This window comes from Gouania willdenowi, chromosome 12, assembly GCF_900634775.1.
Source record: "Gouania willdenowi chromosome 12, fGouWil2.1, whole genome shotgun sequence".
NCBI classification, from domain to species: Eukaryota; Metazoa; Chordata; class Actinopteri; order Blenniiformes; family Gobiesocidae; genus Gouania; species Gouania willdenowi.
Window position 1 is genome coordinate 26,456,683 of NC_041055.1, and position 141,445 is coordinate 26,598,127.

The window sequence follows — 141,445 nt, forward strand, 5'->3', positions numbered from 1 at the left end:
ACTGATAGTGAGAAGTTAGAAAGACTAAAAAAAGAAAAGAGGAAAGTGAGATCAAGAATTAAGTAAAAACAAAGCCAAATTATTTCTGACTCAGGAGTTATGAAAAGAAGATTAACATATATATTATATTTGTTGGAATTAGATTACTCATACCTCAGGAATGAGCTGTGCTACTGCAGTGGATTCCCTAGTGTGGGAAAAAAGACTAGTTAATCCAGGATGTGTTGACATTTCTTTGGCTTGAAGCATTTCCATTTCCACCTATAATGGGAAACATCTTAAAAAGCGGAAAATTAAAGTTGATCCACTCTAGCGCGCCACCTTAACTCATGTATGCATCCTGGAATCCTTTTTTAAGTGAATATGAGTGTGTTAGCGCCGTAGTCTGTTTCTAGCCACATATGCTGCACATTTAGCTTCACCGGGATAAGCGTATATATCATGTCTGCCATATATCCTGCACAGTTTGCCTGCTGGCATTGTAAAAAATCTCATCAGTTAAGTGATGCTGTGGTCTCTCGATCTAAGGACTGATTTGAGGCAACAAAACAAACAGCCATGCAAGCACACTAAAACACACAAGCCCCGGTTTGTGCACAGGCCACGCAGACACTAGAGCAGACAAAGAATAGCACAGTGGTGAATGATTGCAGGCGGAAGGCCATAGTGTCTGCTGATGTGCGTGTGTGTGTGTGTCGCTTCGTGCCAGACACACTTTAGAGCATCTGAGCACCAGCACAGAGGGAGAAGGGAGAGGTAGTGGTGCCCACTCAGCTGAAAGGCCCCTGGCCACCATGCCAGCACGATCTCTTCAGCACTTGGGGACCCCTGTCGCTCGCTGCGGCTCCGTTTCCCTCTCAGCCTCTCGCCTCTCCCCCCAACCCGCGTTTATTTCTGTCAGCTTCCATATTCTTGTCTTCACAGTGTGTTTGCCCATACTCACGAGACATTTCTAGTCCGTGCAGACGAGGCGGCTGCCGTCAACTGCTGGGGACCCCTGGTAAGATGGTAAACAGGCACACCAGCTTCTGCAGGCAGGCTCCCTTAGTCGTACACAGGGCCTGGGGACACGTCACAGTCTGACCTTCCTCTTATCCTTATTCTCTACAGGGAAGATCAGTGGGTCTATTTGCAGCCGCACTGCCTCCATATTCCCACATCACTACAATGAGGGTCCTTCAGTGAAGGCCTCGGCCCTTTTGTTTCCGGGGATATTATCTAAAAAGATTTTTCCCTGTAGAAAGCAACAAAAGGTCAGTGGAGCATTCATTGATCATAGCCATGGCAAACAATAAAATGAGGGAGTAGCATCTGTGTGAGAAGCGTTGCATTGTGGAACAACATACAGTACTTGGCCCCCTTTCAATTCACTTACAAACAATATGCAACAGAAGGGAAATTGTCTTCTTTTTTTTTCTATCATTGGCAATCGTTCTGAGAAAAGAATCAGGGGTGGATTCACAAAAGGTTAAGGGGTATTAAAACGTGTGCTAACAACAATCCCCCCGCTAATAAGGAGTATAGCCCAAGGAATCAGATGTGCACCGCTGCTGCGCTTCCAAATGCGCCCTCATTCCATTTAGCACGTTTCGCTCTGATAAATATGCATAGTAGGCGGATCCCCCAGGGGGAGCAAAATATGGGAGGAGTGAAAGCAAATAAATTAATGCAGGGGACAAAATGCGATTCATGAAATCTGGAACTGTTTGCGGTGATAGTTTTAGTACCAGAAAATACCACGACTGAGAAGAAGGTGCAAACACACAGGCAGACATCTTTGCTGCCGTAAATGTGGACTGAAAACACAACGGCGATGGAAAAAAAGGCTCCAGTATGTGTATGTGAGAGAGAGAGAGAGAGAGAGAGAGAGGTTCACTGTGCGCAGAGATGGATATTTGGATATGAACGTGGATCGATATCGCTTCGGACTCAATGCTCCACTGATCTCTTTTCAGTCCATGTTTTAACCGTCAAAGTCTCGTGTTGTATTGATGTCAGGTCAGAATCAGCAGATCAGATGCGTAATTTGCGCATCGTCACTGATGGTGACATATGAGAGTGTGTGTGACACAGTGCTGCTGAGACCTGCACTGGATGATGGTCAGTGGTTCATCTTCAAAGAATGCAGACTGATTGGCAGACTGTGCAGCTGCATTAACTCAGATCAATGAGAGATCAATAGGACGGTTTCTGTCCTAATCTGCCTATTTAGCATGCACTGATCAGAGTAAAATTACAGGTCCAAACGAGCACCCACATTAAATGAAGGGGAAAAACTATCATTAGGTTTTAAAGTTGTTTAAAAAAAAAAAAAAAAAAACTTTTTATTTATTTATTTAGTTTTCTACATTATTAAATGTTTGTGCAGCAGACAGAGAAGTCCATCTGCCTCAAATTTAACTTCCTCAAATGTTGGTGCTTGTGCACACTGACGTCTCCACATTAAACGAGCAAGACGCTCATTTAAATAGGGGCGGTTTGCACCAGTTCTGCTCGTGCACTAATGATTGCTGCAATCTTAGTGAATTCTGCGCAGCAGGTGAGGAAACTGCGTCACTAAAGGATTTAGGGAAACAATTGAATTTTTACCTTTTATTTTATATCTTTGTGAATCCAGCCCTCAGTAGATCAAGGCTGCACAGAAATTTGGGAGATTCAGCTTGGGTTTGTCATGACTTCTGTTAATTAGGAAAGCTAGAAGTCATCGGGGTAATACAACAGAAGTTGTGTTTCCATTACAGATTTTTCGCAAAATAAAAGTGATATTTCTAAATGTCAATGAAGTATAATTGCACTTTGAACGTGTTTCTATTGAAGGTTGTTTTGGGCAGGAGCCTCGTAACTCCTGTGAAATCTCATCCCGCGAGACTTTGTTGCAGGAAGGTTGACGCTCCAAACCTTCTTATAAAACTCTACATTCCTTTGTTGTTGCTGTCTAATGTGGCAGGAATCATTTTTAAGTATAATGCTAAGAAATGTCTCAGTCTCTTCTTCTTTCCACATGTACCGTGCCATGTTTTCCTCAGAGAGAAGTGGTCATGTGACCAGGTAGGTCACTCTCTGTGATGTGTATTTGTGGAAAAAGTGTTTCCAAGACGCTTTTTCAATACATTTTTCAATATCGAAACGTCTGAAACTCCTCCTAATGAAAGCGTTAAAACTTTTTCGCAAAATTTGAGTGTTTTTTTTTCAAAATTCATGTGTTTCCATTAACAGTTTTTATTGGGCTATTTAGATTTTGCTCATTTCCAAGGGTAACACAGCTAAAGGCGAGGGGTGGAGCATAAAACAACAGAGGATGGTCTACAATGAAATTGCAGAGCAGGAAATAATAAAACAAATAGGAAAATGTGTTTATGACGAGCACACTAAGTATCGTCAGGTCTCCAATTTCGCCTTTTCCAATCTATTCTTGTCCCACTGACATCATCTTTTCCTGATGCTCGTTATTCCGAGGAAGACGACAGAAGCTTTAATGAGATGAACAACAGAGGGCTGGCCTTGTGGATTGATGGCTGCCATTCATGTAGGTTCCCTCCTTCCCAGTACACAGGTTAGGAGAAAGAGAGCATCTTAACTGCTTTGATTTATAGCGCTGACCCTCAGTGTCTGCAAACGGAAAAGACCATGGCAGAAGTGGTGTAGAGACTTGTTCTATATAAAACTATTAATAGCAATAACAATTTCAAACAGTATTTCAAATCCACCTTTTCTTAGGATTTGTATGTTTTAATTATTGTGCATAAATAATTAAAACAAGTAAATAAAGACAATTTGTTAGTTCACATAATTTGTCTTTATTGCAGTTCAGACAGTCAAGTCCATCACACCCAAAAGCCAATTTCTACTTCTATAATTTTACGTCAAACCCTTGTGATAAATGTTATACAGTTGGAAACAAATTCATTTGAACTCCTGTTTGATATGATATTGGCAATGAAAAAGCTTGAATTAAAGCCATTTGATAAAGCAGCCTCTGGTGCAGATGTCCCACTGGTGTTCCTCCATCTTCTGTCTCCGTCATCCCTGCAATAGATCAGAATCCTATTCAGTGTGTTTTACTGTTCCTTCCACCCAACATCAGCTCGCCTATAGGCTATAGCAACCCCAGGACAAGTCGGTACAGAAAATTAGACAATGGCTGTGTTTGAAATAGCACACTCCGTGCCATGCACTACAAACTCAATAAGTATATACTGTCTACTACATAGCATAAGTACGGTTAGGATGATGTTTGATGATGAACGTTCCCACTGAAAAACACTTCCAAGAAAACAAAATCCTGAGTCTAAATATCTCTGTGGATTTGTTATACCTTTGAAAGTTCTGAAAACATTTTGAGTCAGAAAGTGACCAAGTGGAATATCAACATGTGCTCATTTCATCCATAAAACTCACGGATACACATTTCATGCTGACATTTCGGAGATTTCTGGAGATCCGTCATTGTGCTACTGACAAAACTGCTGGTTAACTTCCAAACAAGAGCCCTATTTACAAAAGCGTTAAAAAAACAATGGAAAACTAAGAGATGCTTTTGTTTTGAAAAGGGGATGTTTGATTTTTAGCTTGAAGCCAGTCCTAGGACGACTTTACACTACACTCACAATGCATCATATGATGGTTGAGTATGAGTAGTGTACCCACCATGCCTACTTCAAAAAAGTCTTGATATAATATAGTATTTCTCGCATAGTCAATCTTTCCATCCTATCTACTGTGAATACACTACATACTCATTTTGATGTCAGACTTAGTATGAGTAGTACGTTGGCTTATTATCAAGCAAAGAAAGCATAATAGATACCATTATTATTATTTTTCCAATAACATTATCACACTTTTATTCATTCTTTGATAGCTTCATTAGCTACTGCAAAGCTAAAGCTGATTTTTAGGCGTTTACATTTATTTTATTTTATTTATTTATTTATTTATTTATTGGAGGATATGCCCCTTGAGATGGAACATCTCGTTTTCGAGGGGGTCCTCAACTTACATAAAATGACAGATACATGGACTGGCTCGGTCTATATTTGGATAATTTATCACAAGATGTCAGGCCTCGAATGGAGTCGACACACAGGCTTCAGTAAATGGTAACTATCACATTCCAAATCTGCAGAAGTAAGAATCTGGATTATTCTATGCACAGAGCTATAGATTCATCAATATTTTGCCGAATTTGACCAAGATAAGAAGACATAGCTGAAAGAACAACAACACTGCTCCCACAAATAAAACAAGCGCTGAAAGAACCATCATACACTTTCTTACTTTATTTGCATTTTCATTTGTCTTCTTGTAAATTAGCACTTATTTTTAGTGCATCTGGGACCTGTGAATGATTAAATATCACAGCATGGAGATACTGTGTCCATGCTAAATGAATAATAACTTACACTCTTGAGAACATGCAACACCCTCCCCAAAAAAATAAGGGTGAATTCACATTCTCCCACTGGCAGAGATGCTGCTGAGGAGCTCAGCACCAGTTCAATAACTCCAGAAAAGTTCCATTAAGTTTCCTCAAAATAATCTTTTTTAAGTGTCTGTGAAGATGTGGCATGAATGAAAGCAAGGACTACAATTATCTTTGTTCATCTCTGTACAGGGAGTCTACTTCTAAACTCTAAAGTAACCACTAATGGGCTTCTCCACCAGGAGGAAAGGACTCAGGTGACAGAACGTGTCCCTCTTTAAGGCCCAAATGTGGACCTCCATCGCTTCCCCACAGCCAACGTTTTCTGTCAGGTCATAAAAGATAATTGCGTTGCCTGGGCTTTTTAAGGGCTAGCCAACGAGTGCTCCAGGGTGGCCAGCAGGACTTAATGTACGTTTACCAAGACACGGAGACAGCGAGACTGTTAGCTAGCCATCCGGCAGACACAAGATAAGACATCAATCCACTCCACCTCTCCAATTTAGGGAGGAAGGAAAGGGGAGGGGCTTCTGAGGGATGAATGTTGCTTACATCTTCAACCATGCAGTAATTCTGAACTGACGGGACCATGCTCATTCACTGAAGCTGTGCATGTAAATGTGTGTGCGTGTTTCTCCTGTGTGTGGGCCAGGGCAGACTCACATGCAGCAATCTACAGGGAGTCGTTGCCCTGTAGCCCCGGCCCTGCTATAACTTCATTAGGTGTAGGTAATGGCACCGTGGCCCAGGAGCTCATAATGTGAAGCCAGAGGCCCATCGACGACCCGCCCGCCCACACAGACACTGCACTGGTATGCTTCTGTCTAAGCTTTGCTTTTTGCAGCAGGGAGGATTATCGCTTAGTGAGCAACAAATGCAAACCTAATATGATATGTACTTGAAAGTCACTTTAAAAACAATATTGAAAAATAAATAATCAGATCTAATCTTGCTCATTAAAGTTTAATCATGTGAAAAAGCAACTATTTATTTCTAAAATCTCATCAATTCAATCTTTGACACTTGTGATTATATAAAAGTAGTGCAGACGCACGGCGAATTTCGCTGACAGGCACATTGTGCTCACTGTGATATTGAAGTCAATGGGAAAATGAGGAAAATTGCGCTGCTTCCTGGAAACTATCAGATTAACCCACAAATAAAACATCATAATGTGAAGATTTTGCACCCCAAAGTGAAAAAAAAAATCAATTCCGACTGGAAAGGATTAAATTGCATTGTGTCATTGTCTAAGCCTTTTGTTTGGACATTTGGTACACGAGCTTGGCAGTGATCCAGTTTAACACAAAGCTACAAAAGAGGGAAAAGGGGATGTGGATGCTTCAAACTTATAAGAATTTTAGTTTAAAATCCAACACTATTTACTATTTGTTAAATAGAAAGAAGAAAAAAAAAAAAACAGAGTTCCATTAACCTTCAATTAACTCAAACTGCAGTTGGGTTTAAGATGTTGGCCAGGGTTATACAGAACGATTCAACACACCCTAATGAAAGTGAACATTCGATGCAATGACAGGCCTCATACTCCATCAGCTACTTGTCTTTTCTAATTTCTCCTCTAATCTAAAAAGGTAAATCCATTTGAATAATCAGCCTGGTCATAGACACAGCCGTGCACACATACAGACACATACAGTGATCGAGCTGCACATCCTATTTTCCAATGGAGCCCCCCCCCCCCCTGTTTATTTATTTGCTATATGTCTGAACTTGCCTGTCTTGATGTTGTTGTGTTGTAAGTGAGTCAGAAAGGGGCCCTTAATTAAATCACTGAGCTCTCCTGTTGGATTGAGACTATCCCACAGATCTATGGTAATACACAGCCTAGGGTGGAGGACAATTCCATTAGCGAAGGGCTGCGGCGGCGGCTGGGGCTGATAGTGCCGCAGATAGGACCCCTTCCTTTCTGCGTTGCCTCTTGGCAGACTGGCCGTTGGCCTGTTTAGCCTGGAGTTTTACAGAACCTAATCAGTGCTGTTTGCACAAGTCGAAATACATCTGCCTCTTGGTAGAAGCACAATGAGGTATTGTCAAAGGGACTAAAATACCTGGCTCCTCTCTCTGATTTGTATCAAACCAGATACAGTCCGTCTGTGAAGGTACTAAATTATCCAGTACGCAAGCATATCTGGATGTTCTCGCAGAGGCCGTCGGACTTGAAGTTTAAGCTTGCAATGAAAAGGCTTTTTCACTTCTCAGCATTAGGTGGGACATCATGAAAGACAGAGCCTTTCCTCGTGGCTTATTAAATTTATGATTTATAGATTTTTATTTCCTTTATAGTTTATATGAACATAAAAAGATTTGATTCGATTGGCTTGCTCACATGGCTTTTCTCTGTAGTTGCACTGCTTCAAGTAGAATATATTCATATTCGAGCTTTTACTCAGTCATATTGTGGCCATTTTTCGCTTGCAGAGTGAAACAAATGTGCTTTGAGATCTTCAGAATCAGTATTGTCAGCATCTACTGTTAAAAAACAATGAAAGGTTGCTTTAACAAATCAAATTGTAGGTGGGACAGATGCCAGAGCTCTCTAGAAGGCCAACAAACACATCAGAGTTTCCAAGTTCTGTTTTTTTTTTCTGTTAACCATCGCTGACAAAAGAAGAATGTCAGTTGGTTTCAGAATGCCTCACAAAGCATTTCAAGGACAGGCTTTTGAAGAAAAAAAAAAATATGTCCAAAAACAGGAGTTTTTGGTGTGTATGCATTTAATTATCAACTTTAAATGTAATATTGTTTATTTTGATTAATTCTGATGCTTTTTAAATTTAAAATAACCATTTTTTTTTAGTTCTGTTTAGTGGATAGACTTTAAAGTTCTGCTGCTGGTGTATAAATGTGTGAATGGGTTAGGACCAGAATACATCAGTGGGATGTTAGTCAGGTATGAACCCAGCAGGTTTCTCAGATCTATGGACACAGGTCAGATAGTGGAGCCCAGAGTTCACAGCAAACATGGTGACACTGCTTTTAGTTGTTATGCTGCAAAGAAGTGGAACAAACTGGAAAAGTCAGCATCACATGGGAACATTTTTACATTAAAGTTAAAGGCGCTATTTTCTCTATAATGCATATGAATAAGAGGGAGACCTTTAATCATATTGTTGTTGATTTGATGTTTTTACAGCTGATTTTAAATGTTTTTTATGGCTGATTTTGATGTTTTTATTGGTTTCTGAGCTGTTGGATGTTTACTGTTGCACTTTTTGATCATTTAAAGCACATTAGATTGCCTTGTGTATGAAATGCACTATACAGATACATTTGCCCTGCCTTCTGTAATGCAACAAGTAATCACACTAAAGGCCAAGGTGTGAAATTGATGGTCAGCCATGCCATTTCACTTGTGTTTGAAAAGTAATCTTAAAAATGTTATGAGGTTTTCCAAATCAGTTTAACAGAACACATCTGATATTGTGAATGGCATTTGCACTCACAGAATAGATTTAATAAAACTCTCTGCTCATCTTTCAAGTGCATTGTTTGCAGTGTTGAAATCAACACTAAACTTGATTAACTTTAGGGTTTTTATTGAGGATGTGTCTTCATCTCCTTATCAGTTAGCATCATTGTAATTTTAAGAATAACAACTAAATCTACAGAAAAACACCATTAGAAGCTGCCAAGAACAAATGAGCATTCCCCTCCCCCCCCCCCCCCCCCCCCCCCCACCCCCCCACATTTGCTAACCTCAACAAACTGAGGTCAAATGAGTGTGTAAGAATAAACCAGGCTTTGCTAAAGCCTGTGATGAAAGCCCACCACTCTTGTTTTTATTGTCCACTCTCCACCAGGCAGAGTGTTGTGGGAACTCCAGAGAGTTGTGGCTGCTGTTTGATCACACTATGGGAGTCTGACCTGTCACTAAGTGGTGGCAAACATAGGCCACACACGGAGCAGCGACCGACTATGTATGTATATATGTGTGTGTGTGTGTGTGTGTATGTGTTTTCCCACACACAGCGCCACATACCTCACCAGAAGAGGCAGGTCGCAACGTGTCAGAGTGTTGAGGATTCATAATGGCCATTTAGCCTTCAACAGCTAATATCAGCACTGCTGATTTACAAGAAGGAATTGGATTGTTCGGTCTCTGGACTACAGGGTTGATTCAACTCCTCAATATCCAGTAACAAGAAGACGGTACCTTTAGTATGACAACTTTCAGAAAAACTAAAATATATCACTTGGGCTTCTACTTATACGAGCAGATATGCTAACTATACATTGGTCCATGTTGGGTACGTTCTGGTAACTCTGGTAAACAGCTGTTTGTGGCCACGCAAAGTGAAAACAGACCTAAGACAGGACAATGACAGAAGCGATGTGACAACTGATGGCGACACCCGCCTTCACCCTCGTATACCTAAACTGCAAAAGACAGTGCCCTCAGTAACAAGATGGAAGCCACGTACCAGGCTAGACTAATAGCCCCGATGTGCTCTATTGGAGTCAGCTCTGATACAGGTTTCACTCTTTGATCACTCGTAGATGATAAGGAGTGTTCTAATTCTCTAAAAGCTAAGGAAAGGAGGCTTGATGCTTCCTTTATAACCTCTTTTAGCCTCGGAAATACTGATGCATCCTTTACCAAAGGAGAGCAGATAATGCTGACCCACAATTCCTTGCGGCAACAGCATTTAAATGGACCCGCTCATCCAAGCATTCATGAAAACTCACAAAGACTGAAAAGGAAAGCAGATCATGTAAGTTACCGAAGCAATTATACGCCTTGAACAACGATAAATAATCTAAAACCCATATCTTGTGATATGCAAGCCATATTATCAGATTATAACTGACTGAAAAGAGCATTGAAGAAAAAGGTATTCAGCTAGGAACGCTTTGTGCGGTTGTACATGTGTATGCCTACAACGTTATGTAGGCCTATATCTTGCATAAATGTAACAATTTCATAAAATCATACTTATTTCTTAACCATGTTAATTTCTGAGTGGAAGGTGAGTGTGAGCAATCATTCTCAATGTGACGTTCTTTTAGTTTCACTTTGTTCCTCGTAGCCTGGAAGCCTCTTTTCTTTGATTTACTATCAAACCTTGTGATATTTGAGATTATATCAGTGGTTAGAGGCACAGGGGAAAATGTTATAAAATCCGCTTTTTGTAGTCGGAAATTTGTAGTTTTTTCACCACGGCAGATGTCACTAACCTTTGACGAAGTCGGATTATTACTTCAGCTAGTGGAAGTGTGTCTGATTGTCAAAAAAAACATGATGGCCTTTCCCTAACTCTTTTAGGATGTCTCCTAACGTTTTTCCTTAAACCCGGGACGTCATCTACAGGGTTAAGGAAAAGTGGATAGGAACGGAGATAGGAGGGAGTATTCGGACACAGCCCTTGTAATATTCAATGTTTATTACAAGTGATTCTTTTGGAAGCACTCACAAGACGTTTGAGTTCATGGGGGCTGAGCAGGGCGGGACAAACGCGCAGAGTAACTAATCAAACAATGAGCGGGCGTGATGACCATAGCGCGATAAGCATAAATCTTTTTCCTGAAATGGACCCGGCAGAGGAAAATGGCGTGTAGTACGGTACAGACTTATGGTTTTAAAGCCTCTTCTTGTTGTGGTTTCAACAACATATCCAGGTTTGTTTGTTTTGACACTGCTTGGTGCAGGAAATATGACATTCTTTCTGTACGACTCTGATTGGCTCCGTTTCTTTCGTACCAAGGAAGTGAGCAGAAACGGCGGCATTACCACACCCATTTTATTACATAAAGTAAGGAAGTGAGTGTGGCTTATCGTCATGCTATTCTGGCACAAACCTTGGGTTCAAGTATTCAAAAACTATGATCTCAAATTTAATTCAATTCAATTCAACTTTATTTATGTAGCGCAAATGACAACAATAGTCATCTCAAAGTGCAATCAAAATATAAAATTCTTAAGAAAAAAGAAAAAAAGCAACAAATCCACATGAATGAGGTAAATGGATGAGATAATTGCCTAGATTTGACCCTAAATTGAACTTCAAGAGAAAGTAGAGGAGACATGGTACCCTGGTGCTAATGGAGACAAAGTTTGGTGTTTGTGGGCCATATTTGCTTTGGTGGAATTGTGTAAACATCGTGCACATGAAGGTTTGTCTAGACACATACGTACAAAAAGTTCAGTTTTGCTCTGTGGGGCTTGGATACTTTGCACTCAGGCGTATGTGCACCTCCTGCCCCTGTGACCAACTGGAGACCAGAGAGACATTGACGTGACCCAGATAATAGGACCAAAGTCTTGCCTCCACAATTTGATCAATTTGCAGTTTCCTCACAATCGCTGGGCACCGCGCTGTCCCCTGCAGCTACTGCGTTGCCCTTCCACGCCCAGCCATGCAGACACATCACTGCTAGCCACAGCAGGATGCTCTGCCTTTCGCCCCTTTTCTCCCTAAATCACTGCTAAGCCTGGCTGATGCCAGCTGCTGGGACACAAACGTGCTCTTGCTCCTGTCATCTTTAAGCAACCACAGACAGGAGGGGGAATGGCTGACAGTTTGTCTTGTACCATATGCCACGTGGCAGCAAAGCCTAACTGATACAGCCAGAGTTTGGGTTGCAGCCAAAGGCTCTTTTTCAGTCTTTTGATTTTCTTCCCACTTGCTTGTGCCTGCATCTCGAGCGAAAAAAGGAACACTGTTATAGGCTAGATTTAGAGGAAAGGCACTGCCAGGTCAGGAAGCTATATTTAAGTAATATTTCAGAGAGCCGGCTACCCACAATGGGCCTGTGGAAGCCGGGCTACAAAAAAAACCTCTCCCCTGTCCATGTGTGGCGTGCTGAGAAGAATCCAAAAAACACATTTTTCTTTCCACAAGAGGAAAAAAAACATGTTAGGAAGTTAGTATTCCCTCCTTCTCCTTCCCTCAAGAGATGTTCGTCATCACTACAGCCACTCAATCATGTTTCCACCTGTGGGGTCTTTCCACACATTACACCACGACTGGAATTTGAGCCAACTTGTCAATAATTTGAAAATTTACTTGTGGGATGGGTTTAGTGAAAACAAATTTGTTATTGGTTGATGGTTTCAACCCTTGAGGTAGCACCGCTTTGATCATTTTCCGTCAGGTTTGAAAGACGGGTCAAAGATCCTCAGGCTACCTGCAAAGTTAGGTATTTGTTTACAGCCATGAGTGGCTGAAGGAAAGAAAGCGTCAGTGAGGAATCAGGGTGTTGTAATTAGTCAAAAAACGATAATATTACAACACTAATCATTGTGGTTTGTTTTTGTGGATAAAGAATATATATATTTAGGGAAAAAGGTGTGATTGACATGTTTACAAGAACAAATTGCATATAATGTAATAGTAAAACTCTTCTGGTTCATAATTATATGTATAAAACATATTGTAGGAGTACCCACTTTGCATATTCTTCTTTCAATAGGCCTTTATCAAAGACAGTGAGGTTTATTTAAAAATATTCAGCCCTTTTACAGATGCAAGAACAATTTTTATCCAAGATTTTTACTTTGGAGTGTGCATGTTTTCCTACTTTCTTTCTGTCTAATCAATCAAGTTACATCATAAATCATGGCGTATGCCTCATAGATAATGAATTAAATATAATTCATTCCAGAAAGAAGGGAAAAATATTGAAATTATTGCTTAAAAAGTTTGTTTCCAACACTTTGTTTGTTGACTTTTTTGCGCATTGCATTGTGGGATGTGGAGTCACAAAGACGGGTACGTAGAAGTGTTTTTACATCATTCTGATATCACAGGGAACACCGGGAACAAAGTAGAACAAAAATAATGTCAAGCAAATCATCTCTGGTGGAAAAAAAAAAAACAAGATTCTATGCATCCGTTTACAGGACTCCACATCCCACAATGCAATGCACAAAAATGTCAACAAACAAACTATTTAGGCTGGAGATGAAAACAAACTTTGGAGGGGCAATTTGAACCTTCTTTTTGGAGTAAATGATGTTCGAATAGAATAGAATAGACCTTTATTGATCCTCAGAGGGGAAATTCACATGTTGCAGAAACACCATAGAAGAGCAGACAGTAAGAACAAAAATAAAAACCATCATAGGATAATAGTGCAGAATATCAGGTTGTAGGATATTCATAAATTAGAAAAACAAAAAAAAACAAAAACAAAAGAACAACAAACAGACAAAACAACAACAAGAGCAGAAAAAAATGCAACAAATGTGCAAACTATCAGGCAAACACTATGATTTTATCTAATAAAAAATAATCAGGAGTAGTAGCTTTTAGAATACTGTTTGTAAGAAATAAGAATGTAAGGGCCTCATAGACATAATATTATAATATTGTATTATCATTGACGTTCTTCCAGCTCTGGTACTTTGTCCAGCTGTCGGTCATCGCATATGTAATGTCTCATATTTTGCACCATCTCAACCAGGAACTGGGACAAAATAGACACTGTTTTCGCTCCGGTGGTTATTTCCCGCCTTTTGTGAATGCATAAAAGGAAGAAAACCAGGGGTTGATGAAAGAAATGACAGGTGAGTGACGGATGCCTCGAGGTACGAGAGGTGGGAGGCGTGGAAGGCGTGGGAGCGGACAGAAGCACGTTAGCCAGTGGAGGAAGATTGTGGTGCCACAGGTGAAGAGGTGCCAAAGCAGGAAGAACCAACGCACCTTGATGGCACCGATGGGCAGAGGTGACACAGGTGAAAAAACCCCCCGAGACCCCTCACACAGCTGCTGCTTGTCCCTGTCAGACAGATGTACTGGAAACACCCTCAAGGTGGAGGTAACGCAATCATGTGTGTTGTTTATTTATGCAAACACTTTCATCTGCAGTTTCAAGACTCCACAAGGACTAGACAAAATCACCTCCTTTGGAGTTTAAACTCTAGGTTCTCAAAGTAGGGTACGGGTACCCCAAGAGGTACGGCAAATTGTCATATGGGGTACGTGGAAATCTTTTTTATTTATTTTTAATTTATATTATTATTTTTTATTTCCTGCTTTTTTTCAATGTGACAACATTGGAAACTTGAATATAAATGTAAATTTAGACAAACATTACAGACTTATGGACATCCTCTCGACCTCACCTTTCTCATTAAAGTTGTATCAAGTTATATGAATGAATATTATGAATATGTTGTATTACTGCTATATGTTCAATCAATAAATGTTTGGTAGAATTCTTTGTCCAAAATAAAAATGCCAGTAGGCAAAGATGTTTGAGTGCTAACAGATTATTATTATTATTATTATTATTATTATTATTATTATTATTATTATTATTATTATTATTATTATTATTATTATTAAATGATATATTATTCTTCAACAGGTAAAATTCAGACACAAATTTCACTGTTGGGCTACATTGTGGATGACATTACATTATTGTGTGTGGGAGTATGGGGTACATGGCTTCAGGTTAAAGGTCTGAAGGGGTACGGGACCGTGAAAAGTTAGGGAACCACTGTTTTAGACCATTTATTTTCCCCAACAATATAATAATTCATCACGAGCTGCACTCTTCAAGTGCTCAGACACTTTAGGTGAATGATGGTGGCTCAATCTGACCTTTTAGCGCATGTATTAGTATCATAATCATATTTATTGGCAATTGACCAGCGTCTGTCCCCTCCGTTCTGCTTTTAATCCCTCTTTATTTTCACCCTCGCTTCCATTACTACATGACAGGCGTGTGATGTTACCACCAACCATGTCATCCTGCCTTTTGAAATCTCTCATTTCTTCTTCTACGACACAGAACATAATTAAATCATATGTTCGTTTAACTCCGGATAACCTTATCAATCGGCTACAGACTTCTAGCCCTTGTTCTTCTGATTTCACTAATGTGGAGCCTGCACATACATCTGTCACTTTCCATAATGTGACCATTATGTTGTATGGACACAGTGGCTCCACAAAATCTAGTGTGACCTGTAATAGGATACACACACACACACACACACACACACACATGCGCACACACAAGCTTGAATAATTTTTTTTGCAGTGATTCAAAAATAGAAGAAAAATCTATGAAAATAGATTAAAATAGTTCATTATTATTAGAGATTTCAGTAATATTAAATATAAACAATTCAAGATACCTTATTTGTTACACTCACAATTATACACAGTACAGTTCGTAGGGAAATGTATTTTTGTACAAACATCCTTGCAATAAAAATAAAAATGAACAAGATAATACATATAATTATATATTAAAACAATATGTTTATAAAGAAATAGCTTTATAAATAAATTGAATAAACAAAATGGACTGCTGTTGCACAAAAGGTGTATGTTTTTAGTGCAAACAGTTAAGGTAAGAAAGTCTTCCTCATTGTACCTGAAAAATGAAAAATTAAAGTATTTGTCAAATTTTGCTCCATTTTATTGATTGTTTTAAACCATTTCCATCTTATTTTTTGTTCTTGGTGAAAAAATTTAAATATGAACGTAGACCTGATAAAAAACAAAACTAAAAGTATTACTGTAATGCGTCTTCTGTACCTACTTATCTTGTAAAAACTGAGGGGATGATTAATCTATCTAAGACGATTCATGGAAATAATGCCAGACTCTTGCCAGTTTGTTTTTATTAACTCTGTGCAAAAGGCCAAATAGTCTGGTGCGGTATGTCATTTTGGTCATTTTTGTTACCAAAAGTGATTTTATTGTTTTTTTTTTGGGGGTTCAAATAAAGCAGAAATATTAGCGTTACATTTTTCCCACCCTTCAACCCCATTTTATGTCACACTTGTCTTGTATACATTAATCGTATGCACAGTATAGAAATGATTTTCAGTCATGTGGAAATGATATACAGTATTAGCTATTAATTTATTAATATATAAATGAAAATCCTTAGAAGTAAACCTGACAAACACTATAGGTCATTGGGTGGAGTCAAAAACAAAATTCTAGACACATCTCTATCCACCCCAGCACTCGTTAATTGAAAACAATGGAAAATGTCATATTTTCTGGCGGCCATATTGGATTTTCAAGATAACAGCCATTCTATAATCATTTTAATATATACCATGATTTTACTTATATTCAAAAATATTGTTTTAAACACTTAGAAGGGTCATTATGTGGCATATTCAATCTTTTGAAAAAGGGTTATGAAGGGCGGGAAAATTTGAACCCCAATATTTCAGGCTTATTTGATGACTAAATAAGCCAAAAAAACAATAAAACAAATACTGGCAAGAACTTTTAATCTAAGCCATATTTCAGACATACCACATCAGACTAAATAGGGCTTTAAGGCAAAATGCAAAAGAAAAATCAAGTACATTTCAAATGATCAATAGATCGAATATTATAATTGGGAAATAAAATTGGTCCACGAGCATTAAGTACATGTTCAATAATATAATAACTGGCTTTGCATCAACAGAGAGAGACATATGAACGTCTAAAAGAACAATAACGCTTTTCTCTAAGCAGATGAAATATGAATTAATCACAAGTGTGATATTTTATTCAGGGGGCCCTCAGAAGCGAGCGGGTCACCCATCTGTCTCTCATCTGGCTCGTCGGCCGTGTCATGTGGGACTGAAGTGAAAGAGCTTCTGTGAATGCCTGCCACCCTGCTCTCTGCTGCTCAGTGTCACTGCCACTCACCCAACGTTCTGATGTGTTTGTTCCTCTCCGTCTCCATTAACGTCACTCCTGGTCGACACGAATGCAAATGGAGACGTGCAGGCCTTCGAAACGGGGAAGAAGGGGAAAATGCTTCATTTATGTTTTAGATGTACACGGACACTCGAAAGGTAAAACAAGAGTGATATCCTAATTTACCTTTTGACTTCAGGTATTCCTTGCATTAACAGGAATGTTCCCCCGAGCTGCTTCTTGTAAGTGTCGTTGTCCTATCCCTGACCAAAAAGAAGTATTCATAAAGTGCATTATACTATATAGTATACTTATAGTTTAAGTACATTTTGCTCAGTACAGTTTTAGGTGCCAAGGACACTTAACCATTATACTAGTAGTATACTTCAAAATGTACTATTTCTTACTTCATACTTCTTGGGACTAAATTGGCCAAATTTTAGTTTACCACAAGCTTTATTTCTTACTGGGAGTAAACTTAAAGGTGTACTAATACCAGGGTTCCTTCAGCTTCAGTCAAATTAAATTCAAGACTTTTTAAGACTTTTAATTGCCATTTGAAATCAAATTTAAAACCAACTTCACGGTAAACAAAATTGAGGGAAAAACGCTACATCAATTACATAGGGTTAGGAACATTTTTTCCAGTATCTAGTGCAGACGTGCAGCTGGCAACCCCCAAAGTAAACACACAAAAATACACAAAATGACAGTAAAATACTCACAAAAAACAAAAAACAGAATAAAATAATCAAAATCACTCCAAAAGCACAAGATGACGACAAAATAGCCAAAAATCTTTGTAGGACAGGCAACTTTTATTAAAATTACTTTTTCCCATGTTGTTTATACTTTTTTTTAAACAAATATAAAATCATATTTATTATGTGTTAAAATCTAAGACTTTTGAAACATTGATCTAAGACATTTTAATCACAATTAAGGCCATATTTTTAGATGAATTAATTTAATGCCTTTTAAGACTTTTTAAGGATCTGCAGGAACCCTGAATACCATACTAGAATTAGTATGGTAGTATGCGTTCACTAAAATCTGCACATTCACAAGCTAAATATACTTAAAGGTAATTTAAATACTTGTACTAAGTATATCAAAAGTTTGAAAGCATGTATGAAGTAAATACAGTATACTTGTACTTCAATGTATACATTTCAGTGTACTGCAAGTAGACTAAAGTGATGAGCTTTTAAGCGTATCTCTGATGCCCTGATGCATTTGATGATTTGCAATATTTAGCTTTTTCTTTGTATTTTCCATTAATGTACCCCATTTGTTTTGTGTTTTTGTTCTTTGCCTTAGAATAAGTTAAGAGTTGAGTTTATCATCCTCATTGAGAGTTTGTATTTTTGAAAATATTCAATATATATATGGTCACACCCTGTAAAAGAGTTTTTGTAGACGTAAACAGGAGTTCCATTAATCAGTGATTGATTGCTCAACCTTGCTGACCGGAAGTGTGTCTCCGTGTAGTGAAATTTAATTGCGTGCAGTAATATGATGCAGAAATATATAGAATTTTTGTAATGTACTAATGTTACTAATTCAGTTTCAAAACAATGAATTTAATTTCAAGTTGTTACTTTCAAATTCAATCCCAACTAAACAATGTGGATTTCCTGAAGAAAATGCAAGTGAGGATGCAGGTTCTGGCCCGCATTGCACTGCATTAGCTTAGCATTAACATTGGCATTAGTATATGTTAGCATTATCATATGTTAGCATTAGCATATTTTAGCATTAGCATTGGCTAGCTTTGGGATTAGCATTAACTTGCAACAGCATTAGCCTAATGATAGCCTTAACCTAGCATTAGCACTAACCTAGCAATAGCAATGACCTAGCAATAGCAATAACATAGCATTAGCCTAACGTTAACCTTAACCTAGCATTAGCACTAACCTGGCAATAGCAATTTACAATAGAAATGAATGGGATAGAAAAAATGTAGTACGTCAAGACTTTTATAAGATACAAATTATAAAAGCTATAGCATACATTTTGGGAACTTTCTGAATTTTTTAATAGCTTTTTTGTCAAAATTGGAAAAAAACGATGTAGGAGGAGTTAACGCAGATGAAAGAAAAACAGAAAACAATTGTGAAGATGCCTCCTGCATCCTCACTAATTATTCAAATTCAGTTCGTAGTGGCACAAATCTCAGCCCATATTATCCTAGCGAGCTAGCACTAGCTTAGAACCCACTGTCAATGAATGGAGATGTTTGGAGCAGACGGCCTGACGAGGTGCATGAGAGGTCAGCATTCTAAAGGGGCGACCAATTGGATCATGACCCATGAAGGACAGATATGGGCAAGGGATTTAGACTCAAAGGTCGCGCTGGGGTCAAGGAGTGTCTTGCATTCCAGACTTCTAATCCTTTCCCTGCAGTCTGGACCGCTGGCCGTCATTGCCCCGACACATGCGTGCCCACACACACATAAACACGCATGGTTTTCACATACTTTGCCCTGAGTATCTGTGTTAGGTTCACGTATGAGCGCAGGATGTGATGATGGATTGGATAAAGTGACTTAAAATAAATGTGACGCCACTGCACCCCCCACCCCCCTGAGTCCTCCTCCTGTTCTGAGCTCTATGCAGGGGAGGGCTTTGGCTTTGCCCCCCTCCACTCAATTCCCTGACCTTCCACTTAACCAACCATCGCCTACCGGGCAGCGGCGTTCACCCCATGCTGGGACGCCAAAGTGTAGAGATGTAAGTAATTTGTCAGGGTGACCCCAGCCCCCAACCCCAGTGTATGAGCAGACAAGCATGTGTGAGCACCAAGGGGATTTTCTCTGGGAATCTCTCAAGCTATGTCGCCAGTTTGGGTGATCCCAGACGAGTCTTGTGTCAGTGGTAAGCAGCGATCACTCTTGTAGCTATATGCATTGGAAGTCTCACCATCCTCCTGGTCATGGCAACGTGAGCTATCCATCAGCCCGATGTGACATAAATGCCACCCAACACCGGGGAGCACTTGTGCTGCCCAATCTCCCTAAACACTTACACATTACAAGAACGGAGACGAGTTTATAAAGGAGGCCATGGGCCACGGATGCTTTTATAAACTCAACCCATTGACGATTACTCACCATGTCGCTGTTTCTGCTTCTGCATGCATCACAGCAGAAAGGCACACCAACATCACCATCCTCGTGTTTGTGTGTGAGTGGCCCTCCTGCTGGGCTTTCAATTGTACCCCTTGCCCCCCTCCCCCCCTTCCCTTACTTCCTACTCCACTACACTATACCAAACAGAGCCAAATAAAACACAGACTAACATAATGTAGCAGCATGTCAGTAGTGAGCCCTGGAGCAATGCTGAAACATGAACCACTCTGTACCAGCCATTAGGACAAGAGTTAAAGCAGCTACGATTTCTTCTGAGCCATGCAGCCCTTATGTTGACCAGTCCAGACTGTGTGTGTATGTGCGTATGCTTGTGTGTGCCAGCAGCAAGTTGAGTGATGTATCCTGTGTGGCTGTGGTGTGCTCAGTGGGCCAGAGAGAAGTCCCAGCAGGGGACTAGCTCTCCCCTGGCCTCCAGGCCACTGCACTTCATCAATCTCTTTACTGGGAAAGGCCCGCCACTGGGTTTCAAGCCTCACACAAACACAATGACGCTCACACAGAGTAAACCCAACCAAAAAAATAAGCAGTATTCAGTTTAGTTTTATGAAAGTCTTTTCCTCCTTTATAAAATTCTTACATGAATGATATTTATTAAGTAGTATTTTAATCAGCTACCATCAAGGAAGATAGCTCTGAGTAGCTACCAGTAGCCTATTGAGCATCTAGCTAACAATGGGGGACCATTTCGATAACATCAAATAAAGAGGACATTTTCTAGGACTCTACAAAGCAAAATAAGCTTTGTAAATGATATAAATTGAGTCACTTTGGCCGTCATTTATCAACCTTGCGTGAAAACGGATGCAAATCTGAGTGCGCATTGTGTCGTACGTCAGGACCAATGTGAGAGTTATGAAAAAATCATATTTGACCAATCTTAGCAAACAAATGATCGGGTGTTGATCAAAGCAGCAGCTGAATTTTATAGTTTTTAAAATGTTACATTGTCAAATATTCCAGGCTCAGATAATACTTTTCTCACTTACTTTCGTCACATCTTATTCCCCTGCAAAGGAAATTAAGGCATTTTTCTTTATTATTTATCTATTTATTTTGATTCAGGCACATTAAGCATTGAGTATATACAATTATATAAAATAAAAAATAGGGATTGTCTCAAAAGGAGGACAAATGAGCGTCAAACATTAGGCCGAAAGACAGACAGGTACTTAAAAATCAAACTGTCAGCACAATGTTGGTCATAGGCCCGCGGCATGCTAGCATCAGGATGAATTTACATCATTTAATTATCAATTCATTATTAATATCAACTATCTTTAGTTATTTATTTGAGTTTTTTCACTTGTTGAATCCCCAAAGTACAGTAAGAAAGCTGTCAAACCCAGTATATTAAACAGTCAAATAACCAGGGCTGCCCATGCAGGTGTAACATCATTATTTTTATTATAAACTGATCATTACTTGTTGAAAAAAAAAGGCATTATTTTAATTGTAGTTATAAAGTCTTTCTACATTATACTTAAAAATATAGATCTTAGCTTAAAAATCTTATGAGGGTTTTCATAGCTAGTGGGAGGTGTCCTTAGTATGAGAATGAGAATCAAAGAGAGCTCAAGTAATACTGTATCCAGACCTAGCTTCTCACAATAGGAATACTTTTGTTTACGTCCTATATGTGTTGCATTGTGGTTTATATTTTATCGCTTATCATCAATGGTAATGCTGCTACAGAAAGAGTCCTGAAAGAGAGTGAAAATGTACTTTTGTAATTCTAGTTAAAATGAGTCATGAGCACAAACACACACAGGCACATGTGACTGTACATAGTGTATATGATTCCTAGCCTCAGATGTGGCCCCGGTGTGCATTCGCAGAAGGTGAGAAATAGCAAATCCCCTCCTGTGTTGATGATGACTCTCAAACTTGGGAAACACGTGGGGAATTTCTCATGGCTCAGCAGGAAGCAGGACTCCCCTCTCGCTCTTTCTCTGAACTCCCTGTATTCTAAAAAGAGAAATTCACATGTCTAGGTATGCACATTAAATCTGATTTGTTATTAAAATGGCGTATGATGTGGCTATTTTCAATAAAGTAAAAAAATAAAAAAATAAAAAAAATGGCCCCATTCTAATCTATCATTCTGAGCTAGTTTGCTTTTAGGAGGTTGAATCATTGCCTGGTGAAGCTCAGAGGAAGGAAAGCCATGAAAGGAAAGAGAGAAAGAACGAGCGAGCAAAGCGGAACAAGATCCAGGACGGGTGAGGAGAGTTGGTTTACAGTGCAATCAGCATTAAGGAAATTGGTTTGCACAAGCGCTCCGAGTGGAGATGTGTGATTGATGCTAAGTTAGGCTAGCAGGAAGGAAGTGGAGAAATTAGCAGCAAGCCGGGGCACCAAGAGCTGTCAACTACTTCCTGGTCAATGTCGGGTGTGAGGTACACCTCCACTGCCAGCTCTCATGCAACTACAGGCAAATTTATAGACTGGAAGGAATGTATTTTAATAATAGAATGTCATATATATATATGTGTAAATGCATAGATGGACATTTGTAGTATTGTGGATGGAGCTACATAAAGGTGTAAAACAAGCATACTTATGTTATGTTGTTTTTTTGTTCTACATCACTAAATACGATGAAAATGTGTGTGTTTATCTACAAGTTTGAAGGTATTGGTGTTTGTAACTGAAACGCAATGTTCCAAAAAGACAGTGTTTCTCAAATGGGGGTGTGTGAAATTATTATTTTTTTAATTTTTTTGTTAAAACAGTGATAAATCTATAACCTTAATTAATACATACATTTTTTTTTTTTTTTTTTTTTTTTTGTCAGGATAAACTGTTTTTATGCTGTTAAAATAAATAGTCATTCATTCATCACTCTAATCGCATAGAGATTTAAACCTTCCTACTGGGTAGGAGCTTTCGGAGCTGGCATTTGATCCTCACACAGATACATATGACTGCCAACTGCCAGTCTTCCTCAGAGGTGATATGCGCTGATGTGTCCCTCGAGTTTTCTCATAAGGAAAGCATCAAAGCATTTTCTGATGGCTTTCATGAAAATGCTTTGATGCTTTCCTTATTTTGTTACTTTACAACTGCTGCTACATCTTCTTTATCCATGTGGCATCTGCAATAACTTTTATACTTCTTTATTACAGCAAGAACTACTCACTGTATATTGTTTCACAATAATAAGTATCTACCATCTTACTTTTGACTTATTTCTAGCATTTAGTCCTCTATAGTATTTCATGATTTGGACAATATCAGATTTAAGAAAAAACAATGTGACCCCGTTGTTGATCTCAACTTCCTTGCCTCTGTACACAAGCCTTCATCGGCACGTCGCAACCACACGGCGCCGTCTCCAGGGCACAGTGTCAAAACTTGGCTGCATACATGCCAACAGTGTAGCCATGTCAAGGCCCTGACAAAAGCGGTCGTAGCGTACACGCGGCGTAATTAAGCAAGGCAACAGAGGACAGGCAGAAGAGGAGAAGACACAAAGATGCCCTTGATACTTGGGTGTCGTGCTGACAGCATTTCCTCTGACAGCTTTCGTCTCATAGGCCGCCGCAGAAGCCTTTCCGTCTCCTGACATGTGCTTTACTCATCTTTGCCTCAACTCTCCACTTCCCTGACATGACAGGGAAGACAACATGGTAGGAGGGAGAGAGGGATGTTACAATGGCCAGTTGTGGCTGGTATCAAAGGTTAGAACTGATGATGTAGGTAGACATTTGGCTTGTTGAGAAGTACAAAAGTAACAAATAAGCAGAAGTGTAAAGAGTAGTGGTAGTCGTACTGCTAGTTGATTGAAACTGTAAGTCATCCATGAAATACTCAAGTACAAGTAAAAAGTAGCTGAATTAAAAAGTATTCAAAGTAAAAGTTACATTTATTTTTGGTAATTTTATTTGGTCTCAATTTGAAACAAACTAAATACCAAAAATAATTGTAAATATCTGTATCATGTTTGTATATAATTTGCATATTTGTATTATTATTTTATTATTAGTATTATCAATCTTACTTTAATTTTTACTACTGTAATGTGTGAATGTCTGGTTTTTGTTTTTAACAGTTGTTTACTTAATTATACACTTATTTAAAGTTTATTCTTTCTTTCGTCTTTGTTAAATGTTTTATTCTTTTATTTGTGATTTTAGTTTTCATAAAGTGGATGTAACAAAAAAAAATTCCCCTGGGATTAATAAAGGAATTCTGATTATAATCAAGAGGTGTAGATAGTACTGATATATCCTACACAAGTAGAAGTACTGTTACTTGATTGAAATTGTACTCAAATACAAGTAAGTCATACATAAAATACTCAAGTACAAGTAAAAAGTAGATCAATTAAATAGTATTCAAAGTAAAAGTTATGGTTATTTTTGGTAATAAATCTTGCCACGGTTCCCTTGCATACAGTAAATATCTCATGAATGTAAAAAAGAAGAGACCAATCTTGCACAATTGGAACTTAATTTATTTTTCACAAAGACATCTGTATAAAATGAAAGGTTTTTCAAAATATATAATTATTTTTTAAATAAAATAACACCACTGAAATCAATTAAAAATAGAAAAAATTCTCTAAATATAGCTACATTTATAAACTCTAAAACAGAGAAAATAACCAGCATACGGTGCATTACGTTTAATCTGATTGGTCGGCTATGATTAGTTAAATTACTCAAAGTACCTTTAAAAGCAGTAACGTGAGTACTTATTATCTATTACTTGCACCTCTGCAAATAAGAGTGCTAAGAAATGGGTATGAACAAAAAGAACCAGTGTTTTCTTGATAAAAAGTAGAAATAGTTGCTTTTTAACATTTTTCAGCACCATTCTTCCAAATCAAATGAAAATACACAAAGTTAGAACAAATTGAATTACTCTCGATTTCATTGCGAGTGAATGTGTTGGTCATCAGACTCAGGGAATGAACCACTGGGCTCCACCCACAACAGGACGTGAGACAGTAACAGATCAGAGTGATTACATGGAGTGAACACTTTAACATAAACACGGAAATATGGGAATTAAGGGAAGTCAGAACAGGAGTGATATTCTCTAATTAGTACTTTCCTGTTGAAAGAGATAGCTGGGAACTCTCGGCCTGAGTAATAAAACCAACAACAACAATTGTACATAAGAATACAACAACAAGTAATAAAGACGGGTGTTGAGGTTAAACTGGAGTCAGGAGTATTGGTTTAAATTAAGACCATTTAATGACAGACACCAAAACCGACAAAGTAGTAAATAAAGATGACCAAATGTATAAAATAAAAACTAAATGACAAATTAATCAACGGGCAATGCAAAATATTCCAATAACAATGTTCCAGCAAACACTCCATGTCCAAATCGTCCTTTAAATAGCGAGGGAAGGCAATTAAGAAGTTAGGCGCACCTATGTGGAGACAGGAGGTGATCTATATAACTCTTTCAGCCAATACAAACGGACAAAACAGGAAACAGGAACCTGAAACACACGGCAACAACAACTGAACACATGCCCACTGATAAAATAAAAGATAAACTACAAAACCTAAACCAACAAGAGCAAAACCAACTGAGATTAATAGAAAAAACCCAAGCCACCAACTTTGGCAGAATTACCTTTGATGTGGAGCTTTGAACAATTGCATTATTTAGTAACTCAATACAACAGTAATTTTGTTTCCCCAAACAACGGATAATCCAGTAAATATTTCTTGTTAATCCACAGAACCAGCGGTTGAAAAGTCTTACCAACAGTTTCTATTATTATATGCATTCATTCAAACCTGAAAATGACTTCTGACATTTATTCATCAAAGTAAAAAATAAATGCATAAATATAATAGATACATTAGGGATTTTGGAAGAGTCGTGAGTAGGAAGCAAAGCGAGGAAAGCTTAGCAAAAGAGAAATGGCCGTTTTATCGAAATCCATCTTCTACCAAGCACTTTGTTCCTCTCAGACAGGATTGAGTTAATGTCCCTTACCTCCCTCTCACCCTCTCATCTCTCTGCTGCCCCTCCCTTTTTTCGCTGTGACTCGCTTGCGTGATTTATCTGATGGAAGGAATTTTGCGCAGAGCTCTGGCTCTCGTGGTATCCCGATACTGTAACCTTTTCCCCTCACCAGATGTTGTTCTCTCAAAACATGATAATGTTCACCCCCAAATCCCCGTACAAACATATCATGTGGTCACTACATGTTTACGTGGCCCGTGGCCGACAGAAGTGACAGCGATGGTGACATGAGCGTTGGGGGGTGGAAAACGCCAGACGAGGCTGGAAAGGAAGAGAGAGAGCGAGAGAGAGGGAACAGACAGAGGAAGATGGAGATGTCAGACATATGCTCACGCCAGCTGACGACACCGGGATGACCTGGAGCAGTAAGGGGAGATAGGGGGCACGGAGCTGCTGATAACTCCCACAAATGTTGTAATGGGTGATACCTTGAGTTCAGCAGATTGCTGGGATCTAAGCACCAGTGCTGATTTATTGTATCTAACCTTTTTTTGTTTTTTTTTCGCTCAATTTTTCTTTTGCATACCTTCTGCATTTCAGTGCTGAGCATTCCAGTCCAAGTAGAAAATAGCTCTCAGACAGAGAGTCATGTAAAGAACGTGTATATTCTAGTCTGCTGTCTATTATCACAAATTAAAATCTTTACGATCTTTAACAGAAACAAGCACTGAGAATTATTAGTGGAAGTGGATACAGAGAACATACAAAAGCCAACATTTATACAGCAAAAGTTAATAAAAATTCATAATTTGGTAGAATAGAACATCTTAAAAACCATGTGCGAAGCTCATTTTAAAATCTTACCCACAAATCTGTAAAAAATAAAATACAATAAAAGAATTTATTCCATTAAATTATGGAACTGCCTAAAGGATGAAATAAAACAGAGCACCAACATAAAGCAATTTAAAAAGCTTTTTTAACTCATATTTTTGTTTTGGTTTGGTTTTTTTCTGTTTCAGTCTAACAAAATATTCAAACATAAATCACAATTTAAATACATATATATATATATATATATATATATAAAACAAGACTGAAAAGACTGAAACAGGCAGAATCAAAATGCTTATATGCCCAACATGAATAAAATTCAAGTAAGTTACATACAAAACATACAAGGCAAATGCAAGCATTTAACAATTACATTTGAGTAGCCTTCTTTCAAATAATGCAAAATATATAAATACATATACAGTATACACTTGTACCTTCTTTTATATACAACATTTCATTAGTAAATATAATAAAGATGAGCAATAATTTTACCTGGGACAGCAATAATATATAATATGTATATAATGTATTAAATTAATACTTAAACATGTTTAAATATCGAAACTTTCCATATAAAAAGTATTAACTTCATTATTTAACACTTAGTGTATTAAATGCCCTGTTTTTCTTACATTTTAGAAGTGATTTACAGCTATTTAGCTTTAGGCTAACATTACTTTCATTACACGGTGATGCTCACACATACTATTGATAGAAAAATATTATTTTTCACACTTGTGCATTTAGGTTTTCCAATCGGTGTCTGGAAAGGACCTGTGTTAGCATATGAGAGTAAATATTTCAACTTTTTTTTAAATAATTTCCTTTTGTGTTTCCACCTTTTCAGCAAGTAAGATGTGTTTTAATTGATCATTTCTCCATCTCTTCCAGGCAATGTTATGTATCTTTTCTATATCTATCCTTACATGCTCATTATGCTTAATTTAGCTTAAATATCAATGAGCGTTTGAAAAGGAAGAGCAGCCAGTGAAGATGCCCTAACTGTGACCCCTTCCATGACACAGTGAGCCCCAAATGGCAGACATGACAGAGGATCAAGTGCTTCAAAGTAAGCCAGGCAGAGATAAAAACCCAACAGGCCTCTTAGATGATGAACGAGGTTTGTAGCAGGCAAAAGCCATCGTGTAGCTACGCTGACACCTGGGCTTTGGAGAACAGGCTCAACACATGTGACATCATGTAACTCAGGAAACAACGAAGAAAAAAAAAACATCCCTGCATCATTAGCAACAAATCCATATGATCCAGATATTGACAATATTTTGATTCTCAGTCTGATTCGCTGATTAGATTTTGTTTTTACATCTTTCTATTTTGACTTTTTGAGCCATATTTAATCTTTCATGTGTTTTTAAATTAATTCAAAACCACTATTAGTGAAATGTATCGGGGAAACCAGGGTGTTAAGATGAAGGTTAGCCATGTTAGCATGTTTTTATCATCAATCTCTTTCTCTTTCTACATTTATCTCAGTTATTTTTAGGATGCGTTGATCCATCGGTTACTGTTAAAGGTGTAAAGAAAATAGTGATTCGGCGATATATCGCAATATTTTACCGTGAAATTATTTTATTGATCCAACAAATCTCCAAAATGTTTTTTTTTTGTAAATGAACATATGCACGTAAACACCCGGTCACTAGTCACTAATACTGGGCACTTTTATAGATGAATGTTATTACTTTTTTTAGGTTAAAAGTTAAACCTTTTTGAAAAATGTAATTTGTCTGTTTGATAAACATACCACTTGTTTTTGATATTGGTACTTGAAGTTAGTTACCATTTACGTGTTCCCGCAAGTTTAAAAAATAAAAAATGAATTGTATTTTATACCATTTTGTGCTGAACTCTCACATATTGGCTTATCATTCAATGTAAAAAAAAAATAAAAAATAAACCACCAGTAACTGGTGTTACTTACAGATAAAATGGCGTCCTCAGTCAGCTGAAACTTCTGCTATGCGGGTGTCATGCGATGGCGGACACACTACGAATGGCGATGACAGAGAGATGCGGCGCAGCATCACTGAAGATACAACGAATGGGAGACACATCGTTTCACACACACTCAGATATCTGTTAAAAGTGAGATAAAAATCACACAAATAGAGAAGGGGTTCATTTTTGTCCATCATTTTTGTTAGATGCAGAGAAAATTAAGGGCTAACTGATTTCAAACAGTATTTTGGTCTATTAGGATGAATTAAATTTGAGCAGGATTTTTGCTTTCATAATTAATTATTGGACATATAATTTGCTGTAGCTCAGCAAATTATTAGCTCAATTTCTTGTTTTTTAAAGTATATTAGGCTTATTTATTGTATCTGATTTATATAAAATGTTTAATTTGCTAGACTACACCAACAACTAAGACATTTCTTTGATTAACCAATGGTTGAACAAAGAAAAATTGTCTGTTTATTACACTTATGGCATACGATAGTGTCTAGAATAAATCTACGAAGAAAAAGAGCTCCATGAGATTAAATTAAAGCTACAGAGCAACTGCATACATTTTTAAGGCATATATTAAGGTTTCATTTGTTCAGACAACTTCAGAAAATTTTCTTTGATATCCTGTCATGTTTGCACTGTCAGCTTTTTTCAGAGGTGTCTGCTGATCGCTTTGATGTTTCCTTGACTTTCGTGCAATAATTCCAGCAAGTTATTGCTGGAATGATGATTACTTGGAATTATTCCTGGAATTAGTATGCGGAATTCAAGGAAACATCAAAGCGATCAGCATACACATCTTTAGAAGATTGGCAGTTGACAGTCAAAACATATCAGGAGATCAAAGTACATTTCCTGAAGAACAGTTATCTGAATAAATGAAACCATAACATATTATTTAAAAAGAAGAATTACATTTTTTATTTATTTTTTTTAACTTGCTGGATTTATTACGCGAAAATCAAGGAAACATCAAAGCAATCGGCAGATGCCTGTGAAGAAGACTGGCAGATGGCAGTCATAACATGTCAGGAGATCAAAGTACATTTCCTGAAGAACAGTTATCTGAATAAATGAAACCAAAACATATTATTTAAAAAGAAGAATGAAAGAACTTGCTGGAATTAATACGCTGAAGTCAAGGAAACATCAAAGCGATCGGCAGATGCCTGAGAAGAAGACTGTCAGTTGACAGTCAAAACATGTCAGGAGATCTAAGTAAATTTCCTAAAAAAAAGTTGTGTGAATGAATGAAACCTTAACATATTATTCAAATAGATGGCAAAAATAACTTGCTGGAATTATTACGCAAAAGTCAAGGAAACATCAAAGCGATCAGCAGACGCCTCTGAAGAAGACTAGCAGTTGACAGCCGCAACATATCAGTAGATCAAAGTAAAATTCCTGAAGAACAGTTGTCTGAATAAATGAAATCTTAACTTAATATTTGATTACTAGACAAAAAAAATTGCTGGAATTATTTTAAGGCAATATGGCGGCTTGTTTTAGTGACTCACAGTGAAAGTGAACCTGCTTCTCTTCCATAACGATAAAGAAGTAAATAAACACTGAAAAAACATCCAACTTAAACAACCAGCATTGCTTTGGCAGTAACTGAAACAGCGCATCCCGGTATTAAAATGCGCTTAAATTCAGTTGAATAACTGTAACAAAACAACGAAAAAGAAAAAAAGTATATACATTAAAACACCACCTTTTTAAATCATAACCAGGAACTCTATGAGGTCAGTGTAACCTTGGAAAAAAAATGTATCATGAGGTGTTAACAGTGAGGAGTAGAAGACAAAGAACAGGAGACATCCTGACGGTGAAGCCCGGACAGCTTGTGTCAAACCTGTCAACGTTAAATTTAAATGCACACTTGATTGCTTTTAGAGTGGGTGCTGCTGATTTTACCCACTGATGTTAAGGCTTCTTTAATGGGTGGTAAAAGCCGAGCGGGAAAAAGAAAAACTTCTTTCAGGCAAAGATGAGCAAGTGTAATCACAAAGAAACAAGTGACTTTTTTTATTTATTATTATAAAGAGCATCTTGTGTTCCCAACCCCCCGCGCATTATGCTGCTGTGCTGATGTCACATTGATTATGCTGATCGTAAACTGCCTTTGTTTGTCCTACGCCTCCTCCCGTCAGTCATCCATCTGCAGGAATGAGCAGAAGTCACACTAAAAGCCATCTTTTTCATGTTTTCTGCATTTTCAGGCCATGCCAACAGATACCACGGTCCCACTGGAGGCTGAGGCGACTCCATTTTCCCTTTGCACTCCACTGTATTAATTGCTTTTTAATGTTCCCCCTTCTCTCCTGAAAGTTGTTGCATACCGACAAATCAACAACAATAAGATTCTTCCTTGCCGTTGCAGGCCACAGCCAAGACTAAAAGGGTATACAGCCACTGAATAATCCATGCAGCGATGCATTGGAATTAAAGCGTTCAAGCTGGTAACTGAGGATTTGTAACTGGAGGCCATTTGGTTTTCTTTCTGCTTCGTCCCAAGTGACCTCTGCTCCCAGCTGTGTGCATGTCACAGGATGAGACTTTGGTGCGAGCGCGGATGGGAACATGTAACACCGATCCAACTAATCCCGCTAACCCAATGAAGCATTGTGACGTTCCCATCCATTTGAAACCACAGCTTCTGGCATACATTAATTATCCACATTGTTATAAAAGAGGCTTTATAATGCCTTCTTGAGGAAAAGTAATGATATATGTGTCATATGCTACTGTACATCTCAATTTAAAGAATAAACTTAAATATTAAAGTGCCTACTATTTTGTAGTTAAAAGCTTATTACTGGAGAACTTTGATTTGGTTTTATTTTGAATTAAACTAAATACCAAAGATAAGTATCGTCAGAGGTGCAAAGAGTACTGAAATATGGTACTCAAGTAGAAGTACAGTATGTTTACTTGATTGAAATTGTACTCAAGTCAAATTAAAAAGTAGCTCAATTGAATAGTACTCATAGTAAAAGATACAAGTCACTAGTTAAACCGTTGTCATGTACTGAGTGCGCATCGTACTGAGATTGTATATGCGCATATATATATATATATATGTGCATGTGCGTGCGCACAACCGAAAAATTAATTTTTGCTAAAAAGAAAAAGAAAAAAAATGAATTTTTGTTTTCAAAGTGATCTCAATATGTAATCTCAGTACGGAGGTAAAGTCAGTACGTGACACCGGAAAACAATTGGAACTTCATTTACTTTGCACAAAGGCATCTGTATAAAATAAAAGGTTTGTCAAAATGAACAATTGTTTTCAAAATAAAATAACTCCAAATAATTCAATTCAAAATAAAAAAGAATTTCAGGCTTTAAGTATAGCTACATTTATGAACTAAAAAAATTGAGGAAATAACCGGCATTCAATGCTGTTTTGGCACGGTGCATTACGTTTAATCATTAAATAAAATAACACCAATTAATTTCATTCAAAAAAAAAAAGTGTAAAAAAAATAATCACAAAAAATAATAATTTACTTAGCAACAGTTGTGTGTACAATGTATTTAATTATTTCTTTCAAAACGTACTTAAGTACAAGTAAAAGTACCCATAAAAGCAACTCAATTACAGTAACGTGAGTACTTGTAATCCATTACTTTCACCTCTAATTATCGTCAAAATAAGACTGGATTTTATATCATTTTAGATTTGAACTATTTCTGCAGAATGAATAAAGCACCGCCTTCACAATTTGGAAAACTACTGAGAAAAAAAAAAAAAAAAAAAAAAATCCAGGGACAAATGACACAATAAATGAATTTGTTGCAGGATTAAGGCGTCTTTTGAAATGTGTACTTCCACAGCCCGCAGCAGAAACGAGAGCTCTGGCTGCTTAAGCCGCTAACCTACAACCTGCCACTGCCTGTAACATGATTCTCCTTCAAAACACACAGGGGAAGCCAACACAAGTAATCACAAGTACTTGGAGTTTTTTCTTATTAAAAGACACATCCTATAACGCAGCCTATCACAGTGGACACTGTTTCTAATTGTATTGCTTCCTCTGCTTGGTTTGTTCAGGATGTGCTCACTTAAATTAGACGTCCTCTCATGTTAAAGTAGGATATTTGATGTTTAGTCTGATTTTAAAAGTATGTTTTAAAACCATTGGCTTAAGTTCCCCCTTTCTCTTACTTTTGAATCCAAGTACCTCCTTTGTCTGACGACTACATTTTACTCAGAATTCTGTGAAAAAAAAACTACAGAACATAATGATGGAAATAACTTGCGATAACACACATTTCAAAGACTCTCATTTTGTAAATAAGTGATTGAAACAGTATTTAGTGACTCCTGAGTAGATTTATTTCTATAGTTTTTATCATTTCTCGTCATCTCCCGCCTGGTGTGGAACCAACACTGACCATTTATTTCATGTTCTAATCAATCATTTCTATCATCATTTTTGTTTGTTTGTTCTTTTTATTATTCAGCATATTTTTCTCTTATTTTGTCGGTTTTTGTTGTCATTTTTGTGCGTTGTTGGCATTATTTCAATAGTTCCATCAGTGTGTGTGTTTTTGGTGTTGTTTCTCATGTCGTTTTGTATGTTTCTCTGTTATTTTTGTGTGTATGTTTTTCTCTCATTTAGTGTGTCTTTGTTGTTATTTTGTGTGTTACTGGTAATAGTAAGTATTTTTCTACTTAGTGTGTGTGTGTTTTCGGTGTCTTTCTGTGTATTTTGTTGTTGTTTGTTATTATTATTCAGTATATTTTTTGTCTTGTTTTGTGTGTTTTTGTTGTCATTTTGTGAGTTTAATTATCATTTTTAACTAAAAATAAACATTATGAAACGCCATATTTTAATGCTTTCATTTGTTAATTTTCCTCTCTCTCTAAAGTAACTCCTGTTGTGCCATCGGGTACCCGTGGGGGTACACGTACCCCCGTTTGGGAAACACTGTTTTAAACGAATAGAGAAGTCTAAACCTAAATAAATACAAACAATATTATTGAGCGAGAAATTATGAGATGGGTAATTGTTTACAGCAGGGTTTCTCAAATGGGGGTACGTGTACCCAAAGGGGTACTTAAGAGTGAGAGTACCAGTTCCATCTCAAGTGGGCTGCAGATTTTAAGTCAATTATGCAATCAGTCCCAGATCTTCACTTCAAATATTGTTGATTTTCTAACCACTTTTTGTGTAATTTTGAAGAATTTTGTGGAATTGTTTGTGAGAACTTGCAAGATTTGTGGAAAAATTTTGTTACTTCCACAAATGACTGAATTCATGTGACATTTTACACAATCATTTATGTTTTCTCTGTCATTTTTACTTTCTCTTGTGGTTGATTTGGATGTTCTACAGCAGTGTTTTTTCAAATGGGGGTACGTGTACCCCTAGGGGTCTGCAATGACACTACAGATGGTACGAGAGAGAGAGAGAGAGGAAAATTAACAAATGAAAGCTTTGAAATACGGGGTTTTATCATGTTTATTTTTAGTTAAAAATGATAATCATGTTAAATATTACCAGCAACTCACAAAACAACAAGAAAAACACACAAAATAAGAGAAAAATATAATGAATAATAAAAAAAACAACAGACAAACAACAACAAAATACACAAAATGACACCAAAAAACACGCATACTAGACAAGCTATGACAGAAGCGACACCTTTAAAACACGTCCCAGGAGTACAAGGACTGCAGAGAAGCGCTAAGAATCATGGGACATGTAGGATTTTAATGCACCTAAGTATGTAAGCTCTGAGGGCAGCGAGCGGACAATCCGCGCAGTCCATTGTGCACCGCGTCCGCCCGAGTATGTTTGAGCCTTAAGAGAGAAATATACTATTACCAGCAACACACAATACACAAGATCACTACAAAATACACAAAAATAACAGAGAAACATACAAAACTACAACCAAACGACACCAGAAACACACACACACAGAGAATAATTGAAACGCTTTATTATTCTATTATGATGTTGCACCTGTTGTATTCATTTCTCCACAGCTTTGTACAGCACTTTGTGATTTTATCTGCAAAAAGCACTTTATAAATAAATGACTTACTTTACGTACTAAATAATACCAATAACACACAAAAAATAAAATGTGTGGTATCACGCATTCATTCCATCATTATGCTCTATAGCTGTTTTTTCCACAGTAATTCTGAGCAACATGTGGTAGTCGGATAAAGGGGGTACTTGCATTCAAAAGTTAGAGAAATGGGGTACTTAAGCCAAAAAAGTTTGAGAACCACTGATCTAAAGAGCCAGATTTGGCCCCCGGGCCTTGAGTTTGACACATGTACTAAATACTATTTCTTCCCATTTATTTACAAAGTCAGATTCTTTAAAATATGTGTTATGACTCATTTCATTATTGTGCTCAATATTCTGGCTAAAATGTTGCAGCTGGACAAAAGGGGGTACTTGGATTCAACAATAAGAGAAAGGGGGTACTTGAGCCAAACAAGTTTGAGAACCACTGGTTTCCAGCAAAGCTACTTTTTGGCTTCTATACACTCGTGCAACTGGATGCCACAATGTTGTTTAGGCCTCTAGGAAACCAAAGCGCAGTTTGTTTGAAAAGTAGAAGTTTGCATACGTAGGGCAACACTGCATCGAATGAGGAACGCGGGGGTTGTGGTGGTGGTGGGAGGGTGTGTGTGTGTGGGGGGGGGGGTCATCAGCAAGTGTTTGGAGCTTGAGTTACAGAGCCAGCATCTGCCATCCGGCCATCAGGCCCTCATATCCATCACTGGCCGATGGCGTGGTGCAGCCCAGCATTTGTAAAAACACCCAGAGGAAATGGAGTCTCTGGGCCAGACAAGAATAAAATTAGCTTGATGACTAAGTTCCTCCTCACGTCCCGGTGGGAATAGAACTCTGCCATTTGTTTTCATTACTTCCCTTTGCTGCAGAAGGGAGGACAACGTGTGTGCGGGGCTGTGCTTGTGTGTATATTGTATGTTTAGAGTAGATGAAGTATGTGTATGTCGTAAATTCACTCTTACCAAAATTAATAATTTGTTGTTTCCAGCCCTGAGCGACTTTAACCAATACATTCACTCATGAATGCAACAGTATGGATGCAGACCTCAGACTGTGTGTCATATTTGTGCTTTCCCCACAGAGGTGACATTCCTGTTTGGAAGTGTTCCACAAGCCCTGGTGTCATACAATATTGGCTTTAGCCACTTTATTGCGTTTGCCTCCGAATATCTTATAAACACACAAAGGTTGTAAAAATCGATTTGCTTGCAAATGTGTTTTTGTTGATTACCTAAGCTATGACCTAAGCCAAGTTTTCTGAAACTAAATGTTTCACTTTAATGGTAAAAATGTAAAGGTTACTTTAGTAAAGCTGCATTTTTTATTAAATAAAATCACAGTGTTTGCCTCATGTATCAATACATTGATCATCGACAGCAAAAAGAAACAAAAAAGGTTGAAATTGCAGCATTAAAGTTTGTTTTGATCTCCAATGTAAACATGCCGTTTGTTGACATTGTCTGAAAAGTTTTGCGCATTGCATTGTGGGTAGTGGAGTCATCGTTCCTATCGTCTTTTCTTGTGTTTCTTCGCCAGACAAAGAGGACAGCGATTCACTCGACACTATTTTTGTTTCAGTTTATTCCTGGTATTTCCCGTCATATCAGAACGAAGTAAAAACACTTCTCTGCACCCGTCTCCGCAACGCCACATCCCACAATGCAGTGCTTGAAAATTTCAACGGTGTGTTTACGGTGAAAATTAAAACAAACGTCAATTTCAACATTTGTCCTTTCTTTTTGGAGTTTGATTCTTCTATCCATAAGGCATACACAATACGATTTTATCTAATGAAAAAAAAATATTAGGGGTGGAAGCTTAACGCCAGAATCAACATTACAGTAAATAAGGAATCAATGACGCAAAAATACCACTTTTTACGTGTTTACATTACAATCTCGCTCAATAAAATAATGCTTTTATCATCACACAGCTTTTTATGATTAGTAAACAACAGCAAACAAAGCAAATAAGTGCATTGAACACACAACGCACTTTGTATATTCAATGACGTAATATATATATACATATATAGATATCATATATATAGTTAATCCCCCATATCTGACCCCTGTATGTAGCCACCTCACCACTTACACACCAGTTACACTGATGTCCGTGCCACCCCAAACTCATTCCACTCACACATAGTCTAGCACCAGGTGTTTCCATGCAGGCAGACCTGCTAATACTGTATCATGTTTTTCTGAGCTGGCAGTTCCAGATCTGTGGTTCACGGCTCAACTAGCTTAGTCTGGGACACTCTAATGTTTTTTCTCTCTATCCTGTTGGGTTCTCCTCTTTCTCTCTGTGTGTATATATTTATATATGTATGCAAATTTTGGGGCTTTACTACACATAAATATATATTGAAGTATAAACATAGCCTTCGTTTTGTGAATTTTCTTGTTCACTGCAGTAAAACTCTCACAGTCTAGGGCAGGGGTGTCAAACTCAAATACGTGCCCCAGTTTTTAATATGAGTTCAATTCACTTAAAAAATTCTTGATTTGTGTAATTGAGAGGAATTTTGTGGCATTGTTTGTGAGAAATTGCAAGATTTGAGAGTTCTTACCACAATTTGATATTAAAAATGGCTGCATTCAGTGGAGTTTCATTAAAATTGCTAAATGTGTCCATCTACAAATGGATTATTTGGTCATTTACACAATGAGTCGTGTTTTCTCTGTCATTTTTACCTTCTCCTGCAATTGGATGCTCTAAAGCAGTGTTTCTCAAATGGGGGTCCATGTACCCCTAAAGGTACGCAATGGCACTACAGGGGGTTCTTGAGAGATGATCGGAGATGACCGGAAATGATAAAAAAAAAAACAACTGTATAAATAAATCTATTCAGGAGTCCATAAATCAGTGTTTTTCAACCTTGGGGTCAGGACCTCATATGGGGTCGCCTGAAATTCCTAAAAAAATTAAATACATTTTTGACATTTTTAAATTACTATTATTTGTTTTACATTAAAACAACACACAACAGTATTTCTTTACTTTCAATCTAGTTCAACTAATGAAATTAAAATGAAAAACTGAGCTCAAACATGATCAAAAACTCATTCTGGAGGAAAAAAAAAAATGGGAACCACTACAATAAATACTGTTTCTTTCCACTTATTTACAAAATGAGATTCTTTAAAATGTGTGTTATCACTCGTCCATTCCATCATTATGCTTTATAGTGTGTATTAAATAGTTGTAACAAAATGTTGCAATCGGACAAACGGGGTACTTGGATTCAGAAATGTAAATAAGTGTCAACACACCAATGTAAATGAATAAGTATCTCCAATAGTGCTTTCTGTGAACGAAAAATAGTGTCTTTCTTACCAGTGACACCATTATAGTGTAATATTCCAGTAAACACAATATTGGATCCTTCAACAAACAGTGACAACATTTCTGTGAAGATCTTTTAGTGAAAAAGCAGAAAACGATGCTTAGCGCGAGCATATCGATAATTGATCGTGTAGGAAAATATTGCGATATATCGCCGTATCGAGATATTGTCACGCTTCTAATCAACAGTGTAATATTTCGACGGGATGAATAAATAACTCTTACAAAGTGTGAAAGCCTCAACTCGCAATAATAATTTACAGCAACGCTGTCGGAGCATCTTTCCATGTTTACTAGTTATTGCCATCGCTGTGCTTTGAACAATCTTTTTTATGCATTTTCTCCCTTAACACACACACACACACACACACACACACACACCTCAGATTAGTTCCAGCTTTTGCCCAGGGAGCCTGTTAGAGGCTGAAGTGAAGACATCTTGTACTTCTTTAAAGCATGTAGCATTAACACCTTTGCCCCCTGTGTAAACCCTGAGTACTGACCCACAGCAGAGAAGCAGAGGCAGACGGCCCTTTGAGATGCAGCCGTGTGTAACCCGTCGACCTGTGTACAAGTGTTAGCAGCACTTTTCAGTCAGTGCTCCGTAGGAAGGAAGGAATCCGGAAAGGGAATCTGTGTGTGTGTGTGTGCGTGTGTGAGTGTGTGTGTTATGAGAATAGAGTTGACAATACAGACTGCTAAAGGGGCTTGAACCTTATGTGTGAACTGGTGGATCTGTTCACAGGTTAAGTCAGAAAGTTGCCCATTATGCAACGTTTTTATGCATAAAAAATAAATTTAACTGCTATACAGAAGGAAAGAAAATTGTTTAAGTGGCCATTATTTTATCTTTTAGTGTTCATGCTGTATAGAAAAATATCTAGTAGAATAGAATAGAATAGAATAGAATAGAAAAGAGCACATGTGTCAAACTCAAGGCCCGGGGGCCACATCTGGTCATTCAGAACATCCAATTTGGCCCGCAAGAGGAAGTGAAAATGACAGAAAAAACAAAAAATGAAAACAAAATGAAAATAAAATGAAATAACTTAAATTTTTTTTGCAAAATTTTTCAATTTTTCTCAACTTATTCCACAAAAAATTGGTCAAAAAATAAATAAATCAAACGACATTGTAAATGTATTTTTCTCTTAATGCTTAGATATTGTTAATGCCTTCCATACTTCATGTCTAATTTAAAAAATGGAAGTGCAAACTTAGGCACATTAATGCTGAAATGACTTGTTTTCCCACCTAAAAACCGTGTCCCACTTGTGGCCCGAGGGCCACATGCGGCCCCTAAATACACAAAATGAGTTAAAAACACATACAAAGTTACATAAATTTACACGAGACAACATAAATACACAACAACAACAAAAACGACACCTAATGAGAGAAAAATTATAAAATTACAAAATTACATCAAAAACACAGAAAATGAATACACAAAATATGTCTTCAAAATCACAAAATGACAACAAAAATACACAAATTGGCTCATAACACACAAAAAAAACTAAAAACTAATGAAAACATGCTAAATGGATTCAAAAACACACATAAAACGACACTAAAAACACACAAAACAACAACAGAAAACAATATATTACACCATAAACACATGAAATGACAACGTAAACGTATTGTTCTTCCCTGTATTAATGCTCAGATTGGTCATTATTCTAAACGCAGACATGAATGTCAATAATGTGGCCCTCAGATCACAAAATCACCTTTTTGTGGCCCTGCTGTGATAAAAGTTGTCCTCCCCTAGACAAACCTTTTTAGCTTAATTCTTAATTTCCTTTAGAAATGTCTTTTCCAATTCATATCTTGTTTTTTTTGTTTTGTTTTCTTTTTTGTAAATGACTTAATTTGTTCTTTAAAAAAAAAAAAATCAAAATTTAGTTTTTCATACAAAATGTAAAAAGACGCATTTTTTTTCTCATCCAGTGATAAAATAACCATACAGTTTGCTTTATCGTAAAAATAGATCCTAAAATGCGTTGTAAAAAAAATAAATAAAATAAGGCGGAATTAAATAATTGTCTTGAGGCATAAATCTAATTAGCTGCTACTCCAGACACATATAAAGCTTTTTTGGACATAAATATAAATACACAGCACAAAGTCATTGTCTATACATACAGCCTGGCAGAAGCATATAATGCATTTATCTGCCTTAATGGGCAGACAGAGAGAAGGCAGATCACAGAAGAAGGACATAACTTCCCACCGCTATTGTTGCTGAAAGGGGGAAGTGATTTTCTCTAATGTATCTCTGTGTTGTGTCCTCCTCCTCCCACAGCTGGCCTGCGCACAAACGGTTGTTCGGGGTCCTGCAAAAGCGCGGGTCAGGGCGAGTGTGAGTACATGATCAAACAATCGCAGAAACAGAGACGGAAAGAAAGAAAGAAAGGGAAGAGCGAGAGGAAAGAGGAGAGGAGAGGCTGCTAGTGACAAGGAAGTCAAATAAAGGGAAGAGAAGCTCTATTTCCACGGCTAAATGTACCCCGGGGAGGCGTAAGGGAGGGACGGAGAGCAAGCAAGAAAGAAAGGTTATGAACCGACAATACTCCTCAAGGCTCCAGATTTACAGCTGCCGACCCCGAGAGCCCCGCCATGCTTACTTCTTCAGCCAGTTAAAACAAATTGCAGCCATGTTTCATTCACCCACATCCTCTTTTTTTTGCTCATCTACTCTGGCGAAGCTTCTGGCTACAGAGTTATTTCTCTCTCAATTACTCCTGAATAAAAACCTTCCTCCAGTGAGGCAATCCTCATCCCCTGGAAAGTCCCTGCATGCTGTTCCACACACCCACACTCTTCTTTTTTTTTTTTTTCTCTATGTCGCATCAATCTTAGGCCTGGCATGAAACTCAAAGGAAATGGGGTCTGTTTTAAGAAGCTGTCGCCACTTTTGAGTTTGTTTACTCAACATTTTTCAACATTGTGAAAGTTTTCACTCCGGAAAGAAGCAGAGTGAAGCGGCGCGGCCAAAAGTAGACTTATCTGCTCTTCTGAGGCTCATTCTTCAGGGGGAAAAATCTCTAAAACAGAAAAAAAAAAGAAGAAGAAGAAGAAGAAGCGGCTACCACAAAAACCATTGAGTGAAATCACAGCGTGCACAGATGAGAGCACATAAAACAAATGTACACTCCCTCTTCTGTGTGTTTGATTGCGAGCTGTGGTCGCGATTTTTTTCTTCTTCTTTTCGGTAACCCGACACGCTGTTTGATTTGGGTTGAAATGAGAGAGAGCAACATCAGGCAGAAGAAGCCGAACGCGGGGGTAGGAGATGGTTTGGGGGCAGGTATGGGGTCATAAGAGTGTCTTTTTCATGTAGCAGATTAGAAGCAGATGTTGGCGGGATTACACCAGCGGTGTCATCACTCACACCACAGCTCCACCTCCATCTATACACAGAGTACACACACACACACACACACACACACACACATACACAAACACAAGGGAGGGTAAGGGAAAAGTTTCACAATGCTCTAATTCGTTCATAGGCGCACCAATGACTGATGTGATGCCAACACTGCGCTCGCCTACTGCACTAAAAACTGAACAGTGGAAGATGTGGAGAGGAGAACTGACTCCTAAATGAATCTCTCCACTGTTCACGTTCCTTCAGATAAATCTGAATAGGTGATAAAAACAAAAAGACACACATACATTAACGTGTACACACACACACACACACACACAGGCAGGGCTTCAAGGGACTCCTGGAAAGCATTCATTTCAAAGCAAATAGTAGCGTGTAATGTACATGGATGTGTTTACCTAGCAAGTAGTGACAATACTTTTTACTTCTCAGTGTATTTTCTCCGTACAATAGTATGATGTGCTGGTCATGAGGATAAGATTGTAGAAGCATTACTAAAGTATTAGTATTCTTATTTAGGGCCGTCACTTTAAAGCGCTAATTGCGAGTCATTAATTACAGGAAAAAAGAACGCACAAAAGAAATAAAGCCGTTAATCCCACTCCAAACAGCACGGAACCGTTCTAATTTCAACAGTTGCCAGTATCCCATAATACTGATGCACAGACTACAAAACAAGAGACGGGTGTCAGTGCCTGATTGTAGACTACGTCACTTCCTTCACTCGCAATCTTTACGACAGAGCTGCTGGGACGTAATATTTGAATGTAAACCGACCAAACCACGTTTGTTATATATATATATTCACATCAAATATACAATAAAAGAGCAGACTGTTTATGCAACGTCCTATTCTTCTTAAATAGCAGGGTTTCCTCCTTTTAAATAGTACATGAACTGCCATAAAATAGGCAGAACGGATGTAGACGCGTTACGCGCATGAGTTCAAAGGATCCGAAAGGATCAGGACCGCAAAGGGGTTGGGTAGGCAGGTCATTGCAAATCGAGACCACCAATGACAATTCCATATGTTTCTACTGGCAAGTGTTAATCAAACAACATCAACGTCGTAAAACACCAGAAAAATAAACAACTATTCAATATAGCCTCCATACTCTCCCAACAAGATAAATCTCAGCGCATCCGTTGTTTGTGTTGGAAACACAGAAACACAACAACAACAACAACTCGGAACAGCCGGTTCAGCGAGGTGCATCAACAAAGCCAATCCTTCCTTTTGTACCATTCATTGTAGAAAGTACGAAACATTTTCTGACCTTACCTTTGCTGAAAAGCTGTCATTTTTCTTCAAAAGTAAGTTTCTTTATCGTCTCTAGTGCTGTCATCCTGCCTGTAGTGTTATCCCGCCCACTAGCTAGAAAACTTGGCAGCGTCCGCGCTCTATCAATTCACTAATGTACTCTGAACGTACGTATAGCATTTAGCATAGCGCCGTTACGTCCAAAGGCAGCGTAGAGAGGTGGTTTTTTTACGTAAATTGTTTTCATCTTGGGGAACTGACTGCTATGGAAGAGCAGCTATGTGCTTTTGGGAGGGGGCGTGGCCTCCTCCTGCCTTACAGCGGAGTGAGACTGTGCAGCGTTTATGCCGTACCAGGAAATAGCGATTTTTAGTCATTAGGGCTATGAAAAGTACAAAATGCTGACACTTTCAAACTTAGAGGTACTGGAAATGGAAATGGAAAAATAAATAATTTATAATTGTATTATAATTAAAACAATAATCAAAATATCAATTCACCCATGGGTACCTTGCCTACCCTGACTGCACGTCACTGGCTAGCACGGACACTCGGACAGTGCTAGCTGCTACATGCTACGAGCGCACCGTGTCTCCATTCCACACTGGACAAGGTGACAGAGTTCGGAGCCAAAATGAATAAGGCCATGTCTGACAAATGAACAAAGTCACTGGATAAATAATATTATCTCAAGGAGAGAAAAAGGAACAAGTTCAGTATTCAATAACTGTATTGCTCAGAAAACTATTCCTTACTGTTTATGATGTGCTAACTTTATAGCACTACATTTTGACCTGATGTTTTGTTTTATTTGTATTTTCTATTATTTGCAGATTGACAAAAGTACACATCAATATTCCCCTAGTATCAAATACAGCAGAATGTAAATGATTCAAGTCTCTTAAAAACAATAAATGACTTTATAAATCCACTTTTATATACTGTATATCAATCTTTTATGTGATTAATTTAAATGAAAACAAGGGCTTTTCTCAGCAATTTTAGGTGAGATTAAAAAAGAGATTAATTAATTACAGAGCAATTATCAATCAATGAATTGCTCAGTTTTTTTTAAATCTCGACAGCAATATTTTTATGATGGGTGTTATAATTAAAGGGATCTCGGACAGCGCTCCTGATGATGACTTATTTACTCAACTCAGCTGTCAGCAGAATCATTTTTATTAGCCTTTCAGTCAGACTAAACCAGTTCTCTGTGGATTACTCAGCTCTGTCAGTGTTAAATGAGGATTAATCTCCCTGGCATAAAAAGTGTTGGAGATTATTGTTCACCAGAGAGCCATAACATTATGACCACTGAGAGAATAACAATGAAACATTGATTATCTCATTACGGAGGACCCTGCAAGCCCTGAAGTAAAAACTTTTTGTACTAAGATGGACGTACCGCTGGTTTTGTGGTGTGTTTTCAGTCTGCATCACTTTCGCTGATTTACGATTCATGAAATGCAGCAAGAGCTCAAACTCCCAGAGCTGTTAACAGTCGGGGCGGGACGATAAACTGAGATCACAATACGATCTGATAGACAATAACGGGTTAGCAGTGACGATACGATACGATTTTTTTTTAGAAACTGCATTTGGAAAATATCTTTTTTTAGTTATTTATGACTAACTCTGGACATAGTTACATATTTACTCTGAGTATGACTTTTCAACGCAATACGAACATAAATAATACAAATAAATCATACCAATCTGGTGCATGGTTATGACAGAATATTAGGGCCACATAAAAATAAAATAAATCTGAGCACTATGAGATTATAGTTATAATATTTTGAGAATAAAGTCGTAATTTTATGAGGGAAAAAAAATCACTTCAGTTGATTAAAGTCATAATATTTAAATATTGAAGTCTACTTTTTTTAATAAAGCCGTATTATAATAAACTAGCTCAGAATTCCCTGTTTAAGTGAACGCAACTAACACAGATGCTCCACATTCTCCATAACACAATAGTGACCGCAACAAAGATCCTGTTTGTATTTCAATTTTATTCTCATAAAATTACAACTTTATTCTCATAAAATTACAACTTTATTCTCCTAATATTATGACTTTATTCTTGTAATAACATGACTTTATTCTCGTAATATTATGACTTTATTTTCGTAATATTATGACTTTAACTTCATAAAATTACAAGAAACGACTTTATTCTCATAAACTTAAAACCTTATTCTAGTAATATTACAACTTTAATCTTGAAAAATTATGACTTTAACAAGAAACAAGTTTATTCTCATAAAATTATGACTTTATTCTCGAAATATTACGACTTTAATTGCAGATTTTTTTTTTTTTTTTCAATGTGGTCCTAGTATGTCGTCGTACATCGTAGATTGTGTGGATTTAATTTTAATCTGACCCTCCCTCTCACGATACCGCTCATACCCTTGGCGATAATAATATTGAATATTAAGAATATTGCACATCGTCTCGCACGATATATGGTCCCGCCTTTGGTTAACAGTTGCTTCAGTTAGAAAGGTGAGCATCACATTACATTTGCAGTTTGACTTGTACGGCTCTGCCCATCATGCTAATATATGAGTCATCCTGACCTTTTTATTTTTTTATTTTTTGCACACATCCAAACTGTTAAAAGGAACTGTGGAAGTAGATGATCAGTTTTTCCACCATGAGTCACTGCAAGCCAGGCTGATAAACTGATAAAGATTTGGTTTTATTCATGCATTTGGGGATATAATGGACCAACATCAACACCCCCAGTTAGAAAATTCCAAAAAGCTGTATCTGCTATGTGCATCTAGGTGCCAGATACCATAGCATGTCACTAAAGGTCTGTTGGAGTCAATGACTGATTGTTTCAGTAACAAATTAAGAGCTTTAATTTCACCATCATTCAACAGCTGGCCCTGAATCCATGGCTGCATTTCCTTTTACCAATCTATGGGGAAAAAAAGTCACATTTCTGACGATCACACATTTAGATTGTGACAAGATAATAAAAATATAACTCTATAAAAGTCCATCTTTGGAAACTCTGATGTGCTGATTATTATCTAATTATATAATACTAGCTTTAACTTTTGACTTTAAGAGGCTTTGAAAGGAAATGTCTAAAAATATACACCCCAAAAAAACCTCAAAACTAGAGTTTTGGTGCTCTTTGGTGATTATATATCAATTCTACGGTGACCAGCTAATTGCTCTCTCATGTCTCTACATTTTAAGCGGCACCACCCTCACCACTGACCACAGCGACATGCACCTCTGAGGGCATTGAAGTGGTTCTGGCCAGGAAGATAAATGATGTGACTGAGGAACCACTGTCTGCAGAGAGCTTATTGAAGTATACCTCTGAAGACTGATGCACGGAGCTACCGGGGTCAGTCCTGAGACAACTGAGGCCCCCTGAGAGCTCTGATATGTGTTTTTGTGAACACTTATGTGGACGCGGAAATCCGAGGGTGCACGTATACGACGTCTCCGCCGAGGCCTGTGAGCAAAAAAAACAGTAGCGGACAGAGTTTGGTTCACTCGAGCTGTCTGGTGTCGGAGGCAAACTGGTATCATGTGGTGTTGAGAAGAGAACAGAAGCCTTGAGGCTTCATAAGTACAAACTGTGAGGAGAAAGCTGAGACTAACTGGGCTGATTGTTCCTGACAGGAACCACACTGAGGCTGTGAGCATGGTCACAGCTGCTGAGAACAACACCACGTCATGAGAGACTTTTGGTCGTTTTGACCACTATTACCAGCTCCTGGAGCCTGACAGCTTCATCCCAGTTATAGAGTCAGAGGTTCTGACCTGATGTTGAAGAAAATTGGGGATCAACTATGACTATAGGCATTCATAAAATATTTATGGCCATAAGAATATGGGCAGAGCATCTGAAATGACGAAAGGAAGACAAATCATATTTTTTTAAATTTTCTATCCACACAATGTTGTTATTGTTTTCAGCCAAAAAAATGCATATTACAGTAAAAAAAAACATGGCTATTGAAGCAGCTATTGTGATTGTGAGTCAGGCTTCAGGCTGTGTGTTTATCACAGCAGCAGCAGTGGAGCAATTCAGCTGCCTCAAACACTCAGAGGAGTGTTAAGCTGCTAAGTCACTTTCTTCTCCTCCTCATCTCTATTAACTACAGGAATAGTGCGCTTAAGGTGATAATCATTTGTTTTGTCCAACCGCTGCGTCGTATTGGGTCACAAACACATCAGATCAAGTCAATGGTGATACGAGGCGATATAACGGATACTAAAAATGGAACTGCTCTAGGTGCTACACCGTTGCTGCCCACTGGTCATCAAGGAGGGGTTAAATGCAAAGAACACATTTTGTGTATGTCGCTTTAGATATATGGCAATAAAGTATAATATATATTCTATATTAAATCGCAGTGTTAGTTCTAGCTGTGAGCTAGTTTGAGAGGGAGGAGTTCACATTCTTAGAGGGTAGGAGGAGCCAGGATTGTCAGGAGGAGGAGTTTCCGCTAGATGACATCAGGTAGCGGGGAAAATCCATCAACTAATTCAGTTGTAGGTATCTCAGTCGCTCCAAATACACGTCACATGATGACAGTCATTTTTAGTCTCAAATTGTTAAAAGAACTGTCAATTTTTTCAAAATCCTACAATTTTCCTCAACTGATTCCATAAAATTTCCTCAACATGCTTGTCTTTTATCCACGAAGAAAATAGAGGAAGTGGTTTGAATACAAATATGTTTGTGTGTGCTTAATCAGACGGTGTCGACAGTTAAGATCCACGTTGGTGTGGTACTGTGGGAGTTTTAGATGGCTAACTAATTGAGATTAAAGATCATTAGATTGGCTGTCGTCCAGAAAAGTTTAGAGTGTTGGATAAACAAGTAACACTAGCTGACGCCAATTATTTTAGGCAACGGCCACAACAGATTGGAAAACCCTTTTAAAGATTGTTTTAGTTCAGACCTTGTATCTACACAGACCTGGGGTTTTAAGGTCCTTGTACCATACTTCATGTAGAGGAGTTGCAGAGATTCAAGTCTTACAGTAGTGGCCTTACAAGACCATGTATACAAAATGGACAAAATGAAGAGAACGTTAAAAACAGCTATATAATAGCATTCGTTTTTTTTATAGTACATCATCATCAATGAGATACAAAACAGTTGTCCATGATTTTGGCCTTCTGTCCTCAGATAAAGCTTTTTAGATGCACAAAAAGTGTAATTTCTGTGATGAAAATAAGACTGTTTTGAAGACATGGCTTATGAATAATACTACAGGTACTTTAAAAAACTGCTGAAAAGCAACCAGCAGCCACCATTCAGAATGATTTATAGAAAGAATGATTTGTAGACAGGAACATTGTTGGAAATGCTTAACAAAAAAACAAAAAAAACTATAATAATAATAATAATAATAATAATAATAATAATAATTATCTCAATGTGGATGTAGCTTCAAAAAGATTGGTTTAACATTTTAGTATGAGGTTCGGTTTTGCCATTTTATTGATGGTCTGTGTTTGTTTAGATCAGTGGTTCTCAACCTTTTCAGCACACGACCCCCAAAATAAAGGTGCCAGAGAGCGGGGACCCCCACTGTACCTGAAGGAGGTTGAACACAGACGTGAACATTGAAGAACATCCATGTGTAGACAGGGCCATCTATAAGGGGGAATAAAGGGGAGAGTTTTTTTGGGTCCATCCATAAAGTCAGCAAAATGATGGTCCATTGTTCTGTGAATCTGTGATAACCACATTTATTTATTCATTGAAATAATATCCACGGTTATCCAGGAGATTTATTATTAATATTTGCACCCTAGTATATAGTCATCTTAAAGATGTAAATCAAATGGGTTAAAAGTGACCAAAAATGGAGGAAAAGATGGTGAAACTAGTTTTTAAAAACCACAGAAATATGGTGAAAACAGGTCAAAGTTACAATAATGTGCAACATTTGGTGGGAAAAGGGGTGAAAAGAGTATAAGTGCCGTGACTATCTTGAAAGAGGAAAACATGCAGAATAGAGATTGAAATAATTTGATTGAAAAGTGGCAGAAATGGGAGTAATGTAACAAAAATTCATTAAAGGAGCGAAAACATGATAATAAAAAGTGATGAAAATAGGATAAAAAATGGCAAGATTGGTGTAGTTGCAGAAAAAGGGTAAAAATAAACAAAAATGGGCTTCAATTGTTAAAAATCCTAGTTTCTTCATGTTATCTGCCGACCCCCTCCCCAAATGGGGTCCTGAGCTCAAGGATGAAAACCCCTAGTTTAGATAATCGATGCATTAGCATGCAAGAGCCATGATCAAACTTTGAGCAGAAAGAGCATCCTCTTTGTAAACCATCAGTGGTTGGAGTGAATCAACCCTTGGTCTTTGTGTTCTTTTTAATTAGAAGTGTTAAAACACTGGCGCATTGTCCCTATCACACAAAAACAAAACATTTAAACATAATGAGGATGAGGGACAAATTAAATGCTTCTAGTCATAACCTATATTTAGTTTCAAAGGGAAGCTCTGTCTAGTCTTATCTCCTCCATTACATAGTGACTGCAAGCAAGCCTTGAGTGCTTTCCGAGAACCACCCTCGTGTCCTGAGAGCCTGCTCTTGAGCGACTGTCTCCAAGCCCTTGACCCAGAAGTGCAGCACGCAGATAGTCCTAACTATGGTAACTGCTGCACGGCAACACAATTCTTTATTAAAACAAAACCTATTCAAACTTATCACAAAGATGAAAGAATTGTGTGTTTTCTCAAGTGTTCATACAGAACTTCTAAAACACAAACAGAAAATGTAACATAGTGGATAGTAATTGATTCATCTATTTTCAATGTATAGCTGCATATATCGTTCAGGGTCTTCTTTGAGATAGAAGTCTTTCCTAGCTTCTTTTATTTTACATTCATTGTGAAAGCATGGAGAGTACATCTTGGATGAGTCTAATACATAGTAACAACAACTACTGATATTCCAGGTAAAATTAATCTATTCAAAGAGAACATGAACTTAAAATCATGTTTTTAAAATCTGGGATTTGAAAAACAAACCCTGCGACCACTGAACAAATACATCAATAATTTAAAGACCTAGGGGTGGACTGGCCATCTGGTATACCGGGCATCATCCTGGTGGGCCGTCGACTCCAAGTGGGCCGGTCTGGTCTGCTACTTTTCAGAGTGAGTTGAGGCAGATATGGTAACAGGTGGCCAAAAGTGGCAAAAACATGGAAAGAAAAGAGTGAAGAGTGACTGAAAATGGGCCAAAACTGTGGCAAGAGTGACCAAAAATGGACAAATAAAGAGGAACCAGGTGGTGTGTATTGGCAAAGGGTAGCCTAAACGAGCAAAATGTGGCAAACAATAGTGAAAAAAGGCTTAATGAGGCAAACAATAGTGAAAAAGGGCAAAAATGTGGAACAAAAAGAGGCAAAATGTAGAGAAAAAAGGAAACGACTGTTATTTACTGCGCAAAAGTTTATTTGGATGCAAAGTGGCCCAAAGAATTAAAGAAAGGACAGAAATCGGATAAAAGTGTCAAAAAGAACTTGCAAAAATGAACAAAAAATAGGGGGGGGGAACACTATTCATTAGCAAACAGTAGCTAAAGTCTGAAAAAAGTTTTGAAAAGGGGCAAAAATGGGACAAAGGACGTTGCAAAATGGCCAAAGGAAAAAGGTAAAAGGGGTTAAAGCCTCCCCTTCAAGGTTTCTAGTCTGGGGGAATAATAATAAAAACTAAGACATAAAGAGCCACATGTTGAGAATCACTGACTTAATAACAGCTTCTACATGGTGTCGCTGATAATGTAGTGGACTGGTCTGGACACAAAATACCAGGGCTGACTTTTGGTCCCAGTCCACCCCTGCCAATAACTATGATTATAACCACTAAACTAATTGTGTTTTAACTAGAAACACTTGAAATCCAACACAAAGACCCTAACCCTCCAATATCATTTCAGTTGTAGTTTTTAATGATGACGGTGGGACAGTGACTGTATGTCATTATTTAGCAATTGCCCTCAGGATGCGTTTAAGGAAATAAGTCATTTTGTCTCTTTCTGATGACCCTTTAGTTTCAAAAGTGAGACTATATGGCGTCATTTTACACAGTTGTGGTGTTGATCAAATTATCATTACTCTAGAGATCTAAATCAAAACCAACATTATTGTGACTCCCAAGGAATTCTTTTGGCACTCATCCCAATTGCCCCAAGTTGCTCACTAGTCATGTTTAATTTATTTTCAATGCCTTGACTCGCGTTTTTACCTATCACCCAAATCTGCACCCTTAGCCTATCAACACTCTTAATTAAAAGGGAAGACACATGGGCTATTTGCGGTTTATTATTTGTCATAAGTGTGCACGGACCGATGTGCATGTGTATTTTTCCACATCCTTTCCCTCCCTTCTTCTTCCCTTTTAGCTCCTCCATGTTACTTTTCAGCAATTGAAATCAAGGTAATGACTGGGCAAGGAAAAAGAATGTTCTTTCAATAGATAATTAGGGAGATTGGTTTACCAGGGCCACTCAAGGCCTATTCAAATGCAGAGCTGAGGCCAACCCTTGTTGTCTGCTGAGCCCAAAAGGCTCCCAAGAGAGGCATTCGCGTTGGCTTCATTTCTCAGAGCAGGTGCCTGGCAGGTAGTCAATGGAGACAGCCAGTCGAGATATAGAAGACACCCATCCCCCTGTACAAGGGGTCAACATCACAGGTCAGGGGTCATGAGCAGAGGTCACAAGGTCAATGTTTAGCACACAGGTCTGCCCACATAACTGGAAATGCATCCAGGAAAGATAGCTATCACTTCTATCACAGGATGTGAGAAGGAAATGAAGACAGCTCTATAATTTAATCACACATACCTTCGCTGTCCTCGAAATGAAAATGAATTGCTCAACTACTGAAATTAATTTTAATTATGCCAGAGGTGTCAAACAGAGGGTCCTTGGGATGAAACTGGTCAACTAGAACTCCTAATCTGGTTCTTCCAGAATGACATTAGCATTGAAATCATGAATCATTCCTTTGTACTGCAACTTATACGGGGTTGCATGGGTCTATAGGAGCTTAAGGTGAGTTTCATTCATTTTCAGGAATAGTGCTTGAACTGTTCTAATGTTTTTATTAATTCAGTATAAATACAGGGAGAAACTATTAGTGACCGTAGTTATTGTTATATCGTTCAAGTTTTGGATATCTGTGAAAATTACACATTTTTCAGTTGATCAATAGAAATTGTGAAAAACTGTTCCACCCTTTACCGAAGTTATATAGGCTCAGTTTTTGGTAGAGATGTTCAAAACGTCAATAGGAACAAGGAAAAATGCGATCTGAAAAAATATGGAAAACTTTTACTTACATCTTCATTTCGTGAACCATTCCATTAAGTATCTTCAACTTGAATCATTGTCGAAACAAGACTCAAATCGCTCCTCAAAAAGTTTAAAAATGGGGGTCGATTGGAAAAAGCAATGACATGGGAAGAGGTTTAGAGCGGACCAATCAAAGCCCTTGCGGTCTGCGTCGCTTTGAGGTGTAGTCAAGATTTTTGGGAGATGCGCGTTAGGTTACTCCAGAGAGGTCTGTGTTGACGCAGAGGACCACGCGTAGCTACGGCGTCGACTTTACGCAGTACCATGATTTAGGCGTTTTCCATTACCCTTGGAAATGTGCAAAATCTAAATAGCGCAAATAAGAACTGGTATTAAAAACACTTGTATTAAAAAAAAAAAAAATAAAAAATCACTCCATCATCGCTAAAAGGTTTTTACGTTTTCAGGAGGAGGTAGTTCAGACGTTTCAATATTGAAATGTATCGCAAAAGTGCTATGGAAACACTTTTTCCGCTGAGACTGAGACATTTCTTATCTTTATACTTTAAAATTATTACTACCTCATTAGACAGCAAACAACAAAGGAATGCAGTGTCTACTTTGTCGAAACTTTTTTTGGGAAAAACTGTAATGGAAACAGCTAGAGAAGCACATTCACACACACTCGGATATCTATTTAAATATTTGTATCTCTGAACATATAATGTCAGTTAAAATGCACAACAATAAATAACTGAAATGGTAATGCATGAGTTGTTGTTATTATTGTACACTGAGGTAGAAGCTCAGTTTTTCACCTCTGGCTAAAAAGACTTTAATTATTTTGTTGGATCATAATATTTCTGCTAATGTGTGTTGATTAATTCAGTCGCCGTGTGATTACCATTGCTTTATAAATGAAAAACAGCTACTTCAATCTCACCATCTTTTCATTGATTTTCTAATCCTCTCTGACAGATTCATTGGAGGGTTGTTATCTTACATTATCCTGGAGCAATGGCCCCAGTTCACAAATAAATATGCTTGAAATGTCTTCCCGTGACAAGAGTCTGTACAGAGTCAGAGGTCAGGGGTGACAGCGCTATAATTTCTAATCAAATTGCCATGAAAGGTGACCTGCTGTTGCCCCAAAAGGCACCACTTACAGTAGCTCAGCTGTCATGATCCTACACCTAAAGGGATCAAACCTTCACCTTCATCCTTCACTTCAGCCACCAATGCTGGACTCAAGCAACTCTGCTCTTCTGGGCTGCATCTCCAGGGAAACACATTATAAATGTCAATGCACCGACTACTGGAACAGTCACAGCCAGGCGCTTCTCACCCGTGGGGGATGCGAGGGATGCAACATACGCACTTTCATAAAAACAGAAATTCATCCCCCTGAAAACGTACTGGTCGATTTAGATTGATTGAATGGTGATCAAGCCAATCAAAGCCAGCCATATGGTGAGCAGTCGTTCCGAGAAGGTATACAAACAGTTAACAGCGATGAGTAAAGTGTAAGTAAAGTGACAAAAAATGTTTAACAGGTGGCAAAAATGGTCCTAAAGTGGCAAAAATTTGGCAAGAAAAGAGTGAAGTGACAAAAATGGGCCATAAGCAGTTAAGAGTGGCAAAACATGAGCAAAATGTGGCAAATATTAACGTAAAAGGGCAAAAATATGGAACAGAAAGAGGCTAAATGTATAGAAAAAAGGAAATTAATGTTATTTATTGGGCAAAATGTAGCTTATTTGGATGAAAAGTGGCAAAAATGGTTAGAGAATTGACAAAAAATGAATGAAAGTGTCAAAAAAAACTTGCAAAAAAGGACAAAAATTAGGAAAGGGGGATGTTAATTGGAAACAGGAAGCTAAAATCTAAAAAAAAAAAACTAAAAATTGTCAATTTTTTGGGAAAAAGGGGCAAAAATGGGACAAAGGCAATTTCAAAATGGCCAAAGAAAAACATTTAAAAACACACACAATTGGAGCTTAATTTATTGTCCACAAAGGCATCTGTATAAAAGAAAAAGTTTGTCAAAATGAACAATTATTTTTTTATAAATAAAGTAAAACTAATACATTTAATTAAAAATAAAAAGAAATGATCAGGCTCTAAGTATAGCTAAATTTATTACCGACATTCAATACTTTTCAATGCTGTTTCAATGCATTACGTTTAATCTGATTGGTCGGCTATGATGTGATGCATTTGAGTTTTACAATGTCCGTTGATCATTTTAAAACAAAAACCTATAATTTACTCAGTAAAGGTTGGGCATAGAAAAGTAATGAAATACTTTACTTTTTTTAAAACATACTTTAGTACAAGTAAAATTACTGATTTAGAAATATACTCAAAGAAGCACAAGTACCCATAAAGGTAACTAAATTACAGTTATGTTAAGTACTTGTAATCCATTACTTTCACTTCTGTTGGGGAGTAAACAGGGTGTTAGAGTTTTTTCCTTCTGTCACTCTGGTGGTGGTTCGTGGAAATACAGTAGTGATTTAGGGTCAGATCTCCTTACAGTCGAAATGAGCTGAAGTTGAAACTTTGCTGGCTCAGCAACACGTGCGTACTCTATCTCCTCTGCTCTCTTCACACACCGATACCAAACAAGGTGGAAAGTAAACACAAAAAAATTGTTCAGATGTCTAAACCCTAGATTTGCATTATTGTGTGTGAGCTACATGTGTGGCAACATATCCAATATGCATGTCAATGTTTTTTCAGTCTAATCAAATAGAAAGCCCGTGGAGTAAATATCTGTTTTCTTACAGCCTGGCTGTTTAAAACACGGGGGAGTAGCTGCATGACCAATAACAAATTTCTTTTAGGGACTCGGCTTTGCCAGCATATGTTCGATATAGGAAACCTATAGCATCAGTGACTCCATATCGGCTGCTGAGGTCAAAGGCTAGGCTAGGTCAAAGGTGTCATCCCCTTTCTCATCATGAAGTGCATTAACATCTTCTCTATGTCCCATCTCATCCAGATGGCTGAGCAAACTACTGGACAGATGCACCATTTTGAAATATCTTGGGGTCCAAAAAAAAAAAAAGAAAAAAAAACATACTGTCGAGAAGATTTTTAGGACATCAGATTTCAAAGGAATATTGATATGGATATGGGCGTGTGTGTAAAGTGCACGCTGAGTTAACTAAACTTTAATTGATTGATGGGGGACTTGTGGGAAAAGAGTTACACTATGAGTTAGAAAACTGAGAGGAAACTACGAGTAGGACGTACGAATATAATGTTTAACATTTTGCTTCACTTTTCAATTCAAAGTGAAACGAACATGACAATAAATTAATTAATACCACCACCACTTGTTGTCCTACTCAATTATCTCCCACAGTTGTACAATTCCATTACTTTGCCACAGCGTTAATATTGACCTCACTAGTGGTGCCAAAGCAATTCATTCTCAGGCTCTGAAGTGCATTCCTCCACTTTTGCATGATGGTATCAGATGATGAATGAAGCCAAGTGACAGATGCAGTGAGAAGTAATCCAGTCAGTGGCTTTTGAAGCTCACGTGACAATGCATGACAACATTTTCTTCTTATTTCTTGGCATATCTGTCAAGTCTCGCGTTTATGCTGGGAAACTACCATATTTTATCTCTCTTTTCCGCCATCCTCCCGTATTATTATTCTCTCGTAAATATCCTGTATTATAATGTAGTAATAATTAAAAGATAAATAAAATCATTCCTCTGCCTCTCTAAACTGAACGCTGCCACTTGCCTCGGGAGATTAGTGCCAACGGCGGGAACAAACCCGATGTCACGGTCTGAGTTTATCTCCGTGCTGAGATTCTCTTACAATCTCAGTACGTGACTGCTACGTACTGAAATGTACCCGTGCTGGATTAACCATTGCTGTACTGATTTTAAAAAATGCTTAAAACAGCAAATCAGTAGATCATCGATAAAAAAAAACAACCAATGACAAAAAAAATATGAATGTCATGATCAAATTTATATAAATACAACAACCTATTATTGTAAAGTTACATTACGTTAACTGTTATTTATTGCAATGTGTATTATATTCATGTTTTTTTGGAAAATAAATTACCCTTCACCATGAAGAAAATTAACCTGCATCATTTCTTTGTGGCGATGTAACCTCTCCTGCCTCGTGTATTGAGCAGTTGTACATTTTTGCCCAAGAAAAGGAGCCATTCAGCACTCGTCACATAACATTTGCTTTGAAATTAAATTTTATATCTCAAAACGGCGGAAGTAGCAAAAATGCATTTTCCGGTAGTGCGCATGCTCATAATCGATCTCAGTATGAGGTAAACTCAGACCGTGACGCCGGAAACAACTAAGAAGAGAGATGAATGGATGTAAGAAAAAACAAAGAAGTCGTGTAAATTCCTTGGAAAATGAGACAGTAGATTTACCTTCCTAAAGAGGAGCAGGATGGGACACGGTTACACGTTCTGTAAGATTCATAACTGAGATTTTAGCGTCGCCCACAGACGAAGGAACGACAGAAGTCAGCATGAAAAATCCACCGGGCACAAGTGCCACAAATATACACTCCTTCCAAAAAAAAGTGTTAAATACGGTGGCTGGGAAGTGTCAGGTGAATTTACAGAAACGAACACAAATGCAAACAGGTCACAACACGAATGCAAACCGGCCACAACGGAAGTGTTTCCGATGGGCCGGTATTACAGTCGGACAGTCGGGCGGGTATTATGATATGATAGCCACCGTAGTTAAAGGATGTAAAGACTGCAACAAATCTGTATAATTATATATAAAAAAAAGATGTAATGAAAATAAAATGTAAATGCCTAACTTAAAGACATGCAATGTAAAATTAACAGTAAATATGCAATTTGTTGACTTGTATATGAACTGTTAGTATATTGGATAAACTTATGTGCTTCATATACCCTTTTATGTTGTCATTTAGGCTGTGTTTAATGTAGGAATGTTCACAACATTTCAATGTCAACAAAGGTAGACCTACCACATTATAATCATCTAACTGTAGTTAGTAAGTGGTTGACAAGTGGCTATTCTAGATTTTTTGTACATCTGTCTTAAAACATAAGGGATACTGGAGTTTGTTTGGGGGTGGTCCCATATTTTCAAATCTAAAACTTGACAGGTTTATGTTCCTTGTATAGCTTGACATCAAAAGTCATCATTCACTATCATGATATACCAATCACCCTCCTCAAGGAGCTGGTAGTTTATTTTAGATAACCAGAAGCCTTTTAGTCATGCTCACAGTAGTCCTACAGACCAAGGCTCCCTGCTGAGTGTTGGTTTGGCCCTCAGGCAGCGTCTCATACACACACATTCATGTTTATCAGGACAGGCAGCGCCTAAAACACACTCACCCCAGCAGAAACACACACACATATGTGGCGTGCTACCCTGCCCGGAGACCTCTGACTTGAACCTGCTGCTCTCACTCAGCAACACATAAATCACTGGGCTCCCAGCAGCACTGCTGGCTCCCAGTGCCATGCTGAACTCCACTCCACGGGAATAAAAGTCCTGTAACAGGATACAAAAACTAATCCACGCCAGTGACAATTGCTGGCATACAGAGGCCCCAGAGGTGCTGATACCCTCTTGCGTCTCTATCATACGACCTCTGACCTCTGCGCTGAAGCCTGCTACTACTGTTGAAGGAGGATGAGGGAAAGAGGAGGATGAAAACAGAAGCTGTCAGGGTCAGACTCACTTATGAAGTGCTCTTATTTAATTCTGACGACAAAATGTTCAGATAGATATCCTGAACCTCATGTTACATAAACTTTATTCTAAGTAAAATAATGGAAACTTGCTTGAAACAACAAAACCCAATGACATATTTTGTGTTTAGGTTCTTTTTAGAGCGGCTTCCTTGACTTCCACGTAAAAATTCCAGCAAGTTATTTTCACAACATACTTTTGACACTTTAGTACATTTAATGTGAGCTGTGTTAATACTTTTATTCAAGTGGTTTTCTAATGGAGGACTTTCAATTTTACCAGAGTCATTTTCAGTTCTGGTCAGTGGACAAATAAACAAGCTTAGTGGACAGAAAAATCTTTCCGAGCATGAAGGGTGAAAGTACTGAATTGTGTGTAATTGTTGACTTTCACAGCTAAAGTTATTTGACACATCTGCAAAAAAAGACAGTGAAATGATAACAAATTTGAATGTGAAAGGAGATCAAAGGGCTGTTCAGTCGATGACTCAAACCCTGGCTCCGAGCATGAATGAATGCACATTGAAACACTAAACTTTATTTGGACTTGTGCGCTTCCTCTTGCTGTCCTGTTCATCGAGTTGAGCGACACGACAAAGCCCCAGCAACACCCTGCCGCATGTAATCCAGAAGCCTGCTCTGTAATGTAGTAGCCGCCCACGCCACTCCCCAACTGTCTGCCTGTAGTCCACACTGTGCGGCTCCGTCTCAGTCAGAGCCACAGGCCTGACACCAGCTCGTCACGCAGGAATGTCTCCTCTCGGCGCTCCTCATGTCCTGATAGAGCGGCCACTGTTTAACCGTTGATAACATCAGGCACCAGAGCCTGCAACATTTAGGGCTCCGAGACACACTTTTATGACTTAAGTATCTCAGACTATCTGCAGCCATCAGCTCCCTGCAGCCCCGTCACATACTTCCACAGATACAAAGGTGCTCTCTGCTCGTCTTACAGACACACACTAACCCACATGGATGCACACCGACACACACATGAACTTTTGCAGTCACACTGGAAAACGTTTAGCTCAGGATTTACAATCGTAGACAAATCTAATTGACCTTTTACTTGTATTAAACTGTAAAATTAGAGTAAATTTTCACCACTTATCGCTAACTTCGTGTTCCAAACTCAATAAACGTAATCCGCACTGTAAATGCAATTTTACTCAAATCTAAACCCTGTAACCCTGAAGGACACACAAAACCAAACAGTGCCTAAACTGTTTACCTTCTTCCAGCAAGTTCTTTTTGTCTTCTTTTTAAATATGTGAAGGTTTCATTTTTCAAATTTACTTTGATCTCCTGACTTGTTTTGACTGTCAACTGCCAGTCTTCTTCAGAGGCATCTGCTGATGGCTTTGATGTCTCCTTGACTTTCGTGTTAAAATTCCAGCAAGTTCTTTTTGTCTTCTTTTTGAATAACATGTTAAGGTTTTATTTATTCAGAAACTGTTTTCCTGGAAATGTACTTTGATCTCCTGACATGTTTCGTTTGTCAACTGCCAGTGTTATTCAGAGGCGTCTGCTGATTGCTTTGATGTTTCCTTGAAGTCCATGTGAAAATGGAAGCAAGTTTTTTTTTAATAATATGTTAAGGTTTCATTTATTCAAACAACTGGTTTCCTGGTAATTTACTTTGATCTCCTGACATGTTTTGTTTGTCAACTGCCAGTGTTCTTCAGAGGTGTCAGGTAATTGCTTTGATGTTTCCTTGACTTTCACATTAAAGTCTACTTTTTGAATAATATGTTTAGCTTTCATTTATTCAGACAACTATTTTCCATGTTTCAGATCACATCAAAGCGATCAGCAGATGCCTCCAAAGAAGTCTGGCACACTGTCAGAAGATCAATGTCAATTTCTCAAAAAAAATGTTGTCTGAATAAATGAAACCTTAACATACTATTCAAAAAGAAGACTGAAAATAAACTTGCTGGAACTATTACGCAGAAGTCAAGGTAACGTCAAAGCGATCAGCAGATGCCTCTAAAGTAGACTGGCAGACTGTCAGAAGATCAAAGTCAATTTTCTAAAGAAAAGTTGTCTGTATAAATGAAACATTAACATACTATTCAAAAATAAGACAAAAAGAACTTCCTGGAATTTCTATGCGGAAGTCACGCATCAAAGCAATCAGCAGACTGTCAGTCAAAACATGTCAGGAGATCAAAGTAAATTTACTGAAAAAAAGTAAATAAACCCTTAACATATTGCTTATCTTCTTCTTACTTTGAAAAGTTTAAAATCTTTACAAATTACGATCAGCAATTTGTGTGATATAATGGCTGGCAGACGAGGTTCTGTGCATAGAAAAATATATGGTTCGGTGTATGTAAAAAATCAAAACAACATGGCCGGCGTGTAAAAAAAGGAGTTAAGATTAAAGTCGTGGAGATTTGGTTGATTGTACTTGAAGAAAATGGACTTCATAAAACTGCAGCCGTAAAAATGTCTATAAAGATAAGTTTGAACTTTGAATTCTTTCATCTTGTACACAAGTGTGACAAGTTTATAGTAAGAGACTGATTTGAGAAGACTTGGCTTTCAGGGATGCAGACAGATAAAAGGATACGAGCTGATGACTGACGACAGCGAAGCCGTCATTCTTCCTCTTCCTGTTTTTAGTGATTTTTAAGGGGTTCTTTTGGACCCCAGAAGGAAAACTTGGAAACATTTTGTTGTTTGGAAGTGATTTAACACAGTTCTTGCAATGATAAGATTACATTTTGCAGTATGATTAAGGCCCAGAGGTTTTAAAAGGTTTTACATCATGTAGGAATGGTGAACATCTTTGCCTGCAGAGGATCTTTTTAACTTTGCATGCAGAGGTGAAAGTAATGGATTACAACAATTAATGGGATCACTTGAGAATGAGTAAAATGCACCCAGGAAATGCCCCTGAAAAAGCTTACCCTCACTCAAATGATTGTTTTCTGTTTAATTTTATTTATTTATTTATTTTATTTTATTTTTTATTTTATTTGTATTTTTGAATTTTATTTAATACATTTTTTTTTTTTTACTTTCTTGCATTCATAAGTTGTTTGTATGCTAGAAGTTGCAAAAAAAACAAAGAAAGTAATGGATTAAAAGTACAGTACTCATGTTACTGTAATTGAGTTGCTTTTATTCAAATAAATGAAACTTTATTTATATAAAGCAAATTACAACAAAATCTCAATGCGCTTTATGGGTATATTTCTAAATCATTCATTTTACTTGTACTTGAGTATGTTTTAAAAAAAATAATTTGTTACATTTCGAAACCAAACAGTTAATTAATAAATTCATATTTTCGGTTTTAAAATGATCAACGGACATTGTGAAACTACAAGAAAAATGAGATGACCAGACAACAATAAAATGCATCACATCATAGACGACCAACTAGATTAAATGTGCCAAAACAGCATAGAATTCTGGTTATGTTGTCAATTTTAGAGTTCATAAACGTAGCTATATTTAAGCCTAATTTTTTATTTATTTTTTAATTTGAATTGAATTTATTGGTGTTATTTTATTTATATTTTTTAAATGTACAATTTAAAAAATATATTATTAACATATTATTATGTACAGATGCCTTTGTGGAAAATAAATTAGGTTCCATTCGTGCAGTTTATACATGAGATGTTTACTGTATTCAAAGGAACTGTGGCAAGATTTATTACCAAAAATAAATGTGTGGGGGGGTGAAAGTATCTCGTAACCTTGGTAACGTTTTACAATAAATGTCCCTTAATTAATGCATTAATGCCTTATTAGGCACTCCTATACATGTATTAATGTTTTTTTTTGTCAGTTTTGCTAATGTTATGCAACACCTTACTTAATAAACTTCATAAATACTTAAATACTAGAGACATTATTACATTGATTATTGATTAATGATAAGTAATGCGTATACATAAGGATAACTAATTACATTATGAAACTTTTATAAATGCTTCATAATGTTTTAATGAACTCTGGGCAGTAGACATTATTTAACTGCCTATAAATGCATTAACTGATATGGTAATTAATGTTAAGTAACACGTTCTAATAATTAAAGCTAAATAATGCATTAACTAATGTTAATTAAGGGACCCTTATTGGAATGTTACGGGAACTTTTACTTTGAGTACTTTTTAATTGAGCTACTTTTTACAGTATACAGTAGGATATACTGTATCAGCGGCGGTGTAAAGAGTACTTGTTTATTTTTAAGTAGAAGTACTGTTACTTGATAGAAATTGTATTCAAGTACAAGTACAAGTAAGTCATACATAAAATTATCAAGTACAAGTAAAAAGTAGCTTAAAGGGGACATATCATGCTAAATCCACTTTTTTAGCCCTTAAATGCATTTTGTTGTATATTTAGAGTGCTTAGAAGTACAGAAAAAATCAAATTAGTCTCTTCAGGTGCTCCGTAAATATCTTTATATAGTTTTGCTCATGTTTTTCAATCTGTTTTGATTTTTCTATTCTCTATTACGTTTTTTGAACTATTACATCACAGTATTTGCAGCGGAACTGCCAAATTAGTACATCAACTCCAGGTCCAACACTTCGAGCAATCCGCCATATTTATTTCTCGCTTTTATTTTGTAGTCCAAGCTCCAGGATGCCGAAGTTACGAGAGGATAAGTCAAAATGTTTGGTTGTTGGATGTAGTAACCCACACGCTTCATTACAACGTCTCCCAGCATCAGAACCTTTTCAAAGTGCCTGGTTGAGTTTTATTTTTTATGGAAATGTACCCACATCTGTGGGTAAGGTCATTTTTGTGCGCGCGAAGCACTTCAAGGATGACTGCTTCAGCAACCTCCACCAGTATAAAGAAGGATTTGCTGAAAGACTTTGTCTGATTGAGGGTCCAATTCCTTCTATCTTTGGAGACGACGAACAGAGCACTTTGGTAAGCTGTAAATAACGCTAAAAAGTGTGATGATAAGACGTCCCTGTCATTGTTTTGTTAGCATTAGCAGTTGCACCGTCTTCAGACTTCATATGTTAGCTCTGTGTGCTCATTTTAGATCCTTGATGATATGGCCGACGTGATTTAATTTAAGTCTAAAGTTTTCATTAGTCATTTCATTTTGCCGTTTTTGTCTTGGAAAAGACTGTTTTAAAATGCATTTCGTGACGTTAGCTTGGCGCTAGCGTTAGCTCGGTGCTTGTGTTAGCTCACTTGTTAGGGTTCTGCAGGTTCATCATCTTCATTTTCATCTCGCTCCGCTGGGTCCGACTCTGGCTCAAACATGTAAGGCTGGATGGACAAGTCTTCTGTTGTTGACATTTTGTAAATAACCTCTGAATAAAAAGTTTATGCGCCGCTACATAGCCGTATCTCTTCTATCAAACTACAAAAATGGCCGAGCAGGGTGGAGTTGAACCGAGCGTCACCTGAAGAGGGGGCGGGGTATGGAGTGTCTCATTTGCATTTAAAGAGACAGCACCAAAACAAGTTGCTCTCAGAAGCACATCAGAAAAGAGGCCTGTGGAGCTATAATAATGAGGAATTCAGACCCAAGCAGTGCAGTTCCGCTTTATATAGACCACAACTGTATGATTTATATCTAAAAAAAGGAAGGATTTAAAACCATGATATGTCCCCTTTAATAAAATAGTACTCAAAGTAAAAGTTACTACTTATTTTCACCCCCACGTTTATTTTTGGTATTAAATCTTGCCACAAGAAATTGGCTGGGCGTTGATCAGAAGTGGTACGACTAAGAACATGTTAAAAATAATAATAATTTACTCAGTAACGGTTGGGTGTAGAAATGTAACAAATTGCTTCTTTTAAAACGTACTTAAGTACAAGTATAATTACTGACTTAGAAATATACTCAAAAAAGTACAAGTACCCTTAAAAGCTACTCAGTTACATTAAAGTGAGTATGTCAGTACTCTATACACCAGTGGTTCCCAAACAGGGGCATGTGTACCCCTAAGGGTACAGGAGCACATTACGGGTGGTACTTGGAAAAATCTAACAATTAATTTAAAAAAATAATCTGGAAATAGTTTTATTTTTTTTTTCACAAATTCACAACGAACTATCAATTAAACTACTGCTTAATAAATTACTATATTTTCTTGTAATTTTTTGAAACATGATTATTTTATGCTGTAGAGGCCATTTTATCACACATGACAATAGGAGACAATAATTAGCGAATTGTTTACTATTGAAGTAATCACATAAATGTTGCATGAAGAAATTCCACTTTAAATTACATTCATTGTCTTGAATTTGTAGATTAAGTCTTAGGGAACCAATGTTAGGAGAAGTTGCTGTTCCACAACTGAGAAAACATGAAATTATGAAGAGGGGGTACACATGATTTGACCAAAATGCACAGGGGGGTACACAGGACAAAGAAGACTGGCCGCCACTGCTTTACACCATTCTCCACAGGAACCCTTCACTCCTCTCTGACCCTAGGGAAGACTGTGCTTTTTTTTTTGATGGACAGCTTTGCCTCACCCTTTCACGCTGATGGTCAGTCACACAAACAAAAAAGAGGGATGAGATGAGTTTCTCAGGGGAGTGAGGATAATAAAATCAGGGTGTCTGTGTGTCCTGGGGGGCGGGAGGGGGGCGGTGGTAATATTTGATGCTCTTACAGAATGAAGGTCTTTGACAGCCCTGGCCTATAGCCTGGCAGTCTTTTAGCTAAAGCAACAGATTTTCTTTGAAGCTTGGCCACCTTGACTGTAGAGCCATTACTCCAGGGCTTTTCTATACATTAACCAATGCTTACGGCAGTACAAGTGCATTACATGGCTGCCGCCCCAGCAGGGCCCGATTGTACTCCCTCTTGTTAAATATTAGCCAAACAGAGCTTTTTGATTTTATTTTCATTTTTTTCCCCTCCCCTCCCCACACTGCCTATCTGCCTCCCCTCCCCTATCAGATTAGGATCGATTGCTGTGTAGAAGAGCCCGGCCCCAGACACGAGGACCAGAACAACGCCACAGCGTGATTGTGCTCCTCAGGCCCCGCCTTGGAGACTATTCAGGCGACTAAATAGAATGATTTGCCCTTAGATGTCAAATTTCCTCCGAGACAAGGATGTCAATACCAATTAGATTGTCTGCAGTTGCCGTAGTTACCCCCCAACCTGCCCCTACGCCGCCGCCGCCTCCGCCCCCCAGCCTCTTTCCCTCTAACGATACACTGGCTCTCTTTTAACATCTCACTCACATGTCCTTTTTGTACGCAGAGTGGTGGTCTCGGCACCAAGCCTTTAGCCTCAAATCAGTTTTATGACTGGCGCTGTAGAGACATTAGGCTAACTCCATTAGCCTCTCTGAAGGAGATGGCCTGAGGGGATAGCGAGGCGAGGGGGCGGGACAGCACTGTGTGGATGTGTGTGCGTGCATGTGTACGTGCCTGCACGTGTGTGTGTGTGTGAAAGGGTGAGGGGGTAACATTGTCTTACAGAGTCTTCTGGCATCTCCTTAAAGGTCGCTGTCTGCCGGCCGTAGGAAGCGAAAAAGCCCAACTGGTGCAAGAAAGTAAACAAGAAAGAGAAGTGGGCAGAAAATGGATTAATGAACAAATGTAATTAGGAGGGAGGGTGGAAGGAGAAAGTGGGAGAGAGGACTGTCTCCACTTAGCATCGTGGCTCCTGCAGGCGCTTAAGTGCTAACATGACAAACAGATGTGGCCATGGCTGGCCAGATACTAACACACCCCAAAACTAGCAAAGCATGCAAATATAGCTATTAGCCTATAGCTGGGTTTCTCAAATGGGGGTACGTGTACCTCTAGGGGTACACGATGACACTACACCCAGAGAGAGAGAGAGAGAGAGAGAGGAAAATTGACAAATAAAATGTCAGTCTGGGGTTTTTTTTACACAAATTTTGTGTCATTGTTTGTGAGAAATTACTAGATTTGTGGAAAAATTCAGAATTCTTTCCACAATTTAAAATTAAAAGTGACTCCATTTATGAGGTATAAACAAAGGAAGCATGCAAGCCCCAAAAAATAAAGCAAAGTTTGATTAAAATTGCTAAATGTGTCCATCTACAAATGGATTATTTGGTAATTTACACAAGAATTAATGTTTTCTCTGGCATTTTTACTTTCTCCTGCGGGCCAAATGGGATGCTCTAAAACAGTGTTTCTGAAATGGGGGTACGTGTACCCCTAGGGGTACACAATGGCACTACAGGGGGTACTTGACTAAGAGAGAGAGAGAGAGGAAAATTAACAAATAAATTGTCAGTGTTGGTCCCACCCCAGGCGTGAGATGCCAAAAAAAAACTATACAAATAAATCTATTTAGAAGTCACCAAATCTGTCTTTTTTAACCTTGGGGTCGTGACCCCATGTGGGGCCGCCTGGAGTTTAAATGGGGTCACCTGATATTTCCGAAAAATTTAAAAGGGTTTTTGAAATTATTTTATTTTATTTTATTATTTATTTTCATATTATTATTTATATATATATATATATATATATATATATATATATATTATATAATGTTAAAGAACTTCTACTTTCACAAAGTGAAATCTAAATCTAGTTCAGCTTAAATGCAGTATATATATAATGTATTTTTTTTACTATATATATATTCCACTTATTTACAAAATGAGATTCTTTAAAATGTGTTATTACTCATTCATTCCATCATTATACTCTATAGTTGTTTTTAAATAGTTTTCTAAATAAAACAAAGGGGGTACTTGGATTCAGAAATTAGAAAAAGAGGGTACTTGAGCAAAAAAAGTTTGAGAACCACTGGTCTATGGCATCAGTAAAATGAGTTCAGAGTCCCACTATAGCCACAACAATCTTTTTTTTTTTTTTTTTTATCAGATAAATCCATAGTATAAACCTTATAGATCAACAAATGTTAAAATGATTTGTTTGAAACAAAGATGTGAAAGGTCAAAAGTTTGTTTTCATTTCCATCGTAAAGATGGCGTTTGTTGACATTGTTGCTAAACGGTGTTAACCAAATCACTGTCCTCCTTGTCTGGAGGCAAAACACAAGAAATCACAGTAAGAATGAAGGAAAAACACTTCATATCCCACAATGCAATGCAGAAAATGTGAATGTGAGTGTTTGAGATGCAGATGAAAACAAACTTTCAAGCAGCAATTTCAACCTTTTTGGAGTAAACAATGTTTGATTCATTGATCTGTGAAGCGTACAGTATGTTTTTATCTAAGTGTAGCACAAGTTTGTATGTGACATAGTTGATGATACACATTAGCTAGTTTTCCTTGACAGATTTTTGCAAAATAAAAGCAATATTTATATTTATATTCTAAATGTCGACAAAGCATAAATGCGCTTTGAACGTGTTTCCATTGAAGGTTGTTTAGAGCAGGAGCTTAAACCATCTTCATAACACTGTGTTCTATTGTTGTTTCCTGTCTAACGAGGCAGTAATAATTTTAAAGTCTAATGCTAAGAAATGTCTTGGTCTCCTCTTCTGTCCACACGTGCGGGCCATTTTTTCTTAAAGAGACAGGTACGTCACGTTCAGTGACATGTATTTGCGGTAAAAGTGTTTCAATAGTGCTTTTGCGACACATTTCAACATCGAAACGTCTGAAATTCCTCCTCATGAAAGCGTAAAAACTTTTTTTGCAATATTTGAGTGTTTTTTTTTTTCCCGAAATTCAGTCGTTTCTATTACGAGTTTTCATTGGGCTATTTAAATGGCTAAAGGAAACCCAGCTATAAATATGAAATTGAAGATGAGACTATACTTAGTTTGTCACAATGTATAAAATACTGTGAATTATTCATAGAAGCATATGGGTGGTTTCTGTTGTGTTATCAACTTGTCTCCATAAAGTTCTCTTTATAATAAATTGAGTAATAGTAAATCAAAACAAACGATAAAGTTTAAGACCAAAAAAAAGATACTATGTGATTTAAAAACTTGTTCTACAATTCTGATTTTTGATGTTTTTATTTTTCTCAGCGCATTGATTATTGTTTTTTTGTTGGAATAGCAGTGATAAATGCTGTTACTTTCCTCTGTGTGGTGTTTATGAAGTCGGCTACAGGAATATGAAACCCTATACTTTGTTTTTCAGGTTTCAGTGAAGCATCTTCAGCCTCTGTTAACGACTGCTATTAACTGAATCGATCACTTCCTAGAAAACATTCAGCGCTGCTCATAAATAAGTGTCCCATTCTTTTATCATTTATCGCTCTACTTTGTCATTGATTAATCTTTTGTAACTTCAGTAACTTCAATGCTTTATTTAGTGACAAAAGAAACGTCTGATTAAAATTGTTTTAATTTGAAAGGAACATTTTAATCACTTTTAGTCTGCTGGTGGACATTTTTATTCAGTTTTATTCAGTATTTAGTCATCAGAATTATTTTCATTCTAAAATCTAGTTCCAGTGAACTAAATTAGGATTTGAGCTCACTACAATTTGTGCAGCATTAAGGCAATGCAAGGCAAATTTATTATAGCGCATTTCAGACACAAGGCAATTCATTCAATGCGCTTTACATGATCAAAAAGTGCAACAGAGAACATTCAACAGCTTAAAAATCAATAAGAATATTAAAATCAGCAGTAAAAACATTTAAAATCAGTGGACTGAGATGCAAATCTTAAAATATGATTGTTTTTTTTATAAATTACATGCATTTAGTACATGTATTTAATTATTTTTTCACTTATTTGGGCAGATTCACTTAGCCAAGCACCTCATCATTCAAAAAAAAAAAAAAAAAAAAATTATATTTGGATTCTGTTGTATTACAACTACATTCAATATTGTGTTACTAACTAAAAAAAACTACAACAAAATCTAAGTCAACAAACTAAATGATGATACAAAGGAACATGGTGATTAGCATTGTAAGTATGATATTTACCTTTATGTAAAACACACAAAGCAATCGGATATTTGCAAATGAAGGTGAACCCTGTGCATTTTTGCAAATCTCGTTCTATTTGTCGTTGTGACATTGTTCTTTTGTGAGCGCGCGCAGCTCTACTCAGTCCATCCAGCTGTGTGAATATGGGAACCAGAGCATTTTGGAGTTGGTTTAACCTTGCAGTGACACCCATTGCAGTTGGTTTGAAACGGTTAGGAAGAATCGTTTCCGCATGGTGGGATCTGAACTTAAGCAGCACATCTGCAGCAGTGACACCCAAATGTGACCCCCACCCCCTCCTTCCACCTCTGAATCCAGCATTCTCTTGAGTTTCCCGTTGGTTGGCAGCCAACACACACATTTTCCACCACATAACTGCGAATAACTTCACGAGATGGATTTCAACCGGACAATTAGGTCCGAATACAACTGGGAATATCTTATGAGTGCCATATTATGCAGTATCCAGAGGTTACTTTAGTACTCAAGTAAAAGTACAGATACTTGAATAAAAAAGTATTCCGTTAAAAGTAAAAGTATTGAAGTTTCTCCCTTACTTGAGTAAAAGTATACAAGTGAATGCTACTAAATGCACTTAAGTAAAAAAGTAAAAAGTTAAACAAATGTCCCTTCAATAATAAGGGTTTTAAAACCAACAAATTCCCTCCATCCATCCATTTTCTGACGCACTTGTTCCTGTTTTCAGGGTCATAGGGAGCAGCAAATTCCATATCTTCAGAGCTGTATTTACAGTAAGTAGTTTTTTTCTGGTATCTGTATTTTACTCGAGTATTTATTTTTTTGGCAACTTTATACTTTTAGTCCTTTTATTTTTAAACAAATATCTGTACTTTCGACTCCTTACGTTTTAAAAATGAGCTTGTTACTTTTGAGACCTTTGAATATAACATTTTATTTACAAATGTTTTGGTAGTTTGAGTTTTTTTCTGTTAGACAGGCCCTTTAGTTTTATGGTTAGCATTTTTCTTAAAACATTTTATTTACAAATGTTATCTTTAATAAGTGCTAAATTCTACAGGTGTTCATAAACGGTAACAGTAGTACCTAAGTAGTTTTTTCTGGTATCTGTACTTTACTCGAGTATTTATTTTTTTGGCGACTTTTTACTTTTACTCCTTACTTTTTGAAACAAATATCTGTACTTTCTACTCTTTACATTTTAAAAATGAGCTTGTTACTTTAAAGACCTTTGAAGATGACGTCACAACGTAAAAAGACGCAAACCATCAACCGCAAAGCTGGAGGAGCCATGCACCAGTTTTCTACAAGTTCTTAAAAATGTTAAATCTAAGTTGCTCTGGGTTTTATTGAACATTTGAACTAAATGCTCAAAGGTAACACATTTAAATACTTTCCATGTACCAGTTTTCTACAAGTTCTTAACAAAAAATAAAAGATATGGAATTTGCTGGTTTAAAAACCCTGTTTTAATATCGAAAGGACGTTTAGTTTTTTTTTTTTACTTTCTTACTTAAGTACATTTAGTAGCATGTACCATTTTACTTCAATCTATATCTATACTTTTTCTTGAATATTGAAGACTAGTACTTTTTCTACCTCTGCATATTTTATATTTTTTTAAGAACTTGTAGAAAACTGGTACATGGAAATAAATACAATCCATTGCCCTTTATGAACACCTGTAGAAATTAGCATTATATATATATATATATATATATATAGACTCATTATAGATCAAATTTGTAAATAAATCGTTTCAAAAAAAAAAAAAAAAAGGCAAACCCTCAATTAAATCCAGCTTTGAGTTTAACGATTTTAAAATCTTGAAAAAGTTAACCATAAAGCAAAGGGACTTTCCTAACAGAAAAAAGCTTAAACTACCAACATTTTTCATTTCGCCTCAAGAGAATCACATGTTCTCCAGGTTTCTGGAATGGAGACGTAGCCTTTTGGGTCAGAAAATGAGTCACAAGCAGCTTTTCACGTCGTGACATCATTTTCGAAAGTCTTAAAAGTAACAAGCTCATTTTTAAAAGGTATGAAGGAGAAAGTACAGATACTTGTTTAAAAAAATGAAGGCGTAAAAGTAAAAAGTCACCAAAAAAAAAAAAAATGTACTTAAGTACATTACCAAAGTATTTGTACTTTGTTACTTGTCACCTCCGGCAGTATCCAGTTAATGAAAAAGGAATGATCAAGCGCGGAACGACGCGAGACATGGATACAAGTTGCAGAATGAGGGAACAAAGAGCCCAGTGAAATGAAGAGACAAAGAAAGATAACCAGAGGGACGATGAAAAGCAGGGGAGGAGTGGTTGTGGCAGCCATGAGACAGAAATGTACAACCAGATCATCAGTTAACCACTCCAATCACAATGGATCAAACCATTAAATGTGCGATTTTTCCCTTAAAAGTCCCGACGTTGGACACATTTGCTATTCATCAGTAAATCCTCGCATGTAAAGGACAGGGACAAACCTAATGTCTGACCTCTCAACTTACACACATCTCATTAAATGAAATTCGAAAGTGCAAGACAAACGCTCTGGAGCCGCTCTGTTTTCCTCACTCTGGTGCTGAATAAGCACAGAAAGTGACCATTAAATATATTGCTGATGGAGAGACAAGGAGAAGGAAACATCAATATTAAAGTGAACTGGAGTTACTCACGTTCACGTTCTGTGACAGACTGTCTGTGAGTGACATCATCACATGGTTAGACTGAGACAGTGGATTTACATTTACAAATCAAAGGCAGGAACAGATCCAGGTACGGTAGCTGTAGATTACTAACTTGACAAGAAGTTAAACTTTAAATTTGAATTAGTTTGAAAAAAGCGTTTAGATTTCATGTGTTTTGGATACTACTAATTTAATTATAACCAGCCCACTCCTACAGCTGGTTTTCCATTACCCTTGGAAATGCACAAAATCTAAATAGTGCAATAAAAACTGGTAATGGAAACACCTGAATTGAAAAAATAAAATGAAAAAAAAATTTCAAATATTGCAAAAGAATGTTTATGCTGTCATGAGAAGGTTTTTCAGACATTTCGATATTGAAATGTATCGCAAAAGCGTTAATGTGACCATGACCACTTCTGCCGGGAAAACATGGCGCGGTACGCGTAGACAGAAGATACATTTCTTAGCTTTTTACTTCAAAATCTTACAGCCACATTATACAGCAAACAGCAAAGGAATGTGGAGTGTTATAAGGAGGTTTGGAGCGTCCATCTTCCTGCAGCGAAGTCTCGTGCGATGAGATTTCACGGGAGTTACGAGGCTCAAAAGCAACCTTCAATGGAAACATGTTCCCAAGCGCATTATACTTTGTCGACATTTAGAAAACAGCTAAATTCTTACAGCTACAGTACGTTCCACAAGCTGTAAGAGCGGTCAACAGCTGATCAAAATATGTACACACTCTGCACCATTATCTCATTTTAGTACTTAGTTTAGTTTCAGTATTTATAATTTGGTTTTAGTCTCAGCGTTTTAAATTATTATTCACAAAGTCACTTTAACTTCCGTTTTATACATGCACTCTGGCTGCTGTATACTATTTGACTTAACTTTTTAACTAAAGACGTATCAGAGATGTGTGTGTGAGATTGGGAAATCCTGGAGAAACGTCATCTCATCTTGGCTGCACTACTATATGTATGGTTGACAAAATGACAATAAAGCTCGATTTGATTTGATTTGATTGATTTGATTTTAGAAATGTCGCTTTTATTTTGCAAAAATCTGTGATGGAAACACAACTAATGACACGAAATGGACTTTGATTAATCTTGCATTCGTGGCAACAAGACGTCCAATGACACGGGTTTTGGCAATTCCTGGTGGTGACTGCAAAAAGATGAACTTTAACCATAACTCTTACCCATAACCCCAAACCCTGAATAAAGTGGTGTAATAAGATGCAATCACACAAAATAACTTCCAATCGAAATACTTTGAGTTTGAAAGTTGTGTCCGCAGAATGTACGAAAAATGTAGCTATTATTTTTGTAATAGGGACACTTTCCTCATGAGATTGTGTTGCTATATCGGCTAATCTAGAGGTTCACAAATATACAGTTGTAACCCAATAGTGGGTTGGTGACCATTCCTAGTCCTAAGTAGGGTTGGGTAGATATCGAGTATCGATTGGTCCCGGGACTAACTTTGCGATTATCCCGGAATTGTTCAAATTTTTCAATTTTGATTCCTACTTTTGATGCTCAGTACGCTGACCGGAAGAAGAAGAAGCCGCCGAACACCAACGAAGAAGAAACGAGGAATCAGAATCATTCAAATTCAAACGATGCCCAAACCTCGTCATAAGCATTTGCAGTGGTGGAAAAAAAAAACCTTGTTTATCTCAATGAAGAGGAAGTTTTTTTTTCTGTATTTTATTATTATACGTTCTTATCTTTCTTTGTATTCATTTTTTGTTGTTTTTGTTTTAATATATTTAGAGATTGTTTGACAAAACTGCTGTCTTTATGTTCCTATAAAAATCCATGTTTTGGTTTAAAATGAAAATTGGAGGCAAAATCTTCATTTCAAATGCACTTTATTAAAAATAATTTAATTAGGGTCAGTTGGGGTCGTAGTTTGCATAGAAGTAGTGATAATGGGTCATGAAGCCATGCTTGAACATACAAATGTATTGTGTTCATTAAGGTTATGCGAAGAATCCTTATCATTTGTTTGAGAAGTTTAAAAAGTGCGAACGTACTTTTTCAGTACTATTTACTAACTTTGTCCTAATCCTTTCAGAACTAGTAGTCAGTAATTATGTTTATGCTTTCCCCTTGAACTTTATCATATCTTTCCAAACACTCTTTAATATTTCTGGAATCTGTTTTCACCACTTTTCTTGTGATCTATCAAACTAAAGCATGGCGTGGTAACATTGTTATATTTGTTTATAATCAAAGTATGAAATGTAAATGCAACATGAACTCATCTACTTAAATCCAGTGGAAATCACCAAATGGAAACAAACATATTTACGTCTCCATCATCAGCGCAAAGAGCCTCTGTGTAATGAGAGAAACATGTGAAACAAAAGGACCTTTGGACATGGCATACTCCATAAAATCCTACTTTCAGCACCCCCAAAATTAGTCTTAAAGTCCCCCCAGAGGGGCTATTAGATGACAAATCCTTGCTATTGACCAGGTTCTGCCCTCTGCTTGCTCATGACTGACGTCCAAGCCTCTTTGATGTCCCTCGCCACTGCAGCACAGACCCCATTTCCTTTCCTCTATAAAGACTAAACGTAAGTTCCCCCCACCCCACCCCACCCTACTCCTCCCCCACACACCCTTTTTAGGACAAGCAAAAAGACCTGGAGAGTTTTTGAAGGAGGAACCACAACATTCAAAATAAGCCAGATGTTGGTTTACTAACATGTGGAGGCATGCCGTGATCTTGCATTAATAAAGGTAGAGGCCCATCTGGGGGTGATGATAGGCAACGGGATGCTGTGTGATAGGCCACTCTCACCAGCTCACATGTGCTACTAATAAGTTAGTCTCACTAGCACTCTGACAGATGGAGACAGTGCATTTGTTTTTTTGTTTTTCCTTGAGATGGGATACAGTAGGAAAAAGCAGACGTCTTCATCTTCTATCGTGCTCAGGGTGGAAGTTCACAAACACTCAGGTTTGCATTCCTTCCCAAGGTCAGACAATTACAGGCATTCCCAAGAATCAACAAATTCACTCCTCCTTGCAATGTGAAGGCTGTAAATCAACTTGAATACAGGTATTTGGATGGAGCGAGAGGGATTCACCCAGCGTAAAGCCATGACTACTTTGAGATGCTGGAAAGAAGTCGAAAATCATGAACTTCAAACTTTTTCACTTTACTTTGCCTCACCGGTTTTTATTTATTTATTGCCATTTAGTAGAATTACATCAAAAGCGTTTCACGGATTTTGACAAAATGTTAACCAAAGATAGACCTTACACCAGAGGTGGGCAACTGGTGGCCCAGGGGCCACATGCAGCCCTCGATTTAATTGTGTGCGGCCCCCAAATGCACAAAATGACAATAAAAACATTTTTAACCAACAGCAATAATATACAAAATTATTGAAAAAAAACATACAAAAACACAAAAGACTGCAGAAAAAGACAGCAAAAAATACACAAAATTACTCCAAAGTTCAGAAGACTGCTACAAAAATAGTGAAAAAATTACAAATCAAGAAGAAAAAATACTCCAAAAACACACAAAATGACTCATAACATACTAAACAACAACAATACACAGAATAACAAAAAGACAAACAAAGCAACAACAGAAATACACAAAATGCAAATAACGACTCCAATAATATACAGTACAATCACAAAATGAGAGAAATATGCAAAATAGCAACGAAAACAAAGTAAATCCATCATTTTTCCTGCATTAATCTCCAGATTAGTCTTTATGCTAATGCTAAGATGATATATTCTTATATTGAGGCCTTCGGATCAGACATCAACTTTTTGTGGCCCCCATCATGATCAAAGTTGCCCATTCCTGCCTTACTGTACGCAATTGAAGATTACAATAACTTTTAGGGATAATCCGGATCAATATATTGATTCTGGATCAGTTTGAAACATTAAAAAAATCCCTATTTATCATCATTGGCTCAATTAAAAAATATATTAATATGGATATACATTTCTTACAAGCCTTTACTTTAAAGTGTGAATGGTCACCATGATCAGGATCAGTGATCCAGACAACTACCAATATATGGAAAAATATATTGTATATATCTGGAGCTTAGCAGAATTAAGCGCTTTTGGGTGCTTTTGTTTTTTTAAGAGAAAAGTGGGCCTTCAATTAAAAAAAGCATTTACTCTCATCATAATTAAAGTGTTGGGTTTTATGTTAATAATTTATTGTTTTGATAATGCTACGAGGTGACTATTGTTGTAATTGGCACTATATAAATAAAGCTGAACTGAATTGAAAGTGTATAATATAGTATAGTGGTATTTTATTTTCTATTGCTATTCTTCTCTTTGGAAAAAAAGAGAATTGTTGTGGCATATATTACACTAATGTGTCTAAAATGTTTTGGCTCTTCATGAATAAGACCTTTGCTGCTGACGTATTAAATTCAGAGTTATTTGCACTCATCCAAATATGCAGAAGCATAAATTTCTCCTCACCATCTTAACAAGGTTGTACATGCACAAACTGTTTTAGAAATGCCCACTAATAAATGCTAGCCCACATATAGACGTGCGATTCATCATTTTACCATAATTTGACTATGAAAATCCTGCAGCATCATTCAGAAACATATTTTGTCCCAAAGGAAATTACTGAGCTTATAGTGTGTGTGTTTGTGAGTTTTGTGTTTTGGTGTGTATTACTCCTAATGCTGCAATTCACTTCAAGGGAGACAGGGATCAGTGTGCAATATTAGCTCTGTGGGAGCCTCACTTCAACCCAGGAGACATAATTCTGTACACGGCTCTCACCAGAAAGCAGTCGATTACACTCACGGTATAAGGACAAAACTACTGTGTAAATTATAGAATTTCCAGCTCATATAAAGTGCAGTGCAGTGGGTGAAGAAGGAAAGAGCCGATGGGAGTGTGAATGAAAATCTAAAGATTGCATGGAATGCTCCTGCATGAACTGCAAATGAACCCCCAAACCCCGAACTCCACCTGACAAAATTTGTTCTTTGCCCTGACACACAAGCACTAAGCGCTCCAGGCCAGATGGAATCCAATGGCGAGACTGTGATAGGTTTCAGAGATAAAAAAAAAAAAACTGCTGGTAAATCTTTCGGAAAAAAGAGAAACAACGTGAGATCTTTCGTTGACGTTTCCACTAACGATAAAAAATGGCCACGGATACATGATGTTTTTTAAATTCTGAATTAAATCATTGGGAATAAAGCATTCTGCTTTGCGTTTTCATGGAAGTATCCAGAGGTGTAAAGATTACTGATACATCCTATTCAAGTAGAACTACTGTTACTTGATTGAAATTATACTCAAGTATAAGTACAAGTACAAGAAAGTCATACATAAAATACTCAAGTACAAAAGTTAAAAGTAGCTCAATTAAATAGTACTCAAAGTTACTCGTAACTTTCACCCCCTACGCTTACATTTGGTAATAAATCTTGCCACGATTCCTTTGCATATAGTAAATATCTCATGTATGAACTTAAAAAGGAAGAAACCAAATGTTTATCTAATCTTAATTTATTTTCCAAAAAGGCATCTGTATATGAGAAAAAATGGTTTGTCAAAAACAAAAAAAATTCTGAAATAACCATCATTCAATGATGTTTTTGGGGCCGTACATTACGTTTAATATGATTGGTCGGCTATGATGTGATGCATTTGATAGTTGTCTGGTCATTTCATTTCTTTGTAGTTTCACAATGTTCATTGATCATTTTAAAAGAAAAAATAATAATTTACTCAGTAACGGTTGTGTGGAGAAATGTAACAAATTACTTTACTTCTTTTAACACGTACTTAAGTACAAGTAAAAATACTGATTTAGAAATATACTCAAAAAAGTACAAGCACCTATAAAAGCAACTCAATTACAGTAATGTTAGTACTTGTAATCCATTACTTTCACCTCTGGAAAAAGTAATTCCGAATTAAGGTTTCAATGGTAAACAAGTTTATTTGACTTTATTTAATTCAGCTTTAGGTCTGGGGATTGAGAAGGGTTCTGATTGGACAGGAGGCAAATGTGGCGTATTCACGTCTACAGAGAAAAAAAACAAAAAAAAAAACATTTCTTTTCAGCAACAACATAGCAGACCAAATAATATTAACCATTTTCACTTTTATTTTGATTGTAGTTTTGAAGCAGCAGCTGAACAATGACATACTGTTTCACTTTGGTCAGTGGAGCAGGAGCAGGAGAAGGAGAACTTCTGACTGGTAAATAAAGCCCAATACAACTCCTGAAAACAATAACCAGGAATAAATATTTGCACCCTAGTAAAGGTAGTAGCTCTAACAACTGGTATATAATAATAAACTTGGTGATATTATAGCCTGTTCCTGCAGTACGGGGCCGAATTTAATTTGTCTCCGGGTTTTAGTATCACCCGTCCAATGAAGTCTGTTCCGTTTGCTGATGTCTGTGTATGTAATAAGATTCCACATGTTTATGCCTCCGTCCATTTACTCTTTTCATTATAGCCATGTCTTCTAAGACTCTTTATTAAATAAATAGTCTCAGCTCTAGTCCGAGCCACCACCTTGGATTATGTCATCACCAGCGCGTCATCGCGAGAAGTCGAGCATGTGCAGAATGACCGGAAATTAACTTAAAGTGGAATTAAACGTTAACAAGATTAAAATCAGAGTAAACCACCCACTTAATTCGGATTTAAGTTTAATTCCGGAATTACATTTGCATTCGGAATTAAGTGTTTGCAAGGTCAGTTTAAAGAGGATTTAACTTTGATTCTGAATTAAAGGAGAATTAAAGCTCTCGTGTAAACGTGGCCTTTGTAGGATACTCACAGAAGGAAACAATGGGACAAACACACAATGACGACTCTCGTCTGTATCTGAGTCATGACGTACAGATGTATTCTCAAGACTTTCACCTCCAAGAGGAAAAATATAGACTGTTGTAACATTTTTGTGATTGTTGAACACTTTCACACCTCTCAACCGTGCAATCACAACATTGTGTTGTCGGTATCTCTCAATAGCTGTCATCGGTGACACCTCACTGGGAGCCGTGCATGCGCTCACTGAGGTAATGATAACCACAGTTGCACAGTCTGGTATTTAAGAAGGCTAATGCCCTGTGTTTGTTTTCTTTTGTGCTTTCTTTGTGTTCTCAGCCAAGCAAGAGGGCTGTGATTAGCGTGTGTGTGTAATGTGTAGAATGTGTGTGTGTGTGTACTCAGAGGCACTCCCTCTCCTGAGTCGGGCAGGCCCATTTTCTTTCTCCCTCCTTCATTCACTCACTTTCCCTCACTCACCCTTTTTTTTTTTTTAACTTCCTCTCTTTATGTCTACTTGTTTCCTCCTCCTCCTTCTTTCTTCTACCTCTCTCTCTCTCCTCCCACTTGGGGCTGTGTGCATTCCTGCCAGGAGGGGCGGAGGTGTCTGTGATCCAAGCTCGATAAGGACCAGATCTTCCCCCCTCCTCCCTCCTCCCTTCATGTTGTTCACCCTTGCCCTCACCCCCTCCCTGGGAAAATGGGTGCACCCTCCTCCCCTGGCCAGGGCACCGACTCTCCTTTGAGTTTTGTTGCCAGCCATGGCAGCAGAGACTTAACATGATTTGTTTGTCTGCTGCTGCGTGTTTGCACCAAGCCCCTCACGCCAGCCCTTATTACTGCTGTCAGGGATCCAGTGGGGCCGGTTAGCCGCTACTAATCAGAAGTAGGAAAGGCTGCTCCCAGTTGGAAGGTGGAGGGTGAAAAGGGTGTTAAAGCGACTGAGGTAAGACTCGCCAAGAGCGTACGAGGGTCAGAAAAAGTTTGGAATTAAATCCACATGATGGAAAACAGCAGTATATTTACAGTGGTTCCTAAACAGGGGTACGTCACGTGTAACCCTAGGGGTACAAAAGCACATTGCAAGGGGTGCTCGGAAAGATTTAATTCCTAGTTTTTTTTTTCAGGCTATTTTTTTTTTTCATTACAAATTCACCACAAACTTACAATTAAAGTATTGCTTCAAAATGCTATATTTTATATATATGTTCTAGAGCAGTGCTTCTCAAATGGGGGTACGCAATGGCACTACAGGGGGTACTTGAGAGAGAGAGTGGAAAATTTACAAATAAATTATCAGTGTAAATGATAATAGCTATAAAAATCTATCTATTCAGGAGCCACTAAAATAAGTGTTTTTCAACCTTGGGGTCATTACCCCATGTGGGGTCGCCTGGAGTTTAAAAAGGGTCACCTGAAATTTCTGAAAAATTTAAATAGATTTTTTTAATTTTTTTTTTTTTTCTTTTAATGAAAACAACACACAATCTTAAAGAACTGTTTTATTCTATGTTTTCACTTAACTTTAACTAAAATGCAGTTTAAAAAAATATGTGAGCTCAAACATGATCAAAAACAAATTAAATAATCTTTGGGGTCACCAGAAATTCTTGATATCAAAATGGGATTGGAAACCACTGCACTAAATATGTTTCTTTCCTCTTATTTACAAAATAAGATTCTTTAAAATGTGTATAATTACATACAGTATATTGTTTTTTAATTTGTAGATTAAGCTTTAGGGAACCAATGTGGAGAGGGTACTTATGATTACTGCTGTCAAGAGATTAAATTAATTATTTATACTGTACTCTGTAATTAATTAATCTAATTACTGTATTTTTTATTCACACCAATCCACACCAATTGCTAAGAAATCCCCTAAACTTGAGGTATTTCCATTTAAATCACATTATTGTGGCAGATCAAAATATTGGTATATAACAAAGTGTCTTTATAAAATCATTTATTGTTGTTATTGTTATTGCGTAGCCATTTACATTCCGCTGTATGTGAGATCAGTCCCAAGGGCTAGTTGTCATATTGATGTGTACTTTAGTCATCTCCAAATAATAGAAAACACAAACAAAAGAAAACATCTGCACTTTTTCATTTTGTCTCTGAACCCTGTCGTCTTGGGTTAGTTTTGGCAACACAGCGTGCTCGGAGCACGTAGCAGCTAGCACAGTCCGAGTGTCTGCACTTGCTGTCCTTGCTAGCTGCTACATGTTTAGCATTGAGGTGCTAGCGGAGGCTGCAAAGCTCCGGTGTCCAGAAAACTCTTTCTTGCTCGATTTGCACACAAAGAGGCTTGTGTTTTCCATCCGGTGTTTTTAAAAAGCCAAAATTAACGCAAACGAAGTTGAGAAGCTCGGTAGTCTCAGAGCAGTCTCCCATGTTGTATTGTAGTCTGTGCATCAGTATAATGGGTGTACCGGGAACTCTTGAAATGAGAAAGGTTCCGCGCTGTTTAGAGTGCTAAAAAAGAAAAAAAAAAAAAAAAGAATTTTTTTTTTTTTAACGCATTATTTTTTCTGTAAATAATTCATCGCCTTTAACGCGTTTAAGTGACAACCCTACTTCTGATATGAAGAGGGGGTACACATGATTTAACCATAATGCAAAATGGGTGTACACGAGACAAAAAAGTTTGGGAACCACCACTGGCGTATATCCAATGGTAAAGCAGCGTTAGTTGCGCACGCACGCACACACGCACGCACACACGCTAATTACTCAGTATGAATCGAGGGGGATTCAAGGGATTGAAGACTTTGTCATTTTTTTTCTTTCTTTCTTTTTTCTCCTCCCCTCCTGAGATTTTGTAATTGGCTTGCTTCCTGGTGCAGTGGCAGACAGCAGGCACAGCAGCGGCTGCCCACTCGGCCCATTGATCTTTCATCAGCCCATGAAGGCATGAGGGAGAGGCTGGAGAGGAGAGGCAGCCCCTTTCTTTTATGGCAGCCCGCGCTCCAGCCTGCCTCGGATTGTTCCCCCGTTTCCTCAAATTGTTTTCATTTAGTCAGGGTGCAGTCCCCCGAGCCGCTGTGAGTAGCATGAGGCGGAGTACAACAGACATTTAGGGGCGCACGTAACAGTCACAGTATGTGATACAATAAGGCTCCAGTTAGCAGATGACATTTAAGCTACGATACATGTGTTTGGCTACTTTTGTGCTGGCGACGAATGTATAACAGTAAACAGGGAAGGTTTTCACCCTTAAAACTACATTTGCACAACATTTATTTTCATAACAGACATGGGCAACTAAGCGACCCTTGATTTCATTTTGTGCAGCTCCCAAAGTAAATGCACAAAATGACAGAACAACTCACAAAACAAAAAAAAAATGTCTCCCAAAACATACAAAAAAGGCTGAAAACTACAAAGAAAATACATAAAATGTTAAGGAAACACACAAAATGACAGAGAAATATTAAATGGCAGGAAAATAGACAAAATGACAATGAGAAAATTCACAAAATGAATCACTCAAAATGGCAGCAAAAACACAAAAACACAAAATTACAGTAAAAATGCACACAATGGATGCAAAAAAAAAAAACGGGCATTACAGGAAAAAACACTCACTAGCAAAGAGGTTCTCAAAAAGTGGGGCGCGATGTGATGTGTAAGAACAGCTTTGTTAAACATTGAGCACGAAAAACCAAAAAGTAAAAAACTATTTTCTTAACAAGGTCGTTTTGTGTGTTTTGGGGGTCATGTTAGTGTATTTTTTATGTTGTCATTTAATATCTGTCATTTTGTGTGTTTTCTTACCATTTTGTGTAATTTTATTGTAATTTTGTTTGCTATTGAAGTAATTTTGTGCATTTTTACTGTCATTTTGTTTGATTTTGTTGCCATTTTGTGTGTTTTCTTACCATTTTGTGTAATTTTATTGTAATTTTGTCTGCTATTGAAGTAATTTTTTTAATTTTTACTGTCATTTTGTTTGTTTTTGTTGCCATTTCGTGTGTTTTGGGAGGCATTTTGTGTCCTTTTGTTGTCGTTTTATGTGTTGTCCTGTCATTTTGTGTCCTTTTTGGCTTAATTTTGTGTATTTTCTATGGGAGCTGCACAACATTAGGTCAAGGGTCGCTATGTGTATTTCATATTTGAACATACGATGCACAACAGAAGTCCTGAACCTGTCCAGTGTTCATTTTAAAACATCATTGTTCTCGTCCACTACACATTTATGTGTATCAATGGGACTGAGTGTAATTAATTCACATCTATTTTTTTTTTTTTTTTTTATTTTAAATAGAGTACCATGCTAACAAAGGCTAAATCTAATCAGAATTTGGGCGGAGTCAGAGGATGGGACATAATGGGACGTATCAGATGCTAAAGCTAATGAGGTTTCATGAGCTAACGAACTACAAGATGACATCAAAGTCATGATGACGGACACATTTTTTACTCCAGAATATTTATAGTATAGTATAGTTTAACAAAACAAAGACTAAATCAGCATTGGTGCTAAAGAGTTCAAATTGTGAATATTAATTGTCTATAGTTTGTCTTTCGACTTTTTACCAACATTTTAGATCTGAAACAATAAAAGGAATCATGTATTCATCAATGCTCATTATACTGAGATTTGAATGCAGAATAAAGAAATCAGCAGTGCCGTCCCTGAAGACCAGCCATACACTCAAATGACAAACAGCAGAGCAACTAATTTTCCTGATGATTTACATTAAGCTCTTTCACTTGGTAATATTACTCCTAGACTATTAATCCAAACCATTATACACCAGGAAAATGCAGCAAGGGCTCTTAACACAAATCAAGTTTCACTTAGGGGGCTAAAATTACCTTGATCAATTTGCATGACGGCCATTGCAGTGTTCAAGTCATCCCAATGATATCCAATCAGAGGGTCTAACCCTCATGTGGGTGTGGTCGCTGCATCCCCGACTGTATTCCATTGATCTGAGCTGCAGCAGCCATGAAGGTCCTAACTTGGTCATCTAACTGATACGTGATATTAGGAACCATTCTATTCCACAGGGATCTACAGAGAGAGAGAGAGAGAGAGAGAGAGAGAGAGGCTGACATCAGATTAGCAGATCATTTTTCACTGGACTTTGAATATTTCATGTTATAGTCTATAGTAGATACACAGACGAGCTGCATAACAACAAACACAATTGCTCATGGACAGAGCAGAGATGGGCTACTTTAATCACAGTGAGGGCCACAAAAGAGTCATTTTGTGTATTATGTACTTATTTTTCTGTAATGTGCATTTTTTTTTTTTTGCCGTCATTGTATGCATTTTTGTTTTTTTACTGTAGTTTTGTGTGTTAGAATAATTTGGTGTGTTTTTGTTGCCATTTTGTGTGTTTTGGCGGTCATATTAATGTTATTTGTCATTTTGTGCATCTTGTATTGTCATTCTGTGTATTTTCCTGTCATTTGGTGTACTTTTCTGTCATTTTGTGTGTTTTCTTAACATTTTGTGTATTTTTATCATGTAGTTTTGTCCTGAACCTGTCCAGCATGGATGTACCAAAATACTAATGTCTTAATAAAAGTTATTTATTTGAAAGCCAATAGATTTAAATGCTAAGAAAATAAATAGCACTGTGAGGAGATGTTGCACAGACACAAAGTGATCCTACCCAACCAGGCTGGGTTAGAAGAATCATGTCTGGATTATGTTTCTAGCTCCAGCAAACATGTGGTCGATGTACTGCTTTAATACTGACTCAGCCCTCGTCCTAAAAGTGGACACCAAGGACTACGTGCTCAGAAGACATGCAAAACAGACACATGAGCGATACATTGGTGTATAATTTTGACGAATACGTCCTAATACAATTAGAAGAGAAAAATCAGCAAATTTTATATGTTTAGATACTGTATGCAGTGCATGCCATGCTTATCTAAACAGGGGGAAAAAAAGAAGCTAATTCACACCATGTGTAAAACAGACAGTAAATCTATCTGGAGTATCAGCAGCAGCAGCAGAGCAACAGGATGACACGCTCCTGCAGCAATAACCCACACCTGACCCCTGTACCCTCACCCACAGAAAGGATGTTGTTTCACCGAGTATCTTCAAATACTTTCCTCTAGGAAAGACATCAGTGAAACCAGAGCTTGTCGGGCTCTGTATTTGTTTATTAAGCATGCACTTGGACTGGCTTGCTCCCAAGATGGCTGTAACTGAGAGATTTGTTCATGTAGGCATTAGGCCTCGCTATCAGTGGTGAATTATTTATTGAAAAAAATCTTCCCTTCCCAGACGGAGGAGAGAGAGAGAGAGAGAGAGAGAGAATATGTGGGACCTGATCGCTCACTCACTTGCTCAGATATTAAAAGGATGCTGAAAACATTGTTAAGCTCTGCTGCTGATGCTGAATAAAAACTGCTTTTGAGGACAGCAGTGGCAAAAATGATGTACTATTTATAGAAATGGATCTAAAAGAGGGGAAACGTTAACAAATCTAATGAATTTTTTTTTTTCAATCAATTAGTAAATGTACTCGTCTTTAAGATAATTTCAATAATTTCATTCAATTTTAACAGACGAATAAGTAACCAACTGCTTTGAATCACTTGATAATGATGGTATTGTTCTTAAAATATGGCGATAGCATCGCTAACATAGTTTATTACAGGTGTCAAACTGAAGGCCCGGGTGCCAAATCTGGCCTTTTAAGGCATCCAATTTGGCCCCCAAGAGAAAGTAAAAAATGACAGAGAAAATGTGAATTATTACCAAATAATCCTGTTGTACATGGATGAATTCAGCAATTTAATGAAACTCAACTACATTTTAGGGAATTACATGTTTCTTTTGTTTATACCACATGTCTGCAGTGATTTCTTATTTCAAATTGTGGAAACAACTTCCAACTTTTCCACAAATCTTGCAATTTCTCAAAAATAGTTGCACAAAATTCATCTAAATTATACAAAAATTGGTGACAAAATCAAGATTTTTGTAAGTGAATTGAACAGATATTGAAAACTCGGGCACAATGAAGTTAAAATTGTACGACAGTTTTTGTTTTGCAAAAGAATCACACATGAAACAAACGGTTATCTCTGAGTTACAAATAAATGTCAAGGATCGTGGATCCCAGTTTGAAAAAAAGCCTTTCCCATAAGCTGTTATGATGTGCTTTGAGTATACGATGTATTACCACAGGCGGTGCAGATGGAAATTATCAAAACGAACTGTATTTGTACGCTTAAAAGTCTCCCAAACATGTCTTTCTTTTCTTTTTAATGGTTCAAACCCGTAAACAAAACAAAGTTCCAGGTTTGGAGGACAAAGAAAGCTGCACTATTTATGCTAGTTTTGTTGTTTTTCTCCAGCAATAAAAGAAAATGAGACACGCAAAAAGAGGGGCCTGGCTATTGTCATTCAATGGCTGAGCCATTTTGGAAATCACCGCTTTTTTTTTTTTTTGCCCTCTCTACCTGCCCCCTTTATAATTTCCTACGTTAACATTTGCTACAAACCCCTTTCTTCCAAATGAGTGAGTTAATAATGGAGCAGGAATGAGGACGTATATAGAGCTATGATCATTATACAACTTTGGGTGCATGTTGCAATTATATTATTTTAATGTTTTGTTGAAACAATGCAGAGAAACATTAGCCACCTGTGTGTGCATGTGAGCCATCAACTCTTCCTTTTTACTATAGAACTAATACTCTATCAGTGCGTTGATCTATGTCCGCTCACTCAGCAAATAATCAATCATGCTTATTGGGTTTCTTTAAAAGGGGATTTTCTTGAGATTTAATGAAAAATCAAAGAAAAACCATCATCCTACATATGGAGGGGCACCTTTTTAATCCTAATTTATGTGTTGCTCAGGTAACATTATCTGAAATAAACTGTTTTGGTAGCATATAACTCTTGTTAATGTGGCATTAAGGGGGCTTTGTAGGCCTCAGACCTAATTTGAATAAAATCACCCTGGCCCTGTGACCTGGAGGCTCATCTCACATTGTCACACAAGAAGCCACTAAAAGGGGCCCGTGACCTATTTTATGTCCTGGCCTATACATCAAGAATTAATATGATACCAAAAAAAAGCAAGAAAGGGGGGAAAAAAACTCAAGATTTAACTCAATATAGTGAGAAAGAAAGAAAAAATCAAGAGCATTAAAAAAAGAAATGCACTCTTAAGTGTTGACATTATGATTATTATGATGACAATTGCCCAGTTGTATACTATCTCTTTCTCCTATATTATATCTATTATCTATAGTTTTCTTTATTTCTTTTTTGAATAACTGATGAACTTTTGATGACACCGAGTCTGTTGCAATGTGATAAATGAACGTCTATAGGCTTGTGAACAAAATGCACGCACATTACTCGGAGAACATGAGTGTAAAGAATATTCTAAAGGTGCTTCGACATGCTGTAACAGTCATTGAAGCAGCTTTTAAGCCTATGGGAAGACAGAGTTCTCATCAGATATGAGAAGGAACGCAGCAACAGGTAAAACAGGGGTCAGCAAAACCTGGTCCTTGAGGACGCTGGCTGTTATACGTCATGTAAAGTCTCTGCAGGGATCATTTGTAGCATTTTTAACAGACAGGGATTGAAGATTGAGTGCAAAAAAAGCTGTATTTTGAGGATCTTAAATAGAAACCTGGATTTTAGTTGGTTTTGGAGGGTGTTTTTTTGCTTGAGTAAAGTGTTGTAGGCTATATTTATGTCTACAAAACTAATCATTGGTGATGAAATAATAAGTGTTCAGCAAGTTGGCTGAAAAATGACCAGTAAAAAGCGCCACTTCAACGCGCATCTGCAGGATGCGTCTTTTCCTGGCGCGGCGTTTGTGCGCCAGGCGCCGGGAAGAATAATCTGTTTACAGTGTGTGCGCGCGCGTCTGTGTGCGTGTGTGTGTGTGTGTGTTGATGGTCATTTTTTATGATGCTGTTTAATCCACACACTGGAGAAAGGAAGGAGGGATGGGCTGTCTCTGCAGTGCCCCAGACAAGCTGGCTCCAGCGACCATCTCTGTAGGCTATATGCAGAGCTCCCGCGTGTGTTTGCGCGCATGAGGAGACAGGTGTAAATCTCTCCTGCGATCTTTTTTACCCTGCACTCTGTGCAACACTCACCTGAAGGTAAATAAATGGTTTATGACCGAGTAAATGAGCCACCTCTCTCTCGCTTTGTGGGTTTTTGCGCAGGAAGAAACCCGCCGCGGGGCGCATGTCATTGTCATGCACCAGAGGAGAACAGACTGGGGAGAAAACGGCTGCTGTGCATGTGTGTGATTCCAAGTTTGAACTATATCACATCAATGTTTGTAATTCAACATCAGTTAGGAGTGTAAAATGAGCTACTGGCTTGAAAGGGAGGGAAGAATAATCCTTATTTTCCCGGAAATGTTGCCTATAACGTTGGCATTTTAAAATGAAAAGATTTCCATCAACACACCCGAGAGGACGGGGTGTCAACTAAATATCAAATATAAGCTATCATAATTTATTACAATTTTAAAAATAAATTTAAAAAAAAAAAGAAGTCATTTTGTAGCTATGGTTCTCAACATTGGTTCTCTTAATGCTGAATGGAAGAACCCCCCTATATATTTTGCTCAGAATACAATGGGACTATAGAGGTATAATGATGGAATAAATGAGTGTTAACACATTTTTCAAATCTAACTTCGCAAAGGGGGGATGAAACAGTATGAATTGTTCCCTGAATAGATTTATTTATATAGTTCTTTATCATGTATTTTCAGTTCATGTTCTAGTCAAGATCATTTTCATCATCATTATTATGATTATCATTTCTAACCGAAAATACACATTTTAGAATCCTCATATTTTTAATGCTTTTATTTGTTACCTTTCCCGCTCTTGTGCCATGACGTAGGCTACCCCTCGGGGTACACGTACCTCCATTTGAGAAACACTGGTGTATATTTAGGATGTGGGTGTCTGTGCTCATAAACTGTGTAATGCTACAAAGGGATTTGATACCCTAAGTCAGGGGTGTCAAACTCATTTTAGTTCAGGGGCCAAATTCAAAGTAGTTTTAAGGCTGGAAAACTAGTCATTTCAACATTAATGTCCCCAAGTTTGCACTTTACATTAAGTATAAATGATACATAAATTACCCTATATAAGTCAAGGACAATTTCCTATAGCAATAAGTGACAAATATCAGTCCCTGCAGGATTTTCCCTTTTAAATTTCATTGATTTGGTGACCAATTTTCATTTAATTTGGGGAAAATCATGTGAATAATGTAATTTCGGGAACATTATGATTTAAAATGACTGCAGTCATGGTGATTAAAAACATGGGAAAATTGTTATCCTACAAATATTGTGGAGTTTAATTGAATTTGTGTTTTAAGAAGGACTGAGATATATCTACAAATCAAATATTTGGTCATTTGGTTTTGTTTTTTTTTCTGTCTCTTTAACTTTTTTCCTGTGGTCGGATTGGATGGTCTAAAACAGTGATTCTCAACTGGCGGGTCTCGGACTTTACTGGATGGGTTGTTGACGAATGGTCCAAAATAAATAAAGACATGTTGGACTTGTCTTTTATTTTTGAAAGAAACTTTTCTTTTGACACAGGAATGCTGTAAAATGCATGTTGCACAGGAAAATATATAAATGTATGTTTTTAAAAAAAAAAAAAAAAAAAAAAAAAGTTGTGTGTGTTTTTCAACAGCTAAATTTGAATAACTAAATTTGATTGGTTGAATTCTAAAAAATAAAAAAAAAAAGGTCGCGATCGCCCCCACACCTAGAGTTTGACACATGTACCCTATGTGTTTTCCATTTCACTTTGTCTCTTATCCTACGTCACACACAACGCGCGCACACGCACACATACGCGCACACTCTACTAAAAAAAAAAACCCGGTGCAAAGTAGGTCTGTGCCATTCTTGATTAGGGATTGTTGCCCAAAGATGGTCGCAGACATGAGATAATGAGGTCCTGTGATAACGCCGGGCCTCCTTTAAGGTTTTTCCCATGAATCGAGACTGTCGCCAGTCCACAAAACGACCCTGTGCGTCGGCACCACGCTACTCACTTCTCATTTGTCGAGCACAAAAGCTGATCCACACCAAATCCTCACTAACAAACCACAGGGACCGGGGGGCGATCATATAATGTTCAATCGTATTCACTTTTGCAACACTAATTAACTGGGATCCCACCTTTTATATTCCTAAATACAGTGACCAATTAAACTGCCATGTATGCCAAAAGGTCTCCGGGGCCACACTCGGTCGCCAGGATCATTTGTGAAGGTCTGCAGCTTCACTAAAGGCAATGGATCTTATTAGGTGAATGACCTCAGTGAGGAAAGGTTAGAGGCTCTTTTTTCTCTCTCTCCACTGAAAAACTAAGACGTTTCCTAATCGGATTTTAATTGGTTGGTTGGCTTGTGTCCTCTCACTGTGCGCAATTGCATGGACGAGGCTGCTGTTTGGATTTCAAGAAGGAAAAAAAAAAAAAAGGTGGATGTAAAAGTTTGAATTCAACTTTGACACGTTATTTTATTTATGGGTTGTTTTATATATATATATATATATATATATTAAGACGACAACAAATTGTTAGGAATACACAATCATATATTTTTTAAATTTCCAACTTAAAACGCCACGAAACATAGTTATAAAAGCAAACATTAGCACAAATGACCACCAATCTACACACTTAAACCCACTCATTTAAGCACATTCAATACACTAGGAACAGACATTCAAACCTGTACTAGAATTACAATTTTTTTCAATACTTATTTTAAAGTTGTGGACTTAAAACACAGTTACAAAAGCAAACATAACCACAAATGACCATCAATCCACACTCTGAAGTTTAAACCCACTCAAAAAGGCACATATAGACATTCAAACCTGTATAACATTTTTTTTATCTTAATTATTTTCTTTTTAAGTATTTCTAAATTTGTTGTCTTACATAACCACAAAAAATGACCTTCAATCTACACACTTAAACCCACTCAAACAGGCACATTCACTACATTAGGAACACACATTCAAACCTGAATTACAATAATAATAAAAAGAATACATTTTCTTTTAAAATATTTCTAAAGTTGTCAACCTAAAACACCATGAAACATAGTTATAAAAGCAAACATAACCAGAAATGACCATCAATCTACACACTTAAACCCACTCACACATTCATTAGAGGAATAGACATTCAAACCTGTATTACAATAATAAAAAATAAAAAAAAATTAAATAAGTTTCTTTTTAAGTATATCTAAAGTTTTTAACTTATAATAGCATGAAACATAAAAGCAAACATAACCACAAATGAGTAAATGACCATCAATCAACACTTAAACCCACTCAAACAGGCACATTTACAGACATTCAAACCTGAATTACAATAATGAAAATATTTTTTTAAATGAAAACATATAAAGCAAATATAACCACCATTGACCCCCAATCTACACACTTAAACCCACTCAAACAAGCACTTTCAATACATTAGGAGTAGACATTCAAACCTGTATCGCACTTATTTAAAAAATATATATATATATATTCTTTTTAAGTATTTCTAAAGATGTCGACTTATAAAACACCATGAAATATAGTTATAAAAGCAAACATAACCACAAATGACCATCAAACTACACACTTAAACCCACTCAAACAGGCACAGGGTTAGGGTGCCCCCCCTCCCCCCCATACTTTTGCAAATGTAGGTCATTATTTTTCCTCAATGCAGCTACAAATGCAAAAACCCCTTTTCGTTGCTTCTTCTGAGGTTACTGTAGAATCCCATAAGTTGAACCAACCGGTTTAGTTTACGTTCAAATACACCGCTGCTCATTACCCCCCCGCCCCCCTAAAAAACGCCTTTATGCAAAACATGTGTAGGGACTTCAGTGAATGAAAGCGCAGCTCCTTAACCGCAACTTATTTTTGATTTTCATCTGGCTTTCGTGTATTGTCTAACTCGGTAAATACGGTCCAGTCTCGTATTTCAATTGTCACAAGTTGCAATTTTAACATGAAAAAAAGCGGCAAAAGCGAAAAAGACTGATTTAAAAGAAAAGAAAAGAAAGGGAGATAGATATATAGGGCTGGTGCTGAAAACAGCTTAAAGCAGACTTGACTTAGAGAACCTTTAAAGAAATACATTTTTATTTTTATTTTTTATTTTCTGCAAGAATGTTATATAAACGGGGGGTGTCTGATTCAATTTGTGGTAACACTTTTCAATAAGGTTCCAAAAAAGCAAATTAATAATGGTTAACTATGGTTTAGTAATGCTTTTTATACACTCCAATATATATATTAAAGTTTATGTCAGGTTGCTAATGTTACGTATAAACACCATAAGTAAATGATTACTAGTGATGTTATTACTTTTGACTAATATATTAATTAATAAGTAACGCATACATAAAGATAACTAATTACATTATTAATGCTTTTAATTAACTCTATACAGTAGGCATTCATAAATGTTACATTATAATGATAATATTAACATGTTATTAAACTGGTTATTAATGCTTATAATAATGCCTTAAAAGTGTAACCTTTTTTTTTTAATCCACATGTTCTGACAATACTTTTTAAAACGTGCAGATAAAAGTAAAAGTTAGAATTTATACAATTAATGTAAGGCATGTACATTTATTTTAATAAGATTTGAGTTCAATCTGGATGATTTAAAAAGCTTGAGGGACATATTGTAAATAATTGATACACAATAATACAAATAAAATTAGAATGCATGGTAATATTGGCAATATTGTACAATTTAATTTATCAAACTTGAAAACTGCTGAATAAAACTGTAAGGAGACTTTTAAACGCTGTTGATTTAAAGACAAAATGGCATGAAAACAAACCCAAAAAAGGTTTGCTCAAACTTTTACAAGTACAAGGTATTCTTGGCCCCACAGCAGGTAATGAAGGGAGCCTTCCATGATGATCCATCCACAGTAAAGACTCAATTGAGCGCACTCAACTTTTACCGCCGCTCCAGCTTTGCCGCATACGCTTCAAATTGTTGTTCTCCCGCCTGACAAAACCGTTAATTCACCCAGAAACGGGAGGTCAAGTTTCAGAGGGAAAAACGTGACGTTTAAAAACTCACGGGAGCGAAACGCGACGTGAACTTTTTCCTTCTCACTATCCTGCTCATGCGCCTCTGAAACAGGCTGAGGACGTTTGGCACCTGTTGCCTTCACATGTCTGTCTGCATAAAAAATGAAGTCTGAACCGTAACCGTGTAGTGTGAAACGAGACAGGTCATTTAGAATATAATACAAGTTAAAAACCCATCAAAGATGTGTTTTTCACAAGACGTTAAAATTGACACTTTTTTTAATTTATGACAGCTATTAATACCTTGCTGATATCCATTCCATGGTGTTTGAAAAATGTCCTCAGAGGTCCAAAAGCAGCAAGTACAAGGTTCAACTTAGTAAAGTGTTCTACATGTAATGACACAAGTCATAAATCACTGTGTTCTTCCTGTTACAAATACATGTGACTACATGTGTAGGATGACTTTAGGTCCATAATTTGCGATGTACATAAACTGACGTGCAGTGTTTTGCATCTTTTTCTTGCACTTTTTCACTGGAATCAAAGGTTTTCTGGTTTGCACATGACTTTGATATAAATAGTGTCCTATTTTATCTAATTTGTGACCCTTGATAGGGTGTGGTGATATACTGAGTTTATGATATGATACAATATACAATAATGGGTTTGGAATATTATAAAATAACAATATTTTAGGGGAAATTATTTATTTTATTTGACTTTAACTCTGGATATACTTACACACTTCAAAGTTCAACATTTTTTAATATAATTTTCAATGTTTCCATAAAACTGAAATTTACTTACTTCGGGTATGAACTTTTCAAATCAATATGAATGTATGAAATATAAACAAACAAAAACTATTTTGTGAATAGTAAATGTTTTATCCCACCCCCCATTTGTACCCTTGACAATATATCTTGGAAGATATTGATATTTTGAGCGATATTTTTCCGCACGATATATCATCCCACCTTTACATGGTTACTAAACCAAACTACATTTCCGTTATGCTACATTTGTTTAAATTCCTCTAAGTTTATATTTCCTTCAAATATGTACAAGTACACACCATGTATAGTTCCGGGTATAAACTTTTCAACTCAATATGATTCTATAAGATATAAACAAACCAAAACAATCTGGTGAATAGTAAATTGTTTATCCCGCCCCTGACTCATACCCTTGAAGATAAATCTTGGAGTACATTGATATTGTGATATCTTGCGGCGCGATATATCATCCTAGTTACTGAACCAAATTACATTTCTGCTATACTAACTTACATCTGTTTAAATTTACTCTTAGTTTATATGTCCTTTAAATATGTACGAGTCCACACCATGTAGTAGTTCTGGATATGAACCTTTCAACTCAATACGAATCTAAAAAATATAAACAAACCAAAACAATCTGGTGAATAGTAGATTGTGTAAATTACATGATACCACTCGTACCTTTGGCGATATATCTTGTGATATATTATTATTGCGATATCTTGCTGCACAATATATCATCCTACCTTTACTGGTTGCTAAACCAAACTACATTTATGTTATGCTAACTTACATTTGTTTAAATTTACACTAAATTTATAGTAAACAACCAGGTAGGTTCTGTTTAAATGACTTACCAGATGCACATGAGTTCAGTTTAACCACTCTACAAACAGTCTTACCTCGGCAGACTGAAACAAAAAGATAGTGGGACAAGGTGCCGCAAGACCCACTGTGAAAAGGCTGGATTAAAGGCTCAGGTCTGCACAGCACCTGCAGGGAGTGGCTGGAGAATCCCTCCTAAAATAACCTGGAAAACTTATCCCAGCAAGTTTGCAACAAGGTTGAACAGGAAGAATGACAGAACTCCTGAGGCGAGAAACCCAGAGTGATGTGACTAACCTCGAGGGGAACTGACACCTAACTTAGTTTTTACAAGGTCATTTAGGGATGGGGTGTACTGCTGTTTATGTACCATAACTGTGCTTCAAAATTCCTTGACTGCATTTATGGAGTTCCCTTGAAGCTATATAGTCCTGGGCTGTGATGTGGTCGATGCATACAAGCACAAAGCCTGCAACTTTCTTCTACTTCCTATCGTCTATCCCAAGCACTTACTCTGGATTTACTTTAAAGATTGCTGTTGCACTTGATCCATTTACCCCAATCACCATTCCCGTGTAACAAAATGTCTGATTGTGCAGGCAGAGAGACATAAAAGACACGTACTCAACCATCTCCTCAGTGAAAAATCAGTCCTGGTTTCTTTTACCAACCCTTCCAGACTGCATGGCACTTGCTTTTCCGCCTATGGTTTTCCATTTCAAAGCCCTGCGTCTCCATGTAAATACCAAAACACAGTAATCCAATCTGAACCCATTGCAAATTTTCCAGAAACTATTGGGGGGGAAGTGGGGTTGACATGAGCCACACACTTATCCCACTTAACCTCGATAGAGAAGCCACCCTAACCCCTCAGCCCAAGATTCCCCCGGAGGAAGAATGCACGACTTTATACAAGCTCTCTTCTTTAAAACCGTGATGTCTTGAAGTTCTAACTCTGGGTCCTCAAAGCAGTGCGAAGTTGATGCCAACATCGTGGAAGCTAAATGGACAGCAGATATCCAAAGCGGGGGCACCTCCCCATTCAGTCAAACACTTTTTTGATGCAAACCCAAAAAGGAAAAAAAATGTCTTTCACGGATTCCTCTCATGACCATAGCAGGAACATATTTATACTGTGCTAACTTGATGACAAATAACCTGAGGATTTTTCTGTTTCCTATTAGCTTTTGTTTGCTTTTTAGCATGCAAAACTAGTCTGCTTCTTAGCGCTCCGAATACAAAGGGGGGGGGGAGATGCTTATCTTCGTGCTGACGAGTGGTGGCACGTAGGGCAAGCTAAAGACTTTTGACACATGGTTCACATCTGAAGCATTCACCATGAGTATCTTGATCACAGAGCTTAAAGTTACGGAGAGAGCCTGATGGCTGTTTATGGGGCTGAGCAGACAAATCCCCAGCATTATGCTCTACAGGTGATGCATGCCACTGGACTGGTTTGTTAGCAGCACTGTGTACAATGTGCTTTCAAAATGCAGCTGTCAGTCCCTACTCCCCTGCACTCCAGCGGCAAACACTAGTGAGCAAAGAGTCTTTGACCTAAAGGAGGAACCGTTGGGCAATATTCATCTCTGCTTCTGGACATATTCAATACAATGTAAAAAAAAAAAACAAACTTTGGAATGATTTCTTTTGCAACAATTCTGAAATTGACTTTCCTCGTTAGTTTTTCATGGACCCTTTGGACATATTTTAATCTTAGTAATGACTTTGTTATTCACACAAACAAATTTTCATTCCCAATGCAGTTACTCTGATGATGGTAAGCTATACTTTAAGTGCGAGATGGGCAATATTTATCACAGTAGGGAACACAAAATGTGTATTTTTCTGTTATTTAGGCCCCAAGCTACAAATCTCGCATTAACTTCCAGGATTTAATCAGTGTGTGCTGGACCATGAAGCTCGTTAACGCTTACGGAGCTAAATCACCATGGTAACTTAGGCTGAACAACTAACCTGGTCGCGAGCAGGTTTTGCTCTAGCTAGGATCTGAGTGAGTACTAAAGCCCCGCCTCCTGACCAATCAGATCTCTTAGAAAACAACCTGCCCATTGTTAGAAGATCCTGATTGGTGCAGATCTGACAGCTGTGTTATAGGAAAGAAGATTATTAGGGATAAATGCAATCCTTTCATTTACCAATGACATCATTTAGGAAAAATATAGATTTATATCTGACGTACTGATCTAGTCAGCTGATGAAGCTTGTGTCTCCGTAGGCACGAACGAGTGAAGTCATTAATTAATTAATTAATATAGTAATATATTATATGTATAGAGGCTGAAAACTCTTGGCTTAAATTAGCGTGTTGTTATCAACTGTCGTAGGACAGCTTCTCTCTGACAGGGAGTGCTTGGTTAGTTGAAGCCCGCTAACACAGATTAATCCAGGATGTAATTACCTAGATTCTTAGCATAGGCCGTTAGAGATTTTTCTCGTCATTTTTGTGTTTTTCAAGTGATTGTGTGTTTTTGTTATCATGTTGTGTGTTCCTAATGTCATTTTGTGTATTTTTCTGTCATCTTCTGAATATTTGTTGTAGATCTGTGCATTTTTAGTGTCACTTTGTTGTGGTCATTTTGGGTAATTGTGTTGGCATTTTATATGTTTGTGGTAATTTTTGTATGTGTTGTTGTTTTGTGTGTTTTTGTAGTCATTCTGTATGTTTGAGTGATTGTTTCGCATTTTTGTTTGTCATTTCATGTTGTGTTTTTTGGTTGTCTTTTGAGTCGTTTTGCCTGCATCATGCACATTTTATCATTTTGTGTATTTTTGGAATATTTTTGCATAGTTTTGAAATCTTTTCGTGTATTTTCGGAATCCTTTTGTGTATTTTTCCTGTTAATTTGTGTATCTTTGTTAAAATTTTGCGTATTTTGTGTGTTTTTTTTAGTTATTTTGTGCATCTACTGGGCATCATATTCCTTCCAACTTCTTGAAAAGCAGTTTTTGGTGGATTTGCTTTCGGGACCACACAAAATAAGACTCATGGCCGTGTGTGGACCCCTGGGCCACCAGTTGCCTATGTCTGCTTTAAGTTAAACCTGTGCTGGGGCCACCTGGTGTAGGCGTAGTCCTTCTGATCACCACAACATCATTTTTACATCAACAGCAAACATTTATATATACTGTTATTAAAATATATTGAGTGATTTTAATTTTGTGATTAACATTCTTTTAGTATTACAAATAAATTGAGCAGTGTAATGCTGAGGCTAAACCTTAAATCAACAATTTGTCAGTCACTTTTTCATCAGTTCGGGAGTCAGAAATTATCTCCAACGCTTTGAGCAATTGTTAATTTCCAAGTCACAAGTAAGTTTAGGGTTTGGTTCTGTGATTTTTCCATTTGGTGTAGACCCTTTGAAGGATTTTTTCAGCATCGTCCCTTGCCGTACATAATTGATAGATAACACGTTGGACATGTCATATCATCTTTCATCAGCGTCGTCCTTAATGTGCTAATATGGTCAAAGTTACGAGCCTGTCCCGCTGCTGATGCACTACCTCTAGAAGAACAAATGTCGCCCCAACACACTGTCATTTTCTCTGTAGTCAATGCCCCACCATCAATAAGCACATCCCCTAATTAACTAAAATAGATTTCATCAATACCCATAACTGGTCTGTGCAGGGATTGATGAGAGCGAGGGTTGGTTTAGCTAAAAGCGTCTGACAGTAAGGTTTCATCGACAGGTAAATAGTTAATCATTCTTCGGGTCAATCGTCTAAAATGTGTGTGAATCTAGAAAGTGTTTTTTAAAGAATGCAATCTTTTGGCGCAGTATAGACTCAATAGATCAATTCGAGCTCCACCTAAAGCTTTAAGGTAAATGATTTGCATTTAGAAAGTCATTACGCTGTCAATTGTATGCCCCCACCCTCCCTCCACGTGACTTTAGGATGAGCATAATGAAGTTTGGAGTCAATATAGTGGTTGAATTTACCAATCTGGTTATGTTTCCTTTCCCTATCATGTCGTGTTAAGGCTGAGGACAATCTCCTCCATTCAGGAATGGTGCCACCAAGTCTGTCCTTGCTTATCATTAACAATCTGCAAATAAACAGGACAGCATACATTACATCACTTGCAGCTCCATGATCAATTCCAGGAATGTCTTTGAAGCTTTGCTTAATGAACCTACACAGTGTGGCTGTTGTATGTGGTCGGGGACGTGGAGGCTTCGTAACCCCATGACCCTAATGCAGTTTTTTTTCCCCACACTGATAATGTTGTGAAGTTAACAGAAGTAAGTGGTAATGGGAATATTCAATAAAAACACATAGTGGTTAGCGTTTGAATTAGGGTCACCACATCGAAGCATGTGAAAGAGGCTAATTTCCTCCCAAATTGCTAGCTCTCACACTACATTATTCAAAGCTAATTCCTCTAAATTGTGTGGACAGTGCTCTGGGATGCTTACATTGCACGCTGCACGAAAAAAAACACCAGTCATTCCCTGACTACTGGCAGAAATCAGCCACCCACAAGGAAGGGAGACATTTCAGAGGTACTTTGGATTTTTGGTACTGATTCTGTGTGGACGTATTAAATGGAGAAGCTGACAAAGTTGGCTTCATCAATCAGTAATGTCAGCCTGGACCTCTTTATAGCCTCCCCCCCCCCCAAGTCCCTGAGAGCCCTAACCCTGTAAAAGTTTATATAGCAAATTGACCATTCTCTACTTGCTTAGCTAATGAAGCCATAGCTCGCCACAGAGGCTGACAGGCTGCCACAGTGTCAACACTGCTTCCTATTTGATGACACCTCCCATTGAAATGTGCTGCTAATGGGGGCAAGTGTTTAAAGAAGAATAAGCTCCAGTAATTGACTTAGACCTGACCTCACTGCAAGATCCCAGGTACAGTGACGGAGGCTATCGAGATATCTTCAGATGTCTTCCAATGGTTTTACTGGTTTTAGGTAAGAGCTGCAGGCCTTCCATCTCATCAGGTGTTGGTGTAGCAGGGTTTTCAACAGTGTTGCATTTGTTTTTATTGGAGATTTTTTTGGGCAAATCAAGGATAAGGTTTAAATGTCAGAATAAAGACAAAATGTCAAGATTAAAGTCAGAATTTTGAGATTAAAGTTGAAATATAATTTTGAGCTTAAAGTCGAAAAAGACAAGATCAAGGTCAAATTTTGCAAATGAACTCAAAATACAATATTGTGATAGAAGTAGGTGTGCTAATAAAGTCAAATCTATGGAAGCTGACGAGGGCCGATTCACCATATTCGTCAACAAACAGCAGATTGTGGCCGTCTACAAAATGCCGTGAATCAATGAATGTGTTAAACTATATTTTAAAGTTGGGTTTGATAAGAAATATTTTTTGAAATACTTTGAAGAGATATTGCCAAAAACGTAATCTGTTCAGAAGGAAAAACCGGTCAAGTTTGGAAAAGGTGGAGCATTCAGTCTCGTCTGTGGAGCTCTATACGGAAACAGATTAGAGCCAGTTTTGATGCAGAGACTGTTGTCGTATATGATGAATTGGCCCCAGACAGCGTCCGTAGATTTGACTTAATTAGCTAATCTTCAATTTTTATTACGATATTGTATTGTGAATTTATTTTTGCAAATTGGACTTTAATCTCATGTTTTCAACATTAATCTCGACATTATATTTCAACTCAATTCTGGAATTTTCAACTTTAATCTCAACAATTCAACTTTATTCTTGAAATTTCAACTTCATTATTGATTTGCCCAAAATTATTTTCTTCATCAAAGTGAGCCCTAATCTGCTTCTGTAGTTGTTTTTTTATCAGAACAATATCACAAAATATCACAAAATGATTAATAAGCAGGTTTTTTTTAGACTGTAAACTGAGCAACAATGATCAAACCCTGCACAACATGAACACCGGTGATCTTTGACTCTCAGGCAACACTTTCAGACATAAACACAAGCAAGGCTTACAGACATCAATCTGAAGCAGGGAGACCGCAACAGCATGGATTTAAACACATTTCTAGTGTATGGCAAGTATACAAAAGTGTGATTATCAAAGGGATTGTGCATGCTGCAGGGATGGGGAATCATTTGATGATTCATTGGCCTGTTTTGGAAGATTTGGCTCTAAAAAAGACTGATCCATTCCAGTCTGGATCCACTAAGACAGACAGCTGACTGAGAATTGATGGTCAATGTTTATCCAGGGGGGGCTAACTGGCCACAGCTCTGTCGTTTACTTGTGAATTTGCAGTTAAAGCTACTTTTTTTTTTTTTTTTAGGCTATACACCATAGCGTAGAGTGTCTGGAGTGCACATTTCATTTTGTAAATCTGCCACAGATATCTATAAATGTATCAGATCTATTAATAAAGGAAATATTAACATAAGAGGGCTTTCATGCATATACAGGAATAGATAGTAGTAGTTGTAGTCAAATTAATACAGAGCGTTTGTTAGCAGCATTAGAAATAGTCGTACGTTGTAAATAACATCTATTAGTGCAGTGTGGACTGTTAGTCACTTTCACTTTTTTCACTGTAAAATGACACTTTTCAGAAAAAGAAAACCAATACAATTCCAAAAACACATTTATGAATGAAAATGATAGAAAACGCGTTTTTATCAAAGTAAAAAATAAAATAAAATAAAAAGTCATGGAGTCGAAATTTCTTTTCACTCTGCCCAAAACATTTCAAAACACGATGTAGGATATATAACGTATAAAAACAGGACAACAACACAAATATTTACAATATGTACAGTGAGAGTGCAGATATTAATATGAAAATGAATATTTGTAAATATAAATATAACTATGGTATGAAAACAGAACGTCGGACTGCTCGGGTGCAAAGTTGTTGTTTTTTTACGAATTGTTTTGGGTAAAAAATAAAAATAAAAAGTCAAATTAAATAGCATACACTTGTTTTTCTGTAAAGTAATAAACGTACAATAGAAAAGATATAGAAAATATTCGCTAGGTTTAGATGTTAATTTTATTTCATTCAGAAAAGAAGAGGAAAAGAGAAAATTAAAGGTTAATTAATTAATTTTAAGGAGGAAATATAAGCTTCGGAGTAGATCAGACGGGGTTGCAGCGTTTTGGTTTTGGTTGTAAATGTTAAGCATTATTATAAATATGATTATTCCTTTCTAAACTGACAGACAGTGCAGCTAAAGCCAGGCTATGGGGACAAAGCAGGAAGCATCGAGCCGGACTCGTAGCGCGTCTCTCTACAGCTTCCCACTGCGCGTCACTGCGCGCGTCCGATAAGCGCAACGTCTGAAAAACCCAACGCTGACACATTCACACAACACCGACTCAGGGAAAGGGTGGTGGTGGTTGTTTCACAGCAGAGCCTGTTTCAGATCGCCTACACCTTTTTATAAGTCTGAAGTCTGTCCCCCTTCCACCAGAGCTGTCAAAAACCACGCCTACGCAGCCATACAATTGGTCCAAACGCGTCAAAGAGCCAATCAAAGCGAGCGCTGCTGCTGCTCGTAACACGCAGGCACATCCATACAGTACGGAGCCCGATGGGCGGCGGTGGAGGCGCTAGGAAAATCACGGAGCTGGGACCTTACCACCTCTCTCTCTCTCTCCTCTCTCTCTGGCCGTCAGCGGACTCCTTTCTCTGCACACGTCTTTGCTTGAAATGTGTGTGTGCGCGAAAGAGAGAGGAGTAATAAAGCGCGTGTTGTGTGCGTGTGAGGGTGCATGTCCGGAGCGAGAAGAGAGGCAGAAGAGGGGGGATTATTCTGCGCTATCGAAATATTTCAACACGTCGCCCCTGCGCGGTAGGAGCGACGCCAATAAGAGGGAAGCCTTTTTAACAGGATTGCCGATATTGTAAAACAGCAGCAGAGCGAAGACGGAGAAGGGAATGCGACGCAGTCAATTAAGAGACTCACCCCAGCTGCTTTAATCCGACAAATGTCCGAGAGCCAGCGAGGCGCACAAAGCGCAGAGCGCACCGAACCGAACCCGCTCCTCCGGCAGCTCGCCTCGACCTTCATGGAGACGATTTTCACATTTCACTTTGAAACATTTTGATCCAATTTCTTGTATGTGCAAAAAAAGGACTGCAAACATTCCTCAGAAAACTTGTGCAAACAGTGGATACCCTGACTTTTAAGTAGTTTTTCTACTTTCCATCCATTAGTGTTTTTTGTTCTCCATTCTCCATCCGCTGATCCTCGCTCAGCCCGTCCTGTGTGCTATTATTATTAATATTATTATCATCAGACCAGCCGTCTACATTCGCTGCCTGCTCTTGAATGAACTTCCTGATGAGAGATCCAGTCATACAGGGATCGAGTATGGCATATCATCCGTTTATACCTCACCGGGGGCCGGAGTTTGCCATGAGCGCGATGTTGGGGCACCAGCCCCCGTTCTTCCCGGCTCTGGCTCTCCCTCCCAGCGGCTCCCTGTCCCTGCCGGGCGCCCTGGGAAAGCCGATCATGGACCAGCTGATGGGAGCCGCGGAGACCGGCCTCCACTTCTCCTCGCTGAGTCACCAGGCAGCGGCCGCTCACCTCAGGCCCCTGAAGACCCTGGAGCCCGAGGAGGAGGTGGAGGACGACCCCAAAGTTCACCTGGAAGCCAAAGAACTCTGGGAACTGTTCCACAAGAGAGGCACGGAGATGGTGATAACCAAATCTGGAAGGTGAATTAACTTATTTTGCTGGGTTTTTTTTTTTTTGGTTTTTTTTTCTTTCTTATTCTTCCATCAACTTTCACTTTCTAAAATAAGGATAAACACATTCTCTGTATGTTGCACAGCATACAGATGTGTTTTGCCAGTCTTTTGAAGCTATATATTCTAGTCCAACATAAAATAAATATATATGTTTAAATGATATACTCAACAAGTATTTTAATTTTTTAGACGCAAAACGTTCACTTAGAGTTAAAATATTAAATAAAACAGTTTTTTTATACATTGGGTTTTTTATGCTTTTTCCTCCTTCACTCTTTCAATGCAGACGAATTCGTAATGTTAACCATTTTCGAAAGTCACTGTCATTGAATTGATCCAATGGAACTGTCCTTGTATTATTTATTATTTATGATGATGATTATTATTATGCTATTGTCTATGTGAACATTTGTGTTTAAATTAAGTTGACAGAAAGTTTAAAATATCAACTGTGTTTGTGTGTGTGTGTGTGTGTGTGTGTGTGTGTGTGTGTGTGTGTGTGTGTGTGTGTGTGTGTGTGTGTGTGTGTGTGTGTGTGTGTGTGGCTATGACTGTGTTATTGACGTGTAATAACACATTATTTGCTATAAGGTTTACTATACTCGAAAGCAGAACTTAAAATGAACTTTTTTTTAATTTGCAAGTGTTGCATTTTTTTTTAATATTTTACACAGTTTGCTATTTTGTCAATTCACTTGTTGAATGCACCAAATAATTTGTTATTACGCAAACATAGTAAGTGAATCTGGAGAAATGATAATATGGAACAATGTGTTCTAAAAAAAAAAAAAAAAAAAAAAAAAAAAGAAAAAGATATTTGTGTATAATAATAATGATCCTTTCGTGTATTTTCGTCACAGGCGGATGTTCCCTCCTTTCAAAGTGAGGTGCACCGGTCTAGACAAGAAGGCCAAGTACATACTGTTGATGGATATAGTTGCAGCCGACGACTGCAGGTACAAATTTCACAACTCGCGCTGGATGGTGGCCGGAAAGGCCGACCCCGAAATGCCAAAGAGGATGTACATACACCCGGACAGTCCGGCCACCGGTGAACAGTGGATGTCCAAAGTGGTCAATTTCCACAAACTCAAGCTGACGAACAACATCTCGGACAAGCACGGATTTGTAAGTTCAACTAATGTATGTCAAATTTTCCTATTTATCAAAATACAGTATTTTATTAATATTCCAACTGATTTAATATAAGTTTTTACCATGCATTGTTGATGAAAGTTTTCATTTTTACGCAAATGCGTTGTAATGTTAAAACCACTTTATGGAAATGTTTTCTTTAGTATTTTATGATATAACCATATTTCTGATTTTTTATTTTTTTTTTAAACTTCCCACAGATGCAGCTATGTATTTCATTTCACTTCACAGACCTTGTACTTTATTACTTTTTTTTTTGTGACTGTGTGTTGCAGACCATTCTTAACTCCATGCACAAATACCAGCCACGGTTTCACATTGTGAGAGCCAACGATATACTCAAACTCCCGTACAGCACCTTCAGGACTTATGTTTTCCCTGAGACAGACTTCATTGCTGTGACTGCTTATCAGAATGACAAAGTAAGCACTCGGAGGCCCATGCGTCAAGCTTTTTCTTTATATTTGAATCTATTCATATATGATCTATTTATATTTTTGTGCCAAATCTAACGCTTGTGTGTCACTTGGGCTCGTTGGACACCGTTTTTCCTCGCTGTTCTTCCTGCTCTGCACCATTTTGTTGTCATAAAATATGAAAGAGCTCGTATTTGTTGGAGCCTGTGGGAGTAGTTGGAAAAGGGGTGGGGGGGTGATGTTGCAAGGACGTGCCACTTTTACCACCTTGTGGAAGGAAATGTAATATTTCTTAGGGATATTTTATGTTATGCTATCTCCTTTGTTTTAGTTTTTTCCCACATGGAAATGATTTTTGGCACCAACAAAAGCTCCGACACTTGGTTTATGTGCGTTATTAAATGTAATGCGTAAAAGGGTGTGCTTAGAAGTAGGTTAAAACATTGGAAGTAAATGCGATGTTCATTTAAACATGCAGCACAAATGAAAAGGAGTGCATTCTAATTTTATTATATGCTGATTAAAAAAAAAAAACTTTTTCACTTTTTCTTGTTTTCCTGTTTTGAAACAGTCGTAAAATGATGGCACCACAACATGTGGGAGTATAGGGGTTGCAAACAAAGCAGAATATTTTTTACTCTCATTGCCAAGAGAGTCATGCCAAATGGAGGGCGTGTGTGTAGTTTATGTGTTTGCTTTGAAGTGTATTTAAAACAGGAAAACACGTTTAGAGATTATTGACATGTTGTAAAAACGTCATTTTTAATTTATTTTATTTTATTTATTCAAAAAAAAAACTGATTGAACTCTTTTTCCCCCCATATTAACACACTTTTAAATGTATTTCAGATAACTCAACTGAAAATCGACCATAACCCTTTTGCAAAAGGATTTAGAGACACGGGCAATGGGAGGCGAGAGAAAAGGTAAGAATGAGGGGGGGGGAAAGTGCGTTAAAAAAAAAAAAAAAAAAAAAAAAAAGAGAGAGAGCATTTTAAGAGGTTTTAGGCTTTACCTGGAGACAGACAGTGATCTTGTTGGATTAAACCTGCGACTAATCCCTCACATTAACCCACAGGGAGACAGACTGGTTTAATCCAAACACCCTCACAGACAAATAGTTTGCTACAATCATTAAGTCTTCAGACGTCCACGTCTTTCAGCGTGCTATACTGATATTGTTTGTGACCTGTCTAGCACCTTTAATAACCTCGGTACTTGTGCACATATATAGGAAACAGCTGGCTCTGCAATCCATGCGTTCATACGAGGAGCAGCAGAAAAAGGAGAACGGGGCTTCAGACGATTCCTCTGGAGAGCAGGCTCCGTTTAAGTGCTTCGGAAAGGCCTCGTCCCCCGCCGTGTCCACGGTGGGCCCCCCACACCTGAAAGGTACGCCCCATGGAGCCCACCGTCAGCCACAGCTGCTATCAGTACAGTGCGTCAAGTCGTAAAAAATTTCCACCGTGAAATATAGAAGATTTCTCAGGGTTAATGTGTTAGACGTTTATATCAGAGATTCTCAACTGGTGGGTCGCGGACAGCTGGTAAAACATAATTGTCTCATGTTAGACTTGTATTTCATTTTGAAAGAAACTTTTCTTCTGAAATGCAGGTTGCACAGGAACATGTGTACATTTATGGCTGTTTTCAACAGCTGTTTTAACAAAAACTAAATCTGGTTGGTTGAATTCTAAAAATAAAATTAAAAAGTGGGGTAGCGATTCAATGGCCGTGGCAAATGTGGGTCCCAGGGTGAGACCAGTTGAGAACCCCTGGTTTAGATTTTAAATTATTTAAATTATTTTTTTAAATTGTGGAAATTTAACTTTTTTTAAAAATAAACTGAACGTGCTTTGATCGTTAATGAACGTCTTTTGATGAATAATGATCAAAGCACATTCAGTTTATTTTTTTGTCTTTGTGTTTAAATGTAGTTGTTTTTTTTTTTTTTTTTTTTTTTTTTTTTTTTTAACTGTGTAGAAAAACACCTGACAGTTTGTCCCCCTCCTCCTTATCCAGAGATTTATGTGACAGCAAAGTTTAGATTATATAGGCTATGGATAAATGCGTTATTTTTCAAATTGTGGGAATTGAAATTTTAGAAAAAATAATAAAGTGAACATGCCTTGATCAATAATGAACGTCCTTTGATGATTAATTATCAAAGGACCTTCAGTTTACTTTTGCCTTTGTGTATAGTTGTTTTTTTTCTTTTATGATAAAAGAAAAACACCTGACAGTGCATCCTTCTATCCACAGATTTTGTGGCAGTGATGAGAAAAGTTTAGATAGGCCTCAGATAAATGTGGGAATAAATGATAAAATTGTGGGAATTCATATATACATATAAACTGAACATGCTTTGATTGTTAATTTTTGTGAGTTTCATAGTTTATTTTTGCCTTTGTGTTTAATTGTAGTTGGGTTTTTTTCTAATTAAACTGTGCAGAAAGGCACTTGACAGTGCATCCCCCCCTTCTTATCCACAGATTTTGATTGAAAATTTTAAAAAATTTAACTGAACGTGCTTTGATCATTAACGATCAAAGCACTCAGTTTTTTATTGCCTTTGTGTTTAATTGTAGTGGATTTTTTTTTCAGATTAAACTGTGCAACAAAAAAAAAAAAACACCTGACAGTTCGTCGTCCTCTTTATCCACAGATTTGAATTGAATTAAAAAATTAACAAAAATAAATAAATTAACTGAACGTCCTTTGATCACGAACGGTCAAAGCACTCAGTTTATTTTTGCCTTTGTGTTTAATTAGTGGGTTTTCTCAGATTAAACTGCAGAAAAACACCTGACAGTACGTCCCCCCCACCCCCCACCCCCACCCTATCCACAGATTTCTGTGACAGTGACGAGGACAGCGACGATGAGAGCAAAGACGGACACATCAAAGACGGCCCGGACTCCAGCAAGATTTCCACCACCACGGAGGACGGGAAAGAGCACGAGGAGAGCCCGGCGAAGGGCCACCTCTTCCCCAACAGTGACTCCAGTAGCAGCAGCAATAGGCTCCGAGAGAGCGCGCCCAGGACTGAGAAAAGCCAGGCGGACTCGCGGCAGAGTCCCGTCACGGTCATCTCCAGCACCACGCGCTCCGCAGAAGACCTGAAGAGCCCGAACCTGCAGGACGCCTCCAAAGCGGACGAATGTAGGTCACTGAGCAAGGACGGCTTCACGCCTTTGACTGTGCAGACCGACGGGGGCCATCTGGGCCACAGTCACTTACATAACTTTGGATTTCCAACGGGGCTGACAGGACAGCAGTTTTTCAACCACTTGGGGAGCGCGCACCCGTTTCTCTTGCACCCGGGACAGTTCAACATGGGGGGCGCGTTCTCGAACATGGCCGCGGGCATGGGACCATTACTGGCAGCTGTGTCGTCGGGAGGGGTGAACACCATGGACACCACGAGCATGGCATCTGCGGGGGCGCCGGGCTTGCCCTTCCATCTGCAGCAACATGTCTTGGCATCGCAGGTAAAACCAGTTTGTTTGTTTTTTCTCTCTCTCTTTTTTTTTCGTGCACGTCTCTTATTAAATTGCATGTGAAGAAGCACACATTGAATTATAACTGTGTGGCCTTTGAGGCGCATGTGCCCAAGTTCCCATCAGACCTTTTAATAGGCCTTTACTTTATGTGTTTGCCCTGATGTCACCTACTTTTAATCAGATTGGTCATAAAAGATGGCTTGATCATTTGCATTCATATATATATATATTTAAAAAAACTTCCCCATAGTATTTGCTGTTATTCTCTAGGGGTTTTTATTCCTTCCTTAAGAAGCTGGAAGAGAGAAACAAACCACTGTGCAACAACTTGAAGTGTTGAGCAATGCTGATGTTAATAATAAGCTCATTAGGTGTGTTTTAGAGTCACATTGGTGAGTATTAAAATGCCTTATGCTCAGAGAGAAAGAAAAGAGAGAAACAACGTGTTAATGGACAGCAAATGCCCCTTTTTCAGTTTTCAATCTAGGTATTGACACAGACATCGAGGCTTTTTTGAACAGGCCCTGGAGATGTTTACAGTGAGGGCGGTAGAAAACGTCGCTGTGGTGCATTAGGTTATAGGATTAGATTTGTAAAGGAGAAGAAAGGGGGGGAAAAATCTATGTAAATGGAGACGGAGACGACAGACTAATGCTGACTGATCTTTGTTTTGAATCACGTGGAAGAGAGAAGAAAAGAAAAAAAAAAAAAAGTGAAAGCCCCGCAAAAGGGAGTCACGTTGACACATTTTTAACACGCGTTGCATTGGTTCAGACTTCAGGGCACCATTGATAAGACTCTTATAGGATGTGGATCGTTTAGTTCAGGCCAGGGGTGTCAAACTCATTTTAAGTTAAGGGGGCCAAATATGGAGCAGTTTTATTCTAAGTGAGCCACATATACATTTTATGCAGGGGGAAATTAGTCATTTCAATATTATTGTGCGCAAGTATCAGAATCAGAATCAGTTTTATTCGCCAAGTACAGTTTAAAAACAGAACAAGAAATGTAATTTGGGGGTTGGCGCAAAGAACAAGACAGAAAACTAAAAAAAGAAACAATAATTATAAAGAAAATATATATTAAGGATAAATAAAGAATTAATATATACAAGTGCTGCAGCTAATATTGTCTTTATAGAGGTGGTGATGGGGGGTCAATGGGGGACCAGGGCTTTGTTCATAAGGAAGCAAAGAAACTGAGTATAAAATGTAAAATACGTAAAAAACCAACAATATCCATGCAGAATGTGACAGATATCAGTCCCAAATAGGTGTTCACTTTACATTTGCTTGATTTAGTGACAAATTTCTATTTAATTAAGGAAAATATTGTGTTGTAAATTGGGGATTTTTTTATTTATTTTTTTAACACTCCAACATTAAAAATGAGCACCAGAAAAACCGTGAGCCACTGCAAATATTGTTGAGTTTCATTTACACAATCATTCATGTTTTCACTGTCGGGCCGAATTGGATGCTCCAAAGGCCGGATTTGGCCCCCGGGCCCTGAGTTTGACACAGGGGGTTTAGTTGGTACTCTTTGATACGGGCCTTGTGAGTGACCTCGTGTTTTCCTTTCTCCCCCTCCCTCGTGTGTGTCCGCAGGGTATCGCCATGTCTCCGTTCGGAAGCCTATTCCCGTACCCGTACACGTACATGGCCGCAGCCGCTGCTGCCTCCTCCGCCGCCGCCGCCTCCTCCTCCTCGATGCACCGGCACCCGTTCCTGAACGCGGTGCGGCCCAGACTCAGGTACAGCCCGTACTCCCTCCCCATGACGGTACCGGAGAGCTCGCTGCTCGCCGCCGCCATGCCCTCCTCCATGGCCGGGGGAGGAGGCGGGCCGGAGATGAAGGGAGACGGCCTCATGGTGCCCGCCAGCCCCGTGTCCGCTGTCACCCTGGACTCCACGTCGGAGGTGACCAGCCACTCCTCATCCGTGTCCATGTCACCGAAAACGCACACGGAGAAGGAGGGAGCCAATGAGCTGCAGAGTATCCAACGGTTGGTCAGCGGACTGGACTCGAACCAGGACAGAGCACGGAGCGGATCCCCATAATAATAATTATATTAAAAAAACACACACACACACACACACTTACACACACACCTGCTTTGATGAAGACATGAACGATATACAACTAAAGGACATCTCGTATAGCTTCAAGCAGCAGTTTTTTTTTTTTTTTTTTTTTTTTAATTTGTTTTGTTTTTTGGTTTTTTGGAGGGAGGACAACAACAACAACTAAAAAAGTCAACTTTTAGTTTCTAAAAATGCACTTTGTTTATTATTACACATCTGATCTGTATATTTCTCTCTCTCCTCTTTCTCTCTCTTTTTTTGTTTGTTTTTTGTTAAATTAAACAACACTTTGATCCTGTCTTTTGATGAATACCATACAAGTATTGAAACTGAAACGATGGCATGGGTGTGACTTTTACAGATGTTAAGGAGACCTTGCTGCTCATGTGTCCCGTCTCTGATCAATTTAAACGCTCACCAGGAGATTTTTTTTTTATTTTTATTTTTTTGTTTGTTTGTTTGTTTGGGAAATGCACTCTGAAATGATCTGGTTTTTACCTATACCGACTACATGACCTACATTTTAAAGACTGCTGTAATAAAAAAAAAAAAAAAAAAAATTCAAATCATTGATTAAAACAAATGTCGCATGCCCTCGTAGCTATACAACACATGAATGTTCAAAGAAAAATCGACAAATTCAGTTTTGGGAGAAAAATGGGGCGTTTTAAAAATGATAATATAGTAATAATAATAATAAAAATGAAAAAAAAAATCATATTAAATTGACTAAAATAAGCAGTTAATAGTAATGCCTATTTAAAATGGGAATAGGCCATGCTGAACCGATTGGTGCTTCAAGGACAAGAAGATCCAAGCATGTGCAAATTTAACGAACCCACACATGCAGGCAAAGGGAAGCAGGAACATAAATGTTAAAAGTAATAGTAGCCTATCGATCATCAGTGTAAATATGGATATAAAAAATATTTATGTAATTATTTCATATTGTTATTGCGTGTAAATACAACGGAGTAGTTTGTTTCTAGGGATCCATTCTTAATTTATTGTCGATATATCTGTCTAAATAAATAGTTTGTGGGCTTTTATCCTTTCAGTTGCCATTTGCATTTATACACCCCCACCCCTACATTTTAAAATATGGACTTTACCCCTTACCTTAATATCCACTGCGCTAGTTAATCACACTCATGTGCCATTGTATTTTCACTTGTTGTTCCCGTGTGTGAAGTGCTACTGTTTGAAAACGAATGAAAAACGCGACGACGACGCACTGCACCAATGGCTTGAAAAATATTAACTTTTGTTGTTTTTCTTTTGGAGAAAAAAAAAAGATTCACAGAAATACGACTAAAGTATAGTCGTTTTATTTTATTATTTCTATTATTTTTTTTCTTCTGTTGTCTAAAAAAAAAAAAAACAATAATCTGATCGTTAAAAAAAAAGTGCCGCATAATCGAAAATATGAAGGTTATTTTTTTGTGTTTCTTACGTTGTCAGTGGATTTTGTTGTATTTGGAATTATGTCTAGTTTACAACATCGACATCGTGTTCTTGAAAGTTTCAATAAAATATTGAAATGTCTTTTTTTTTTCCGTCTCCTAAACGTGCCTTTTTTCTTCTTTAATGGGACTTTTTTAGAGACAATACAAGCAATTCATTTAAATGCCAAACTATATACTTAACATTGTATAAAAGTGCTTTTAAAAAGGGACCATAAATGTTAGGGCCATCATGTTTCCGCTTGTTTTTTGGAGGAGTGAGGGAAGAATCTCCGCTCGTGAGATAACAGGAAAAAAAAAAAGTTTGACACAGAACAGAATAACAGTCAAAAAAGAGACTCCCAAAAAATAATCCTTTTGATTTTAGAGAATTTGGGAGGGTTTCCATTTCCATACCTGGGATTCCTAACTGGACAATGGAGGCTTTTGAGCGGGTTTTAATGGCGTAAAATAAAATGCAAGGTGAGATATAAGGTTAATTATGGGTTTTTAGGGAATGTATGCTGAAGTAATAGGTTTTATTTGATTTGTTATGAGTATTTAAAATCGAAAAGCCAACTTTGAAACTTTGATTTTGAAAAGCTTGACGCAAAAGTGACAATCCAAGTGGTACTCTCCTAGATAAGCCCCTTTCTATTGCTCCTTCCGTCCTGACCTTATCAACTCCATATCTTTATTTGTGTATCGTCTGGTTAATGTGTAGCGAGCCTGGCGCTGGTGAATGAGTGTAAACATGATACAAACTGTCTCAATTGCTCTCTCTTATTGCTCACCTGGCGCCTCCGATATGCATATCTACCATTTTTATTGCAAGGCAGGCGACAATGCGTCTGTAATCGACCAACGAGACCCTGCGCCCCCCAGCGGTTCAGATACAGTAATACAACCAGAGTAAAGGACAAAACCCCCTGCAGCAGTGATATAAAGAGGCGTAAAGACTACTAATATATGCTACTCAAGTAGAAGTACTGTTACTTGATTGAAATTGTACACAAATACAAGTACAAGTAAAAAGTACATTAATTATATAGTACTCAAAATAAAAGTTACTACAGCAACTTTCACCCTCCACGTTTATTTTTGGTAATAAATCTTGCCACGGTTCACTTGCATACAGTAAACATCTCATGCATAAACCTAAAAAGGAAGATCTTGCACAATTGGAACTTACATTATTTTCCAAAATAAAATAACACCAAATAATTCAATTCAAATATATATATCAGGCTCTAAGTATAGCTATGAACTGAGAAAATAACCTCCATTCAATGCTGTTTTGGCGCTGTGCATTACCTTTAATCTGATTGGTCAGCTGTGATGTGATGCATTTAATAGTTGTCTGGTTATTGCACTTTTTTCTTTCTCTTTTTTTTTTTTTTTTGTAGTTTCACAATGTCCTTTGATCATTTTTAAAACAAAAAAATATATAATTTGTTGAGTAATTGAGTGTAGGAAAATGTACAAGTACCTATAAAAGCAAATCAATTACAGTAACGTGAGTACTTGTAATCCATTACTTTTGCCTCTAGATATATACTATACTTAAGTAGAAGTACTGTTACTTGATTTAAATTGTACTTGAGTAAGTCATGCATAAAATACTCAAGTACGAGTAAAAAGTTGCTCAATGAAATAGTACTCAGAGTAAAAGTTACAAGTTACTTTAATTTATTTATTTTGTAGTTTCACGACGACTGTTGATTATTTTAAAACTAAAAATAATAATTTGCTTTGTAATGGTTGGGTGTAGAAATGAATCAAATTAATTATTTTAAAGTCATTGATTTAGAAATATACTCAAAAAAGTACAAGTACCTATAAAAGCTACTCAGTTACACTAACGTGCAGTACTTTCACCTCTGTAAAGGTGTTGTTGTGGGATGGTCTACTGCTACTGCAAACACCACCTACAACTGCAACGATTCAAATATAGAACAGATGAGATAGATTCACCGTCTACAGTCTATATATTTGTGTTATAATGATGTATAAACTAGGGACGTGCATTGCCATGAATCTGACGATACGATAAGGCTCACGATTTGCATGTCGAAACAATACGGTATACATCGCAGTATCAATAACTATAAATTTCATCTTTACAAGTACAAAAAATAAATAAATAAATTGCGAGAACAAGTAAATGGTAACTAACTGTAATTCAAGTTCCAATATGAAAAACAAGTGCTCGTTTATCAAACTGTCAAATTCCATTTTGCAACAAAAAAGTTTAACTTTTGCTTCTACAACAGATTCGGATTCTGTTCCGTTCTTAAATTCTTAAAAAAGTAACCTTATACATCTATAAAAGTGCCCAGTATGTTTCATGAAAATAAAGTGGAATCAACTTTCAAGCTAAAATGCATTCTTATGGTGTGTTCACTGACACCTAGTGACCTGGCGTTTACGTGCTATATGCTCAATTTAAAAAACAATTTTCGTTAAAAAAAATTTTTTATAGAAAATTAAATTTGAAAATTTTCTGGATCGATACGATAATTGCACGGTAAAATATCGCGACATCTTTTCTAACACCCTTAATACAAACCCCTCTAAAACAACGTATTTGGAAGAAAAAAATATAATTATGACAAACGTGTCTTTTGTCAGCTTTTATCATAATTTTCAATATTTATGAACTGGTCTCCAAATACAATATTTCATTAGTTTGGCTTTGAAGAAACCAGCTTTTACAGGCTATAAAAACTGAAGGAATGAGATATTTTCCAATTAACTTTGTAATTTTGAGTTCCTCTCCAAAAACCAGAGAAACCAAAGCCAAAAATTAAAATTCATAAATCAGTTTCGATCCAGGAGATCATGGAATCAATTTATGGACAGTTTTGCGGTGGCTTTTAGAAAGCTTATTTTGGAAATAATAAGCCCTTCGAGGCTAAACATCTCGCTTATAAGTTTTAGTTTGCGGGGTGATTAAACTAACCCAACATCCAGAGTCTGGTTTTGTTCAATTATGAGTTGAATGTTCTCATGTATCATTACAAAATTAAGAATGAATGTTACAGTATTCACAAACACATTTGAGGACTGCGTAAAAAATAAATAAAAATAAGTTGTTTTTCTCCCGGTTTCTTTTCCTACACTTTCAGATGGATGTTGATTAATAGGTAATAATAAGTCTCTTTATTTATCAAACTTTTTAAGAAATTAATTCATTTACTTAGCTATAGCTTATCTAGTTTCTTACTGGGTTACTAGTTAGTTACTTGTTGACTTTAAAATAATTTATAATGGGGGTTTAGGGGGAAAAAAACAATTAGTAAAATATAAAAACGTAAAAAAAAAAAAAAAATTGTAATGTATAATAATTTTCTTTTTAACGAAACAGAAACATTTGTTGGCATTAGTTGCTGACGGTGTATGAGAACCGCGTACATGCGCCATCACTCATTCTGCAGGGTTTTACCGCCATCTAGTGGTCAATACTGATTAAAGCCCTACATTTTAAAAGTTTTTTCAAGATCTTTAGAAAAAGCACCAGGATAGTATAGTCAGTCATGTAAAATTGTATTGGTGAGAAATGTTTAAATCACAAAAGTCTGCAAAAAATACATACAGTGTTGCCAGGTTTGATTCTTAACCGTTTTACCCTTTCCGAGGACAAAAGAAGTATTGATTCTCACTGCAAAGTTTAGTTTGGTTTTCATTTTTGTCTTTTGATTAAAAAAAAGTCAATACAAATGTGAAATTACATTATTAGACTATTTTATAATCTGAATTCCCTTTTTTTTTTTATTTGAAAAGCGAAGGTCTCAAACTTAAGTTCCCGAGTCCCACGGTCTTTATTTTTTAAATCAAGTCTACATAGAACACACCAGATTATCTTAAGCTTCCAGCATTGGATGATTACACACAATCTAAAACTAACAGAACTGCAACCCTCCAGGATTGGAAACGAAATTACTGATTTTTTTTTCATTTTATAGCCGAAGTCAGATGGGATTGATTGCAGGACCCCCGATGAGGATAAGTGGGTATTGGAGAAATGAATGAATGAATTTGACCTTTCCATTTCAACTCAAGTTTACATAAAAAACAGATGCTTCATTGAAAAAATATGATTACATTGGATTTCCTACATTTATGTTCAAAAATATTAGTTGACATCAATTAGTAAAAACTAACATTATTTGTTAAATAAAATGAAAATAAAAAAACAAGAGCTAAATTTGGAAATATAGTGAGCACCAATAGGTCAATTTAATGCTAATTTCAAATTGTTTTTAATTGAAGCAAAAACAAAAAACAAAGAACAACTTATTTTTTTTTGTTTGTTTTTTTTTTTTTTTTTTTTTTTTTTTTAAAAATGTGTTGAAATGCATCAACTATTCCTTGTATTGTTAAAAACTCTACTTGGAAATAACACTTTTCTGATTCAGAATCAATGAAGCTCAGGTTATTGATTAAAATGTGAATTCAAAAGCAAATTCATTCATTCACAAATATTTTAAAGTGATATTGTTTTTTTCATTTAAAAAAAAATATAATTTCCTTTTTAATTTAAATTGATTGATGACATGCTGATATGATCTCCTTAAAATTGTTTCAATAGTTACGTTTAAAGACATTAAATGCTGAAAGACTAAGACAGTTATTATCGGATGTGGGCGCATTTTGTATCTTTAGTTTTAATCTTCGGCAAAAAAAAAACGTCAACCAAATTAATTACATTTTTTTAAATTTTTTTACCTGCAATTTATGGTATTTGGTCTTTTTTTGCCTGGGGAAAAAACTTTCATTATAAAAGTAATGACAATAAATATTGGTAATCAGAACGACAACCATGTAATGTCCATTTTTAGGCTGTTAGTGGATGTTTGTGGAGTGGACACCTGTCTCTATACCTTCTGTTTGGCCTGGTGCAACATTGGAAAAGCTCCAGTTTCCTGTTGCCTTGAGACTTGATAAAGTGAAGATAGAAGATGGATTTATGTGTGGATGGATTCATTAAATTGTCATCTCTGATATCCATTGAAGAACCTTGTGCTCATCATTAATGAAATATGTGTATCTCACCTGCGCCAAATAATATATGTTAGGAGTAAAACGCTCCCATCACGGACCTGCATTCCTGAAATGTGTTCAAACACGAGCTCTAAACATGAGATGGTACAGAGTAGATTACACACTCCATCAGATCAGATCATGTTTGTACGACAATTGGAAACGAGAACCGAGGAACACTTTACAATGAACGTATCCCTACAGTTGCAGACAGGCATGCATTTAATGGGTTTTTGGTCTGGTAACAAATGTGTTATTATGTCATTGTGTCTGTGGCTCTCACACAGACTGTACTGACAGTTGAGAACATGTAAATATCTGTGGTTGTCTATTGATACACAGAGGTTAGACGTGTATGATCACGGATATGTGAAATAAAACATGTTTTTGTTAACATAAAATCATCAAATACAATGTAAAAAAACCTCCTAAAACACTTTCTGCATATTATTATTAAAAATATTGATACGGGTTAATGTTTCTAATTTATAAACTATATTTTGAATCAGATATAAATATCAATGTATGTATATATTTAAATATGGCAAGCCATTTAGGAAATGAAATATGTATCGACTCTGTGAATACATGCAATGAATGAAAAAAAAAAAAAAAAAATATATATATATATATATATATATATATATACAGTATATATATATAGATATAAAGGCTAAATATGGAAGTTTGAATATATATAAGAAAAGTATGAAAGTCTGAATATACACTGTATATGTACCAATAATTCAAAATAAAAAAATAGGAAACAAATGATGTACATGCCTTTAAAAATTTAAGTTAATAAAGTTCAAAATTATATACAGTATATATAGAATTTATCACTTTTGTGATGTCATGTTTGGGTTTTATGACATCACTAAATTTAAGATTTTTTTTTGTTTTTGTTTGTTTTTTTATCTTAAAGTGAAAAAGTTTGAAAACCTTGCTTTTCTGTCATTTTAATTAGAAATGATGACGTATGCCCAGGGAACGTAAATACACTCAATTACATATTGATACAAATACACAAACTTCTCCAAAGGCTGTTTTACGCTTTTGGGCAGGTACAGGTTTGAGGATGAATATCATATTTTTTTTATTTCAGTGACAGCTTGTTTTTAAGCTAACAGCGAACTCTAGTGTCCAAAATATATCATTACATGACAATAGTAACGACCTTTTCTGCTCAATACGTTGTGCTTACTTTTAATAACTTTCAAATGAGTTTCAACACATTAACTAAAAAGTCATCATTTTAAAATTTCTATTATTATATTTTTATTAATCCTTAACTGACGATTGAATATGATGTCAAAAACTACAATATTTTACTTTCTGCTCCATTTTTATTTTGTAAATGTTGAAATTAGTTTATGTTTATGAATTCAAATCAGAATTTTGAAAATATATTAAAAGTTTAATTTGGGTGGCCAGAAATATTTAATAAAAGTCCAGGAAGTCCTTGACTTTTAAAATTTGGAGAAACAACAAATGTACCCTCCTCATACATTGTTTCCATAAAAAAAAGTATGATTAATATATATATATATTTGTTTTTTGTATTCTAAGCTTGGTTATCTGCTGTTGTCAGTGTAAAAAGTTAATTGTGCTGCAAGTTTAATTCTTCTTATACTCTGTTTTCCATCCAGTTCAAAAGCCAGTGTGTTTAATACACTTGTTTACTCTTGTTGATATTGATATTTATTATTTACAGCAGGGGTTTGTGCAAGTACGGCATGTGTCTGTTTATTAGCTCCGTGGAGCAGGACTTCTCAACCTTGGGGTCGCTAAACACGGAAGGGGTTAGCCAGATGCCGTCAAGAAACTAATTTTCTGAACAATCTGAGCCCATTTTGCTTATTTTTACCCTTTTATTTTTACTTGCCACATTTAAACCTATTTTCTTGCCATATTTTTGCTCCTTTTAATGCATTTTTGCTACATTACTCCCATTTCTGCCACTTCATTAAATTCCAATGCCTTTTCTCTACATTTTTTCCATTTTCAAGAAATGTTCAGGCACTTATAAACGCTCATATGGGCTGAAAAGGTTGAGTACCGTTGTAGAGGACATGGAATTTGTCTTTCGACTATTTTTTTTGCGTTGGGTACAAAGATGGTGCAGAGCATGATAACTATTGTAGCTATTGTTGAAGATGTTTATATATGGATATAGTGTGTAACATTTTATATTTTATAAATATAACCATTTCAGTTCTGCACACATTGCATGAGTGGGAACGTCATCTTGTTTCATAGTTGTTGCATGAAATAAGAGGACTCTGCAGGAGGAGTATAACCGACGGTTCATTGACTGTTTGCGTAGGTTTGCCACCTTAAAGGAAGAGTTCAAGGGAAGAAAAAAAAAACAACTGTGCATGCCAGGATCAAACAAAAGATCGAATAGAAAATGTTACAGAAACTCTCTGATGCTTCGTAATGAAAGCTGGATTTCTAACCTGAGTGATTGTTTGTTTAATAGCTTCGAGCCCAGGGGGACGGAATCAGACTTTGGTGTTTCTGAGAAGGTGCAGCTTAAATTATCACCTGTAAGGATAACCTTACATTGTTGTGAAGCGATCACTGCTCAGTCACATGCTCTACTTGTCACTCACAGAAACTCTGGGTTTCTCCTGCTGACAGCCTTAATTCTCCTCCATCACAATGCGATGGCCTGGAGCTGCTGCTTGGGTGCGTTGTGGCTTGTTCGTCAACATGATCATGCAAACCCTGGTTAAACATGTCGTGTTCATGTTATAGGGTGTTGTGCCAAGCCTTTTTTATGTGTCAGTTGACATCATTGGCGTGCCGTCTCATGGTGTTTTGAACCTGAATTATTACTCTGTAGTTGATCAATAAATCATCTCTAACTTTAATATGTTTCCATGGTTTTATACCATTTTAATTAACCTTTGATCAATTACACACTCTCTGAACGTAACTGGAAGAAAGCCAAGACCAATCACTAAGTTAAAGTCTGTGTAAAGCAGAAATACTTTTGTGTTATGAGTTTGTCACACCACAGAAACATGTGTCATTGACCACTGAGCAAAATTTGAAAGATGACAAAAAATCGCTAAGTATATAAAATTAGGTCTCAAAATCATGTAAAAAGAAGCACTTCTCTCTGCTCTGTAATGCTAGGGGCGTGTCAGTTAGAGGTGCTGGAACCACGCCCACGCACGAGAAGGTCACCACCTACGTGTATTGTGTTTATGGGAGAGAGCAGTGTGAAAGCAGCTCCAGCGTCGCTAGTGCTTCTCCCATTATTTTTCAAAAGGGCTCGGATCGGACCAAACAAGGTGTCAGCGAAAAGGTCGGCTCCGCCCGAGTCCGAATATGTGCATCTCCCCCAGGTAGAGTCAGAACTGCGCCCGCTAGAGGCGAAACACACAATCGTGGTGCAAAAAAAGTGCTTATTTCATGGAAAATGTGGCACCAGCGGACGCATTTTAAATCTTGTCAAACTTAGTTTATTTTCCACAAAGGCATCTGAATAAAATAATCAATCTCTTGTGTATCTTTAAAAAATTATTTATGATTTAAGGGGCAGTAAAAATAAATAAAACATTTAATCCTCAAATTGTGGTTGTGTGGAATACCTATAAATGTGTGGAATATCTGTTAATATATGTTCAGCACTTTAAACTATATATGAGAGTTGACTGAAGACTTTGTTGACATAAATCCATTTGAATCTATAGAGCCAATAATTTATTTATCTTTTTAAACATTCATATGACAGAATTCAATGCTTGTTGAGCACTGAAATATTTTTTGAAAAGTGGAATGTGCAACAGGGGCGAGAAAATTGAAATGCACCGATTTTAGTGCATTTTACATTGAATGTACAGGTTTGTTCAAAACATGGGGATGAATGGATGGACAAACAGATGAATGGTTCATATGGAATCCAAAATAACAAAGAAAAAGAAGTGATATAATTCCTTTTCAAACTTGGTTTAAATATGTGTTTAGCACTACTTATAATGTACCTTTGTGAGCAGTATTTGTCTTTAATTGCCATTATCATAAATATACAAAGTTCCTTTTTTTTTTTTTTTGTCTAAATTCAGCGACATTTTATTTTTGATGCCTAGCCTTAAAGTCATTGTTCTGGCCAAATACAGAAATGAATAGAGTTGTAAATCACCAGTTTCATGACTATTTGGATAAATATATTTGCCAATTTTATTTTTAACCTTTATTTAACCAGGAAAGACTAATTGAGATTAATAATCTCTTTTTTGAGAAAGTCCTGGAAGAAGTTAAGGTTAAGGGACTTGCTCATGGTTCCACTGTGTTGGCCCACGATGGATTTCAACCGGCGACCCACCAGTGACAAGCTTCCTTAACCATAAGGCCACCACTGCCCACATTACATTTGAATAATTTAATGCAATATTTGATTGATTTAGGACAATATTCTATACTGATTTAAAACAATCAGTTATTTTTCACTTAAAGCTCGAAAAAACAAAAAAAAAAACAAGCGATTTTTATATTTTGACAACTTTATTGCTGAAACATTTGACATTTTTTAAAAATAAAAATCATTCTTTTTACCAAAAAGAAAAAATACCAGAGTGGTTTTTCACTGATAGCTTAAACAATCGAGATATATTGATCTGGATCGATGGATAGTTAACTTTGTATTTTTTTCTTTTCTTTTTCTGTTTTATAATGCGTTGCACTGTTTTTATTATTCTGTTTTTATTGTAAAGTGTCCTTGGGTGGTCTGAAAGGTGCTATTAAATAAATTGAATTATTATTATTTATTATTCTTATTAAAAAGTGACAGAAAATGTATAGTTTGATGCTCACACTGAGACATGCAAAAGAATAAGATTGCCTTCCATTGTTAAGGCAAAAAAATAAATAAAAATACAGACAAATTTAAGTTTACATTGAGTTTGCAAACCTAATGTAGAATCTACCCTTTATATAATATAGAACTGTGGAAATGCACAAAATGGGAATATTTAATGACACCAAGCATCTTCAAATATATATATATAGGATCTGTTGCTCACAACATAACTTGTAATATTAATTGAACTGTTGAATCACAGTACTGTACAGTATTGCTAATGAAACACAGAAAATATGAGATAATAATACATTAACTATAATAAGAAAAATATCCAACATGTGCACAGACTCAAAGTGGATTGCCAGATGGACAGAAACACGGGGCCACATGTGTGGTATACTGTATGTCGTGGGAGACGTGATGCATTATTTTCACATGCGAGCTTAGCCCACCGTCGCTCTGTTGTTTTCTACTAAATGGCTTCTTTACATGCTCTTCACTCATTCTATGTTCTTAAATAGCGGTTGCTTGTCGGACCACAGAATCAGTCCCTGTTGGAGTGGACGTTTCATCTGGACCATCAGATGGAAGTTTAAATGAGCTGTGTGGAACAGGAGAAGACAGCATGGTCTGCCTTCACAGCACTAATCGCCTCCACTGTCAGCGGCACTTCATACACAACCAGCGGCTGGCAGATTAGAAAGAAGGCTGACCACAAACACACACAGCCACACACACCAGCAAACATGCAAGAGGATTTATAGCATATCCACATATCCTTTAAAATCATACCGAGGAGGATGTGCATGTTTTAAATTGGATGCTTCTGCACGTTATACCAAAGCACTCACCAATGCATTCTGCTTTCAGTGCATGACAGCAGCTCATTCTCTTTTTACTGTGATATATCATATTTATAGGTGCTCTCTTCTTGCTGTTTCATGCAAAAATGCAAACATAAAATAATTAGTGTTTCTCATTTGAACAGTACTCTTAAAATAGGGATGTGTCCAGTATTATGCTATTTTTCACACATTTCCATTTGTTCTAAGATCTATTTTCCCAAACTCTCCAAAGTTTTAGCCCTCTGAAGAGTCGCTTTCATGACGCTTCTAAAAACAGGCTGTTTTCACAATAACTAAATGACAGGAACACGACTGCTGTTCGTAGAACAAAAGTTAAAGTCGCGAATGCCGCCTGGACACCTGAAGGAACGGACCAGGTGAAGGAGGCGGCTAATTCTTTACGAACATTACTTTTGTGATACGATTACTGTTGAATTTTGTGAGTTTACATGAATAAAGATACTGGTAATACATGAGATTGTTTACTTTATTTAATGGCTACTGATGCATATACTTTGTTTAAAAGTATGAAATAGCCACTAAGGTAGAAAAACAAAACCCTGAATGGAGGGGATGCATAAAATAAATTATGATAATCATTAATATCGTAATAATCCTTGATTAATCAAATCATAGCACTCTGAATCATAATCGTAATTTAATCGTGAGGTTCCTTAGATGCCACACCCCTAACAGTTATATGACGCGTCAAGATTGGCCAATTAGTGGCAGCAGGTTTGGTTGAACGTTTTGTGGATGTCATGAAGCTAGAGCTCTGAAACCTGATTGGACACTTCACGTGCCACCCTATAGGTTGACAGGCCACTACACACATTAAAAGTCAAATGTAAATGTGGAATAAACCAAAATAACTGGTGGTTCGTCTTGCTTTTATTAACTTTTTTCGTATATTAATATTTTTTCCCCTCTTTTTTAAAGTATTGCTCTGTAATAACTTTTAGCCTGACATGTATTTTTATATTTACACCAAAAACATGACCGTCAGCCCGAAACGTCACGTTTTTAGTGTAAATTGAAACTGAAATTGGGAGCTAACCACGCAGTTGTGCGGACCTTTTTTCTCAGCATTTTTGGACCTTTTGATCCAGCATACTGCTCAAAAAAAAAAGGGATGTGTGTGTTTTTGATTGTGCTACATGTATTTTTATAGTCATATAATTCATTTTTATTTTCCTTAGTTTGGTTTGTTCAAAATGGAAATGCAAAGAAAATATTGTTGTTGACTGTATCGATTTGTGTTTTTTAACTTCAATAAAAAAATAATGAAAAAAATATTTACTTACTCTTAGACGAGAACTGAAAAGGTTACATATTATGATAAATGTTTTTCATTGACACTTAAATAATTAAACGCCCTACCTTTGTCTTTACATCATGGAAAATAAAAACAACTGAGGATGGAATGATAATTACAGTGAGTCACTGACAGAAACGTTACTGTAAATGGACAAAGAAGGCGTGTGATAAGCCAATGCCAATTCCTCTCAGCTGAACACCTGATTCAGATCAGCAATCTGTGGAAGCCCGTTTCCGCCACTAAAAAAATAAAAAAAACCATTATGGCAAGTCATACCTAGAATATTTGCATTTCCTGAAAAAAATGCAAGTGAGGATGCAGGTGCTGGCCCGTGTCAGTACGATGCATGAGGGAATTGAGAAGATCCATCCATCCATTTTTCGACAGGCATTTTCCTTTTCACGGTCACGGGGGTCTGCTGGTGCCTGTTTCCAGCCGTCATTGGGCGTTAGGCAGGGGTACACCCTGGACAGGGCGCCACTCAACTACTGGGCAATCTAGAGGCATGAGCCTAGCATTAGCATTAACCTAGCAATAGCATTAGCCACGCGTTAGCATTAGCATTAACATTAACCTAGCGTTAGCATTAGCCTAGCAATCGCATTAGCCTAACATTGGCATTAAACTAGAGTTAGCATTAGCATTAACATTAGCATCAGCCAAGCAATCGCATTAGCATAGCAATAGCATTAACCAAATGTTATCATTAGCATTAGCATTAACCAAGTGTTATCATGAGCATTAGACTAGCAATCACATTAGCCTAGCATTAGCATTCACCTAGAAAAATCAGTAGCCTAGGCGTAACATTAGCAATTAGGTTGAAAAAAATTGAAATTGGATGAAAAAGTTGAAAAAAGTTGAAATCCAATGGAAATGTTAAAAAAAAAAGTTGAAATTGGTTGAAAGAAGTTGAAATGGGTTGAAGGTAGTAGCTCAACATATTAAAGGTTGAATAGTTTGAATCAGTTGAAGAATGGCTGGGGTTGAAGGGCTTGAATGTTCCAATGAAAGTGAATTGGAGCAAAAAGTTGCATGGGTAATAACTAAAAAAGTGGAATAGTTACAACAAAAACAGCATAAATGCCAGAAATTATTTGAACAGTTTGAGACCAAATTCATTGAAATCGGTTGAAAACTGCGGGAGTAGTTAGAGCTAGACAAATGGAGAAGAATAATTAAAGCCATGAGCGGCATCGTAGGGTCCGAAAGAGTGGCCGGGGTTGATAACCCAAGGTTGCGTATCGGGGTTCGGTCTGATCAAATTTGGTGCAAATTGGTGGAGATGCATTTAAAATGTTTTAGCATTAGAATTAACCTAACAATAGCATTAAGCTAGCAATAGCTTAACGTTAACATAAACCTAGCATTAACATTAACCTAGAATTAGCAATAACCTGACATTAGCATTATCTGGGCAATAGCATTGGGCTAACATTAGCAATAACCTGACATTAACAATAGCCTAACAATAGCATTAACCAAACAATAGCATTAGCCTAGCATTGGCATCAACCTAGCATTAGCATTGGGCTAACATTAACGTTAACCTAGCATTAGCAATAACCTTGCATTAACATTAACCTAGCAATAACATTAACCTAGCAATAACATTAACCTAGCAATAACATTAACCTAGCAATAACATTAACATTAACCTAGCATTAACATTAGCTAGCAATAGCTTAGCATTAACATAAACCTAGCAATGGCATTAACGTAGCAATAACCTAGCATTAGCCTAGCAATGGCAATGATATTGCAGTAGAACATGAAAAACCAGTATAACCAGTAAAAACAATTAGGACTGTTTACACATAGTATTAGTTAAAAACTCAGTATTGGAAAGAAAACCAGTTAAAAATCACTCAGTGAATTTGATGCAAATCCATTGAAAAAAAATCAAGATACAGCATTTAGAACGCGATAGCGAGGAAATGGATTTTCCAGTGACATCATAGGCTCTTCCCACTGATCACAGCCTGTTTCTTCTTTATCAGCAACCTGCTCCCATCTGTCTAGGTTCATCCAAAAGTATTTTGAGGACAACACAACAAATCATCTTTCCACTAGAACTATTAGCTTCAGACGCCACTATAAGTGGCGCCATCTGAGAACGCAAAGCATGATGGGCAACAAAGTCTTGTTTAGGGATGGACAACCACCATGTGTGTCAAATATGAGACTGTTTGAACTTTTTATATGAGAGTTATAGCGGTTTTTCTATTATGGCGTGCTAAATGTATTTAGAATAATAATAATAATAAAAGCAAATACAATATTGTCATTCTGGCCTTTGGACCCCAATAATAATTACAACCAGAATAAAGTTTAAGAATCACAATAGTGAGGATGCCTCCTGCATCCCCAGTAATTGAGTTAGTAGTATCAGAATGATGAGAACATTATTTTTTATGTAAATTTGCAAAGAAACACAAAAATGTGACGGAAAAATTTTGCAATAAAGACTTATTCATGTACTTCTTATAATTCAACACATGGTACAGTGTTGAAAATAAAACTGAATAAACTGCCAAAATATGTATTATTCAAAGTGTAATTAAGAATGGTAACCGTCAGTGGTGGTAGACTGCTAATGCATAGTTTGTATCACATAATTATGACTTTCTATCCCATAATTAAAAACTTTCTATCTCATTATCATGACATGACTTTACTAACTCTTAATTATGACTTTCCATCTCATAATAATGATTTTATTAACTCATTTGTGACTTTCTATCTCAAAATCATGACAACTTTACTAACTCATAATTATGACTTTCTATCTCATAATTATAACTTTCTATCTCGACTTTACTAACCAACGATGACTTTCTATCTCATTATCATGACATGACTTTACTAACTCATAATTATGACTTTCCATCTCATAATGATTTTATAACTCATATTTGTGATATTCTATCTCATAATTATGCTTTTCTGTTTCATAATCATGACATGACTTTACTAATTCATAATTATGACTTTCTATCTAATAATTATGACTTTACTAACTAAATTATGATTGGCCGTGGTGATTTTTACATCTTTTTTAGTGGCGGAAACAGGCTTCCATAGCAATCAGACTGAGAGGAACAAACAGACAGACACGTCAATATAGGTTTGTTTAGTTATTTTAGTTTGGACTTGATTTAGCTGATTGTCCTTATTTTATTGAATGCTGGGTGACAACAGTTTTCTGTACTGAGCTGTATTTATTGCATGTCATTTTTACTGTAAACTCCCTGCGACCTTTTTAAATAAAAGGAGAAAAGGAGGAGCATCATCTCAACACAAGAGATGCACTGCCTGCCAGCTTATATTGCTCCGAGCCGAGTTCACGCTTCAGCGATATTTTACTCACACCACAATGGAATTTCTTTAGAAGGAGACCTTAGATCGGCATGGGATCACTTGCTATGTGCACATGATGATGGTTAAAGCTGGCATCATTCATCAGTCACGAATGGAATTGATACAATAAACACTGTGGTTAGATTTTATGGAACCAAACCCTCAAACGTGTGAACTCATCCAGAGATCGAGGTATGATTTTTTTTTTTGTAGCTTGGAGAAACGCCGTCATTAAATCTGATCAGCTTTGCCAATAACAAGAAAATTTTAAATTAAACCACACAAAAGAAGAGAATTGGGTTTTATTTTCAACCACTGGTTTCACCCACTGGTTTCTTTATTTTTGAACTTTAATTTCTTGCAGGGAAAGAAAAAGGAGCAGTTTTCCAGTTAGTCACAATCCATAGGCAGAGTTTGAAGTTCTTGTCGGGGAGGCTTAAGAAAAAAATAGAATTAAATATAGACGTCTTAAGATTGGTGCTAACCACAATGGGCGCAGTGTCGCTTCACCATTTACATTGTGACAAATTGCGCGACAGAAGAAGAACCAACCTAAAGAATCAAAAGTTTGGGACCATGGCCCGGTCCCACTACTCGTACATGCATCCTTGCGCCCGTCATTTGCGCGTTCCCGATGAGGGTGAGAGTGCATAGGGTGTCCCAATTCTCCAGAGTGGTCTTTTCGCCCCGCCCACTTTGAGTCCTTGATCCACACCTTGCCAAAGCCTGCATCCAAGCGGACTTCGGCGAAGCATATTACCCATAATTCTTTGCGGTATAGAGGTTTTGCACTGACATCTGCAGGTCCTGTGCCAAAAAAATGTGCATTTAAGTGTAAATATTGAAATATTAAATTTTTTCTCATGCTGTATATGTGTAAATACAATCAAGGTTTACTTTGTTACTTGGAAAGAAGCATAAATATCTGATGAAGCAGTACGGTGATTTATGCACCGGTATTTCGGACATGCTATGCAAACAATTTCATCACTTTTTGTGCAGTCATTTATATAACATCCAATTTAAACTTTATACTTGTACAATACACTTAGGATGTATAAAAACTAAACTATAAAAATATAAAACTTATCAGATACCAGTTAGTTATCCACTCTACATTTAAAATTTTAATTATACAGCTACCTCAAATAAATTACTAAAAACCAATATACATTTCTTTTAACATGTATGGATCAACTCATTTTAACTACTTTTTTTCCCCATAGGGCCTGACAAAATTACCTTCAATTTTATTTGGTGTACTTTTAAATATTTCTGACCCTGTAATAAAGGCTTTTTCTATTTTTGCAAATGATGAGTGCATGGACTATCTATTTATGACGTTTAAGCTGCGGTTCTTGGCTGAAATTGTAGACTTTTTTGCTCCAAAGTGTCCAGTTGTGTACAGTGTTCTTTTGAATATTGAAATTTTCCTCATTCCTCGGTTTGATGGACTGTTTACAAATCTTAGATGAAATACGCAAATGCATCTTTATTTGTGGCATCAAAAATAGAACAATTGGGCTTTAAAACCTTAAATCTGACTTGCTGCTACCTGTAGAAACTCTATAAAATTATTTGTAGAATGAGATAAACTGTGAACCACTTCTTTATTGATAATTGTTCAGTATGATCACCATTTAATCCAATAAAGAAACTGAACAGAATATGCATCCCTAATTATTTTATATTTTACTCTTCAAATTGATGTAAGAATTGTCACAATTTTAAAATTTCACACTCGATCTGCATAACAAATAAATTCTAATCATAAAACTAAATGTAATCATGCTCAGAGAGATGTGCTTGTAAAGTAGTGGAGCAGAAACCTGGGCAGAATGTCGCAGACATGACGCAGTGGCGCAAATCAATGACGTAAACCTCATTGTCCCAATTCTGCAATTTTTGCACACTTGTAACCTGCGCACTCGAACCCTTCGTGCACTTCTAACAAGTGCACACTTTGTAGAGGGGCGTAGGGTGCAGTGTGAGTATTGGGACTGGGCCCATTTCACTGAAAACTTATACTAGATACCTGAAATGCAGATAGTCCAAAACTTACTTTCCAATTTTCAATATTAACCAATACTGATATATAAATAAACCACCCCTCTACCTAATTTTAGATCACATTATATACAGTGGTGTGCAAAAGTGTTTGCCCCTTCCTGATTTCTTACTTTTTTGCATGTTTTCCACACTTAAATGTTTCAGATCAAAAAAATTTAAACATTAGTGAAAGATAACACAAGTAAACACAGAATGCAGTTTTTAAATGAAGGGTTTCATTAATGAGGAAGAAAAAAATGTGAAAATGTGAAAAAGTGTTTGCCCCCCTGCTATTGTTAAAACATAACTGTGGTTGATCAGACCAGAATTCAATTTCTGTAGCAACACCCAGATCTGATTACTGTACACCTGTTCTCAATCTAGAAATCACTTAAATAGGACCTACCTGACAAAGTGAAGTAGACCAAAAGATCCTCAAAATCTATAGACATCATGCTGAGATCCAAAGACATTCAGGAACAAATGAGAAAAAACGTATTTGAAATCTATCAGTCTGGAAAAGGTCATAAAGCCATTTCTAAAGCTTTGTGACTCCAGCAAAGCACAGTGAGAGCCATTATCCACAAAAGGCCAAAACACATAACAGAGGTGAACTTTTCCAGGAGTGGCCGGCCGACCAAAAATACCACAAGAGCGCAGCAACGACTCATCCAAGAAGTGAAAAAAGACCCCACAACAACTTCTAAAGAACTGCAGGCATCACTCGCCTACGTCAAGGTCAGTGTTCATGACTCCACCATAAGAAAGACACTGGGTAAACATGGCCGGCATGGCAGAGTTCTTAAGAACAAAATCACTGCTCAGCAAAAAAAACATTAAGGCTCATCTCATATTTGCCAAAAAAACTTGATGATCCAAGACTTTTGGGAAAATATTCCGTGAACTGACGAGACAAAAGTTGAACTTTTTTGAAGATCTGTGTTCCATTACATCTGGCATAAAAGTAACACCACATTTCAGAAAAAGAACATCATACCAACAGTAAAATATGGTGGTGGCAGTGTGATGGTCTGGGGCTGTTTTGCTGCTTCAGGACCTGGAAGACTTGCTGTGATGAATGGAAGCATGAATTCTGCCGTCTACTTAAAAAACCTGAAGGAGAATGTCAGACTATCTGTTCGTGACCTCAAGCTGAAGCCAACTTGGGTTCTACAGCAGGACAATGATCCATACCAGTAAGTTCACCTCTGAATTGCTGGAGAAAACAAAATGAAGACTTTGGAGCCGAGTCAAAGTCCTGACCTCAATCCTATTGAGATGCTGTGGCATGACCTTAAAAAGGCAGTTTATGCTCGAAAATCCTCCGATGTGGCTGAATTACAACAATTCTGCAAAGCTGAGTGGGCCAAAATTCCTCCACAGCATTGTAAAAGACTTATTGCAAGTAATCGCAAACGCTTGATTGCAGTAGTTGCTGCTAAGGGTGGTCCAAGCAGTTATTGGGTTTAGGGGGCAAACACTTTTTCACATAGGGCCACGTACCTTTAGATTTTTTTTCTTCCACATTAATAAAACCCTTCATTTAAAAACTGCATTTTGTGTTTACTTGTGTTATCTTTTACTAATTAAGAAAGGAAGGAGGCAAACACTTTTTTACTATATATCTGCATGGAATAAACAGGTCAAGCCTACTATTATAGAGACGCCCCTCTGGATGGAAAAGATCATCTGTGCAAATTAAGAAAACTAATTCAACTTCAGTGATGTAAAGAGTGTCATTTTTAACGTGTTGATGTATATATATATATATATATATATATATATATATATATATATATATATATATATATATACATATATATATCAGCAGACACTTCCTAGGGAGAAAAATATCTAAGGGCACAGGTCGAGTGCGAAGTGGCCCAAAGCTGCAGATAGGAGAGAGAGGGAAATAAGTATGGGACGCAAGCTCGTGCTTCATCACCCTGTAGCTGGCCACCTTTGATGTGGGTGCTTATTGTTAAAAAGGCCGAAACACCTCCTGATTCAAAGGAACACGAATGATGATGCGTCAAATGTACATCCTTACATTAAACATTGTGTTTAATGATTCTGATTCCCTTTTCCTTCTCTTCCTTGGAGATGGTCGATATGGTTACAAGTGTGAAATAAAATGTCTTTTTTAGAAGAAAAATCATGCAAGTTTGTGAAGAAAACATTGCATTACAGGTAGTGTCAACCTAAAACAACAAATACAAACATGGAGGGAAAATTTAATTCAAAATGTACCAGCGGAAAAATTGATATTTCAACCAATGTTACGTTTTATGGCAAAAATCTTGCGATAATATCTGTGGGCCAATAATATTGCCCAACAACCTCTGCTTAATTTGGCCAATCTATGAGAAATTTCCTAGCGGCGAGACGTGTGTATATTTCTATGCCAAAATCCTGTCAGTTAATGATACATAATTATGTGTCTGAGGTGTTTTCTTCTTCCTTTGAAATAACTGGGCAGAAAATAAATTTGAGTGTCATTGTGTAATTTGAGCAGATTTACATGAATAACTTCAGACCGTAATTAAAAGGTTCAAGCCATTCATCACAGGCTTGATCATCATGTACTGTAGGTAAAGGTGTGTTCAAAGAAGTGGTGAGATGGAGGTGCTCTCTTCCTTCTTCAGCACGGCCTTAAAGAGTAACTAAAGCCTGAGGTTTTGGCCGACTTTTGTCTCGGCAAGAAAGTCAAAAATGATGGGCGGGGCTCCAGGGGCCCGCCCATTAAGACACGTCAAGTCTATACTAAAAAATCTCTGAATAACAATCAATGCTATGCTAACTAAACACCCAATACTCACTATACCTCCCTATTCACAAGTTTCTCAATCCAAACTACCAACCAAAGTGTCACAAATCAACATTCTCAGCCAATAGAAATAAAGAAATTATTTTTACAAGGTACATCTGATCACCAATCACCAGTTGTTTTTTTTTTGTTTTGTTTTTCTGTTTTGATGATTAGCTATGGACTATTTGTATATGTCGATTGTTTATTTATATATGGGTAATTGATTAGTATTATTAGTTGCACTTAAATAAGAAAAATCAACAGCGATTAAAGTTGTAGGATTAAATAAGTTTACACTTCTTCCTGCTCCTTTTCGCACATGTAAGTTAAGATGTTTTAGCGTCTGTGGATCATATCAATGGTCTATTTCTGCTGTCGTAATTCATTATTTTCATTTTTTGTTTTCTAAACTGTTGTTCTCATATCATTTTACAATCAATCAATAGCAATCGTCAACGGTTTCGACCCATAGAGGGCAGTCACTCTTATTTATACAACAGAATACGCAAAAATTGAAATACTTTGACTAAAAGGTCAAGAGTTGGACAGTAAATAAATCAATCAACACTACTTCATATCCAAATACTTTGGTTTTTAGAAGAAAAAAGTGGTTTAGTTACTCTTTAAGCCAATACGTTTCCTCTTTCTACCTTGTATTCTTAGGAATGCGGTTTAGCAGGGTTAGCTTCAGGTAACGTCCTTGACTAGTTGACAAGCTGGCAGCTCAACGTAGATGATTAACGTCGGTGTATGCTTGTATCAAAGCCGTTGATGCTGACATGTCTAGCCGCGTGCTTTGATGTTTTTGATGTGACATTTTACACATCTATCTGCATACCACTGCGTACTCTGCTGATACCTCCATCAGCCCTGAGGTCATCACTATGAGTGCAAGTTGGATCAGTATCAAATACAACCATTTTGAAGGTGTAGCTCATCTTTTTCTGTTTGAGTGACTAAACCCCAAAACCATTTTTTTTCCATCTGAAAACGTATGTATGAGGTAGTGTTTTTTGATTGATTTGTGTCCAAATCTTGACATTTTATTCCAAGTATTTCAATTTTTATCATATTTTCTTGTATAAATGTAAAAGTGACGGCCCTCTATGGGTTGAAACCCAGCTATTGGAATGGAAGTTTTGGTGGCTAGTTCCTACATCCTAACCAGTACTGTTGGCTCCGCCCCTTCTGTAAAAACTAGCGCCTATCGAGTAGGTTGGATTGGGAGAATTGTGAATAGAGAGAGAAATAATGAGTAAGTAGTTAGCATAGCATTGATTGTTCTTTGGATATTTTATAGTGTCTTTTATGAAACATGAGCCCCACCCATAATTGAGACATTTTTAAAATTTGCAGCATACAAACACGTCAGCCAAATCCTCAGGGTTTAGTTATTTTTAATGACCAATGACCAACATTTTACCTCTTTTTAAGATATTTTTGTGACATGGCCACCATTTTTGCATCAATTTATTTTTCTGGAGTCCCTGAAGGGGAAATTTCCCAATTAAAATGTGAACTAACTTTATCTAATACGGTGGTTCCTCAGTTTAATTTTTTACATTATAGATTTTTTTTTTTTTTTTTACATGCACACAAACTTTTTCTCATTCATCAATAAGAATTTGTGGCACAACTCTTTAAAATACACCAAAAGGTGAAGTTCAAATACAAAACATATCCTAAATGAACACAAAATAATAATGAACCCGCGCTCGTTCAGCGCAGACTTTCGAAAACGGCCGATCAGAGTCATGCGTCTCCATGGAGACACTGCTGCATAACAAAAACGGTTTTCGGAAGTATGTCGGTCAGTCTGTTTGTGTGTCTGTTTGTGTACACAATCATACACTGATGACATCACTGTTGATGACATCATCAGTGATCTAAAACAATGTTTAACAGGAGTTCCACAGTGTGGATGGGAAAATGAATGGGATATATATCTATACATTTTATTTTGGTAGCCAGAACATCACCAAAATTTAATCAGCTGTTCCTTGATCCATTATCAACATTTCCTGAAAATGTCATCAAAATCCGTTCATAACTTTAAGTTATCGTGTACACAGAAAAACTAAACATACTTCCGAAAACCGTTTTCCTTTTTCGAAAGTAAAAATGCCTAAATTTAAGGTTAATGTAAGACGAGACACAGGAAAGAGTTTAGATGAGCCTGCAGACAAAATAAATAACGTATAAAATGAGCTAAAGGGTACTTGCAATAAGAAATAAAGGTTAAGTGGTACATGGGGGAAACACTTCTCAAATACTTCAAAATGGATTCATTGCCAATAAATGCCCTTAAAGCGGTTTATATCAAGAAATAAAACTAGAAGTGAAAGAAAGAAGCAAAACTAGTAATAAATGCAGTCAAACAGAATATATATACATATAAATAACTGAATATTAATGCATCAGAAATGTGACACAAAAGACTTATTTACAGCAAAGCAAGATGGACCATTTTACTGAACTGTACACCCTGTATGAGCTGGATTTTCCCATCAATGTTCCTATGATAACATGTAATCAAGAAAAACGAACCTTTTTTTTTTTTAAGCTTTTATTTCTGCCTTGAATGTCAAAAAAAAAAAAAAAAAAAAAACGAGTCAGTCTGCTATTAGGAATCACCATGAGCGAAATGAGTGATAACCTTCACAGACGTATACCTTTTAACGCCTTACAGTAACTAGATACGCCTCTGTCAGCACTGATGCACAGCCATTTAATTTATGGCGAAGGCCAATTACTTTAATTACACATTACACGTTGGAAATAGCATGAAGCCAAAAGCGTGACAGAAGGCACTTAGAGCCTGGGTTGGACTTCATGCTTTTTCTGGTTCTTCCAGTTGAAGTGGTGAAGTTTAAAACACCACTCTGTGAGAAAAGTCACTTTGTGCAGTCCACACTGCAGGGAAATATTCAGTGATTTATTTTACATTGATGAATGCTGACTGCAAAACATGGTACAATCTGTTACCAATTAAACGCATCTACACTGAACAAAAACAGGCACACCCTGTGCTTCTCTCAGTCACTAGTTGTATAAATAAAATTATAAATCAACCTATGAGTGCCATAGAGTAACAACTAGAGGCTTAAAATACATTAGGCCTTAGGCCAGTATTTATTTTACTACTTTATGAGTCGACGTACATTTTTCCTCTGGGTTCCACTGCCTTTAATCCACTAACAAGCCGTCTTGTTTCCAGCCATCAATTTCCCTTTTTCTCCACTTGTTCACCTACAAGATTAAATTAAGATAAACTTTGAATGACTGAGTGTATGACTTATAGTCACAGTGTAGATCGGACGAGGGCAACTGGCGGCACGGGGGCCCACATGTGGCCCTCGGTTTAAATTTTGTGCAGCCCCCAAAATAAATATCCCAGAATATGTAGTTCAAAAGTTAGGAAGGAATTTAACTCCCAAAATGACAGAAAAATATACAAAACAGAAACTAAAATACAGAATATACCCCCAAATTGACAACAGAAATTATGAAAATGACAGAAAAATACACAACATGACAACAACAACACACAAAATCCCACAAAAAAATTCCAAAACTAAACTAAATGACTCATGAAACACACACAATGACAACAGACACGTGAAATGATTACAAAAACACACAAAAATCAACATATATACAAATTGACTCTGTAGACAGGTAAAATGAAAAGTCACAAAATGACAAAAAAAAATGCACAAAATGACAACACAGAAACACACACAATAACTTGAAAAACATTAAAAATTACAACAAAAAATTCCAAAACACTGGAAAAACTCCAAAAACACATAAAATGACTACAAAGACATACAGAAATTTACTCTGTACACAGGCAAAATAACAAAAGTACACACAGTAAGAGCAAAATCTCACAAAAAAATTCTTGAAATAAACTATATGACTCATAAAACAACAACAGAAACACACACAAACACAAAATTGCTCTACAGACACACAGAATCCTAACAAAATTACACAAAATTACAGAAAAACACACAGAACAACAACAAAAATACAGAATATGACTCCAAAACTGCACAAACTGACAACAAAGCCACAAAATGACAGTAAAAATACACAAATTGAGAGCAAAAACTCACGAAACGACAGAAAAAAAAACACAAAATGACAAGAATACACAAAAACACACACAATGACTCTAAAAACACTTAAAATTACAGGACTTTCCAAAACGCAAGAAAAAAACAGAAAATGACTCAAAAAAATGCACAAATTGGCAACAAAAAGTCACAAAATGACAGAAAAATACTCAAAAATGCCAGGAAAATACACTAAATGACTCCAAAAACCCATTACATGCCTAAAAACTCAAAACAACTGCAAAAGCACACAAAAAGAAAACCAGCTAAGAGAAAATCCTTTGTTCTTTCCTGTATTAATGCTCAGTTTGGTCATTATTTTAATTCTATCAGGAATGTTGATAATTTGTCACTTGGATCAGACAAAAGTCGCCCATTCCTGGTGCAAAATGTTTCCAATGGTCTTGTTTTTTCTGTTCGGTGTTTGAAATGAATAAAGGTAATCACAATAATTTAATAAAATATTCACCACTAAGTTAAATGTCAAATACATGCTGGCGTTTTGTGTCTTTATTTTCTTTATTTTAGATGAAAGATTTTCTTGATTGCAAAAACCACAAGGACAGAAACACTACCAGATTTGTCCTGCAGATGGTGCTGTCCTACATGTAGGTATCTTCCACACTTTTGAATGAACCTCCGAAATGAAAGGCAGGAGATGAGTAATGACATTCTCGTGTTAACCACGGAGTGTTGGTTGAAGACCAACTGTTTAAAATAAAGCTTTAAGAAAACAATGTAGTTCATCATGTGTTAAAACAACAGACACTGCTTGTGACGTAGTCCAGTACTATGGGCTCTAAATTAAAAACAACATGAGAACATGGATGGCACTGTCCTGAGTGATTACCATGGACACAAAGCAGAAAAGAATGACGACAAAAAAAATCTGTTCTGTGTAAAAAGGTTTAAACTAACCTAAATATAAAGAATCCACAAACACCCCTCACCTGTGTAGTGGTTGTCATTCTTCTTCGTCTATTTCTTCAAACCAATTTTCCAAGCTGTACTGCCACCCACTGGCCGAAAGGTTTATTAGATTTATTTATTTATTTATTTATTTTTTCACTGATCCTGTGATTGGCTGAGCTTTATCATGTGATTATTTAGCGCCGTGTGTCTGTCCTGAGTATATTAAAAAATAAAAATGCTAAAATATGACAATAAATATGTAAAAGATTGATTGATGGATGTTTTAGGTTACAGGACTGAAAGAAAAAAAAAGTATGTTATGGATTTAGTCAACTGCTAAAATGCTTTAAAGTCTTTTTTTTTTTAGAGTTATTACTGATTACTTTAGTTTCTAAAGAGTTTTGGGCCATTTTAGTAAAACTGAACAAGGTCAGTTCCCCATATTTTCCATATGGTGTAAAAATATGGAATGATAAAAGACATGGCACTGCAACCTTGTCATCATTACATTTTTTTTTTTTAAAGAAACTCTTGTTGCATTTAATTCATTATTATTATTATTATTATTATTTATTTTTTTACATTTCTTTTATAATTTCTCTATTTCTGTTTGTTCAATTTGTTAGTTTGTGTATGTTTTTTGTGTAATTTTTTTTCATTTTCTTCGTACACAAGGATGTACCAGGAAACATTTATGGATGGATGTATGCATTTAATGTGTTTTAATTATTATTATTATTATTATTATTATTATTATTATTATTATTATTATTATTATTATTATTATTATTATTATTAATGTTTATTTAATGATAATTTACTATAAACTAAACTAAACGTAATCTTAACAAAATATCTACATACTGTTTACTGGTAAATGTTCACAATTCCTTTAAATCTTTCAGAACAGTCATACAGTACAGTACATTGTTAAAAAAAAAAAATCCCTCTAAATCAAATCTTGAACCATAGTTGTTTATATAAATCAGTGCTTCTTGTTGCCAGTTCTTGACAGGCTCTATATCAGGGGTGTCAAACTCATTTTAGTTCAGGCACCAAATACGGAGCAGTTTGATCTCAAGTGGGCCGCAGATTTTATGAGTAACATTATTGTGTCCTAGTTTGCCCTTCTACGTATATAAAATACAAAATTTGTAAGAAATCGACAATATCCAAGCAATAAGTGACAGATATCAGTCCCAAGAGGAAATTAACTTTAAATTTCCTAGATTTTGTGACCAATTTCTATTTAATCAAGAAGAAGGATTTTCTAAGAATTATTTTTGTTTTTATCAACTATTTAACCTTAAAAATGACTGCAATCATGTGATATAAGAACCAGCAAAACTGTGAGCCCCTGCAAATATTGTTGAGTTTAATTTACACAATCATGTTTTCACTGTCATTTTTATTTTCTCCTGCGGGCTGAATCGAATGCTCCAAAGGGCCGGATTTGGCCCCCGGGCCATGAGTTTGACACATTTGCTCTATAAGATATCTTGTAACATTATGTGTCCTAAAATGTGTTTTGGGAGTTTATATATAATTCATTTTATTTGTTGGTGTTGCTGAGCTAATTTTTACAACAAAAGGATAGAAAAACAGACCTCGAACTAATAACTATTATCTTCTTTGGTTTAATGTAATGCTATGAATTCAAAGTGACTTCGTGGTATGAAAGGAATTATTACTTTGTGTTGCAATATCACAGATTATCTTTTTTTAAATCAAGTATCAGAGAAAACTTGACATTTTTTTCTAAATGTCTCTTCGGTTTCTTGCTTTGTGTGTGTGTGTGTGTGTGTGTGTGTGTGTGTGTGTGTGTGTGTGTGTGTGTGTGTGTGTGTGTGTGTGTGTGTGTGTGTGTGTGTGTGTGTGTGTGTGTGTGTGTGTGTGTGTGTGTGTGTGGTGTGTGTGTGTGTGTGTGTGTGTGTGGTTTTCAACCAGGTCCTCCTTCCAGGTGCTTTGAGGAAACACAAAAAGATAGATGTGCTGTGAGAGCAATCCTGCCTCAGCATTTCTTCTTTATCGGGACGTGACTTTACCTGCAGGATGTTTTATCCCTCCTGTGAGCCTGAAAATAACCTCCCAGGATTTAAGGTCTTTCATTGCAGCACCCAAGTGTTGCAATAAGGCAAAGGAAATACCTAATTCATAATTTCTGGACTTGACAGGGTCATAATTTGTGCATTTGAACATGTCAGGGTTGAAGGTGCTTTGACCTTGCTGAAGTGAGACGTGATGGCCCACAGGCCCCCCGGGTCTCTGGATGCTGCTCTGATTGGAGCAAACCCATCACATGGTTCCTAAAGTTATTACCTCAGCTCTGTAGGTGGCTGTGGGCCTGTGTCTGCACTGAACATAATGTTATTCCTGTCTGGGTCTTTTTTTAATGTCTGTTAAAGATGCTTTTAGTTTGTCCTTGAGGATGTATAGTCACATTCCTGCATTTACTGTGACTTCCATTATGAACAATTCTATAGCAGCAGCTGCATTCAATACAGCTGTGCACCAATGTATTTTACTTTTGACACCAAAAACACTATATGATTGTTTTTTAGTGAGGACCTGTTACTAGGACACAAGTTTAATACGCAAAGGTTAAGTGGAAAAGAAGAAATACTTTGCAATAAAACTAGAATTGATCAAATACATGAATTTATGCATTTTCGTTAATGAAACTATGACAAAATGTAAAAGATGCAGTTGAAACAGAGGCTGCAGATGCTAAATTAACTTTTTTTTGCTACAGGTATACAGTATTGTAGCATCAAATAGAGTATGAACTGTGCATGTTTCCTTTTTGTACATTCCCTGTATCGAAATATCAATGGTGTCCGGATTATGATGTGCAAGCTTTGTAAAAAAAAATAAATGAATAAAACAATACTCACCATCAGAATGAGATAGAAGTAATGCATTTATAAAAGAAAATCAACATATAACAATAACATCTAAATTCTAGCTTGCCCGTTTTTTAATTGTATATATTTATATTACTACTTTGTGTTGCAATATCACAGATTATCTTTTTTAAATCAAGTATCAGAGAAAACTTGACGTTTTTTTCCTAAATGTCTCTTCGGTTTCGGTTTCTTGCTGTGTGTGTGTGTGTGTGTGTGTGTGTGTGTGTGTGTGTGTGTGTGTGTGTGTGTGTGTGTGTGTGTGTGTGTGTGTGTGTGTGTGTGTGTGTGTGTGTGTGTGTGTGATGTAGATATGGTACAAAAACAACCAAAATTATTTTACAGGTCGTGACCCCATTTTTATATCACAAATTTCTAAACTTTTTTCCAGAATTAGTTTTTAATTTTGTTTGTTACAAATACAGAGTAACCAGAATTTGTGCATAAAGTGACAAAAGAAGATGTGCCAACGCAGATATTTTCACAATGTATTTTATTTATTCATCTATTTCATTTTTTTTTCTATTTCTTCTTTTATACTGCATTTTATTTAAACTACATTTATATTTGAGAATGTGAAAGTACAGAATGCAGTTGTTTAACGCTGACTTCTGTTTGAAGGTGAAAAAGATTTTTCTTTTAATTCAATATTAAATATGTTTGTATTCAGTAATTAATAGTATAAAATACTGGATATTTCAGGCGACCCCACATGGGGTCACGACCCCAAGGTTGGAAAAATTCTGCTCCAAGGACTGTGTGTTGTATCAACACTGTATATAAATGATCTGTTCTGATATTGTAATATGATCTTACCATTGGTAGTAAACTAAAAATGCCACAAGAGGGCAGCAGAGTACATTACATGTAACGTAACCAATCAAAACTCATCTCACTGTTTGACTCTCACTATTGGGTAGAAGTGGATCAACACACGTGCTCTGTGTTTTTAATTGATAGTTGCATGAGTTGACACTATATTACATTTTAAATTTCCTAATGGTCTGTGAATCACTTTTTTTCTTTCTTTCTGGGGGAAATTTTACTTTTGAAAAGTTCCTCAACACGGATGCAATGGGTGTGTGTGGGGGGGTGGGGAGGGTGTAAGGTGGAGGTGGGGTGGGGTGGGGCATGGGATGGGGGGGAGGGGGGGCTGATCAGGAAGTTGGAATGTGGGTTCCTGTGTGTGATGTGATTGTTAGCAGAAATGTGTCAGCTCTGAGCCCTGTGTGTGTGTGTGTGTGTGTGTGTGTGTGTGTGTGTGTGTGTGTGTGTGTGTGTGTGTGTGTGTGTGTGTGTGTGTGTGTGGTTGCCATGGAGACGCAGATACCTTATCTCTGCCTCCTTTAGTAGAACAAGGGTAAACTCATTGAAGGGGTTGGGGGGGTGACTGAGTGAGGGCTCCTCATCACAGGCCCATGTGTGGCCATGACAGGTTAAACTGGGCTGGATTAGTTAGAAGTTCATAATAATAATAATAATAATAATAATAAACTTTGGTTCTTTTCATTTGTGAGTATCACAATAACCTCCATCACTGATTTTGCATAGTTTTCTGTTAATTTCATGATTAAACATTGAAAATAAAGTCTAGTGCAATGTTTTCTAACCTTGGGGTCGGGACCCCATTAGGGATCGCCTGGAGTTTAAATGACGTCCCCTGAAATGTCTAGCAATTGATAGAAAAATGTAATAAATTAGTGGTTAAATATTTATTTTTGAAATGTTTAAATTATTGTTCTTTTACAAATTAAAAAAAATAAAATAAATAATAATAATCGTAAAATGCCGTATAAAAATAGTAGAGCAGGCACAACTCTGTATTTGTAACAAAACAGTATACAAAACTTGATCAAAAACGAATTCTAGAGAAAAAAAATATATATATATATATTTTAGG

General features: G+C 36.9%; 1 protein-coding gene and 1 long non-coding RNA gene across 5 annotated transcripts; one reads left to right on the forward strand and one right to left on the reverse strand.

The window, feature by feature from the left end:
• Nucleotides 1-3,876: 3,876 nt before the first annotated feature.
• LOC114473244 (uncharacterized) lies at nt 3,877-101,717 on the reverse strand. 3 transcript variants are annotated; one of them, XR_003675234.1, is made up of 7 exons: nt 101,655-101,717; nt 83,237-83,435; nt 65,498-65,560; nt 28,918-29,072; nt 17,236-17,312; nt 17,059-17,141; nt 3,877-4,026 (listed from the first exon to the last, which is right to left on the reverse strand). It is a non-coding gene; the product is annotated as an uncharacterized LOC114473244 (long non-coding RNA). The 3 variants fall into 3 exon arrangements; XR_003675233.1 differs by lacking the exon at nt 65,498-65,560; XR_003675235.1 differs by lacking the exons at nt 65,498-65,560; nt 83,237-83,435; nt 101,655-101,717 and adding an exon at nt 38,854-38,950.
• Nucleotides 101,264-111,475, forward strand: tbx3a (T-box transcription factor 3a). Of its 2 annotated transcripts, none has more exons than XM_028462747.1 (7): nt 101,264-102,739; nt 103,633-103,900; nt 104,203-104,349; nt 105,193-105,269; nt 105,578-105,735; nt 107,194-107,834; nt 109,454-111,475. In XM_028462747.1, exons 1-7 carry the CDS (start codon nt 102,348-102,350, stop codon nt 109,904-109,906), a joined length of 2,136 nt encoding a protein of 711 aa, XP_028318548.1. In that variant the 5' UTR covers nt 101,264-102,347; the 3' UTR covers nt 109,907-111,475. The 2 variants fall into 2 exon arrangements, with proteins under 2 accessions (XP_028318548.1, XP_028318547.1); XM_028462746.1 differs by having other exon boundaries at nt 101,266-102,739; nt 103,633-103,915.
• Nucleotides 111,476-141,445: the final 29,970 nt, after the last annotated feature.

What these genes read in the sequence shown, in the direction of transcription:
- tbx3a (XM_028462746.1), top strand. Translation starts at nt 102,348, where the DNA reads ATGAACTTCCTGATGAGAGATCCAGTCATACAGGGATCGAGTATGGCA. An exon ending in AATGGGAGGCGAGAGAAAAG is followed by an intron (nt 105,270 to 105,577) that starts GTAAGAATGAGG and finishes GCACATATATAG; the next exon opens with GAAACAGCTGGCTCTGCAAT. An exon ending in GGGCCCCCCACACCTGAAAG is followed by an intron (nt 105,736 to 107,193) that starts GTACGCCCCATG and finishes CCCTATCCACAG; the next exon opens with ATTTCTGTGACAGTGACGAG.